Here is a 114274-nt window from a genome sequence, read left to right as displayed (position 1 = left end):
TGACAGAGCACTGAATGGAGTTCATATTCTATAACGTTTCATAGTTACTGGGATAAGGGAGCAAATTTATTATACTGTCTGTAGTTAATAGGCACAAATCTAGTTGGTCATAACATGATAACCCCAGCATTAATGTAGTTAATGCTAAAATAGCCCGAAAACACTAGAGTTTTGGTCCAGAACTGTAATTAAAGTGGCCCACTACTACTGTTAAATATCAATATGGGGCATTCTTTGGCTGATATGATAATGGCATCTAAACAGTCTTTTGATGCATCCCTTTATACTAAAATAAACTGCAAATCTTTCTTCGTCTTAATATGTTAATGACATCTGGGGGGGCTTTGCTGATGCTTAATTATTTAAAATTAAGCACTAATGGCATCTGTCGGCATTGAATGATCGATCTTCCTTAAACTTAATGTTGTCCGGTTGATGACTTCAGTGACTGCAATTTTTCTGTCCGTGATTGCTGATAATACTTATTATCATTCCTTCTTAAGAGGACTTAATTAGTGAGGCAATTTACTGCAGAATCTGAATTGAGTATGCCTATTTTCTGTAGGATCCCACCTACGAATTAATTTCTCATGCTGAAACTGAAAGGCTGATGTTTCAATCAATGCTCTGGTAATTGAACCCCGTTAGAGTTCTTAATCCAAAGCAGTAGAAGCTTAAAAACAAGTCTACTTTAGGTCTCTCTAGCTCTTACCTTTTTGTACCTTAGAATGATACTATAAAGTTAGGTCCTCTTTGCTTTGCAGTTTCTGTATTTTTTTTTTCTTATTTCTAACATAATATTTATTTTATTTAAAATGAGTTTCATAGTTATCATTTAACACATCAAATGTAGAAATTCATTTGCAATAGAATTCATTTGTAAAACAAATGAATTTTTTAAATAGATTTCAACTGAACACACAGTATCAGGAACTAAAATTTATACGCTTTATACACATTTGATTAAATAATCTAATCAAATAATCCTCAGCATTGATTAATTACTCAAAATATCTAATACATCAAATTTTATTTTTATTTTTTATATGTAAGTTGATATTTAAGGAGCTTAACAAGAAAATCAATGGTGAAGTGGAAAGCACACCAGAAACGAGTCCATATGAAATGGTGTTTTGGATTTTAAGAACATGAAGAAAATCTTTGACCCTTAACCCTAATTAAAGCATAAATCACGGTGTGTACTAATTTTGTTCTTTTTCAGAAGGTGGAAGAAATTATAATACACTATAATAATGTCATTTTAGAGGAGCAGCAATACCTGCTTTACGTAGAAAACAAGAAATCCTAAAAGCAATAATCAGTGGCCGACTTATTAATTAATTTCGCTTGGAGAAAAGCAGCAGAAGAATTGGAAAAAGTAAAGAAAAAAGATAATTTGTGGGTATAAAACAAAGGATTTGAAGGAACCAAATCTTAGATTCAGTAACTTGTGTCTGCACCACAGACAAATTGAAATGAGCAAAGGCCAGACCTAACATAACACTTTGCATTAACTTAATTCATGCAAATAAAGTGAAACCCATTGTAAAGTATTTTGCTACACTGGCAGGAAATGAGCTAAAAAGTGGGGGAAAAGAAAAAGGACTATTTAGATATTCAAAGGAGATGGTGGTCAAGAAGTTAAAATGTTGACTCAAACAAAGTTCCCAATAAATAAAATGTTAATTTTTAAAGGGTATTTTCAAACTCGAAAGCTCACAGTTCTAATTATATGATATTTAATTGATATACCCAATTAATTGAAATTTCTGCATCTTTGGCATCAAGAAGTTAAATTTGATTATCCAAGTATACAATTCTTCTACATTTAATAATTAGGCAGTTGAGTGTTATAAAGAATAAACTAAACTACAATTTATTAAAGTATCCAAGGTTTGTACATGCACCCAAATCAATAGCAAGACAAAATTATAGCAAAAAAAAAAAGATTGCTCATACTCTGTACTCTTGATGATGATTTCATTGTACATATAATGACATTTTAATTTCAATTATTAAGCAATACTGATATGATAGTATGTCTCCAGCTCCCCTCTTCACATATAGAGTTTTCTGGGTCAACATCACAGTAAATGAAGGATTATATATATTAATATTATTGGGATGCCTTTCAGCATTTTATCTCTATTTTTAGCTTTAGCAACAGTTAAAAACAACATTTGGAGTCATTTTATTTGGTTGATCAAGTGTACCCTTGAATGCAGGAGCATATTTATTCCAAGGCCCCTCCAATTTTTATTTTTGTTCCTTTTTTACAAAATTACAAAGTATAATTGCAAACAGGTCCAAAGTTGGCCCCCTCAAAAAGTTGACTCCTTTGAAAAAAGAATTATGCTATTATAAAATTCATTCCCTCAATTACCATTTTATTCCGACCCCCCCTCCCAAAATCAAAACTTCAAGCTGAATTCGCCTATATTTGAATGCTCAATTTCTTATAGGAGACTATTTTTAAGACATTTAGTGTGATTAAGCTTTTTTAACCTTAGACTTTTTAATCTGGTTCAGGTTAGGGTAAATTGAACTCATGTTAACTGAATTTAGCCTTTGTTTTCTTTACTTTATGCTTAAAAATGTTCAAGTCTTATGAAATGCAATATACTATTAAAAAAGAAAAGTTGAGAGGTCGGACCATTAGGAGGAAATGGACTTTCTTTTATTTTAGCTTAATAAAATCTGAATTTCGATATCTACTCTTCAAGTAGTCGCATTTTCTCGCTAAAGCGAAGGCAACTTCCCAAGAGATTAAAATCTTAAATATTGTGCAAATGTGATAAGGTTGATAATAACTTAAAGCCATGTGGTAAAAGAAATAATTTAGGATTTGAAAATGACATATCATGCCTTTAAGTACATTGATATATAATTGACCAATCAGAATTTTAGTCATTGTTTTCGTACCACATCTCATCAAAACTAGTACTTAACTTCAAGTTTTACTGAAAGTGAAAATTTTTACAAGGCAATGTTTGTTTTGAAGCTTTTGATGGAAAATTTGTAAAATTTACTAGTTTTGTTAAAGTTTATGGTTTAATTAAAAAATAAATAAATAACTTATAATTTTTTTAAAAAAAATTATTTACATATCAAATAAGGAATTATAGATAAATTTATAAAATTCGACTTTTCACTCATCAATTTTGACAAATCCATGTATTTTAAACAAGACTATATAATTCCATTCCATTGAATCTCTTTCAAATAATTCCTTTTGTATGTGTATAAGGAAGAGTGGATATTCGTATTACTATCCTATCACATGTGACCAGAAAAATTAAACTTTTTGTTTATTGTAAAATTAAGTTAATAAACTAAAAGGATGATAAATTAACCAATCAGAATATACTCGAGATCCTTGTTGGGTATTAAAAAATAAAAACTTAAAGTTTTTTTAATCTAATATTTTAATTTTTTTGTACATCATTTCTTTTTAAACTCGTTTTAAAAAAAAAAATCAATTTATTATTTCTTTTAAAAATAATTTTAAAAATTAGTCTTGTCCTTTAGTCTTTTTGTTTTATTTGAAATCTTTTTTCGATTACCAAGTATTTTCTTGCCAACACTTTTAAAAAAAAAAAAATAATAATAGAGAAAATAAAAACATATACATAAAGAGAAAGAAAAAAAGAAAAGAAAAAAGGAATCCAAAGGTTTTGAAGAATCAACCGACCGACAATATTATGTATAAGATGTAAACCATCAGTAGGAACAGACATTTCTCGAGTTGTTCAGAAAAAGAAAGCTCATGTAACCAAGAGAAATTAATACATATAAGAAATCTTCACTGCTATTTATTTATTTACTTATTTTAACTTTTACTCTAAAATAATAATCTCTCGATTATTTTTCTTTAATATTGATAGATACTAAATGAAAATTTTCATATCTTTTATAATTTTTTATTAAAAAAATAACTAATTAATTTACTCTTTAACTGATTTTCATTATAAATAGATATATTTACGAGATTGAATATTCATTCGGGTTGTTCAAAATAATTTAAACTTAGACATAAATATTATATATATATTATATTCATTTAAACGGTCAGACCAAGCTAGACTTAAGCCTATTTCTAAATAGAAAAATTATTTAATTAAGTTGTTGAATAATTATAATAATTCAACTATTTTGAATCAATGTCAGCGTTTTAATAATTCAATATTTTGATATAAAACATTAAAGATAAACGCTCATCTTTTCTACGACATGTTTAACTAACTAATCATGTAATCTTTATATAATTACCTTGAAGATAAGTTCTAGTGACAAAACAAAACTTAAATTAAGAATTGATGACAACCTAACGATTTTGATTTTGATGAGATTGAATAGGGCTCTCCAGTACCTCCCGCAAGTAAGAAAATATAAGAGAGAATATCGGACCTTATGTCCAATATTCACACCAACGCTCTCAAAATTAAAAGATATAAAAAAATAAAGAAGTAATAAGCGTTTGTCTTTGTCAGATCATTGAGTTTACCTGTGGGATTAGTTTCACACAGATACCCAAATCCTATATCTTCAAAGCTTATTTGGCTGAACCGTGTCCTAGTAGGAATGGAGACTGCTACAAAGGGGTTCGGCTCAAATTAAAATTAAAATATTAATACCCATGTGTAAAAATTATCTGTGTGTCATCAAGAGTTAACAAATAGGGTAAAACTAAAAGGGGCAGAAAGAGAAAGAAGAGTGAAGGCAGGTGGGGAATGAGAGAAAGAGGAGGAGGCTCCACAGGCGAGGCAAGGCAACACCAAATGAGGTCGGTCACCATATATATGACTAACTTTTTGGCACATTATTTTTATGATGAACTTGTGATTTTAGTGTTAGTCGGTTAGCCCCCCTATACATCTCACATTGCTCTCTACTTATAACATTCATAAACCAAAACCTTAATGCAAGATTGCCCTTTGACCAATGAACATTAGATTGAGTTAGGTGGGTAACTAATATATTTTTCCAAGTTTATAAAAATATTAGACATGCTTGATATTTTCCTTTTAAATTTTCTTGATGTGGAATTCATATAAATTCTTAGGCTATTTCTGATGTACTATATTGGTATAATTGAAGGATTACTAACTCGTTCCTGAACATTTTATATTTGAGTAAAATTAGAATGACATATTTTAAATCTTATACTTTCTTTGTTTTAGAAAAATAATCGATTTTCAATCTATATGCGAATTAAGAAATATAAGTATCTTCTTTTAATGATATTGATTTTTATTAGTATTTTTATAAAATGTTCTTATTAAATTTTCTATATAAGATGTATATGATAGTATCTATATTAGTTAATAAAGAGTATATTTAACAATTACTTCCTAAACTAACATTGAAAAAAGGAAATTGAGCCTAACATAAAATATTGTATGGATGTATATTTTTAGGCTATCTTTCTACAATGGAGAAAGTAACTATTATATCTCTATAATTCATTAATAATAGTAGTTGACCTTTCATAAGAAAAGTTTAATAATAATAGTTGAAGAGATATTAAAGAGAGAAAGTATTAGTTCATCAAAGTTCAGTTTTGGCTATGACATAAAATATTGTACCAATGCATTAAATTTGTGAAGTTCTGTAATGGAAATTAAAATATGCCAAAAATCATTGACAAAATGACAGACATAACACTGAGATCTAGGTCTGTTGGCATGATCAATTTTGTAACAGCCATTAGCTAGTTGGATAAGAATTACTCCAGATTAAGATAGTAGTAATTTGTACTAGTATTAATCCATTAATTAATAGTAAAGCCAATGACTCTAAATTTCATATCATTAATGATCCACATGATTGCTGGATTAATTGGGTCACAGGCTAAGCTAACTCCAGTATTTTATTGCAAATCTATTCATGGGATTGCTAAAAAAATGTGCCAAAAGCATTTTCGTAATCAATTATCAAATTATTTAATAGGAATAGTAAAAACAAATGATTATATTTTTATTCTCATTATATATATATATATATATATATACATGGATTGACTGTGAAGATTAAAGAAACAGAAAGAAAAGAGATGTTCTTGTAGATTCATTACTTGTTGCAGGGTTAACATTTCTCTGCAATGCCATGTTGCATTGTTTCTACAGCTTCACTCACATGGGTGATGCATTAATTTTCAGAAATGAAATATATAAAGTACCCACTTTTTCAAAAGCATCAAGAATTACTTCCATCTTCCTTTCTTCTTATTTTTTGGCATATAGCAGTTTCAGTTGTCAAAATTTGCTTCTGAAAGAAGAAATAAAATAAGAACATGGAAAGTCCAGGAGAGGGAACAAAGGGCATTGCCTTGTGAATTGACACACGGCTCTAGGCTCCAAACATGCCCCATACTTCTAACATTGGCTGTTTTTGCAAAGCAATTCTTCTTCTTTTTCTTCTTTGAAATAAAAATTGTAGCGGCTATCATATCACAGCCTAGTAATTAACATCCCAAATATAATCCTTATTTGATTCAGAAATATTATTGTTAGCAATTGCCGAACTTGTTGCTTCTATCTTTTATATATTAGCAAGCTCAATGCTTCGTCATTGCTTATAATATTGTTGAGATGACCATGCTACTTAAGAAAAGTGTCGGAATTTAAAATTTTTATCCGCAATAATAATATTTTAAGTATTATTATTATTAGTTTATTTGAACATTCTTTTTGACATCACGCTTTATAGTTTGATAGAGAATATAGGAATTCATAAATTTTTAACGATATTAAAATACGATATTAGATGCGAAGTCATAGAATTGCTATTACAGCGAGTGTCAGAAGTTGAATTAATATCTTTTCGAATAGCAAAACGAAGTTAAGAGTGTCAGAAATTAAATCTCTTAATGTCTACACTTCTAGAATAAGCATTTTGACCATTAATTTGCTATCTCAATTGCTTCCTTATTTATATATATTGGGAATTGCCTTTCTTTTTAGTCAATGATTAACAAGGAGAGCAGAGAAACAAATATTATGTTAATATCCCAAGTTTATGTGCCAATGTAATATTTTTTTCTGCATATGAGATGTTCTATATCATTCCATTTTCAATTTTATGAGTTCTTAGATAGTCCGGTCTTAATTAATCACTTAATTAAATAAATGTGTTTTAGATAAAATAGAATACAACCATCTAACTCCACAAACACCTGACTAAACGACTTGCTTAGCATGTCGTACCACACATCTTGTGGAAAAAGAGACCCAAGAAAAAGATCCATTGAAGGACTAGAATAGAAATGCAGGGCAGGAAGTTAAGTGGGAATAGAGAAGCAGGTGGAGTGGCATTATGTGCGGAGTGATTAATGTAATGCAAATAACAACAAAACCATTTTATATTTCCATTTTCTGCTCCGTTGATTTTGTCATCATAAACTGCCCCAATATTCATACCATTACATTTATATATTGTCACCTTCTGGAAAAAAAAAAAAAAAAAACATGTGTTTTTATTTTAAAATATTTGTACCCATGCATATAAGAATAAAAAAAGAGTTTTTTTTTTTACTATTCCTATTATCGAACGCGAGACGGTGTATAAAATAATTATAAAATTTTATTAAAAAATGTGTATATGAGATGTAAAATATTTTAAATTTATATTTTATTATTCTTAAATATTTAAAATTACTTTAGATTACTGTATCAAACTAATAATTATGAAATTTATATTAAAAGAATTTGTTAAATTGTCAAAGATTTTTTTGTTTTTTTTTTTGTTTAAGGTTATTTTAAGATATTATTACTACACTTCAGTTTCATATATTTAAGGAAAAGATTTAAAAGCATAAGAACTGAAATCTTGACAATGATGTGACAAAATTTTTGCTAAATAAGAGGAAAAAAATATAAATATATTGTAACTTGAGGGAAATTTCTTTTCTTAAATTTCCATTTTTTAAAAAAATTAGGTGAATACCATAATTAAGAGGGCACCATCACAATAATTCCTCACTCCCAAATTAGAGATCTACTTTAACATATCTTCCAAGAAATTGCTGAAAAGCAAATTCCTTGCCAAATAAACAATATTGAAATAGACTTTTAGACTTCTGGTCACATATATATTTTTTTTCCATGAAGTGGTTGATTTCTTTAGGATAAATAATTGCAGGTTTTGCAAAATATATCCTTCTATGGTCTTTGATATTTCCAAAAGGATCTTAAAACATTGAACATGTTTAGAAGAAATCCCATGTATACATTAAAGAAAATAAGGGGAATTTTCAAATTACAAAATAGATAAATCAGAATTGTTAATTTTTTATATATATATATAGAAACTAACTGGAAAAGTGTTAAAATCTATGAAGTATTAAATTAAGACTTTAAAATTTAATAAATGAATAAATTATGCAATCAATTTTGGATCAATATCAGCAAACATGCAAAAAATTCTTCATCTATTTTAATCAATTTTGTCTAAGATTCACTAATATTAATAAGAATTTATCTTCCTTTATAATGAGATATAAAAAATGATTATCACATATTATATGAAAGAAGAATCAATATTAATAGAATATCTACATTTTTTTTTCTATATATATTAAAAAGAAAATCAATGTATTAAAGAAATCTAAGAGAAAAGGCCAATATGGGGCAAAGCTGGGCCACATAGTGCAAGAGGGCTTACCACCTCTAAAAGTTTTGCCTGCATGATTCTCACCTCCCACAGACCTTTTTGACCCTTAGATCTGTACTTTTAAACTAAATCAGGAACAGGCTCTGTTATTAACCTTACCCTGAAACCTGAAAAATGTAAGTGAAACTTCTCAAGCTTTGGCCTCTTGCCATTGTTGTCATCTCATTAGTCAACCACATCAGCCACTTCATCATCTCATCAAGATAACTTTGGTGGGTTAATTTAGGGATTTCAATAGCCACCATCCAAAATGACAATTATAACCATATTCTAAAAATTCCATGCAAGCAGATTCTTTGGTGGGATGAGTACTCCATGTAATCACAGTTGTAGTTGGAACAGTTAAAATTCTCCAATTAAAATAAAAAGTAATCAGTTTTGGCAATGAAAATTTGTTTCAACTAGAGATAGAGGTTAATTAAAATGCCAAATTGCAACCAAAACTGGCTATAAAAATACCATATTTCTCTCTCTATCTACTGCCCACTAAACCCCTCTCTCTCTCTCTTTCTCTCTCTCTCCCTATCTCTCACTCTGTCTCAATGCTGTTTCTGTCTCTGCTTCATTTTGCTAGAAAGAAACAGAATCCTTAGCTAAGACAGATTGTGAGGGAGAGTGTGAGCTTTGAAAGGGTAGAAAGTTTAGATTTTTCTGTTATTTCCTTTTCTGGGTAAAGAAAATAAGAGAAAAATAATTGAGCTTTCATGTCATTTACCTTCAATTTCCATGATCTGAGCCAGTTATACACAACCCCATTTCATCCACATTGTTAGAAGACCAAAACCATTGTCGTAAACAGATCTACTTTTCCTGTTCTGTACTTTTCTTGCTTGTTTTCTAGTGAAAATTTAGCTTTACTTGTTAGTTTATCCTCTGTTTTTTGCTCTGTTCTTTTGAGATAGAGAAAAAACAGAGAGAGACAGCGAGAAATGGCTGAAGATTCACCGAAACTGATAATACCAGAATCATTTCAGGTTTCAAGAGATGATATTGGAGCGCAAATTTCGCTCATTTGGGAGCTAATTAAAGCACCATTGATAGTTCCTTTGTTACAGCTTGGTGTTTATATCTGTTTAACTATGTCACTTATGCTTTTCATGGAAAGGCTTTACATGGGTATTGTCATCGTCCTTGTTAAACTTTTCTGGAAGAAACCTGAGAAACGTTACAAGTGGGAACCTATACAAGATGATTTAGAATCTGGGAATTCTAATTTCCCTGTTGTCCTTGTTCAAATCCCAATGTTCAATGAAAGAGAGGTATCAATATCTCTATCCATCTCCTGTTTATCTTCAATCTCTGTTTCTCGTCCTGGTTTTGACACTTTGTTGTGTTCTGTTATGGGTTTCGGTAAAGTTTATTGATTTTTTCGTTTCCTGTTACAATGTTTTTGTAATTATTTAGTGTTGTTTTTGTAATAGGTTTACAAAGTCTCAATTGGGGCAGCATCTAATCTTTCTTGGCCAGCTGATCGGCTAGTGATCCAAGTCCTTGATGACTCAACTGACCCAGAAATCAAGGTGCTCATTAATGGCCACTTTTCTCTCTTTTGCATCCTGAGGAAAAAAGAGGAACATTTTAGTAGACCCTTTTGCTGCTTCTGTTTACTACTATATATTAAAAGAAATGACTGACATTTTTTATTGTTGGGTGCGGTAATGAATTTGATACAGCACATGGTGGAGTTAGAGTGCCAGAGATGGGCAAGCAAAGGAGTAAATATAACGTACCAAATCAGAGAAACAAGAGGAGGTTACAAAGCTGGTGCTCTAAAAGAAGGATTAAAAAGAGGTTATGTCAAACATTGTGAATATGTGACTATCTTTGATGCTGATTTCCAGCCTGAGCCTGACTTCCTTAGACGTGCCATTCCTTTCTTGGTTAATAATCCTGACATTGCCCTTGTTCAAGCTCGTTGGAGATTTGGTAATGCTCAAACTTTTCTTTTATTTGCTTCTGATTCCTCATTTTGTTTTGTTTTGTTTTCACACTAACAATTCTACTCTTTACTGCCACGTTACATAGATAATAAATTCATTAAAGTACATCTATTTTGTATGTGTCGGTGACATTCATATCTTAGAATTGGTAATAACCATTTACAGTTACACTAAAGTTAACTCAGCGACAGATGGCTAGTTTTGTTTTTCTCATTCATTGCGGCCGAACCCATCAATAATATATATATTTTAAGCTCGAGACCTACATAATTCTCATTGGTAGTCGAGGGGAAACTTTTATGACTATTAATGAAGTATAATTTTTTATTTAGAGTAAGTAAATGGACTGAATTTGCTAATTATCTAGGTTAATAATGGAGTGTCGGTGGTCTTAGTATAGCAAGTCTTTTGTAAATTTTTATTCTTTTTGTCATTATGGGTAAGTAGTATCAGAAAAGATAAAGACTTGGTATTTTTACTTGCTGCATGGGGTTTAATGTGGGTTCACTAGAAACCCATCAATCACGGGGATAATGGGTCCCCTTTGCCCTGACTCACTTAGCCACCTTGATTGTGACATTTGTTGATCTGGTAACCGTACATCATGGGTCACAGGACCCACATGCTCCTAAAAGAAAAAGAAGCAAATGTGCACACCAAACCTAGTGTAGCAACTTCCCTGGAAATAAGTTGATTAGTTATTACATCCCTCCTTTACTCCCTACCAAAGTATCAATTAATTAGCAAATATCCCCTCCATTAGTCGCATTAATTATTATTATTAATAAAAATCTAATTACTACTTTTCTAAGTTAAGTAAATAGCCTAAATTTTCCGGATTTCAAGCACAAAATCTGCCAATCATTCAGGGTACTCTCGTCATTCTAGTGCAAGAAAACAAGAAAGTGAGTGCCTGTATTTCCTCCTCTTTAGAATACATCGTCAACCACATTTCTCCAGGGGTTAATTTGAAAAAGAAAGATTGTTTCAGGGGTACTTTTGTCATTTTGGGATTATACCCTTTAGCGGCAGCAGCACCTCGTCTTCTTGGTCACGTGCTGTTTTACTCCCTTTTTATCTAGTGAAGCCCATAGGTGGGTCCCTCTGTCGAATTGCCGACACTTCAATTTTTATTTTCTTTTATTTTCTTACAGTAAGTTAAAAATAAATTCTAAAGAAAAAAAAAAAAATCCCGTTACATTGGATAAAAATAGAAACTCCCTCTCCTTGACGTGGCAAAATCTAATTCGAGTCACGTTAGGACAAAAAGTAATCATCTTTTTTATTACTATGGATGAATAGACCAAATTAACTTAGTATTATACTAAATGAAGAGACATTTTGGATTCAATGTATATAATTAGTCAGCATGTAATTAAATTATTTTAATTATCATCCAATTATTTATAATGTATAACTAATTTTATTATTGCACTTTCTTATGCAGTGAATGCAGATGAATGCTTGTTGACAAGAATGCAAGAGATGTCACTGGATTACCATTTTACAGTGGAACAAGAAGTTGGGTCAGCAACTCATGCATTCTTTGGTTTCAATGGTAAACAAGGAAAAAAAGAAAAAGAAATTTTCAATTCAAAAATATTACCCATCTTTTATTTTTATTTTGAATCATTAAATAGGGCAGTGTAATGTGCATTGCTTAACTACATCTTACTCATGCTTATTTTAATGTTCTATGATAATTTTAGTTGATTACAGTACCCAATTGGGCTTTCTTTTTTTTTTAACAGGATTGAAGACTAGTAGTAACATCTAGTGGAGTGGACACTGAATTGATAGATTATTGATATATATATTAGTTTTAAATAATAAAGTATATATTAATCATCAAACAGCAAAATATAAATATTCATAATAATATCTGTCACTTTCATATTTATTATGGTGTATATACCAAATTTAGATAAGAATTTTTCAAAATTGAAGCACAATAAATATGTAAAAGACTTGTAGTGAAGTCAGTTTTGAACGAAGAGGACTAGTAACAACCTGTCATAAAACTTTCCAGCAGAAATAAATATTCAACAACTGATGACACTAATTGCATTGGTTGACAAAACAAGAGCTTTCATAATATGCAAGTTATCAACATTGAATGTTGCATGTTTTTGTCATCATTTGATTTCAAGAAGGCATGTGTTTTGTCTTGGTACTATACTAGTAACGAATAGATTTTTAACTAAGAAAAATGATATGTAATACAGGGACTGCTGGGGTATGGAGGATTGCTGCCATTAATGAGGCAGGTGGATGGAAGGACAGAACTACCGTAGAAGATATGGATCTTGCTGTCCGAGCTAGTCTCAGGGGCTGGAAATTTGTTTACCTTGGTGACCTCCAGGTATTTAGATTTTTTTATTTGATATTTTATAATTAAGAAATTCTTATTAGCTTGACTGTTGTTAGGTTCAAATCCGTAACTTTATAGCCCTGGAAACGAGTCTACTAAAAGATTATGGGGTTTGTTAATGTAATATTATTTGTTTTCGGTAGGTGAAAAGTGAACTTCCTAGTACTTTCAAGGCCTTCAGGTTCCAGCAGCACAGGTGGTCCTGTGGTCCTGCTAATCTCTTCAGGAAAATGGTGATGGAAATTGTTAGAAACAAGGTTAGTACAATTGGTATAAGTTTCTTTTTTTTTTCTTACAAGAATTTGTTTATTTGTTTCTAATGGCTCTTCCAAGTCTCTAATTTAAGTTTCATTATTTGAACAATTTCAGAAAGTAAGATTCTGGAAGAAAGTTTATGTGATCTACAGCTTCTTCTTCGTCCGCAAAATCATTGCTCATATGGTCACATTTTGGTTCTACTGTGTTGTTCTTCCATTGACCATTTTAGTTCCTGAAGTTAAAGTTCCAATCTGGGGAGCTGTTTACATTCCTTCTGTCATTACCATTCTTAATTCAGTAGGCACTCCAAGGTACAGTCTTTTTCACAATATGTTTTATTTCAAAAGCAGAAAGAAAAGAAAATATACCAAGAACAACCCTGTTTTTGGAAAATGCAGGTCAATTCACCTACTGTTCTATTGGATCCTGTTTGAAAATGTTATGTCTTTGCACCGAACAAAGGCTACACTTATCGGTCTGCTAGAAGCAGGAAGAGCTAATGAGTGGGTCGTCACTCAGAAAATTGGAAATACACTTCAGAAAAATGCAGATGCCAAGAAGGCAGGTCTCAAAGTGTTTAAAAGACCTCGATTCACATTCACCGACAGGTAAACATTCTTCAACAATTCGTTTATCAGAAAAAAACATTTTACCTGCCTCAGATTTTTATTATAATTAGTTGCACATAATTGTAAGTTTGTCAGGATTCCAATTTAGCATTTGGTAAACAGTCATGTCAGGATTCTGAACGATTGAGCAAATAAACAAAATACCAAATCCACATTATGATAAAAGTAGTTTTTGTCTATACAGGATCAAATCCCACTATTTTTAACTCCAGATTTTGGATTTTCTTGTGATATTTTATAATAGCAGCTGAGAATCTCTGTAATTTTTATATAGTATTTAGCAAGATAGTAGAGAAGTTAGGCTGTTTTGTTTATGCAGATTTGTTTCTGGTTTCAGTTGCAATAAGACAAAAGGGTCCTGCACTACCTGATTTTACATAACTAAACAAATAATTCATACATAAGACAAATAGATATATGTACACATGCCAGAACCAATACGTGGCAGACCCTTATTATTAGCCTGATCTTAGATTAGTTTAGATGATGGTGTTAATAAATAAATGCGTATAGATTCCTTTTAACCTGCAAAATTTTTTGTTTTTTCTTTCTGCTGTTTTCACAGACTCAACACCTTGGAGCTTGGATTTGCAGCATTCCTTTTCTTGTGTGGCTGCTATGATTTTGTTCATGGCAAGAACAACTATTTTGTATACCTCTTCCTCCAAACAATCACCTTCTTCATCACTGGAGTTGGCTACGTTGGCACAATTATTTAGTAGCAGCAGTGATACTGAAAATCCGCGGCCCGCGCAGCCATTTCTTTAGTCTTTCTCATCATGTTGTGTTTATTTTTTTAACCCTCCACAACACAATATATAAGTGGGGATATATCAGCAACAATCGTTTGCAATTCCTACTATTTCAGCTCATTTTGAAAAAAAAAAAAAAAAAAAAGAGAAAGAAAAATAGGTGATTCAATATGATTGGCAAGAAAAAGCCATAGTCATATGCATTCCTTAGAGAATTACATGTGAATCATTCTAGTGAAGTTAGAGAGAAAAGATATATATATATATCAGAAGAGAAAAATGCTGTTATTTTGCAAACACATCAATACAAGAGTCAAGGATAAAGAAGCCAGCAAAAACAGCAGCATATGCTTTAGGCAACAAATAATGATGTTTTCATTCACATAGATTGCTTGTAATTGTGAGATTTTGTACTTTTTTATTTTCCTTTTCTTTTTTGGGTCTTTCAATTGTTAGTTTTCCATAGTTTTCAGCTGAACAAGCTGGTGAAATGCAATGGTGTATTTGTAATCAAAGTTAATTTATTATTTCTACCTTTTCTTGTTCTTTATTCTCTTGGATACTACTAGAATAGATTTCTGATAAACTAATAGTAAGACTCCACAGAATTACAAGATTTTTTAACTGCATGCGGTTTCAGTGCATGAGATTTTTTGCATTAGAATGGATTGAGATCCTCTCATGCTGAAGTTAACATGGTTTGAATTTAAAATTTGAAAAATGGATAGTTTTTTATTAGATAACAAATCTCGACCATTGATTTTTCGTCAATAATTAAGATTGTACAAACATGATATATTATGTTCAAATTGAATATGAGATTATCTTAATCTGCTCGAAATATGCCAATACCAGATTAAAATCAATCGTGCCACTAAATGCTCCAGTCACTAGCAATATAACTGAAAAGTTAACCAGACTTGTAAGCTAAGTTTCTAGGCAAAATGGTGACAAAGATACATAAACACACTTCATCATTCCTAATCTTTGTTTTGCAAATTCTTTACAGGGCAGACATAAGAAAAACATCCTTATGGCCACTTTTTCATGCCTTGTTCCAATCATATGCAGCCTGTGATATAAATCATGCCAGGAAAACCATCTGATCAGGACTCAGCTCTCACTGCTTTATATTTTAATGGCACCTTGTGCTACACTTTTGGCATTACAAATGGTTACTCTTTGTTTTAAGGAATCAACTTTACAGAAAAAAGAAAAAAGACCCAAAAGATGCTCTATGTTTGGTTTCTTCAAGTATAAGTGTCAATGATCTGTGCTTACCTTTTATGCACTTTAATCAAGACAAAGAAAGGGAAGCACAATTATAATCTACAATGAATGGAGTAACAATTTTATAAATTTGTAACTACAGCCAATTAAGTATAAAACTAATTATTGCTTTAGCATTGGGAAGGTAAACAATCTTTTTACTATAGTAATTTTTTTGGGACTCATAACAATAATTAGTTCTGAAAGAAAGATTAGTTCATTTCGTTTTTAATGTAAAGTCATAGATTATGGAAACTTCCAAAGCAACCTGTTCTGATAGGCTTGATATAAGAAAAATGGCAGAAAACAATGTGCTGCTAATACTAACTTGCAATTCATCACCTCAACATTTTTGTGCCTGTTAAGCCCACATGCATTTCACAGTAGAGACTTACTAAAAATAAAGAAAGAGTTAGAAAACATAACATACAAGATACAATACTACCCATCTACATCACCCTTTTTCTTCTTTTCTTTCTTCAAAGAATTATTAATGATATGCTAGAAAATATATCAGAATCTATATTATATATATATGGCAAAATAGATAGACCATTAATTAGAAGCACTCTGTGTGCATGACCATTATGTTCTCTAGCAACCTATCCCATGCTCCAGCTGGACATATAAAAACTACATTCTCAGAATTATTGAATATCTCCAAATCTTGTGCCTTTAAGATCTTTGATATGACTTGTAAGTTATATCCATTGCCAACCACCCATTTATTTTTCTTCTTCTTTCAATTAAGAGATTGAATTGAACTTGCAAACCTCTAGCATATAGTTTCATAATTTTACCAATTAAGTCAATTTTAATGTTGCAAACAACCCATTAAGGAGCATTGCACCAAAAGCAATATACAGTTTCTACCTAAAATGAAAAGGGTAAAATATCATATAAAAAAGAAAGGGTGACATTATAAATGATGCAACCAACCTTTTCTTTTTCTCCTTTATATCATAAGTCTGACGAGTAGCATCCAGACTTTATTGGGTTGCTTTAATGGATCTTTATCAATTATTGTAGGAAAGAATCCTATACTTTGATTGAGACAAACAGAGACTGCATTTCTGTTGGCACTCTTCAAACACAAAACAAGCCCTTTCTAAGGACCCCCAATGGCATTCTCAATTTGTATGGTTATAATGAAAAGCCCTAAGAGACAATAACATGAAAATTTTTTAGATGGCAGACATCCACTTAGGGAAAGGAAAAGCCCTAAAAGTAAGAAGTGATTGCATAATGACTTTAATAAAAGGTAAAAGAGAGAACCCAATTCAGCAGGTAAATTTACAAGCAAGGGTACTGAGTTGAATCTTTCTTCTTCTTTTTTTGTAGAAAAGACATCATTGAGGCTTTGTAAAATATGTCATTTGGATTGATGATGTATGTATGGCCTTGAAAGGCATATCCACAAAGAAAAAAGCATATGTTCTGATTCTTTCTTACAATGAGTTTTACTTTGTCAAAATTTCCTTGTTAATGATTGTGTTTATGAACGGATGGTCTTGTCCTTTTCAATCTTCATGTCATTCTACATGCCTAAATTAACCTTCTTAATATTTAATTTGTAACTAAATCATCAAAATTCTAATTTCAATCACAAAAACTCTCTATACTATTTTTTTAATTATAAAATCTATCAAAAAACTGTTGTGAGAAATATTTTTCCCAGTATCCAATTTCGTATAATTAACTTATTATAAATCAAGTTATTCAATATTTTGAACAAATCTTGAAATTTGAAATTGGCGGTTATTTAATAAATTTTTCTAAGAAATTAAGCTATTAATTATTATTACTAGTGGGAAAAGAGTCTAAGTTTTCTTTATTTTATAACTCTGCCGGCCACACACTATGAGTGTCGGTTCTCACTCTAGAGTCCCATCCGCAACTCGCTTGGAAGAGGTCTCTTGACAAAAATAAGTAAAAAGAAAAAAAAAATGGAGATATAAAAAAGAAATAATGGGTAAAGATAGATGCTAATTTGATAAATAATAAATAAATGAAAGAAAATAAAATATTTAACACTTATTAAGTATAAAATTTATAGTGATTTCTATTACAGGAACTTAATTTTATATAGAATATAGTGACATAGAATACATTGTAAATTTTATAATGGCTGGATAAATATATTTCATGTCTTTATTTTAAGGACTACTAGTGGAAGTTTAGAGGCAAGATGTGCTTCCATTATTTTAAATAGGCTTAAAATAAAATCTTTCAAAACAGTTTTTTGAGTTATTTATGCCCTTATAATTGTATATATTAGTTAAATCTTTTTTACTCGATTTATAATCTAATACTCTAATAACGGGTTTGGATTCCATCTCAAATTAAATTATAATTCTTTTTAATATCTCGTGTCGAAATAAGATTTATATAATATGGTCGCCCTCTTTTTTTTTTTTTTTTAAATTGATAAAAAAGAAAAGCTGATTTTCTATAACATCTACTGGGTAATCTTTTTTTTTCTGTTCTTTTCCAGAGAAATCAAAGATGAGGTAGCAGAGTAACCGATTTTTCCCCTGTTATTGGGAAGAAAAAAGGAAGAAGAGAAGCATGGGAGGCACTGACAATGGTCAGTGATCTCATGTGATGTGGGGTTTTGTCAAGTAGTACAAGGAGACATGTTATTAAGAAAACAATATTGAAAAAACTGGAATTTTCCAAGTTCAGGTCCACTCACATCACAACCGACAGCGAAAATTCTGCCAACGCACATGCAAATTAGTATTTTCTTGTTCATCTATGGCAGGACACGTTTATATTATAATTTTAAATATCACCACAATCTTAATTGTTCTTTTCGGAGAAAATTAGGACACGTAGTTTTGTTTTAATTCCCCATCTAAGGTTCTAAGTTTATGATATCTCTCCTTTTTATACATTTTGTAAGAGATTAGATTATTAACGTTTAATTTTTTAACTTTTCGTATTATAAACTAAATAATACCTATTGTGTTTTATTATTATTATTATTATTATTATTATTATTATTTATAATAAGAAGGAGATTCTTTAAAAAAATTAAATTGATGAGTCATAAATTATATAAAATGAAATAATAAATCCATTATACTTGCAATAAAAATAAAAAATTACTTAATATATAGTAGAAGAATCAAATCTGAAATCTCTCGTTTCTAAAAATAAATTTTTTATATTTTAACTATGACTCAAATATATTATTAATTTAATTGATTACGTAGATTAATTTTAATCTATGCTACACGAAGGAGACTCCCTTAAGCCTAAACCATCATATCCTATCATTATCCTTAGTCTTTATTCTAAAATATTCCACTCAAATCAATAGAAGCAAAGACATTATTTTCTTTATTATTATTATTATTAAAGCTTCAAAACTCTAAGACAATGGTTAGGTTCATTTCATAACTTGTGAAGGGACTGAAACCAAGTAGTATAAGTTGTTAAACTTTGGACACATCCAAAAGATTTGTTTGATAGATTATATGTATTAGTTAGTTGAGGTGTCATCTCATTTTTGCTGTCTTTGTGTGAATGGGCATTTTTGGCACTGCCATTGTCTTCATCCCCTCCATTGATCCAACCAATGTGACTAATCAATTGGGTTCTCCTTTTCCATGTTGCCCATTGTCTGGGAACTCTTTGGCCCATTTTTTCCTGACACACGGGGTCACTTAGTTCTTCTACTTGCTAATGTTCTTCTTCATTTGTTTCCATTTTGGTTGCTCAAATATTCGATGATTCAGTAAATAAGGGCTCAATATTTCATTGAAAAAAGAAGAAAAAATAACTCAAATTTAACATTTTTTTTCTTAAATAAATAAATATACATATACTATCAGGTTAATAATAGCATGAATATATTTATTTATTTTCTATTCATTTTACCACATGTTGCTTAAACTTCAATGAGTCAGCCCCAACCGTAAAACTTGTGGTCTCAAATCTTTTCTGTTGCCCAGATGTATTGTAAGGATGTTGCATGAGGCCCAAAAGACATTTTGCTTTGGAAGAATAGGCCGGTAAGTGATAGAAATGGTCTGCAATTGGGCTAGCACAAGGACATTACAATGCATCCATAATTTTCTTATACAAATGTTAGATTTAGTATGGATGCGAGCTGGTCCGTTTCATATGTTTATTTTTCATTTTATTAACTACGCCATAAAAATGAAATTCCATTTAATACCAAAGAAATCCTTAACCTAAGAGTAAATAATTTTTATAATTTTACTATTACTAGATTATAAAGAGATGAATGGATGTGTAGCGTTTGTAGTCCAACGGTTAGGATAATTGCCTTCCAAGCAATAGACCCGGGTTCGACTCCCGGCAAACGCATTTTTGGCCCTTTTTCAAAAAAAAAAAAAAACTAGAGTAAACGAAGATTATAATAAACGGTGTATTTTGGGAAAGCAGGACGAGTTATTAAAATAAAAAACCCACCATTTCAATTCAAATTCCTTTTCTTTTATTGTGCAGTGATCCAGATTGCCCAAATTCTTAAACCGTGTGTAAGGAATGGTGAGATTGTTGCAGGTATTGCATTTCACTGCCACCGAACCGCAGCCATGGCTAATGGCTCTGCTTTATAGGCGCAACCAATGAAAATGACATCCCAAATCATGAAGTGAAAAAGAACCGCAGCCAAGGCTAATGGCTTTGCTTTATAGGCGCAACCAATGAAAATGACATCCCAAATCATGAAGTGGAAAATAAGATTTATAAATAAAGAGGAATTTGGAAAAATAGTAAAAATACCTGAATTATAAGCTATTGAAAGCTTTACATTCTGTTAGAAAATAATCTAAATAAGATGAAGTTTTATAGAATAAAAAATATATAAAGTTTTAAAAGGTAATTTGTCTGATAATACATAAAGATTTTAAAAGTTAATATAAAGTTGTTTCAATTATAATATGTTTGTGGTACTTAATATATTTTTTCTAAATGAGAATTGAAAATATTAAGTGCACCCCTCTATTTATTTTCTTTTGAAAAGAAGAAGAGCTAGTGGAATGGACCCTTACTTCATGCCAGTCGGTCGAGTAATACATGTGGGAACAGAACTAGTGTAATGGCTTAACCTCGCGGCACAAAAGAAGGCTTATCTGATCTCTCTCTTGCGATCCTTCCTTTACGAGGCCCAACTGATTAATTGATTGTTTGATGCCATCCTCACATATTTTATCCACTTGATTCTGTTTTATTTTACAAAAATTAAATAGTAAAAAATATTTGACAGTCGAGTGAAAAGGAAAAATTCACAAGCTTTATTCAATAACAAAGACTGAGATCACAATACTAAATATTTAGACCGCGCCATCGAAAAGAGAATGTCGAGAAAGAGATATTGAATCTATTAGTGATTGGGCCACCTCTCCCTTTCCTTAATATGCAGCTTCAATTTTAATATCAGTTTGCTTTCTCCATCGCCCAAACACAACTAGTCGAAATGTGTAATAACAATGAAAAAACTAAATAAATAAATAAATAAATACTCCTACTTATAAATTTTTTGTTTTTTCAAAAAAGAAAATAAAAGAAATTCTATTTTCTAAATAGGGCAATCAACAGTAATAAAAAATGCTGGCTGTGGGGTTCGAACCCACGCGTGCTTATGCACAGAAGATCTTAAGTCTTCCCCCTTAACCTCTCGGGCAAACCAGCTCGCATGTACGTACATTCCAAATTTTAATAAATCAGATATAATGATAGACATATCATACAAACATAAACACGCTATCACCGCCTTGTACGCCCTTATATAATTAAACTGCCTTCTTCGTCGTTCAAACTAAATTTAATCAATTTCTGATTTGGAGTCGCTCAATCGTAAACCATAAAGATGGCAGAGCACTTGGCGTCGATATTCGGAACGGAGAAAGACAGAGTGAACTGTCCGTTTTATTTCAAGATCGGAGCGTGTAGACACGGTGACCGGTGTTCTAGACTCCACACAAAGCCAAGTGTAAGCCCTACGCTTTTGCTTTCGAATATGTATCAGCGACCTGACATGATTACTCCTGGCGTCGATGCTAATGGCAACCCTATCGATCCTCGCAAGATCCAGCAGCACTTTGAGGTCTCTATCAATCAATTTCTTATTCTGATATTATTATCCACGTCCTATTGATTTATATACTGAAGTTTTCATATGTAGTGATGAATAGGAATTTTAATAATTTTAATAAATAATTTTTTAAAGAAAGAAAGGACAATAATTCATTGTAGAAGCATCCCTGGCTTACACATAAATAAAGCAATTTAAGATCGGTGTATATAGTTTATTTTGATGAGGCAAAATTTCGATAGGTGAGCACTGTCTTATGCATTTTTTAACAGAAAACTCTGCTAATTTGTAGTCTAGAATGGTTTTAGTGCACTTTTTTTTCTTATAATGATTATATGTACACTTTGTTTTTGCTGGCTTACTTCCGTTTGATATTTTGATCAGTATATTTTATTGCTATTGTCAAGGCAATTTGATGAGTATTTTATATTTTATATTGATACAATTCATTGTCCATTTGAAATTTTGTAGGAGTTCTATGAGGATCTGTTTCAGGAACTAAGCAAATACGGAGAAATTGATAGCCTGAATGTCTGCGACAACCTGGCTGACCACATGGTAAATTTTCTTCAACTGGACCCCGTTCTTTTCTTCTTTGGCCGTTCTGCTATTTGTTCAAAACTCCTAATATTGTTGTTGAACAGGTGGGGAATGTGTATGTTCAGTTTAGAGAGGAGGAAGATGCTGAAAATGCACTTCGGAATCTGAGTGGGAGATTCTATGCTGGTTAGCTTTCTCCTGTTTAATATACCTGTTATCTTCGAATTAAAGTTTTATTCTATCACATGGTTTGATTGATTTGTAAATGGTGATACAAATGGGTTGGTATATCAATTTATTTCAGGTCGTCCTATCATTGCTGATTTCTCCCCAGTGACAGACTTCCGTGAAGCCACCTGCAGGCAATATGAGGAGAATGCTTGCAATCGCGGTGGCTATTGCAATTTCATGCATCTCAAGAGAATTGGCAGGTAAATAGCTTCTCATTTTATTCACACTATCTTACTTTAAATTGTAGTATTTGTATCTTAAATTATACATCCCTTGTTAGGGAGTTGAGGCATCAATTGTTTGGGAGGTACAGACGAAGGCGTAGTCACAGCCACAGCAGAAGCAGAAGCCTCCAGAGGCACCGGAGCCATGAAGAGTACTATCATGTTGGCCGTGGTTCTGGTAGAAGATATGATGATGAGGACCGCTATCGTGGAAGTCGGAGCAGGAGGTACAGGAGTATAAGCCCTGATCAATCGAGACGAAGAAGTAGAAGCCCTGGGTTAAGGCGTAATCGAAGCCCAGTTAGGGAAGGCAGTGAGGAGAGGCGTGCTAGAATTGCCCAATGGAATAAGGAAAAGGAGCAGCAGCAGGAAACTGCAAAACAGGTCAACACTGATAGTGGCAACAATACAAGTGGAGTTGGTGATAATGGGTATAAGCAAAATGGTAATAAGGATCATGGATATCAGCAGCAAGGACAGTATGCTTATTGATCCATTTTAGATGCCTGGTAAGTTTCCCCTATATTTTGTGCTTTACCTCCTCATGTAGGATCTTCGTTTCTAGCAAATACAACCCATTTAATAAACATAATAGCTAAAAGCCATTTTCCACTGTGCAGGTGGTGTGCAGGTTCACAATACTGTCATGTGGAATGTTTCTTTTGCATCTTTATTCATGATGCTTGATTGTGTGCTTGAGTGCATGATGGGCCACTATAATTAGAATGACCAACCTCTTCATTAACTTGCATTATTAACACATTCCGTAATGGCAATCATCATGCTTTTTAAAATAATTGCTTTCCTATGAAGTGTTCCAAAATCTCAAGTGTTATAGTCATGAAAGATGCTTTGTCTGTTGAATTACCAGTTTGAAATGTTTTGACAATCAATCGAAAGTTTTTTTTCCAACTTTGTGAAGCTCTTTAGGACATTAAGAACATGTTATCTCGATAAATATAAGTGCAGACAGTTCGATGATAACTTCTAATTGCATGCTTGTCTAAAATTCATATCATTTTGCTTTTGTATGCTTGTCTGAAATACATTTCATCAAATTTTGATTGCATGCTTATCTGAAATTCATTTCATAAACTCTTGCTTGCATGCTTGTCTGAAATTCATTTCATTCTTGTATTTATAAGTGTGTTACAGTCAGAGATCTTATGACCACCTCACATTTCCGGCTATTGAACGATCAATTTTGCACGGTTATGTATTGGGTTTTGCTCTTATAAACTCCTTTTCAAATTTTCATTTGATAAGAATTAGTTTGAGAGCTTACACATTTTACCAAGTTGTGCAGGTTCAGGTATCCCTGCTTGTCAAAGACCCAGCCATTGTTAATTATTATAATAATAATTCTTACCATGAAATTTGTGTACAGGTTGTTGGGTGTGCTTTCAGAGGCAGGTTCTGCAGGATCTTCGTCAACAGCTGGATTGCTTGCTTTGTTAATTTTAGGATATTTTAGGTATTAGCTTAGTTAGCATTTGTTATTGGTACAGGCACAGTGTTGTATTTGCAGTTGCAGCCTTCTGCTGCCCTGAACTAGGCTTCAGAATCTTGTTAAACTTAAAGGTCTCCATTTGAGTTTTTATTGTAATAATATTTGGGTTCTGGACATAAACTTCGCGATCTGCTTCACTTCTTTAGCATTTATTATGCGTTTTCCACCGTTCAATGGCTTATAATTCATGTCAAAATGAAATGAAAAAAAAAAAATAATAATATTATATAACTCTAGTCTTAGTCTAATATTTATTGAAAATTTGTATATTATGGTCTGAATTATAGTTTCAAATGAGATGCGCCTCCTGGTCAAAAGGTCAGTCCTTTAGTTGCAAGGAGGACTGGTCATCCCCGGTGTCACGTGCCCACCTCACAACCAGGCAAGGAAGGCTACCTATGTGCCAAAAACTGCCCAACGAATGCCCATATGGACGAACACGGCCGTGTTGGTTTCAACAATGCCCGTGTTGCCAACACGTCCATGAGCACGCCCGTGCTGGATGAAACGAAATGGGAAGGAGCTAGAAACTTCTGGAGAACACGGCCATAGTAGGTAACACGGCCAAGAACACCAGACCGTGTGCCCAACACGACCAGGAAGGCCAAACCGTGTTACCAACACGGCAAGTAGCACGACCATGTTCCCAACACGGCCTGGAACACGGCCATGTTGACGGACAGGGTGAAAACTATAAATAGCTCCTCTATGATTCATTTGAAAGGAGAGAAGAGGGCTGGAGAGTGAGAGTCCATATACGGGAACAAGGGCAGAAATAAAAGAAGAGTGTGTGGGCACAAGGTGTGCCAAAATGTAGCCATATAGAGGGAAAGAGTGTTGCTCTACATAGAGTAAAGAAAGATGCTCTATGTAGAGATTGTCGTAGGAGTAGTTATGTAGATTAATACATGTTATGAGAAGAGCTTATGATTGTGTAGAGAGAGTGTGTGCTCATTGTAAGTGTAAAGAGCTTTAGTGTGAATTAATCAATACAAGTATACACTTCCACAACTCTTGCGTCTCTTTGTGCCACTTTTGTGAATTTACTTCCACTAGCGTATTTGCTATCATTCTGCCGGGTTTGGCAATCAAGGGAAGGCTGACTAGCTATCTTGATTTTCGGGGAAATCAAGCGAGCTAGGCCGCACGTGGGCAAAGTTTTGAAGATAAAACAAAACTCACGTGACAGTTGGTATCAGAGCAAGGTTCGAGACAAAGCCAAGTTCGAGACAAAGCAGGTTAGTATCACGCCACAGTTGGAAGTATAGCGCGGATAAGTTCTTTGGAGAATTCTTGCACGAGGTAATGGCAAAAGTGGTGAGCAATCCGCTTCTACCGCTCCTCTAAGGGAAGGAGGAAAGGGTAGCGGAAAGGGCTGAAGGGATAAGTCCCGAGTTGGTGAGCAATCCACTTCTACCGCTCCTCTAAGGGAAGGAGGAAAGGATAGCGGAAAAGGGCCGTAGGGAGAAGTCCCGAGACGTGGTTGGCGCGATGGAGGAAAGGATAGTCAAGGGGAGACTGCCATGTCCGATTGGGTTAGGATCGAAGACATGGACCTTCCAATCCAGAAGCCAAAGTCCAAGGGGGACGTTAGAGAGCTTCGCGAGGAGATGGAAGGTGCCTTAAATGATTCTCGCCGATAGTTTATCGAGGGACTATGAGGCTCCTAAGAAGTGGACCTTCGCATCGAGAAGCCAAAGTCCAGGGGGGACAATAGAGAGCTTCGCGGGAAGATGCAAGGTGGACCTTCGCATCTAGAAGCTAAAGTCCAAGGGGGACGACGGAGAGCTTCGCGAGGAGATGGAAGGTGCCGTAAATGTGCTCGAGGGACAATGAGGGACAAGAAGTGGACCTTGCATCGAAGCTAGAGTCAAGGGGACGATGTAGAGCTTCAGCGGGGAGATGCAGTGCGCTGAATGTGACTCTTAACAAGTTACTTGGCCAATACTTGGAGAAGGTTGATAAGCTCGAGGGAGCTTAACTTGTGCAAGACCGCGTTGGCAAATAGTGGGGGAGCGCAAGTAGTGATGGTCCACAGATCGACGAATTCTTGTGACAGTTGGAAGGATATTTTGATACTTTGAGCATAGTGGACGACGCCATCAAGGTAAAGTCCGTATCTCTCTCTACTTAAGTAATATTGTTACCAAGATGGAAGTACGAAGGAAGTGACGAAGGTGGTGGAGATAGAGGGAAAATCTTCCGCCAAGGATGGTAAGGCTTCATGCAGGGATAAGGGCAAGTGGAAGAAGGAAGACAGGTGTAGTTCTTCCCCGAGAAAGCTTGCCTGCTTCATCTGCGATGGACCCCATCGTGCATATGAGTGTCCAAAGCGTGAGAAGCTTGGAGCATTAGTGATCACCGAAGAGGAGGAGCAAGAAGAAGAACGAAGACTTGCTTCCCTTCGACTCCTCAATGCTATCCAAGCTAAAGTGGAGCAAAAGTCTCGTGGTCGGATGTACGTGGAGATGAACATCGGAGGCAAAAGCATTCAAGCCATGGTAGATACCGGAGCTGATACAGTATACATGGCGAAAGAGGTGGCTGACTCTATAAAGCTGCCTTATGAAAAGGAAAAGGGCTTTATTAAGGGTGTAAATGCAGAGAGGCTACCTATCATTGGCATAGCGAGGAGGACTAACATCCGAATAGGCCAATGGCAAGGTAAGGTCGATATCACCATTGCTCTTATTGATGATCAACGGTTTTATCTTGGTATCGACTTCCTCGACATGGTGAAGGCTGTCTTGGTTCCTTACGCCAACACCATGTGCATAATGGAGAATGGCCGACCTTGTGTTGCGCCGATAAAGAGGGAGCTAAGCCAAGATATGTTGGTATCGGCCATACAGCTCTCTAAAGGAGTAAAAAGGAAGGAGCCAACCTTCCCAGCAACCCTCAAGATAGAAGGAGGTCCTCTTGTTGAGGGTGCTATACTTTCAAGCCCTATCCAAGGCATGCTTGACGAGTTTGAAAATGTTATGCCTGAGCTGCCGAAGAAGCTTCCTCCGCGACGAGAGGTGAACCACGAGATCGAGCTGGAATTGGGAGCCAAACCACCCGCCTTTGCATCCTATCGTACGGCGCCTCCGAAGTTAGGTGAATTAAGGAGGCAATTCAAGGAGCACATAGAGCTTCGAAGGCTAGGGTTGAAAGCCTTGAGGGGTAACGAGCTCTATGTCAGGGAAAAATGCTCATTTGCCCAACGAGAAGTGGTATTCCTAAGGCGTATTGTTGGCGATGGAAAGATGGATGGATTAAGGGTGAAGGCCATCCAAGAATTGGGAGCTGCCGACCAAGGTGACCGAGGTGAGTTCTTTCCTTGGTTTGGTGAACCATTATCAGGAGGTTCATCAAGGGCTATTCTTCCATTGCCATTCCGGGTATATTAAGGAAGGGTCGAGCTTGGGAGTAGTCTACGAAGTGCCAACAAGCCTATGAGAGGCAAGTCTACAGGCAAGAGTCTACAGGCAAGAGTCCTTTTAAGATGGTTACGGGCAGGCAACCCTACACACCAGGTACTCTTGCCGTGATATGGTCCAACCGCAGTCTACCCGCTCTCTTAGTAGCCTTGACAGGTTTCTTGATCACGGAGAGCTTGCTGTTCTTGGCATCAGCCTTCGACTTACCTCCTTTCATGACGAATCCTGTTTGGTGAGTTAGGGTTCGGGTTTGATAGAGAAATTCAAGCTAAGGGGGGAATGAAAAGAGCAAGCGGTGTTGCTCGAACCTATTTTGGAGAAGGCATTCAAGCAAGTGAAGAAGCGGGCGGACAACAAAAGGAAACCAATGGAGTTCAATGAAGGAGATAAGGTGCTTGGCAAGCTATACTAGCATGGCAAAGACGACGGACTTCATTTGGGACTCCATAAGAAGGTATGATGGACCTTTCCCCATAAAAAAACGAGTGGGAAAGGTAGCAAACAAAGGAAGCGTGCAAGGTAGATCTTCCACAAGGCATCAAGATCCATCCCGTTTTTCCTGTGAGCATGTTGAAGCTTTATAAGGAGGATCACGATGACCCAAGCCAGGGTAAGTCTACAAGAGCTCTTTGGAAGGTGCGGGCTCAGTAGGACAAAGAGGTGGACTACATCATCTCCCATCGTAAGGCGCCACAATCCAAATAACCTCCCACGACGGAGTTTCTTAAGGAAGGGACTCCCCGGAAGTGAGACAAGTTGGGAGCTGATTCGTGACTTGTGGCAATTCGAGGAGGAAATCAAGAGCTTACGAGGAGAAGGCAATGAGGGCGTTACCAGATTGAGTGTGGGAGAATGTCACGTGCCCACCTCACAACCAGGCAAGGAAGGCTACCTATGTGCCAAAAACTGCCCAACGAATGCCCGTATGGACGGACACGGCCGTGTTGGTTTCAACAATGCCCGTGTTGCCAACACGTCCATGAGCACGCCCGTGCTGGATGAAACGAAATGGGAAGGAGCTAGAAACTTCTGGAGAATACGGCCGCGATGGGTAACATGACCAAGAACACTGCACTGCAGCCCAACACGACCAGGAAGGCCAAACCGTGTTACCAACACGGCAAGTAGCACGGCCATGTTCTAAACACGGCCTAGAACACGGCCATGTTCCCAACACGGCCATGTTGACGGACAGGGTGAAAACTATAAATAGCTCCTCCATGATTCATTTGAAAGGAGAGAAGAGGGCTGGAGAGTGAGAGTCCATATACGGGAACAAGGGCAGAAATAAAAGAAGAGTGTGCGGGCACAAGGTGTGCCAAAATGTAGCCATATAGAGGGAAGAGTGTTGCTCTACATAGAGTAAAGAAAGATGCTCTATGTAGAGATTGTCGTAAGAGTAGTTATGTAGATTAATACATGTTATGAGAAGAGCTTATGATTGTGTAGAGAGAGAGTGTGCTCATTGTAAGTGTAAAGAGCTTTAGTGTGAATTAATCAATACAAGTATACACTTCCACAACTCTTGCGTCTCTTTGTGCCACTTTCGTGAATTTACTTCCGCTAGCGTATTTGCTATCATTCTGCCGGGTTTGGCAATCAAGGGAAGGCTGACTAGCTATCTTAACTTTCGGGAAAATCAAGCGAGCTAGGCCGCACGTGGGCAAAGTTTTAGAGATAAAACAAAACTCACGTGACACCAGGGGCTAGCTGCAGACTTGGCTCTTGCCGCCTCAGCTGCTAAAGCAGAGAAGGGCATGGCTATATTGAAGACTATTTTTCATGTAATCTTGTTCTCTTCCAAACAAACGGTCGCCAAAGAGTTTTAATTTGTCTTCTTGGCATATCTTTTTGAAGCCATAATTTTCTAGTGGCCTGGAGGTGAAAAAGTATAAATGATCTTTTCTTGTGCCATAATTTTAGTCACTTTGACACCTGGAGGAGGATCTATTTTCTAATCTTTTATTTTTTAGCTGAGATCAAGGATTCATATAATTAGTCTGACTGAGTATTAATCTTGCCAAGAAAATAGTCACATCCTGACCAATGAAAATATTTTGGTAGAAGATTTGGTGCATGATCATTGCCAAACTTATCTTGCTTTCTTGTTAGAATTTATTATATAAGATGATTTCCTTGAACTGCCAGTATTCACAGTCCAGCAACCAAGCTCCAAGAAAGCTACTGAGGATGCAAGGTATTATAATGATCCAGTTAAATTCTGGCATATACCTGCCCTTGTTGATTCCTGTTAGTCTAAACTGAATCCAAAAACTGTATTGATTGTATATATGCTGTATTTCTTGAAGTTACTGCATAGCCTGAAGATGGAGATGATATTGCGACATGAGGGTATAAGGAGAGAACAACGTCGGCCTCATTTTGATGTTCCTTCAGAATTCCTGGAAGCCTTTTCCTCTGATCATCAATGTTGTGATAACAAGCTACAGTCTCCAACTCCTTCAGGAAAATATGTACTTGTACCAGATGGCCTACATTGTTCAACGTGCTACTCTATTCATGGGTATCCCTCCCATGAACAAACCGAAAGAGAGAGTGAAGATTTCCTACAACTTCTTGAGCATTGTACATGTTTCTGTGCATACATCGAGTTACCTCGACATTGGTTAGTAATGTTCAATGATTACTTGAACCAATATTTTGACAAACTGGATCGCAAATACAATTCTTTAGAAGAAATGATGTTAAAGAATCAGGAACTTCAAGAAAGATCATGGAGACTTGTCAGGGAAATTGAGACTGAGAAAGAAAGTTGTTCGGTCGATCCAGTCTTTCAAAAGTTATTAGAGATGCCAGAAGGAATTCTTGAAGATTGCAAAATTTGGTTTCCTGAAATCCTGAATTTTCTTCATGAAAATAGACTAGGTTTTTGTCAGGGAGATGTTAATCTATTATTGAATTATCTTTCTCAGGCTTATTCTTTAGTTCATTGTAAATACTGTTCTATTTCCAGGATGGCTATTTAAGCAGGTTTTTGGCAAGTCAGTCCCGAATTCGGAGGCTTTTTCTGGAAGAACATTAATTTTAAGATGGATTTTCCTTTCTGGAAGAAATTTATGGAAAAAAAGATTATTTTTATCAAGAATTTTTCTCTTTCTATGGGACCTTATTATCTAATTGGAGGTGGGTATTTCTCATATGTATACAATATTAAGCAAGATTTGGTGGTGTGGTACTTGCCCAATTTCTGGCATGAAGATAACTTTGGATTTGATCCTGAAGGAAGAACAATTTCTTACAATGCAAAATACTTTTGGTATGGAATTGAAGATTCCCAATTCGGTTGCTACTACAATAGAGCAACTCAGGAAGTTTATGACTGTAATATGCTGCAATTTCTTGAAGAATACTATTAATCTAGAACTCTCAGTCTTTGCAAAGATTAATTCAGAGGAATACATTTTTCAATGCATAATATATAGTATCCTTTTTTTTTTTTCTTGATATAATAAAGATTATATTTATTAAATATATAATAGGGAAAAACATATCATTGGATCCTAACAGTCATAAACTCATGTTCTTGTTGATGTGATCATCAACTCATCAGGTTTGTTTGAAGAAATCATTATCTTGTTTGAGCTATAAAAGTAGTAATGACAAACAGATGTATTGGAATTCATATATATATATAAACAAAGATATCAAATTCAGTAATTCTGTCTGTATATTTGTTTTTTTTTATTTATAATCTATAATTGTATGGGAATTCTTTTAATGTATATAATTAATTATTTATGTTACTATAATATAAAAATAAAATATGCATACACGAAAAATAAATACTGAACTGGTAAAGGAAAAATTGTGTTCAGTTTCTTAATGTATATAATTTAATTTGCCGTATGATCAGAATTTTGCTGCCTTTCCATATGCTCGAAGATTCATGTGATGGAGGAGGTTGTCACATATGCTCAGGCTTTCAATTTCACCATACTTGCTTAGTTAATTAAATACATACTCATAGAAATCCTGTAATTAATTTCAGAATTCTAAAAATTCAAAAAAAAAAAAAGAAAAAAAGGAAAAAACACCAGGCGAATCAACAAAACTGACAAATCAATGTGCTAAGTGAGAGCCATTGATTCCATGTTCAGACCTTTTCCTGAAAGAAATAGGGAAAAGAATTCAGGCGAACGAACTTCGAGTTTTAAATTATTCTGAAAGGAATAATCAAGGAAATAAGTATCACCTCAAAGTGGTCTTGGAGACGACGGGGATGGAAGTAGCCCACCTTTAGGATTAAAGATCATCAAGTCAGGGCCCCGACACATATTGGAAAGCAGAAGTGTAGTGCTGATGGTGGGCTTTAAGTGGGTTCTATTGCATCGGCCTCCATGTCTGCAAAGCTCCAACCTTGATTGGCCTTGTCTTTCTTCGTTCCAAGTACTCTGCCATTGATTCACATGGTTTATTGTAAGAAAAAAAAAAAAAAAGGAAGAAGAAACAAAGAGCTTAGCAGCTATCAAGTAGGCACTTTAGATTTTTTTTTTTCCCCAATAGGACTAGGAATTAAATAAGGGAAGTTTGCCAGAGGCGATTATACTGTTTGATTAGGATTCTTATTGTGTTTGTAGTATATAATTTACATATAAATATATGAAATTAAACTTTAGAAAAAAAAAATTGATTGGTTGAATTAAATTAGAAGATTTTATATTAAATATTGAAACTAGAAATGGAGAACAACAATCAAAGTCCAATTCCGAATAAAATATTAGGTGTGTTGTCGTTCTTCTTACAATAGGACTGGGATTGTATTTTGTTCAGGATTCCGATAGTATGCTGTAATGCTAAACTATTTATATCCCTTGGAGTACTGCTAGAACCAAACCACAAGAATTTTCCGTCAAGATGGAGATGATTTTGCGGCATGAAACTACTGAAAGAGAAGAAAATCTGTCTCATTCCGATATCTATTCTAGATTCCTGAAAAGCGTGGCCTATGATATGTATTCTGACTACAGGCCATCCTCTTCAATTTCTTCGGGCAAATTTGTGCTTGTACCAGATGGCTTGCATTGCTTGACATGCTATACTGTCCATGGCTACCCATCTCATGAGCTAACCAAAAACGAAAGCGATACATTCGTTAGCCTTCTTGAGCAATGTCCATGTTTTTGTGCTCGCATTGAGTTGCCAAGATATTGGGTAGTATGGTACAACGATTACTTGAATCAGCATTTTGATAAACTAGATAGAAAGTTCAATTCTTTAGAGGAGTTGATGATAAAAAATCAGGAACTTCAGGAAAAACCATGGAAACTTGTCAGGGAAAATGAGACTACAAAAGAGAGCTGCTTTTCGGTCAGTCCAGTACTCGAAAAGCTAATGGAGATGCCAGAAGGAATTCTTGACGACTGCAAAATTTGGTTTCATAAATTTCTAAATCTTCTCTATCAAAATAGATTAGGTTTTGTTAAAGGGAAGTATTTAGTGGTATCTACAGAGCTTTTATTTCGCTTCTGTGAGGGAGATGTTAATCTATTTTTGAATTATCTTTCTCAGGCATATTCTTTAGTTCAGTTCCAATATTGCAATATTTCCAGGATGTCCATTGAAGCAGGTTTCTGGCAAGTTTGTCCTGAGTTCTTTGGGTTTTTCTGGAAAAGCATTGATTTCAAGGTGAAGTTTCCTTTCCTGAAGAAATTTATGGAAGATAAGGTTATTTATATCAAGAATTTTTCTCTTTCGATGGGACCTTATTATCTAATTGGAGGTGAGTACTTCAGCTATGTGTACAATAGTAAGCAAGATTTGACAGTTTGGTACTTGCCTAATTTCTGGGATAGAGATTACTTTGGATTTGATCCTGACGAAGGAACATTCTTTTGCAATGCAAAACACTTGTGGTATGGAATTGAAGAATCCCAATTTGGCTGCTGTTATAATGCAGCAACGGAGGAAGTTTGTGACTCTAATATGCTGCAATTTCTTGACGAGTGCACCTCAAAACTTCGCACGGATTAGTTCAGAGACTTTTCATTTTTTTAGAATGTTTTACTATTATTTAGTATTCTTTGTCATATAATGTATTGAAATTCGAATAGAATAGTTAAGATTCATTTATTAATCGATATTATTTAAATAAATATATCAACCAATAAAAATATTATAATTAATAAATGAAACAACACGTGTTTGATCAAATTTATATATATATATATATATATATATATATATATATATATATATATATATAATATTAATTTTTATATTAAAAGTCTAAAATAATGTATAAATTTTTAGATTGATATGAGTGTATTTACTAACTTGCTATTATAAACGCTTTATTATATATATATATATATATCTTTTCTCATCTCAATATAATAATTTTTTAAAAATTATATTTATTTTTTTAGACATAAGTACTTCAGTTTTGGCATTTTATTAGTTAGTTATATAACAGTAGTGTATACTTTTACAATTATACTTCTCAAGGCAAAATAAATACTTTCTTAATTACATTTCTACTGAGTTATAACCGACAAAATTAATTTAATTTCAAGAGTGTGACCATAGAAGTGCTTTACTGTATAAGAAAATCGCCAAAGAGGCACTAAAAATCACAAGAATTACAACAAAAGCAAATAAAACCAAGTCCATCACACTACTTCAGAATTCTAATTTTAATTTAATGGGTACATAATAATTTAAGAATGGTCTTTGGCAGATCCACTATATTATTTTTGAAAGGAAACTATTTCCAGGACATGCCCACAGAGCACACACACCAACATCATTTCCATTTTCGAGACATTTTTTTTGAAACAGGAACTTTCCAAGTATTTTTATATACCCACCTTTTTAAAGAATGCAGCAGCCAGGGACTAATTGGTGGCAGAATGCAGTGGAGATGTGCAGATCAATTTCTTTATTGCAAGATTTGCAGCATTTCGTGAAGTTAATGGTGATAATTTTAGCAAAGCAGTGTGGCAAATTTCCATAATTTCTTGCATATGCAGTATGATTCTTTAATATTGCATGTGCAATTTAAGTCAAGAAGCACTGAATTTCATAATACATATTGTAAGAACATGATGCAAGAAATAATAAGGATGGTAAAATATGAGATTGAATTTGGGTGAAACAGAAAATTGAATTAGAGCTAATATAAGAATATGAGAAAAAATATGTAATATCCGGAACAGAAGCAAATCTCCAAAATGTTACATCCAATCCATAACTGAAATTACAAAATATAATAAGCCTCTCATTCCCGATGCCGTACCTAACAAAATCTTGATAGTTCCCTCTCAAATTCAACCCATTCACTTGCTGCTATGTTTAGCTTTTGAGTGAGACTGCAAAGCAGCATCTGAGCCGAATGACCTATCATCCATGGGGCAGCAAACAGTTAAGAGATACTCTATTCATTTAAACTGCATAAGAGTAACTTCTTAACTCGTATAAAACCTCTCTACCTTTCACAAGAGTTGCAAGAAAACTTGCCGCCAGATTTTGGAGTCTGGGTCTGAGGTTTAGGAGTGTTGCCATTGGCAGAAGCTTTTGCACCCTTGGCAGGATGGGGGGTAGCAGTATGCCCACCTTTCTTACCATCTGCTGGATAGAAAGAACCAGAAGTAAACGTCAGAAAACTAACAAGATTCTGGGACATAATGTAAAGAAAGAAGACGACAGAACACAAGTACAGACAAAGTTCATAAACAAGTAAATGATCAAGGAAGGATTACAGTTTGGTGATTACGAAATCTTTGCAGGTATTTTGTGCAGATGAAAAAACAGCATCACTTTCCGAATTCAAACATGAGAAAGTAAGACTTAACAGTAAAACTAAGAAATTCAATAGCAATTCATGCCAAACAAAACAACACCAGATATTAAAAGACCAACATGCACTTACAAATGCATTTATAAGTTGATGGATAATATGAGTGGCAATTCAACTCGTTATATATCAACAATTATCTCATGGTTAAATACATAAAACAGATTCCAAATAGCAAAATAATATGAAGGGAATAACAGAATTAAAATACCTGTCTTTTGAGGTGTGATTAGTTTTGCCTTCTTTGAGGACACTGGTGTCTTTACAGCAGAGTCATTTTGTCTCTTCTTGCCTTTATCAGCCTTTGAAATGTAATATAAAAATTGATTATTTTTATGGAACAACCACAATTACAGTTCATACCAACTGTGATAATAAAATTGATACCTTCTTTGGTGTCTCCTCATCCTCACTCTCAGAATCACCTTCATCATCTGAATCTTCATCAACAGACATTCCCTGCACAGACAAGAAGAAAGAAGTCAAAAATCAATTCTAAGGTTGAAGAGGGGATTATGGTGATCATTTGGGGAAATGGTGGAGGGGAAATAAAAAGTAAAATAAATTAAAAAGATAAAGAACACCATCATAAAGAGCTATAGGAAGGAATTAAATTGAGGGAACAGAATAAAGGTGATTACCCAAGAGTGAATCAAACTAAAATCAATTCTAATAAAGAATATTACATAAAAGTGCATTTCCTAATTAATAACGTGTATGCCAGTCAACTTCCTTGAACAAAAGAAACTAAGTGCAGTTTCTAACACATGCTCAAATATACAAAAAAAAATGACATTTAAGAAACTTATACTAGAAGTTACCTCTTCAGACTCATCCTCATCATCAGATTCATCTTCATCATCATCCTCATCATCATCATCATCATCAGATTCATCGTCATCGTCAGAGGCTTCCTCAGCTTTGCTTGGTTGTACAGGCTTAGCCTTTTGTTTTGTGGAAGACTCGGGTTTGGCAATATTAGACTTAGCTGCAGCCTTTTGAGTTCCCGCTAGCTGAACTCCACCTGAAACAATCTTCAAATTTAAGAAAAAGGACGGAAGATAATATGCAATCAACACATGTCTGAATTTCAGCACAAAGAAATAGAATACCATTGTCAGCATTGACCAGTGGAAGTGGCTCTTCATCATCTGATTCCTCCTCTGCATAAATCAAACGCATCAGCAAATTTTCAAGGAGAAAGTTCAACATTGGAACAAAAGGCAACTTTAATTATAGCACTCACCAGAAAACATAGTGGTCCCAGAAATAGAAGGGCAACAGCCGACAGCCAACAGTCAAGGAAAAATGATAACCATTTATTGCATGAAGCTAGCATCATAACCAGAGAGGAAATCTAATTGTTAAATAAGAGAAATCTTTTTAGCCTAATTATTGTAAAAGTAGCATCTAAGTGCAAGGGCCTAATGTTAACATCAGAGACACACATTAAGCTTAAATGGAGGGAGAAAAAAACAGAAGAACTAACACTAAGTTCTTTTAAAACACAGCATATATAGTCAAAATACAACAAGAGTGCAAAGCCAGAAGCTCTAAGGGTAAATAGAATCATCTTCCAACAAACACATTTGTTTTAAAGGGCGTAGAAAAGCAATAAAGGAAAGAAGCAGAAAATAGCAGCAAATGAAGGATATTCATCTTCCTCTGGTAGAGGAGTTTGATAACCACTTAAATAGACACTCCCATTCTTCCAGTTATGAGATAGCTCAACCTCTTTTTCAAAAACTATATCGAAAGCTATCTGTGGGAAGTTTTCTTGAGAAAGAGTCCCCAATATAATCTTCTTGTTGTCAACTTTCACATAAAGGGGCACTGATTCATTTCCCTTCTCTTTCTTTGACTCACCTAAAGCCGCCTGAATAACCAAATATTTCAAATTATTCAGCAAGCACATTATGTTTCATTAATCCCAATACATTAAAATTGGATTTCAACTTTATAATGAATCTAACCTGAGAAAGATGGATGAGACTTTCAGGATTAGGTTCCACTTTAAGAGTTTCCCCAGCCTTAATTTCAACACCTAGTACAATGAAGGAAAGATTAAGTTATCGAAAAACTAAGGCACATTAAATTAAGAGAAATTGGACGATGCAAAAAATGTAACATCTCAATAAATAACTTTGACAAAACACAAATATATGAAGCAAATTGGATTCATAAGACACAATACAAAGACCATGAATCAAAATAAATCACATAAAATCATTACTGAAACCATTTATGAAATCAAAAAATAACAGTGAAACAAATAGGAATAGAAGCCAATCCTTTAGCAAGTTACCTCAGTAAAAAGATGAGCAAATAAAAAGCTGTTTATCTTCATATAGATAAAGTGAAGGGAAAAAAGAACTTTCCTATAGAAGGCTCAAACTTCAATACTACAAGTAAACAAATAAACCGCTTCTTACTTTAAAGCATAAAACCACCATAACACACAAATAATTACAGTTTCCTATTCATAAATTCACAACCCAAAGCAAGAAAGTGATATAATTGAAATATATTTACAAAAAAACCATGTAATCAAATTATTAGAAAATGAACTGCTAAGCACCATGTTGCTATAGATTACAAGAGAAAGAAAACATATACTCAATGCTTTAGTTCCCATAAAAATCAACAATGACATGAAAAAATAAATAGCAAGTTCCTAAAACAATACAGAACCAAAGAAACAAAGAAACAGATAATGAACTCGTAAAACAAAACAAAAACTTTTGAGAAGCAGAAAGGAGAGGGCAGGCTGACTAACCCCAAAACTCCATGAATGAAAATAGAGAAGGCGATAGAGACGGAGAGAGGGTTAGGGTTTAGTTAGAGTGTTGGAGAGGGAGAGAAGTAATGAGAGTGAAAGAGGCGGAACAGAGGAGGGTTTAAGAGGGAATTTATAATTTGTGAGCTTGTGTTGTCTCTAGGGTTTTTCTTCCTTTAAAAAGCGCCAGAGGGCTAAAGCTTGAGCTGGTTTTGGGCCCTTTTTCGAGGCCCTGTTTTCGTATATTCCTATTTAAGAAATACTTTTATTATGTTAGTTTCTTTCATGGTTTGTCTGTGGTTGAACCCTTTGTCGGCCCATTCTGTTTTTCTTTTTTTTTGGTAATTAGATTCATACAAAGAGCCAACTTTTGGTTTGAATCCAAAATCAGAATCAAAAGGAAAATCCTAATAAAAGGTAATTAGAAACAAAATGTGAATTTAATAAGCCGATTGATTGAAATAAAGAAGTGGAAATTTAATTGTTTATTTTATTATATAATATCGACAATCAATTAATTTGTAATGTATATATTTTATTCATAATTTTAAATACTGTGTATATTTTATTTACTTAATAATTTTATAATTGATTTGATTTTAATTTTCATAAAAATTATACTGAATAAATAAATAATTCTTATTCATAGAAAATCTCATTTCAATTTTAAAATTTCTTTTTTTATGAACCAAAAACAATCACATTCCACTTTGGCTCCAATTAACTATTTCATGAACCCAATAAATTTACCTTTATAAACTCTATTTCGTTAAACTTTTTAGAAGAATTATAGATTTTTATTAATTATAATAAATAAATATATTTTAATATAATAAATAAATATAAATATAAAATGTTAAAATGTATATTACTGGAAATTATTAATCGTGTTTACGGAATAGTAAATTATATTTCTGCGATAAGACGCTTTACTAAGTGGAATTAAGATACATATCGTTTTTATAAGTGTCTTTTGACAAATTCGGTTGTTTAAAAGTCATATTGAATCTTTTTTTTTTCTTATCATCTGATGTGTCTAAATAAGTACTTGCAAGTGTACGAACCGAATGGTAGTTCGGATAAGCTCACCACGAAGTCGATCTCATAATGAATTATAGAGCATATATTATAAAGATCAATTATCACACAAATTACTGAAAAGTAAATATAAACACTAAGTTGATGTTTTGATAGTGATCTTAGTTTAATAAAAGAAATTAAATAACCAGAAAGTAAATATGCAACTAGAATTATTAATATGAACTATATGATAAAATAGCATTTAGTCTAGCTTTTACTTAGTAATCCCCTTAATTCCCTTAAGCCCTAATTTAACAAATGAGATGATGATGTACATTTTTTCTAAGTTACTCAAGCTAATGATGCAACTTAGGTCTCTTAACCAATATAGATTAAAGTAAAGATGATGTCTCTAATACTTTTAACCTCAAGATTTTCATGACACATATTACTACTAAATTGATATGATGGTCAATCAATAATAATAGATGAAACTAATGAACATATGAAGAAAAAAAAATCATTCATTAAACTCAAAATATATAAGGTTCATACATAAGTAAAAAGCCAAACTAAACACTTATGGAACTTAGTCTAACATACTTAATCTAATGATTATTGTAATTCATAAAACACAAAATTAAAACTCACTCAAAGTTCAAAGGCTCTTCAAGGAATAAGGAAGATTAGTCTTCTTTCTCCACGTCTTCGAAAAGCTTCTCTGATTTTTCAAAGAATGATGCAACACAAGCTAGCAAGATGCCAAAGATGATCAACTCCATAATTTTCTGCCGAGAATAATAGAATCCTTCTTCCCGGAGACCTAGTAGCCAAAGAAAACTCCCTATTCTAATTCACCACTACTTCTTGTAGAGATTCCTTTCTCTAGAGTTATTTTCTCCACACACAACTCCTATAGTTTATCCCTTATTGTCCTAAACAAACTAAACAACTCAAATGATAATTATCAACTAATTACATAATAATTACTTAAACTCCGCTTTTTGGGCCTTAATGAATTAAGCTAGGCCCAAACTATTAATAGCCCACGGGTCTGATTCTCGAGCCTTTAATAGCCACAGTCCAATTACGCCCATTAGTGCGTTTTAAACTCAAATTATCCTTTTTTGCATTATTTCTTGAATTTAGACAAGAAAAAACTAAAGTGAGGTAAAACACATCTTTATACCATATTATATATAGAAACAAATCATTAACGCTCTAAAATACCCTTAAATATCTATATACAATTTAGATCGATCATCATCGCTCTTATAGATGGAGAATTCAATGCCCCATAATTAAGCATAAAACTCTTGTAGAAGGAAAATTCAATATCCACGTATGGAAGATCATAAAATCTAAAAAAAAATATTAATATTTATTTATTAAAATTAATTAATATAAAATAAGAAAAAAATCATCACCAATCTAAAAACAGCAATCGGTCAAATAAGTTTCAATAGCGATCGGTCAAAAAAGTGAAACTTAATAAAGAATAAAGAAAAAGGTGAGGTGGCTAACTTTTGTTATGATATTAACTTCAATTTGTTAATGATCAATGATGAAGTATTCTAAAAAAAAGAGAGAATTAGATGAATTAGATGATGAAGGGCAGTTTTTTCATTAACAATAGAAACGGATGAAGTGAAGTAAAAACAGTCATGAAATATGTTGTAAATATATTAGTTAACAAAAAGCCAAAAAATGCCTTACGTATATTTGTCAATCGGTTCAATGGTGAGAGGGAGATTTCAAAATTCTAAAGTTGTAAACTCGAATTCAAATGGTACATTTACATTCAATTCGAAAAAACGATCAACAACTTGAAATATTATTTCAAAAAATAAATTCAAATGACGAAATCTTTTTATATTATAATTAAATTTTTTAAGAATAAAGACTGTAAAATAAGATTCTTCATATTAAACATTAGCATGAGAGAATCGAAGATGTGATTTCGAAAGAAATCAGTCCATTGCATTTAATTAAAAGATAGGGGCTATAAAATACTACTAAATGTAAAGCAAATTGATCCGAAAATAAATTGAATCAGACTTTTATCTTAAATTACTGGTCATGAAAAAAAAAAGAAAAATTCATACTCTTTTCCAAATTATAATATTCTTGAATTAATTTATGTGTCGGCCCAAAATTACGACTATCTCGAATCGAAACTATTTTAAAAGAAATGCTGAGCTTATTTTATTACTAATATTTGGTTTAGCTTTTTCTAATCGTTTGAAAAATTCTGTTAGCTTAGTCGTATCAAAAATAATTTAAAATATTCAAAGGATAATATATCTATAGTCTATTATTATTAATGTATTATACTATCTAATTTTATACATATTTTAATCAAACAATAACTCTATTTAATGAAACAAAGACCATAATACAGTAAATTACACAAACAACAGTTTCCATTTTAGAATTGTAAAATTATAAAATGTGATCCAAATTATTTTTGTTGGATGTAATTTATGGAGATTATGGTGTATTATTATTGTCTTAATTTTTTTTTCGACCGAGATTTAGATTAAGCACAGATTATGCAATTAATAAGGTACACTGAATGGAAAGAACTAATAGGTGAGACGCAATTATCATTAAAAAAGGAAGGCATCTTATCTTATATCTAATAAGGCTAATGAGCGAGCGGTTCCATTTCCCCTAAAGTCTTATGTTTTGGTAAAATAGAGACCTAATGCTATACTTCATTATATGAAAAATAACGTTTCCCAAAACACAAACCCACTTGAGTTTATCATGTTTTTAGGAATAGCAAATGAAATAGGTTTTTCTTCCTTACTTTTTATAAATTTATTATCGGTTTCCTTCCGAATAATTATTCAATTCAATTTGATTTAGAGACTAATTTATTTTGATGGTGGCTAGTGTTCGCTTTAATTTGGCTTTTATATATTTTAATTTAAAAATTTAGTTTTTCGTTTTTATATTTTAACCTTTCATATAGTTTATCTCTTTTTCTAAAAAAATGTAATTGATAAAATAGGAAATAAACTCGTTCATTTGGATCATTTTAATTGAAAAATAAAATTAGAATTAATACAGATCAGGGCATGAATTATTTTATTTGTAAGAACAATTAGAGCTTGATTGAAAGAGATTACTTATCATCAATATTAAAAGAAAAAAAGGTTTTGCTTGATGTATTAATTATGCAGCAGATCTGTTACAAAATAAATAGGTATGGCTCTAATTAATTTTTTTAATATTACATTTTAAAAAAATATGGTAAAAAAAGAAAAAAAGAAAAATCAATGGATAAACTTGGATAAAAATATTATATTTATATGGCTTTGGTTCTTCCATTCCCAAGGATTTATGTTGCATTATTGTTGTTATGCAGGAAATTTCGCATTTTGGCAGGGCTTGCAGGCATACCAGAGCCACTTGCTTGTGAATTATTATTGCTCAAATACTTTCATGCCCCCACTCAAAATTGTTCTTGTTCGTTTGTTTATTCCTTTTTATATTGGCCGTCGATTATAATCAACTAACATAGTCTGTATTAATAAAGTTTAAAAATCAAATTACATTTGATTTGATTTATTGATGATACACATTCTTTCTTATGCTTTTCTTTTTCATTTTAATGTCAAAATTCATTTTCGTTATCATCCTAAATCCCATTTTTCTCCGTATGACCTTAGTGAAATAGCGACAAAGCCTCGTGTCAATAAACAGTAGACACTGCCATTTTCAATATGATCAACTCTCATTTTCTTTTTTCTTTTTTATTTTAGCATTTCATTTTTTGCCACTTTATAAGAGAATGTGACATGCAAAATGACCCATCAAATTGTGAAACTCTAATTACAGTGATTAGAAGAGGAATTTTGAAATACCCATCAAATTGTGTGATTAAATTGTATAACATGTTTTTTGCATGCAAAAAATACGATCTTGATAAGCTTAAGATCAGAATATAATCTGATTTAATAATAACAATAATAAAAGTAGTCGGCATTATTATAGTAGTTGCAGCCTATCTCTGCAAATGATTGTCCTTCCACAATTAATTTATTCAATGAAACTCCATATTTGCATAAATGAAGAAATGAAAAGATACAAACAAAAAAGATTACAAAAAAGCACATAGCACTGAAATATGAGAATCCTAATCCAGGATTCCACTTCTAATAATTTAGAGGACACTAATCTTTTTATTTATCATCTATTAATAATTTATCATTTTTAGCTTTTTTTATATACATTTTGACCAATTTAGTTATTTTTTTCACTAAATCTGGAATATAATTTTAATTGAAAATTATTATATAATCCATCACCTCCGATAAAAGGAAGACTCTAATGATAATGGAAGAACCAATTAAGCAGGCAACAAAATAGATCTAACCAAAGCTGTACAAATTTCCAGCAATTTTATATATTTGATTGAAGGAATTCAAAAACAAGGAGAGATATGCAAACAAATCTTCTCCACTGAATTTAAATAACCTAAGATTACAACAAAATATTACAAATTCTAATTCTGCATCCACAATCTTTGGCTTTAATTAACCAAGACATTAATAATACTCGAGACCTTTTTTATCTTTCTACAAAGCATGTTCTTGCTGCTAGTGAATTACAGCAAGAAATCCATAAATTTTAACCAAGGAGAACCTGCACTCTTAACGGCCTTCTCAACTTCATTTGAACAAGATGACTGCGACGATGTCGTTCCAGTCGAGCAACTTGCGCCGTCCACCGCCGCTGTTTTTGCGCAAAGGAAAAAGTTCCTCGATCCTAGCGCCATTAAGTTCTCCTCTCTGTCCAAACCTGAACATCAAAAACTCGATCAGTCTCCAACGTACACGTATCGTTCATAAAGGGAAAAAAAAAAGAATTACAAAATCACGATGGCTTACTTTCTAAGCTGAACTGCGAGTAATGAAGATCAAATTTTGCAGGATCAACCGCAAGTATCGGACGGCGACATTCCTTCGTGTACTGCCGGATGGTAGCCGCAATCAAATCGCTGACGGTAGATTCCGGCGACATCAAAACCTGTACGGCGCCAACACTTCCTTGAACCGTCACGTTAAGTAGCAGCTTCGTTAACTTCGGTCTCGCTTCCATGGAAGCTCCTCCAGCAGACAAGCTCCGTCCTCCGAGCAAGTCCGGTAGCGTATTTGGCCGCCGGATCCTCGCTTCCGGCGCTTCAACAGGTATTCTTCCATGAAATGACGACGCCTTTTCTTTTAACCTGTTTTTACGACTACTCTTCTCCGGTTCCTGTCCTCTACGGTTACTAATCTTTGGTGTTGTAGGCATAGTGTATATTAGTAACTAAAATAGTATTGCTTCTTTTCCTCTTTTTTTCTTTTTGGTGAGCGGAGACCGGTTACCGCAAACGGCGGTAACGGAAGAAGCGGAGGCGAGGGAAACCGAGAGCAGGGGATGAGCTAAGGAGGCTCTCAGGTTTCCGGTTACCAGTAGAGACCATAAAACCTGGGTGCCACAATTTTACATAGAAGGAAAAACAAATGCTAATAGTAAAGAGAGTAAAGGAAGTGGAAGTTATAAAACTGAAACTGAAGCAAAGAAAGTCTGGGTTTATATGGAGAGAAAGGAAGGTAAGGGCGCGGGATAAGAAACCGGCTATAGCAGGTCGTACTGAGAGGAAGCGTGAAGTCTTTTACCAGTCAACAGCGACTGTGAATGACCGGATATTGACGGTTGGCTATGGGTTAGTGGCGGGGAGTTTCAGTTAACACGGGTTAGTGCTAAAATACGCGGGGGAATAGTGACGTGGTAAGAAGATGCTTAGGTTTAGGTGGTCGGAGAGGGACACGTGGTAAATGGGTATGGAGTGGCTTCCAGAGTTTCGGTTTGGGTTGTTGCTTTTGCTGGTGCGCGAAGCGAAACGGTGAAAACGTCATATTATTAGATTATTGCTTTGAATGGCGGCGGGTCCTTGGAGGTTTTGCGTCACGTGTTCCGCACGTGTACGTGCCAATTTCCTCCTTTTTTTTTTTTACGGAGAATTGTATAATTACCACTATGATATTTATTTTATTTATTTTTTATATAATAAATTAATAAAAAATTATATAACAATATATTAGACTCAATATTTATTTTTAAAAATAAAATTAGATTCACTAATTATTTTTAAAAATAAAAAAATCTTAGTTTTATGAAATTTACTTTACTATTTTACTTAATATTATCTAAATTTTCACAAAGTGAAAAAATTTTCGTTTGTTTTATGAAAAATAATTTATTATTAAAATAATCTATGAAAGAATTTTTTTATTTTTTTAAATTTTAATTATAATATTAATAGCACTTTGAAAATGAAAAATGAGAAATTATCTTTCTCTAAATGCATAAAATATTTTAATTCTTTTGACTTATATTCTTAAACATTTTAAATACAGAAATGCATGTTAAATCATTAAAACAATAGTACATTAAATTCATTGAATCAGGTTCCAATATTTAAATATGTATATAACGAACATTTATTCAGTCATCCTTCGTTTGAAAAAGGAATTGCTTAAAAAAGCACTTTAAGACTCCTTAAAAAAAAAAAAAAGCAATTTAAAAAAGTGAAAAGATATAGAAAGAATATCCAGATTATAGGACGTGGCAGGAAGCAAGTGGTCCTGTGTGCAGGTTCAGGAACAACAATGTATGTGTGGTTCATTGGGAGAGGAAGCTCGTTGGTTGCGTGCGTGAAGTGAGGACGAGAAGAGTTGTGGGCCAATTAGGGATATCATATCCATCTTCTTATTTAGAGGTATCCCAGACGTCACACTTAGCAGCGTTTTAGCAATAATGAACGAATGCTGTTTGTCACTGTACGAGTTAAAATCTGTTAATGTCATTATTGTTTTATTTTATTCGGTCCGGTCACAGTATTTTATTTGTGAGAATTAGAGAAATACAAAATTTTTCTAGTCATTTATATAAAATATTAATAAGAGTTTAGAATTTATTTATTTTTATTTATTTCTTATAGAAAATTAGAACTATTATTTTTTATTATTATAATAATATACAAGCAATAGAATTTTTATATTCTGAATCTTACTTTGATCCATGCATCAGTAGTAAATTTAGCGATTAAAACTTACAGCCAATAAAGAATCTTGGAAATGGCGACAACTTTGGATTGCTTGGAATATTCAAGCAATTAATATAGTAAGCTGAAAAGTATATGATATAGTCACGACTGACGATCCAGTTAGTGACCAAAGTTACGAAGTTTTGTGTTAAGAGTTTAGTCTAAATTGGAAGCAAATGGGATAATAAATTAATAAATTCAGTAGATTTTTTTTAATTAATATTTAATAAACTTATAATTTTTATTAATTATTAATTTTTCAGAAACTACTTTATTTTTTAAAATAATTAAATCTAATAAATCAATAACTTAAATATTTAATAATTTTTAAATCTATCAAATTTATTAATAATAAAATAGTCGGCTTTGTCTTGAAAATATAAATTGAGTTTGAGAAATGATTCCTATCACCAATGAAGCATAATTTTGTAAATGTTTATGTTTTCCCCCTTTAATGGATAAGGATCATACGGATTGAGATATCTCCCAAATGATTTTGCTTATATTTGATAAGTTTTAGATAATAAAAAAAAATAATGAATCAAATTTTATGTTTTTCTTGACAACATTATATATTTAAGTAGAGTAGTCATCATCTTAATCATCTTTCAGTCTGTGACAAAGATGGCATATATGTGACTACATTTAAAATAAAAGGTTATAATGAAGTTTATTGATAACCTGACTATTATGAACCGAATTGATATAATTCGAAAATTACGGGATTGATGAAATTCAAATTTAAATATTAAAGACTAAATTATGATGAGATTCTAAAATAAAATTAATTTATTGTTAAATTTGTGGATAAAATGAATGTTTACAACCAAATATAATACAAAATTACTCTAAGAAACTAAATGATAATTGGTGTGAAGTCCTAGGACACCTCATCCATTAACCTTGCTGATTGCTCTCTGAAACTAAATTCTCTGGACCTGATCATTTTGTTGACTGAAACTATATATTAAAATAAATTATAAATGTGACTTAATTTTTCATTTAAAAATACAAGAGAAAAAAATATAAAAAAGATTATCTCCAATATTGTTGATTATTAGTTACCAAACTATAATGATTTATTTAAGCAGAATAAATTATTTATCAAGACTAGCAAGTATTCAAATTATTTTCTCTATACTCTAGTGATTGTTATCAATTTGTACTCCACAAAATTTATGTATAGGGATCACATGGTATAGGGGAATACCAAAATGCATCTGGTGCAGGCAACATCTTCAGGTCCAATTGGTTAGCTATTAGAAGAATCAAATACATAAAGATCCCTAGAAAAAAGACAAAAGCACCTAAAGAGTAAGGTCAAGACCTAACTGGTGCAGGTGGGTTCCTAGCTACCATACAAATACTCATTGAAGTTCTAGTAGTCCCTTGACCCTTCTCTCTCTCTCTCTCTCTGTGTGTGTTCGGTTCGGCTGCCTACTTGAGTCCATTTTGGAGTACTTACTGGTTGCTGGTGGTGGTCATATATATGGCCAAGTGGGCAATTGAACAGTATTATGGGTTGGCCTACTATTCCTACCTTTTAGGCTGTTTTTTAGTTAGAAAGGATAGATAAGATAAGAATTTAATGATAAAAATTTATTATAATTTAATTAAATATTTTAAATTGAAACTTTTAAATATATAGTTGTATTAAAACTCTTGAGATAGTATTTTACTTCATGGAATAATAATGTCTATCATACTTCATATAATTTTATAAAAATATTATTTTTATAATATAAAAAAGAGTTAGTATAAATTAAAATTAGATATTTAATATTTTTTTTTAAATAAAACATAATGAACAGAGGCGAAGAAAATAAATTTTGAGATTTTTATTTTTTGTATTAATTGTAGTAAGTGAAAGAGAGACATAATGGATTAAACCAAAAGACAATTGTAATTCAAAAATCATAAAAAGTAAAATGTAAGTAAGTATTTACTAATGGGTTCCATTCCATCCAATCCTTCTTCCAATTTAGAAGGAGTAAGTTTCTATGGATCCCATGGAGAGATAGATGGTGACTTTTCCATCCTTCCCTGTCCCTTTAACCAAACAATGGAAATGAATTCTCCTCCCCAACCTTTCCCTCTCCTTCATTATCTTTTCTTTCATCCTCCTACTTTTCCTTCCAACTAAACATTCCATTATTCTTTTCTGCATATAATAGAAGGAGATTGAAGAATGGAAAAATATAAAGAAATGGAGTGATATATAAGTGCAGAAGATTCTACTAGCATCCACTTACAGGACTTTTATTTTTATTTTTTGTATTTTTTCCATGTGGAATTATATTCCTCAAGCATTCTCAAAGCTTTTGAGATTTCTTAGCATCAATTAATTATTTCATGAAAACTTTATTTAATTTAATGGGTCTAATTATATGACCATGGATTTAATTTAATCAAAGATGTTTATTTAAATATCTTAATATATACAATAAAGTATTTTTATAGTCATTTATTTGAAACTAAATAAAATTTATGACTATAAGGAGATTATAACTTAATGAAGGTATGAGTATTAAAATTGTTTCTAGAATTTAATACTTAGTCTTATAAATAAAAAATATATAAATTAGAAATAATATACGTTAATATTTTGTCATATTGCAAATAATATTTATGAGATAAAATAATACTACAATAACACTAAACATAATATAATATATATTTTTTAAAGTTATAAATATATATAAGATATAGAGAAATATTTTTTTAAGATAAAATTTAAAAAATTTATAACTTATCACAACAAAAAAATTTATTCCTATTTATAACTGACTCAAATTTTTATCATTATATAGAAAATATTTCTATATAAAATATCACTATAGAGAAATTTTATTATATATAATCATTTCAATAATGAGATAGTTTAGGCCTATAAAATTTTATATCAAAGAAAGATGAAATTTCTGAAAAGAAAATAAGTGAATCAAATTTCACATTTAATAAATATTTTAAATGAATATAAATATTTACCGTCCATTCGACGGTTTTGAGAATGTATGTCTACTAAAATCATTTGACTTGAAAAAAAAAATTTATTAATTAGTCACTGAAACATATAGTTGCCGCCGATTGGCGGCGACCATCGGACATAGTTGTCTGCGACTTGCTGGCCCTTGCATTTCAACATTAACTTCCACATGCATTATCATTGCTTTATTTTCCTCTATTGAATGGAAATTTTATTTTTAAATAAAGTCGATATCCTAAGTGATTCATATACAAAACTCATTACATGGTGATATATAGTATTTTTATTAGTTATTTTTTAATTATTAATAGGTAATAGCGATAAATAAACTAAGTAATGCAAATGCAATATGTAAGTTATGTTTGACATAACGTGGTGTAATGTAATAAAAATTGCAATGCAATGTACTGTAATTATAGTTATAATCTCAATATTTAATTTATGTGTATAAATAAAATGTTAAATAATCTATTTATAATTAATATTAAAATTTATTATCTTTTAAATAGCACCGATTATCAGAATCCGGTTGTTGGTCGGATGAATTCGATAATCGTTTGTCAAAAATTAATTGCTGGTCGTAGATTACTGAAATCCAATATCCAGTCGCCGAATAATAACGGTGCAGTGCTTTAAAGTGTTTAAATTGTATTAATTAAAGAAATATATATAAATATATAATAAATTATCAATAATTATATAAATTTTGTGTGTATTTAATATTATATTAAATTAAAAATATATTATATTAAAAATTAAATAATAAAGCATATAATATAATGGTTCATTATTATCATATCAGATATAATTTTAATAAATAATGAATAACGTGATGGAGTTCGTTGAGTTTTCTAACAATGAACTGTTTTAAGAGCTGTAATGCCCTTTGTAATATCTAACAAAACCTTGGATTATGTTTTATTTGGCAATGGTATATGGATCCTGTCTTTGATAAGTCCCAAGCTTAAGCATATTTAAATCGTGTTGAATTGCTAGTGCCTTTACGGCTGTGGCGTTTAGAAAATTCTTTTTTACTATTCTTTTTTATTACTAATAAAGAATAAGAGAATAATCCTTATTTATAAAAATTTAAAAAATTTTGAGTTTTAATATTTTTATTTAATATTTTTCTATACTGATAATAATTACATTTAAGATCTAATTACATTATTTAATTAAAAAACTTATTAATTAATCTATTGATTATATATATATGTATGTATAGATTATGAACATATAAATTCTTAATTTATACTATGTATTCTTCTTTTCTTTTTTCTTAATTAATTTATTTATATTAGTATTGTTATTATTATTTTCTAAATTTTTTAATAGAATTTGTGGTCCTCCTTATGAAATTCATAGAATATTTAATTACAGTTGCAGAGTTGATGATGATATTTGATTTTTTTTTTTTATAAAAATACTCATGAAATTTAACAGATATGAAATACTAGTTATAATTTTTTCGTTGATGCTTTTATGATAAGACTCGCATAAAAAATTTCTTTTATAATTTTATATAATTACTGAGTGAAGCGCGTAAATTATGAAATTGTTTATTAAAATAGTTTCGTCAGCATAATTAAAAAATATATACATAAATTCTTACTATTCAATTGTGATTCTTATTTATACTTCTTGATTTTTTTTATAATTTTAATTATTGGTCAAATTGTATTTTTATTCTGGATTAAATGAAAAATTTATGACTATATATATATATATATAATTATACTTGAAAGTCAATTAATTAATAGCAAATCTTCTTAGTGAAACAAAAAACAGTTGATGAATGTAGTTTTAGGTCGATAAGTATGTATGTGTTTATATTAAGCAAGCTATTAATTTAAGTAAAAATTCTTATGAAATTAGGATTATATTTGTAATATAATAATATACTCTTTTCATTCTATATTAACAATCATTTTTTTAGTAATTCATTTGAATTTGAATTAAGAAAGTATTTAAAATTTTGGTTGAGCAGTGATTCTAAAAGACAAATTTTTAAGTGGAACATATAAATACCAAAATTTTCTCATCTAAATTATTTGGACAAAACAGTGTTTTATGTGCACATATTAAAAATTGACAGAGAAATGACATGCTTCTATGTCCACCCAAGCTGACCAGTTTGTTTCCTGAAGTGAAAATCATGACATTTTTGTTGCTTTCTCTTTATGTCCACATGAAATTTGAAATTTATGAATATTAGCAATTTCATAATGGGTTCCCAAGTGGCTCATCCTGTGCTTTCCTTCTCTATGGAGTGATAATCATAATATGAATTGCTAGAAATTTTGGTTGCTTAATTCAATTTTTTTTATATTTAAAGTTAATTTAGAGCGTACTGGATATCATAATTATAAATAATAAAAACTATTTTAAAAATTTTAATACAATTCTATATCTAAAATTTGAATTTAAAATCTTAATTAACTATCTACACGCTATTGGATTAATTCATTCTTTTCAATTGAAACATTACAATATTGTGTTAGAGAATCAAAATGGCTCGATCTTGAAAGAAATAAGCCTACATTTCAAAAAATTTAGTTAAATTAGTTTACTATAAAAGTAAAAAACTCTATCAATATTACTAAAAATCGAAAAAATACTCCAACTTAAAATCATAATAAACTGAATGAAATGTTTTTAAAATTAATATGATAGGGTAAAATGACCAGAAAATCAATAAAGAATTAGAAGAATTACTCTACAAAATATCTCTTCCCATTTGGTAGATAAACACAAGTGACAAATTTTCAATTTTAGAGTTAGAAAATAAAATATCTAAGCAGAAAGTATTACCCACTTGACCAATATTTGAATTTGAAATGGAATTAATTTTGACTTAGCCAACGTGGCATGTGCTGAATAGTGCCACTTAAGCAGTAAACATCTGATGTCATTTGAGTAGCAAAAGACACTCTGGCAATTTACAGATAATGACTGTTCTAAAGCTGAGAGATCAAATGTATGTCTCAATCACAAGACATGCACCCGATACCTAAGCTTTCTGAAAAAACCTTCTTTCTTTCATTAGATTCATTGCATTTCAAATGCTTTGGACCCCAATGCTTTCGTGGGTTTGCAGTGAACAATTTGCCAATTTGGTAGGACATGAATGGAAATATTTTCAAGTGTGCTCAAGTTTCATTAAAGAGTAAAACTCCAAATTTTGGGGAGACAATGATAATGATGACCCTTTTATGATTTCCAAAATAAAAAAATTGATTAAAATCATAGTGAAATAGCTCTCAACTCTCAAGTGGGTTGTGCAGTGGATAAAGTGTCGGTCTCAGCTAAGAAAGCATGTCAGTTTACTTGGTGCATATTTTGGGCCCTCTCAAGCTGATTTTTCGATCTCAATTTTTTTTATATTATTTGATTTTTAAATTTATATTTTTAATAAATAGTTAAATTGATGTTTCAGTGGTCAGTTTGAGAAAAGTAATTAATTTTTTTCAAATAAAAAAATTCCATGTTCCTCATCCTCCAAACATGGGACAATGAACGGCATCCACTCCTTTAGCCAGTCAAGGAGAAGAGCAACAAACAAGAGCTCAAGGGCCAAGCATTCACATCTTTCCTGTTCTCTGTAAGAAAACAATCAAGCAAATTCCATGATAATCACATTATACATGTCATAAGGAACAAATTCAGGTCAATCTAATTCATGAATAAAATTGCTTCCCAATAACAATTGAATGGTACAAAATCCAGAGCAAAAAGCATCTTTATCTGGTCAGAGTTTTTCTTTTCATGACCTTAAACTAGTTAAAAGCTGAAAGTACACCAAAAACTTTGGCAAGACGAGACATGTGTTCTCTACAAAATTGGACTTCGTTCTTTCAGAAGGATCCGACTTTTCAACTGTATAGATTAAAGAGGCTCACACATGGCTGTTTCAGTATGACATTCTAAGCAATACACTTGTGTGTGCAAAGACAAAATGCTGTCTGAATCTCTCTCTGGTGGTGCATGCAGCCAAGTATGTTTCTGTTTTGTTGGCATCTTTGGTCTCCTTTTGGGGTCCACAGAAGCTGAAGGATTGGAGAGAACTCGAGCAAATGAACGTATCTGAGACACCTTTCTCGTGGAACGGTGACTTGATTGAAGCTTTTGATTAGCACCACTTTTAGCCCTCAAGCTTCCCCTTTGACCATTGAATTTAGGAAAACTGACTGAATTAACATTTCCAGAAAGGATATTGTGGCCTTCTATGTGCAAGGGAGGAGTTGGCTTTTGTGACAATCTGTTCTTCCAAGCCAAAAATGATTGTTGTATGCCAGATGGAACCTGCACGTCAGGAGGTAAAAAAAGCATTTCCAATCAGTGTCATAGCATTCTAATATCAGTTATCTCCCAAGGAACCCAAATAAATTAAATAACCAAGAAGACTTGAGAAGGCAAAGACAATTTATTCAGGAATCCCAAAAAAAAATAAAAAATCAATCAATTCCCTGCTTATAACTTACAGCTGAAAGAAGGCTACGAGAAGCTAGTGACAATGAACATGACAAGAAAGGAGATTCTCCAGGTCTCTTTTCTTTCTGGTCATACTTTGTTGGGCTCTCATCTTGGGCTACAGACCCAAAACTTGATGGTGTGACATCATCCTCCTCCTCATCTTCCTCTTCCTCACCCTCTTCTTCCACTTCCGCTGTAGGTTTCTGATCTTGGTTGGATGATGCAGAAATATCCTCTTCCTCCTGCAACCCCATTTCTGCTTTCTCCTCCTCTTCTTTTTCTTGCATCTTTAACTCCTCATCCATATCCTCAATGGCCTCTTCCAGAGCCAATTCAGCCTCGGCCAGGGCAAGTTCTTCTTCAAACAGCTTTATTTTCATCTCACTAGATTTCTTCTTCTCCTCAGTCCATTTCTCTAGCTTATCAAGCATTGGTTTGAATGCATTTTCCACTGCAGTTAGAAGTCGCTGCAGGAAGGTTTCCTTCTTCACCACTGTCTCTTTTCCATAAAACTCATCAAAACCTAGGGGTAGGAACTCAACCTTCTCAGGATCCACATCTTCTCCATCTTTCAGAGGTGGTTGCCAAAACAAGCGCACACCATGTTCCTCATCCTCGATATAATTAATTATTCGTCCAGTTTTCGTGTGGAGGATGACAGGATCTTCAGTATATATTAGCTTTGATGGGTCTTCAGGATCCGGTTCTGGTTCTTTGTTAAGAATAACAAATTCAGGTTCCTCCTCTGGTCAAACAAATGCAAAAATAATAACTGTCAGCAAACAGTAGACTGCAGAAATTGAGCCACAAAAAATAAGCAAAAAGCCTAAAAGAAGTAGCTTGATGCAGGGCTTCTATTTTTGGGATTAATAACAAAGAAGAGAAATTTGTTGCTATAATGTTCAAAAGATAGAATAGATATTTTTTTTTTTGAAAAAAAATCTCCTGTTTCTTTATTCAAGTTGAAAGCACTAAGCTAATATGTTTATTTTATTTAAAAGCAAAAATTAACAGTGTCTTAATTTAATCATTTTGTCTAGTTACTGAAATAGGCAATTACATAATTCTCCTTCATAAAAATGAAAAGTTCAAGTTGGTGAAGCAGAGGATTCTGACAAAGTCGATTTTTGAAGCTTTGTCCATCACACACAGTGAATTGCCATGGTCTTCTGATTGCCAAAATGACAAAGGGAAGAGGATGAACAAGAATCTTATATTGTTATTGTAACTAGCAAGTCATAATAAACAAAGAATCTCAGCCTTTTTGCTATCTTAAATAGCAAATAAAGCAAAATACTTTTAAGTCGAATGTCAAAAACAGCAACACATTATTACAACTACTAATGCCTAAAATATCCATGAAGTGACAGACTCGCTCACCATGATGTCTTAGAAGAGGGTATACAAAGTACGAGCTTTTCAGCTTACAAAAGAAATAAGCTAAACAAATGAACATGCTTAGACAACTCAGTAAGTTTTCAAATGGAAAGATGGCCAACATCTTTTCCAGATAGGGGGTTTATCAATTAATTTGCCTAAAACTATATTGGCTGAAATAGATCATTGTATCATATAATGAGGGAAGGGTTGGGGTTGGAGAGGCGCACATGTTGTAAAGAAATGAAACAGCTCAAAGTTTTGATCAAGGGAAAGTTGCATATAGCAAAGCAGACGCTCAGCAATAGAAAGACTAAAAGAAAGAGATAGAAACCTTTCGACCACCAGTACTCAAGCTCAGAAGGCATGGGTAATCGCAGAGGAGCTTTATAGAAGGAATTTAACCACATTTCTCTTTCCTGATCCACGTCTTGCACATATCTTTTCCAATAATCAGGAACCTGCCAGTTCAGCATATTTGTTCCTCACTCTGTGCATGGCCTAAGAACAAGTATAAGAAGAAGAAGAAACCTTTACTTACTTCATAGAACTGATTGATGAAGCCTGGTGCCATCCACACATCTTCTTCCTCATAAAAATAGGGATGCTGAGGATCACTATACGGACCCCTCTCTTCCCTGACCACTGTGGCAAAATGCCAAAAATCAAGTTATAAGTCGCAAGTTATATAAAGCATAAATACAGAAAGAACTTAATGAGACAAATCAAATAATTAAGAATAACAATTACGAGTCCAATTGCTTTCAGTAGTTGGATTAGTAGCACTAAACAAATTACCATAGGGTGATAGACCGTGTATTCTAAAAACAAATGGGCTTAGGCAACAGCAAAGGCTAAATTTACCACATCATATTGTATTTCAGATCCTGTGATTGAATATACTTGGTCCAAATGTCCATATCCCAATTCCTAGGGACGTTTGATAGGATATAACTAGTTTGATGACTCTCTTCAAAACCAACTAGCATGACTGTGTTTTCTATCAAAGCAGATGATAATATATGCACTTATAGTTTCTAATTGGATATATCTTCAGTTAACTCATCAATTTGAGTTACAGAGCCAGGTTTTAATTTTCTAGTTTCACATGATACAAAACTTTGTAATTTAGTATTGCTATTGTCTTACAGGAGTAATTTAAAAACACATACTTCCATCCGGCTTGTTAACAAACATTCGAGCCTTAGCAGCAGCTACTTCTGCTAATCCTGCATGCAACTGGAAGAATACGAGTGAGACAAATAACCTTTCCACAGATAGAGATTTCATTATCTTTCAAAGAAAGAAAGTTCATAAGATACCGCTGAAATGTTTTCATCACAATCAGTAGCCTCATCAACAAACTCCCCAAAATAGAACCTACCCTGCAATGTATACCAAATATGTTAATCAATTGAAGCAATTCCCCATATATTGAAGTGGGCAATGAGAAGAAAAATGGGATGTTTCAGCAGTTATGCATTAAGCAATGGGCCCTAGGATCACTCGCCAAACATTAGAGATCCAACTGGACAATAAGAGAAGTAGATCACACAGCAAATGGTGCACATTAATACAAAGACTAAATTATATTGTAAGGCATTTCAAATTTATGGCAGTTCTATCACCAGTAAACACATTTTGAGTTACATAGTTCAATCAAATTTAACGATGCTTGATCCTGAAACAACATGTTCAATTAAGGCACTCTAGTTAAGAGAAAAACTGATTCTTCAACACTATAGAGGACTATGAGAGATATAGACTTGTATCTGAACTATTATTTTAAGCACATCTTGTATCAGCAAAAGATTGATGTTAAGCCAAAACATATTGCTTGGATTGCAAAGACTTACATATAATATACGCTCGTTCACTTCATAAACACCACATCCATGCATCCTGCCGTGCTTCCACTCACCAGCATATCGGTACCGACCTTTTTCCCTGGCATAAACTATTATCATTCATCAGCAATGGGTTCATGTTATCAAAACATTAGAGCAAAACATTTCACGCTACTCAAACCTCTTATCAAGATAAGTTTATATTTTTAAAGGTCATTGTAATGAACTCAGTTAGATTTCAGCCAATTAGTTCAGCCACTCCCAGGCCATGTGCAAACAACTAGGAAGTCAGTTGTTGTGTTTAGTATCTAGTGGTTTATGTTCAATTTTCAGTGCATATTCGCCTTCAAGTATTGGTAAATATGAGGTTCAGTTACCTTATTGTGTGGGTTTTGTGGCGGTAATTACTAGTTAGTTTCCCAACTAAGGTGTACATAACTGATGGAAATGACTTGCCTGCTTCAAGTGTATTGCATACAACCGTTGGATAAGTGACAAGTATTCTGAGTTTTTTATATTTGGGCAATGGAGTGCGAGAAATATCTTGGGTTTTATAAATAACCCATACATGTAACTCATCTCATAATTGGGTGTAATACATTCGATAAAGGTAAAGATTTTCCTGTTTGATTATCTTTAATCAAGAAGGCAAGTACAATTTCAAAGAAAGGTCGAGTTCCTAAATACAAGAGATCGAAGAGTTCTTTCTAATCCTTAAATTTCTAGTTGAATAACCCCACAACTAGTTGTCAAACCTAGGACCATAACAATCATTCAAAGTGATGCTTGTGTTATGACCATATTACTTGCTTTTGCCTCTTTCTCTTTCATAAGCTCCTCTAGCAAATAAAAAAAAAATATATATATATTTTGTACAGGAAATCTGAAAACATCTGAATAAGAAATGTTACCCCTAGAAGAGTATTTGTTTTATGGGTATCCCTACTAAGCAATTTCATTTTTCACCACCTCAACCCTCGTCCCTGGTCAATTCTTTAGAGTTGTAGATATCAACAAGTATAAAAGAAATTTATAAATTGTGATCATCAATTAGTGAATTGCTTAATTGCCTAATTACTTATTATATTCATCCTATATATTCTTCCCTATCTTTTTGGAATTCTATTAGCAATAGCTTGCTCCATAATGCATTATTTTTTGGGGAGGATGTCGCAATGTGTATCTGTTCTTTTCACTAAAGATAGACATTTGGTAGATTTGGGTGGTGAAGGGAAATCATCATTTCATGAAGATAAGCCTCATAAGGTGGCATCAGATTGCAGCCTCAAAAAGAGTGCTTTTGAAGGAAAGGAGAACTCTCTTAGCTTGTATAGGGTAAAGTTATGGGATTAGCTTAGTACTTCATTTTTTTCCTCTCTTCCTTGGGTTTTCATCTCTATTGATACATAATACTGCTTTGTAAAATCTTGTCATGAAAAACACCTCATTTAATTTCCATTTACAAGGCAGGAACAAGATAGGAATAGAAAACAATTTTGACTAGTAAAGCAACAAAGTTAGATAGCACATTTCCTATCTAATTATTATTTCATTGAATTAATGACTTCTAACCTCATAAAGAAGAGGCTAGTATTCTTTGTCAGAGATGTTAATACAGCTTTAAATACATTGAGTATAATCACATTGATATTAAAATAACAAACTTATGTGATAAAGGAAAAACACTACAATGATAATTGGAGAAGAATATCATAAGCAACAATAAGAACTTACGGTTTTCTCCCAAATTGTTTGACCCACTCATCATTCTCATAGAAAGGTATTTCATAATTTCCCCCAGCTAGGCGAATGCTATCTTCAATATCCATCTCCAGCCATTCTTTGTCTTCGGGGGCCATAAAATCTCTTGATATTATATTCCCTTCAGCACGCATCTTTGCTTCAAGCCTTTGAAGATGGATGACAAGCAACATAATTCATTTATCTTGCATACAAATAACTGTTTGGAACTGTAGTTGCTGAATTCTGTCATGCTACTAAAGAGATAGAGATTATAGACGTACTTGGAACCAGGCACTGGTTCTATATCAGGTATATCAACTTCGACAACTCCATGGCCTTCCATGTTATTCCTCAGCCATTCACCTTCATACCTACAGCAGGGAAAATAAAATCAAAGAAAATTCTGAGCAGGAGGTATATTGACTGTTTAGTGAGTTTGTGCAGTCCTTGACAATTGACAAGTGAAAGAGGGGAGGGAAAAAATAAAATGAAGCCAAACTTTGCAATCTGCCATTGGTTTTATTATCTTCTTCCAGACCTTCACCATCTTATTTTTGTAAAACAAAAAAGCAAAAGTACAACTACAAGACTTTCAGACTGTTCTGAGCTACCATACAGATTTGAATTATAATGGATTATCGAAAATAACTAAACATGTAAAGATGTACAATCTCAGATCAGAAGCATTTGTAGTTCCTGAGCAACATAACCTCAAATTACCAATGTACAAGAAGCTCTGACTCACTTGCTAACCTTCCCATTTTTAACACATTTCCCTGCTCTGCTCTTTTTCTCCTCCAAACAACACCACCGATGTGTATTATATGCATTAAAAAGGAAGCACAGGTGTGAATTTAGAGAGACACACAAACCTGACTAGCCCCTGTTCAGCAACATATACACCCTTGCCATGAGCCAAGTCATCCCAAACAGTGCCTTCATACCTAGAAGAAATCAAAATAAATGGCAATCAGTAACGATATTATTTTCCACCTCAGTGTCTGCGAATGAGGGTGGGGAACAAGACAGAATAGTTAGATAAAACGGACAGGTCTCCCGCCTTAAATTAAGAATAGCAACAATAATAAAAGCTAGACAAAACAACAAACAGAATACGAGTTTGTATCCATTTAATGACTCCAAATGTTAAAATCTTCTAAAGAACACTATGAAGTATCCATAACAAGGAGTAAACAAGTCAATAAACTCCAATTCCCCCACACACAAAAATTTTCAACAGTAAACCACATTCCTGCACCTATATTCATATGCTAATTTGTATTTCTAAACCAAAACAATGACAAAGAAAGAAAAATAAACAATCTATGTTTTTGTATCCATTCAAATCAACTAACAACCAGCTAATAACTCCCAATAGCTTGAAATTCAACGAAACCCAATATGCGTTACCCACAACAAGTAGTAACCAAGTCAATCAACTTCATTCCTCCATAATATAACTTATTCAACTATAAACCGCAGACGAGAATATAAAACCATGGATACCAAAACCTATATTACATATGTGTTTCAAGAGCATTTGCAAACAATATCTAAATGAAGAAAAAAATAAGCAAGAAACATACGAGCTCCCATCAGGGAAAATGAAGCTAACCCAAGTGAGAAACTCTTCAATTCTATCCAATTCCTCAATTACAGCTTTAGGATTAGAAACATCATAGTTATTATCAGGGATAACCGGATATGGTGGTCTATAAGGCAAATAAAAAGGAGCAATCGGAGGATCTCTCCCTTCATTAACTTCTTTCCTCATGATATCCAAATCTTCTTCATCAGCCCAAACTGGATCCCACCCAGGTTTAGTCATTTCGAATGGAGCATCAGCCCATAACTCTTTCAAATCTTCCTCTTTCCAATTCTCTTTATCTTCAGGAAAATCAAATAAATCTTCATAATATTCATACTCTCTATCTTCTTTTTCTTCCATTTCTTTCATTTCTTTGCTATCCAATACTTGAGAAAAACGTGCAAGGTTTACTTCTGGTGTGTTGGTTGACGGTGGTGGCTCATCTCCAGGTCTAGTGTAGGAGACAGTGGTGTCTTCGCCTGGTGTGTAGTCATAGTCGTAGTCATAATCAGAATCAGAATCAGAATCAGAGTCTGAAGAGGATAAAGCTTGCTTTTCTTCATCTGGGTATTCTTGTTCTTGTTCCTGCTCTTGCTCTTGTTCTTGAATTGGGTCTTCTTGATTGTTAGCCATTGTTTAGAGAGAGAGAGAGATAGAGGAAGATAGGAGAAGATAAGGTGAAGGTTACAAAGGAAATGTTAGCTCAGGAGTGAGGATAGCAACTAGCAAGTAAGCAGTTTTTGGAGCAGAGAATTAAGGGTTTTCTGAGGGGTTTTTGTCTGCTACTGCTACTGCTACTCAGCAAAAAAATTAAATAAAAAATTGAGCTTTCAAAATATGTTTAAGCCTTTTTTCACCAATTGGCTACCTTTTCTCTGTCTTGTTCTTTTGGGTTGTGGGGGTGCGAAATGAATGACAGTTTGAAGGATAATACTTACTTTAGTATATACATAGAAAAATGAATGGCACTTTGCTTAATTGTTTATAATACACATTAATTGATTTACACGTTATTTAAATTATTTAATTTTGAAAATAAATATCATTCATTTATTTAATCTAATATATGTAAAATGAAAGTCCAGTAAACTTGACATTTTTTTCTCATGTATTTTCTTTTTCTTTTTTATAAATATTTTCAGAATTTTATTCTTGAAAATATAATAAATCATATTTTCAATATCGTATCAAGAAAAATTTAATTGTTCAAAAATTATATTTAATATTAATTTAAATTTTAGTGTATGATAAAAATTATCAACCAAAACTTACTGATGTAATTATAATTTTAAAAACAAGAAAAAAATTAATTAATATTATAATTATTGACTCATTTTTATTTTACTTTGTTATTCGAAATCTTAAGAATTTAAAGTTTGAAACGTTGTTTTTTTTTATTGCTGCAACAAACAACAAAATAAAAAAAGAGAGAGTAAAAAATGAATAAATATTAAATTACTAGATTCTCTTCTAAATCACAATAAAAATAAATAATATATTAGAAAATAATATCTCCTATTAGATTATTTGTTTACTTACTCATTTTTTATTTTTATTATGATATTAGTAACAATTCTAATACTAAACTCAATCCGTTATTTTACTACTATTAGCTAAATAATAGGTACTTCAATAAATTTATAATTTTATCAGAAATTAAAATTAAAATTTATATTAAAATATATTATTAATATTAAAAATAATAACTACATACTAAATTTAAAATTAAATACAAAGCATTTATTTAATAATTATTTTTTTAAAATAAAATTAATTCAGTTATTAAATATCTTAACTGAATTCGGGTTCAATACCTTTCATTAAACAAACATGCAAAAGAATTTATATCAATGAAATAAAATGTGCAAATAAAACATATATCATCAGTCATCAAAGTAATGCCAAAATATTTTAAAGTTAAAAACTTTCTACAAATTGATATGAGCACACAAAGCCCAATAATACTATACGGTGCAGTTTTATGGGGCAAACAAATTTGTGGGCCGGAAGGCCATAAAGAAAAATGGGAATCGAATTTGCCATTTGAACATCAGAAAAAATATCTTAAATCATACTTTTCCTTTAGTATAAAAAATATATATTTAAAAATTAGAATTCTGAATATTTCTACAATGTTATCTGTATGTTTCAAAACTAAGATTACAAATAATTAAATTTATTTTTTTAAAAAATATAAATATTTAATTTAAAGAGATAAAATATTACTTTTTAATTACATCATTCATATTAATTACTAGCTTGTATTAATGATTTTATAAGGTCATGAATGGACTGTAGATATATTCTTTAAATTTATCAGTTAGGTAAAATTCAAGTAAATTTTTTTTCTCATTTTCATTTTCGAAAAAAGAAATCTAGCACATAAAATAATTTAAGACTTTATAAGGAAAATAAAATCAACACACCATATTCGATATTGTATATATCAATCTTCTTATTAGATAAGCATAATAAAAAATAAAATAACAATGAAAAAAAAAAATGAAAAAGGAAAGAGGTAAATTATATTCTAGACTCGAGTACAGTATACATTATTTACTTGATATCTAAAATATAGCCATTGCATTTAAATGAGAAAATTAAATTCTCTCGCCGATTTAAAATAAAATCATAAGCTTTCTTTCAACGGTTTAGTTTGATTTTGTCTTTTCCATTATGGATTCTCTATCATTTAAAGCTTTAAATTATATTCTATAAGTTGTTGTTTTTTATTTTTTTATTCTCTGTTGCATAATATTATTATTGTTATTTTTTTATTTTTTTTTGTTCTCATATATAAATTAATGTATATTTGCATATTTTAAAAGTTATTTTTAACAAGCTGAAATTTTTTATTTTCTCTCCATTCTTCATACCTTCAAATCACATTGTACAAGCTTTAATCCTTTCTTTTAAAATATAACAACATTTTCATTGCTGAAAAATAATAGGTTTACTATGTAGAACATTAAAGTTCATTATATATGAACTACAAGTTCATCATGTTGCTCATAATTTTAAAAACAAATTTATTTTTGAAATAGAATAGATTCATTTTATAATACAATGAATCTTATATTATTAACAAATGAATATAAGAGTTTTACGTGATGAACATGTCATATGTACATAAAAATAAATCATTATTCATGGTTATAATGAATAAGTTCATTATCTACAAACAACAGGTTCATAAAAGTATCACTTGAGGTTTATTATATATGAACTGTAGGTTCATCATATTGTTCATGGTTTTAAAATAAAAAAAATATTTTTGAAATGAAATAGGTTCATTTTGTAGTACAATGAATCTTATATCATTAATAGATGAATATAAAAATTTTACACAATAAACATGCCATATGTGCATAAAAATAAATAAGTAATCATAAATTATCGGGTTCATTATTTATGAACAACATGTTCATTAAAATATCACTTGAGGTTTGTTATTTATGAACTGTAGGTTCATCATGTTGTTTATAATTTAGAAAATAAATTTATTTTTAAAATAAAATATGTTCATTTTGTAGTAGAATGAATCTTATATTATTAACAAAAGAATATAAAAATTTTACATAATAGACATTCAATATGTGCATAAAAATAAATCAGTATTCATGAGTTATAATCAACATATCCATTATCTACAAACAACAAGTTCATTAAAGTATCACTTGAAGTTTATTATATATGAACTACAAATTCATCATGTTATTCATAATTTTAAAAATAAATTTATTTTTAAAATGAAATAGGTTCATTTTCTAGTATAAAAAATCTTATATCACTAACAGGTGAATATAAAAATTTTATATAATAGACATATCATACGTGCATAAAAATAAATCAGTATTTATGAGTTATAATGAACATGTTCATTATCTACAGACAATAGGTTTATTAAAGTATCACTACAGGTTCATTATATATGAACTACAGGTTTGCTATATTGTTCATAATTTTGAAAATAAATTTATTTTTAAAATTGAATAGGTTTATTTTGTAGTACAATAAACCTTATATCATTAACAAATGAATATAAAAGTTTTATGTAATGAACATTGTCATAAATGCATACAAATAAGTTCAGTATTCATGGGTTATTAACAAACACATTCATTATCTATAAACAACAGATTTATTAAAATATTACTTAAAGTTCATTAAACTTATAACGTAGTTTTATGGTATAAACTTACTATTCATGAGTTACAATCAACGGATTTATCATCTATTAGCAACAAATTTATCAACATATCACTTGAGATTTATAAAATATATAACAAAAATTCATTAATTATAACTTATAACCAAGAAGTTCATCATACATACATAAGATGTTTTAAATGAATATTTTTTGTATACAAAATAAATAATATATTCATCAATAATAAAATCTATATAAAATGTTGATTTTTCAGTTATAAACTTTAGTTTCATAACTGTAGATTATTTAATAATTTTATTACTGTTTTTGCAAGTAATTTATATAATTATATTGAAATGTCATTTCAAATGAATATGAATATGATTACAAAATAATGAGATTTACAGAAATTTTAAACTTTGAACGATTAAAATCGAAAGCCAACAAAATTATAAAGATTGAAAATTTAAGAATAGAAAAGTGTATATAAAATAAAAAATGCAGAAAAATATAAAAAAAGTTAATTTTTTAATATTAGAGAAGAGAAATGTGTTTTGATTTAAACAAAAAGTTAGGTATTAAACTGATGATTTTTATTTAATTATGGATAAAAATCATCAATTAAACTTAATATTCTTTCAAAATATGTAAACCACAAGCATAATGGTAAATGTGTCTAGGTCCTTAACAACTCAAGGAAAGAAGCCACGACAAGTTAAAAGAAGAATTAGGATTTATTGAGAGGTTTATTAACTTTGTAATATTCTAACAGAACACATTATTTCTTTCTAACAAATTTTTATTAATAAAGAAAAAGAAGAGAAAACGAGTATAGAGTGAATATAAATTAAATTAATAATAATCAAGTATAGATTTTACTTTTTTTTTTTTTAAATTTTTAGTTTTTATTTAAAAAATAGTCAGTTTTCTATTAACTGATTATTTAATATGTTTCTTTTAACTGGTTAATTAGTTTTCAACAGTCAATTAATCCATCCCTGACTACTAACTAACTGATCTGCAACCGTTAACTGGTTAATTTCCTTTTAATTAACAGTTTGATTTTGAAATTACTTATAACCAATAATATTACAGTTAATAAAATAAAAATACCAAAATCTTAATCACGGGTTTTATTTGTCTTCCCCGTTCACTTTTAAATTATTCACTTATTAGTCCGGCGATGATAGCCTACAAATTATCGTCGTCGTCCGCTCTGAATTGCTGCAGTACAGTGGTAGCCTCATGGAACTAAACAGCTTCTTCAAATTATATATAGAATAATAGTAATTATAATAACTTGTAGAGTAAAATATCTATATATTTTAAACAAATTCGTAGAGCTCACTTATTTTTCTGCTAATCCAAAGTGCAAATAAGGGAATGGTAGATCGGAAAACCTCGACTTCGCAGTCGACATCATCAGAAATTGCAGCTGCAACATCACCGGCAGCAGCGGACTAGCCGTCGGCGATAAAATAGGAAATTTCGGTATGTAATTTGTTTTTCTCTTAACAAAAAAACACAAGGCTTTCCGTGTTTTCCTTAAATTGAAATTATATACACAATCCGTAGAGCCAATATCTTCCCCAATTTCTTAGTTAGTCATCATCATCGTCGTCGTCGTTATTTATTTTAAATAAAATCTCAGTTTCAGCGTCGCTAAATCTTCTCTGGCATTGAAGCAAGGCTTAAAATTTTAAGTTTTGAGTAAGCAACGATATTGCAGGAAAAGATTTTGTTAATTGCTGTCATGATTTCTTTTTGGCGGCTACACTAATAGCGCTTTTAGTTGTAAATATATGATTAAGCTCCAATTAGTTGAAATTAGAGTAACTAATTACTGACAGGCGTGTAACTGTAACTATTAACAACTACTGGTAGCATTACAAGTTCAGAATGCTAACAAATAATAGTAATGGATGACTTGTTATATTATAATATCAATAGTTAATAACTAATAGCTAATAATTATTAAATCTAAAATTAAATTATTTTTTTATTTTATAAAATTATTATAATAAATTAAAAACTTTGAAAAATATAAAATATAAATATAAAATCAACATCGTTTTATATAAGAAATTTCAAACTTTCCAATAGCTTGTTAAAATAACATTTTTATATTAATTCTACATATTATTAATAACAATAAAATAAATATTCTTTTAATATTTGGTTGGATTGGCTTTTATATTTTTAAACCACAATTAAACTAATTTTTTTTTTTTAATTTTAATTGATTTAAAACCAAAAAACTAATCCATGATATGTTTGTACCATAATTTTTGGTTTGAATTGATTTAATTTGGTTAAATTTTATATATTTTTAATTGATATTTAATAATTAATAGCTGCTAGAATATTAAATATGCAGTCCGGTGGCTGATAGAATACTAATAGAATACTAAGTTCTAAAATCTGACAAATAGTTAACTAGTCGTTAACCGGTAAACTGATAAACCGTTAACTGAGTTCTAGATACTGGTAGCTGATCCTTTCACCGAATTTGTTCTGTTTTTACTTTTTAAATGCGAGTTTTGTAGTACTTGTTTGCCTGCATGGTTTCTTGTTTTTTATCTTTTTTTTTCTTCAGGAGTATAACAACCATGGCAGATATCAGGATTTACCAATTAAAATCAGAGGACGACATGGAATTCGGCAGTACAATGGAAAATAAGAAGGAAACGGAACAGCCTGAGGTACAAAATAATTGGGTTCCAGAAACTCCTGCAAAGCCTGCACCAACCAGGATGCTTAAGTTCTACAGCAGACGGTGCCAGAAAGGCAACTCGGCGACAGGTTCTCTTGCCGTAATTTCTAAACTAGAGGCTCAAGCCGACGATATTCTGTTCGTTGGTGCCATGACTTTCGCAGACAAAAGCCATGAACAAAAGGACCAGAAACCTTTGAGCATGGAACCTTTATGCTCGTCTGATGGCGTCATAGGTTTAGCTAAGAGTACTGGTAACTTGGAAGATGTTGATATTGGTTTTACAAGGTCTGAGGACGTTGAAGGTTCAGAGGAAGGCATTCCTGAATCAGCATCAGAAGATTACAAAGGAGAACCTGCATCTTTTGTTGTCGGTAGTCCTGAAGATTCAGATATAGAAGACTTTAATTTGGAAAAGACAAATAACAGCCTGGAAGACAGGCAAGCTTGTACTGGTAATGTGGCTAGAAGATTGGATTTCTCTGCATTAGGCCTTGGTAATTTGAATGTACCATCGGATAGTATTCCTTCTACTGAGCCCTTGAGTTATGCTGGTCTGGCTCCTCCATGCATAGGTGCAACAACCCAAAGCGAAGACCAGTCTTCCTCTCAGGAATTTTCCAGGGCTTCAGCAGAAGGAGCAGTTTACCAGAAGATTGATACAACTTTTGCCCTCAGCTTAGACCAGGAGAATAACACAAACATCCAAGATTATCATGCAACTCGGTGTAAGTGACACCGATTTTCTTTCCTTTTTTTTCTTTTTTTCAGTTTATAATTCTATTTACGATTGTTATTTTCCAACTAGGAAACATTAGAGATGTGATTAATTAGTTTAAAATCCACAGCTCAAGTTGATCTATAATTAATTTTTTATTAGAGTAAACTAAATGCTATGAGATCATCTGAGAATTTATGCAATCATGACAAGAAGTGGTTTCATATATTGAATACAAATGCAGGTGATGGACAAAAAGATGTCCAAGGTAATTTTATTTCTTCGGTGGAAAATGAGAAGCTTTGTTCTGGTGAGCGCTTAGAGCCAGCAACTCCATCGTTGAAGCAAAATTTCAATAAAAGATCAAGAAATGGTATAGATGTGGATCAAAGGCCACTGAAGAGAACCAAAATCAAGAAACATAGACATAGGCCCAAAGTAGCTGGTGCAGGTAGAAAAAGAAGAGTTAGCAGTTCACTTGAAGAAAAGGAGAAGAGGAAGAATGTAACCAAAACTCAACCCAAGGAGAAGGAGAAGAGTAAGTATGTTAGGAGGAGCTTGAAAACCTCAACAACAGAGCACCATACTGAAAGTGTTGCTGCAAGGTCAGAATTATTGAGTGTAGTAAACCAGCCAAGTAAAGAAAATTACATTGAAGTTATGCAGCCTAATGCGAGTGGAGAACTGGACGTTGTCATTGGAGACCAGGAAAGAGATGACAAAATGATGCTGCCAACCATGTCTGAACTCGCTGCAAGCCATGGCAGTGATGATAACAAGGCGACATTCTGGGATCTGAGCCTTGAAATGAAGTCAAAAGAGCAATGTACTGAGAAAATTAGAGGGCAGAACCTACTGGAGATAAAACATAGCAGATTCCATAAGAATCTTCGAAGTGCTGGCTGCCATAGCAGATTCTCATGGAATCTTCGAAATGCGTCTCATAATAAAAACGTAGAACCAAGTTTCCCAAAAGAATACAAGCGGAAAAGAATGAGAAGAAAGCCGAAATCAAAAATATCCATTCTTTTAAGGTTTCTTGACTTGTATTCTCATCCAAAAAAGAAGAGATGTAAAGGACTTGTTCAAAGAATACATCCAATATATAACCATAAGCTAAACTCTCTACTCAACCGCTGCACTTTTGAACTCGCTTACATGAGTATCAAAGGTCAGCCTGCTGAAGAGGAGTCACATGCCAAAGCTGTTTCTGCTACTTCTGTTGCGGGACTCAGCATTGGACAAACTACTGGCTATGGGATGCCTACTGCTCCTCTTGTTCAAGATCAGCCTGGTCTTGCACCTCCCATTAGGGGTATTGGTGGCTTCGCTCTTGGCATGGTGCAGTCACAGATCTGGTGTCCTCGGGTCTCACAACTTTCTGCTCCTAGTTATCCACTGCCTGTTATTAGGCCACCTGGTCAGGGCTGTCCATTGATGGCATGGGACCCACCTCCTCCTCATTTTGTTGCTAGGCCTGCATATGGTCTGGGTTTTCCTATGCCTCCTTTGTTGCAGCAGTTTGGGCGAAGACCTGTGGGAATGCTTCTGCAGTCACAGGTCGGTCTACTGAGAGGACTTCCTGCTCCACCTAGACCTGGAATGCTGCTTCCTCGTCTGGGGATGCCTCCACCTGGTTGTGGACCTTTTCAACCTGGCATGCCTCCCCCTCCTCCAAATCCACAACTGAAGAACCAGCAGCAGTGTTTATTAGGTATTTGCTATTGCTATTCCTTTTTGTTCTTTCAATTTATGTAACTCATGGCTTGCTTTATTAATTGTTATTGATATTATTATCTTTTTGAAAGAAATTGTTGTTTATATTATTGCTTGTCATATTAAGGCTGCAATCTGCTCCTTTCCTTTGGATTTGATGTTCTGGTATCCTTTTCAGAAATTTGTACTTAGGTATTGACAGTTTAAATTAGTTTTTGAAGAAACCTTTGGTCAATCTACATCATACAAGTGCATAGTTTTTATCCTCAATCATTTTTTACACGGCATCAAGTAATTTGATTAATATCTCTAATCGTGCAACATGAACTCATGATTTCACTGGTAAGCATTTTATGTTTCTTTAAGTGCTAGCCTGTAAGTATCATTCCTCAGTCATTCTTATGACTTGTTGCATAAGCATGAAAAATTGGTGAGTTAATTGTCCTAAAAGGGGTATAAATATTTTCTCCTTTTGTGCATGAAAACCATGGGCTTAACCTTCATTATAGAATACCTACTGCACCAGCCACTAGGGAGAGTCTTGGGTGCAGTCTAGAGATACTACTGCGAATGAAGACTAGTGAATTCATGAAATGCTAAGACTTCCTCAAAACTAATGGGTTTTGCTAAGGTTTGTTCAGTTAAAAAGAAAAAAAGGAAATCTGAATCCATGTTCAGACAGTACTAGATGATAAAAAAATAGCAACACAACATATATGCAATTAAATGCCATGAGAATCTGATTGTGTCTGATATGGCATCAGAGAAAAAGTTTATAAATATTCATCATTTGAGAATAATGATAACATTAACTATTAGTTCTTAAGGATTAATATTTAATATTTAATTTTGTCCTTTATATCGAATTCCTACTTGATGTTTAGTTTGGTATGCAATTTCAATTAATTGTATACAGAGAAGATCTTCAGATATTTGCTATATCTCAAACTAGTATCCATTGGGTCCTATGAGCAAATAGTATAATTTCTTTTAAAAAACTAATTTCCTAATTATCAAAATGCTGACAATAAAACTATTTTGCAGGTCCAAAGAAACGCTTCAACAATAGAAAGCATAAGAATTTGTTAATTGATGACATTGGTGAAGGTAGGTTGGACGTATGTGATGCAGATGCTATAGTTTCCTATCAGGATCCTCCTACAAAGATTGAAGGCTCAAGTGCTATAGTTCCCTATCAGGATCCTTCTTCTACCAAGATTGGAGGCTCGAGTGCTATAGTTCTGCACAAGCATAAAAAGAAAAAACTAACAGCACAAGTCCTTCTGGACAAGGAGACAATAAGACAGTGGAATCTTTTGGTGAAAATAGATAATGTTTTGGGTGAAAAAGAGGAAGATAAAGAAAGAGAAAAAAAGTGGGAAGAGGAAGTAGAAATTTTCCATGGCCGTATAAAGTCATTTACTTCCCGAATGCATGTCATCCTAGGTACTTTCTTACTTAATGCTGTTAGTTTTATAATTAACAAAAGCTGACAACTAGAGTTAGGTTTTCACTATAGCTATTTTTTTAAAAAAAGACTGTCAAGATGCATAATTTTATGTAAATTAACATACCTTCACAGGGGATAGAAGGTTCAAACCATGGAAAGGATCAGTCGTGGACTCAGTGGTAGGAGTATTCTTAACTCAGAATGTTACAGATTTTCTTTCAAGGTAATCAAATTATAAGCCATTCATTAAAAAGCAAAATATGATATAAAATTTATAACTGACTGCTACTTCTAACAGTGCTGCTTACATGTCCCTTGCTTCGAAGTATCCAATCCAGTCAAAAAGCAATCAAGAAGCATCCGATGATGAGCTGGATTACAAGAATAGCCAAGAACCAATTGGAGATGATATTGTTTGCACTGGAACAACAGAAAATTTGCATGCTAATGGATATTTTATAACTGAATTTGAAGAAGGAACTTCAGTTGATATTGTAGAAGAAATAAGTTTGGTAGATGTTAAAGACATTGGAAATGCCATCTTGCAGAAACAATCTTATAGACAAGAAATCAAAGCACTAACACATGAGAACCCAGAAAATGCATCAAGAGGGTCGGATAGCAGAAATCCAATATCAGGTTCAGAGAGGTCGAATAGCCTCAAAGCTACCTTTGAAATGCCTTGTTCTTCTTCCAGTGCATGCCACAACAGCTATAATTCTCACCTCATGGAAGACCATCGAGCTGAGAATGTGGTTGAAGAGAAAGCATCACCAGATATGGATTTTCTGCCTCAGGATTGCAGCTTGCAAGCAGAAGTTGGGATAACAAGCATTCTAGATGCCCAGAGTGTATTACATGACGAGAAATTAAATATGCCTGAAGAAGTGGTATGGCAAGATAGTGCTTTGAATCCAATTGCTCCTGCCACTAGCATGAAGAACAAAAGATCTGGCCTGGTTCCTGGTGAGACAAGAAAGACAACCAAAGGGACGAAAAATGTTGTTAAGGAGAAGAGTTATTGGAATGATTTAGGAAGAAAATATTCCAGACCGAGAAGTAGTGCTGCAACGGATTCTATAGACTGGGAGGCAGTTAGGCAGGCACCTGAAACTGAGATTGCTGATGCCATCAAATCACGGGGCCAGCACAATATCATGGCAAGGAAAATCAAGGTATAAAATTTGCAATCTCATACCTAATTATTGCAACTATATTTTGAATTCAAGTATAGATCTGTGATTTTGCAGAAATCTCTCAATCGCATATTGGATTATCATGGAAGCATTGACCTGGAATGGTTACGACATGCGCCAGATGATGATGTAAAGTAAGTTTACTTGAGGGTCGATATGTAAGAAAGATCTGCATTTTGTTTTCATGGGAATGTTGCTCAAATTATTAATAGATTGCCAAAATATGATATACATGTTGTAATAAAGTTGGCAAACTTTCTTCATATGATATTTTTGCCTTCCACTTGTAGGGTGTACCTGTTGGAGATAGAAGGGCTGGGCTTGAAAAGTGTGGAATGTTTACGGCTTTTGACTCTTTACCATGATGCCTTCCCAGTAAATTCTAAACCCAATACTTTGATGACTTGTCTGCCATTGATGCTTGCCTATGAACTTAGCACTGCATTTACTTCATGAACTAGGTCGATACAAATGTTGCTCGTATAGCAGTGCGTTTAGGATGGGTCCCCTTGGAACCACTCCCTGGAGTCCTTCAGCTTCACCTTTTGGAAGAGTAAGAAACCTCAAGTACCATATTAACAATAAACAACAGTTCTCATGTTTTCTATGTCAAAAAGCTAATAATGGTCTGCACAGGTACCCAGTCATGGACACCATTCAAAAATATCTTTGGCCTCGACTGTGCAAGCTTGACCAGAAAACACTGTAATTTTCTCAGAGTTACACTAGAGCTGCTTATCTTCCTTATCATTTGTGCATTATATTTATAAGTTAGTTGTTAGCTGAAAAGATACAGCATTTACTGGTCCATATATTATTTAAATGCAGGTATGAATTGCACTATCAGATGATAACCTTTGGGAAGGTATGCCTTTACACTCTGTTATCTCTTTTGGATTCTGATTGAGAACAGCTATAATGGTGGAAATATGGCTTACACTTTTTGCAGGTTTTCTGCACAAAGCTAAAGCCAAATTGCGGTGTCTGTCCAATGAGGGCGGAGTGCAGACATCTTGCTAGTGCAATTGCAAGGTTTGAACCTGGGCCATTCAATTATTTTAATTCAGAATGATGACAAATGCATGAATATAAGAAGTTGAAATGCAGTAAATTTTGGATATCTTAAACATCGTATAGGCAATTATGAAAACTTTTTATGCACCATGAGAATGGGGTATTACATGGCTTTCTTGAATCTCTCCCGTTGACATCCTAGTCTCTCTGGCACCATTTTGAACCTTTTAAGGTGGAAATAGTGCATAATTTTGAACAAAATCTAATGCAAGAAATTGAAATTCGAATGCAGTGAATATCTTTGCCTACCAGGCATACCAAAGAGAGGTGAAGAAAGATCCAAGGTTCCTAACATGTCTCTTGAAAGCTCTGCTGTGGATGCAAACGACGCTTTAATTGTCAATCCAACAGCAGTGTCCCTTTCTGGGTATGTCAAAGCTTCAGAATCAAAATTTGAAACTCAGTCTTGTGAACCCTTAATCGAAGAACCAAAATCACCAGAACCTGTAGCTGACATTGAAGATTTCGAGATAGCTAATGGAATCGATATCAATGACGGTGAAGAAATCCCTATCATCCAACTCAGCAATGAACCGTTTAGGGCAAACGTGCAGTACTTTATGGACGAGTACCGGAATAATCTCCAAACTGATAGTTCGTCAAGAGCTTTAGTTCCTCTATCTGTGAATGTTGATTCAGTTCCAGTACGCAAATTGAAGAATATCAGCCGCCTGCGAACGGAACATCAAGTGTAAGTCAGAGATATACTTTCATATTCAGCGAAATCTTATTGGTATAATCAACTAGAAGAAAGAAAGAAAGAATTCAGTAAGGCAGCAGGAACTAATTAACTGGTTTAAGAAAAGAAAAAAAAACATCCAATAACTTAAATTAAAAGAATTCGATCACTATATTACTGCATAGGGAGAATACCTGCAAAATGATTTTTCTCTTGTGCAGCTATGAAATTCCAGATGATCATGAGCTTCTTATAGGGGTAAGTAGGCTCATTCTCACTCATTTTAACACTAAAATATATTCTCAATTAAGCATTTCAACCTGACGTTTGATATATATTGTTGATATTACAGCTACCGAGACGAGATCGCAATGACCAGTCGCCTTACCTGCTAGCTATATGGACACCAGGTAAACAATAGAGAAAAACATGATCCTGGAAGTTAAATTGGTCGTATTATATAAGAAGTCAAATCACACAGCGACCAAAATATTCAGACAATCTTTAATTTTCTGAAAGAAAAAGGAAGAAGTTTGGAGCTTTTAATGGTATCTTTTAATTATTTTGATTCTCTTTAGTAGTTAACTTATTATTACTTGTGTGGGTACTCCTGCATGACAGGTGAATCTCCGGCTTCCTGCCAACCACCTGAGAAAAGATGCAATTCTCAAGGAGCTGAACTCTGTAAGGATGAGACATGCTTTTATTGTCAAAGTATTTGGGAAGAAAGAACTGAAACCGTCCGTGGCACAATCCTGGTGAGTGAAAACTATTTCTGGAGTCTACATTTGTTACCAATATCATAGACAATAAAACAGAAGAATTATGTAAATACTGACCATAATTTGATGCATGAACAGGTACCCTGTAGAACAGCAATGAGGGGAAGGTTTCCACTCAATGGCACATATTTTCAAGTTAATGAGGTAAGAGCCATTGAAGGACACATTACAGATGGGCATATATCCTAATAAATTTGTACAGACATGATCATGTCCAAATTCGACAAGCCTAAATCTACAAATTAGAAGTAAAAAAAACTCAATGGTATAGCAAATAAATGATTGAACAAAAACTTGTGCAAAAGTATTCAACTCCTTGCCATTTGTTGGTCCAAATACTATCTTCAAACTCATGTTATCACTTGGCGCAGGTATTTGCAGACCATGAATCTAGTTACAATGCGATTATTGTTCCCAGGAGTTCAATATGGTATCTAAGGAGGCGGATAGTATATTGTGGTACATCACCAAACGCAATATTTAAAGGTAAAATTACTACTACTAAAAATGAGCAGTAACATTTAACAATCACATAAATGGCCATAAAAGAAAACCTTCTGTTCTTTTGGCAGCATGTTCATTGAAGGAGATTCAGGAGAATTTTTGGAAAGGTATGAACTTCTTAATAATGGATTTAAAATCTTATGATGGAGGAGTTAATTGTTGATATTATGTTTTTTTCGCAGGCTTTATCTGTGTTAGAGGATGGGATGCAAAAACTGGTGCACCAAAACCTCTAGCAAAAAGATTCCACTGTCCACCTAGTAAAATGGTCAAGAATTCTTCAAAGTCTTAGATGTTTTTAAGGCAATTCTTTTGTTTATATTTCCTTTTTTGATGTATTTATATTTTGTTTTGTAATTGAAGATTTTTTTTTTCGAGAATAATAAATTTTTTATTCATTGAAACATAAAATTACATCTTAATTAGGAGTTTTGTTAGAATACTGTTATAATGTCTATTTTTAATTATAGACAATTAATCGGTACTATTTTAAATGTTTATAAATAATTTTTAATTATTTATATAAGTCAAAATTATATATAAATCTCATAGTTGTAATATATTTAGTAAATAAACATCATATATTTAGTTGATATATATGATATATATATATATATATATATATATATATATATATATATATATTCGATTAATTTTAATATATTATTAAAATTAAAATAATATTAATTTTATAAATCTATATGATATCATACACCTAAAATATATTTGAATGATTCTTTAATTAATGATTCAATTGTATTGTTAAACTTCTTTTAATTTGTAATTAGCAATTGACATTGAACATCTAATTTATAATTAGAAGAGTTCTATTTATGATCTATAGTTAAATATATCATTAAGTCTAATTCAATAATTATACTCTGCCATCTCATTATTTACATCTTTTCTATCCTAAATTTCATTTTCCTCCAGAAACCCGAATTTAATTTCAAAAAGGTTGAACGACCCAACATTAAAACTAAAATTCATTTATATATAATAAAATCTTTCTATAGTATTATATTTGAATCAACTAAAATTTATAACTAAGGAGGTTGGGTTGGACGACATACATCTTGGTTGGTTCCCCCTCTTTGCAGGGTGATAACACCAGTAGCGAAAACCAAAATCAAAATGGGAAAGAAAAAGATATCGTGATGTGTTATATAATTTAATGAAAGTATGGCTATTAAATTTTTTTTTGGATTTAATATTTAATTTTATTGGTGAAACGATAAAAATCAAAGATAAAATAAATAAATATTTTATAATATTATACAAATAAGATTCATGAAACAAAATAATACTACAGGAAGATAAAATATAACATAATATATATATTCTTAAGTTATATATACAAATATTATCATATAGAGAGATATTTTCTTAAGGTGGGAGTTAAAAAATGTATACCTTATTTCAATAGAGTTTATTTTTATTTATAATTGACCCAAATGTAAATCGTAAATAAATAAAATGAACGAGAAATTATAAGATAAAATAAACTACAGATTTACATGAATGATGGAAGAGCCAAAAACGAAATATTCATAACTAAAATAACAATATCTAAAAACCAAAAGACCTACACATAAAGATATAACAAATCATTATGCAACTAATCATGCGAATGGAGGAGATGGTGATCCTGCTGACTAAAATTGCTTCAAGAGAGAACAAAAAATGGGTTACCAAAGTTAGCAAAAATGAATCATTTCTTCGGATAGAAGAAGATTATATAAACACTTACTCGAAATCTCACTTATCAGATTCCATTGTGTCTTAGCTGAAACACAATCATCAATTACTTGTTAAATGGACCGGGACCATTTAGCATCAAGATTGAATTTGAGAGAGAAGAAGTCCTAATTTTGCTGGCCGCATCCTTGATTAATATTGAAATCCTATGAACGTTTCTGTAACTTAGGATCAGGAGATGGAAGCTTGCCGATTTCAAGTAGCGGTGGAAGTGTGCGACCAGCCTCCTATGGCAATGGTGTATAGAAACCTTTGGCGGACCAGGTGGTGTTGGCGCATCGTCAGCAGTTGATGCTTTAGAAACAATGAAAGGTAGCATAACAACAAGCACTTTTTTCATAATTTCTTCTTGTTTTTTTTTTCTTCAGATTTAGGACTATGAATGAACCAAGTCTCTCATAGCTCGACTTGCTAAAAGTTTATTTTAGCTCGTTAGTGTTGAAATTCAAACTTAGATTTTTTTCTTTTTCAGATTTAGGACCGTGAATGAACAAGTATCTTATGAACCATTCAAAACTCGACTTGATAAAAGTTTATTTTAGCTCGTTAGTGTTGAAATTCAAACTTGTCAATGCTCGATTTATTAGCTTGCAAGCTAACTTGTTTATAAATTTATGAGGCTATCTGCATATTAACTCATTAATAATTTTATATTTAAGCTCGTAAAGAATATGAAATATTTTTTTTATGGAGAGTTCCTGCCCGGTTGTGGTCCGACATGTTGATGAGCTTGAAGCAAACAGGCCCCATGCCGATCTTCGCTTGGGCCGACTCTGAGGTAAGCAAAGACAAGAGGTGTCTTAGTACATAGCTTACCCTAGGATGCATGAAAGCTAGAACAACCGGTTCTGAATCTACTTATGCCTATTTCAAAAATTCCGAATGGACTTTCTGCGCTTCCTGAGAAGAAAGTAGTCTTGGTATTGGATCCTATCTCTCGGTGTCCTGTACAAAGAAATTCGAGATGAGCATAAAGACCACCAAAGCTGGATTTAGGGCAGGGGTGGGGAAACGTAGAAATGAGTTCATGCCACGATGATCTATATGGAAGGTTTTGTTGACCATTCTATTTAGAATTTCTTTTACCAGGAAAAACTTTCCCTGCAAGCAAAGAGGTTTCAAGATATTAGACGACCAAGTGAAAGTGAACAGGCCCGAGATTCGGATGATTGATGGAAGAAACACCAAACATATCTTAAACTTCTTGCTCCCACCAGTCGACTGATGGAAATAGACTAACTACCGGAGATATTCGTGTTACTTTATTAATTTATATAAACTATGTCTAAAAATATTTTTATTTTTATTTAAGTTATAATTAATTTTTATTAAATATTAAATATTTAAAATTAATCAATTCAATTGAATAAATTAAATTATATTATTGAATAAATCAATATAAGTAAAAAATTTAAGTTAAATTTACTAAATAAATTTTAATAAGTTAAATTCGAGATAAATTTAAACTTAAATGAAATTCGTTATATTTGAATTCGAACTCCTCGACTCGATACATTTACATCTCTTACATCCATTGACGGCAAGGGACCCACCTCCTCATCCTCATCTTTGTATCTATAGTTTTTTTTTTTTTTGTTATACAATTTTATCTAACCATAATGCCAATTTTTATTTTAAATACAAAAAAAAAAAAAATCTAATTTCGGTACTTGTTGAACCACAAACATCATCGAATGCAGCATGAAATAATTATGTTAACACATTATTTTTACATACTGAAAGTAGAGCACCTGCAAATTATGCTAACCAATTTAATAGCATGGGAATTTTATTTATGAGAGATTCTTTAATCAATTCATTTATATTCTATTAGATTCAAATATGCAATGGATACACTCCACTCAATTTTGAATTTGTGAGAGAAATAAGAAGTCATAATTTGCTGGCCACATCCTTGATCAATATTGAAACCTGGAAACATTTCTGGAACTTAGGATCAGAAGATGGAAGCTTGCCGATTCCAGGTAGTGGTGGAAGTGTGAGACCAGGCCCCATGGCAATGATCTATGAGGAAATGTAAAGCTAGGAAACTTTGGTGGACCTGGTGGTGTTGGTGCATCATCCTCAGCAGCTGATACGGTAGAAACAATGAAAAGTAGAAATGCTTAATGAGGTGAAATGCAAAACTTGGCAGCCCTATTAATAAGGGAGAGTGAGTTGCTTGCATGTGTTGTAGTTCAGCTTCTGTTACATTGATTTAATCACTTTTCTGCTTTTGTTTCAGATATATTTTGATGTACTTGCTTTTTTAAATCTTTATCCTTCTTGATAATTGCAGTTTTGTATGATAAACTTGCTGTGGCGCCGATACTCTTCCTTCCTGATTTTAAGATGAGATTTCAATATGATTATGTTTCTTTGTGATTTTTTAGTTGCAGGAAAAAAGAAAACTCAGATAAAATGAAAAATTTATATTTCCGGATTCGTATTGTTCATTAGTCTCAAGAAAAGTTACACAAAATAAAATATATATACAAATGCAATATGATTGTAAATTAATTATCAAATTAGGAGTTGTTTTCTTATCTAGAATGCATAATATTATACATCAAGAATCCGATTAGTATTAGAAATAATTAAAAAATAACGTATTTCTCTTGAATTATTATTTGGCTTTCTGAGTAGGAGCATAACTAAGAAGGTCATTTCTAGTATCTTCGAGCTTGCAAAGGACATTTGATATGGCCATCAGGAGAACCTGCAGCGCGAGACAACCCGATTCCAACAATTGTGACCAAACAATCATTCTGTATTTCTGGTTTTGTTATATTTAATGCATGTCCTGTTATTGCATGGTTTTCGTCCTTAGACCATACTATTCTTCTATTTAAATATATGCTGAAAAGTATTTAACAATAAAAAAGAAAAAACAGGATACCCTGGAATTAGTACTACAAGAGAGATTGTTTTCGGGGTTGTGCCTGTTAAGTTACGTCAGAGACAAATTAACCAAAAACAGGAAAAGAGGTGATTAAGCTATTGACCTGGAGGCATGCAGCCTATGGAACCAGTATGGCATGAGTTGAGCTAATTATTTGAAGTTTGATCATGACCCATTTTTTCTATCAGCAATCTACCCAGGACAAAACTTCCGATTTTGGCAGTCATGTCTTCATCCAAAAGAATATTGCTATACCTAAAATCCTAATGCTGATAGAATTTGTCAGAGTCATTCTGCAGTGATTGTATCAATAGCCACATTACATCTAATCTCTCCACAAGATTCAAGCCATCTCCATCTTCATTCTTTCTCTTTCCCTTTATCCAGTATTCTAAGCTTCCATTTCCATTAAATTCAGAAACCAAAGCTAGAGAATCTATTTTTCTTGAGTTAATACTCAAACAAGAGGTAACCAGCTTAACAATATCTCGATGCCTGATTAAAGCCTTACTCTGCAAGAAAGCTCTTCCAAAATTCTGTAAGCTGTTTGATGTTGAAGACCTTGACTGCTACCAACAGAACCATCTTCAAGACACCCTTTTTACACTGAGCCAAAACCACCTTCTCCGATCAAATATTAAACCAACTGATACCGCTCCTTTACTGAGCTGGAAGAGTGAGCAATCTTTCCTTTCCTTCTCATTAGATAGAAGAATGAACCAACAGAAATGCACCATGCTAATGTTTCTACAATAGATATAAAATTTGATTGATCTCTTCCATAACCTCTATCATTCTGACATGCCAAATGCAAGTAAAGCTTTGATTTACCTTCTAATAAGTCTCTAGAAAGTTTTGAACGGATGGCCAAATATCATATTATAATATGCGACTGAAGTCATCGCATGAACAAAGGTTTTCTATTTATTTGTATTTGTTTAAGTTGTCTAATTCTTATCACAGTTTCTTTTTTAATCCTAATAAATTTGTATGTACAGATGGTCAAAACTAATAAATTTGTACATACAAAACCTATAGTATTCAAGATCTCATTTTTGTGGAAGTTTTATACATCTATATCAATCATATCCAAATGCGACAAGCATGAATCACCAAATGATTTAAGAAGAACTTATGAATTAGTATTAAAACTAATGTAAAATGTGCAAGTGGGATCCATTCTCTTTGCATAATGTACTCAACTCTTTTATTATTTGCTTATTTTCCTGTACAAATTCATAAATGTTTAATAACTAACCTTAGCTTAAACTGTCGATAAGATACTATCAAATTGAGATGTAATGATATTTGCTTTTGAATTTCAAATTTTTAAATCTAGTATTAATTTGAATATTTTAGTACCCTTCAGTTTCTCAGCAGCTTATGATAAGAACAATAACAACCTGGTCGACTAATCTAAAAGGAATTATAGTTGCAATATTGGCTTGACATGGCAAGTTCTTCTGGAATCGACTGTGTTCAAAGTAAATTATTGTCTCTCTAATTATAAAAAAGTAGAACCAAGATTTCCTAAATGATGTAACCGGAAAAGGATGAAAAGAAAGCCAAAATCAAAAGTATCAGTGTCCTTCTAAGATTTCTTGACTTGAATATTTTAGTATCCTCCAATTTCTCAATTTATAGAAACATATTCTTCCAATTACTTTTATTGTAGCAAGAAAAATTTATGCAGAAATATTGATAATGATAATAAAAATAATATTCCATTTGCATATGGCAACGACATAATATCTATAAATAATCCGTTAGCATGACTGTTACATGCTATGATAAATCATAAATTAGCATAATTTTTACATGCTATTATGTAAAGACAATGTGTTAGCATAGTTATTACATGCTATATGGGTAATTTTGTTGTTCTTCACAAGGCATACTTATTAAACAAATCATGTACTTTATACTTATTTTTTAAATTTAATATGTAGTTTTCAATTTCTTCATATTAGTAATGTATTATTATATTGATTTTAAATTATAATCTCTGATAAAATTATCAACAAAACTTGCTGATTTGACTATAATATTGGCAATTAAAAATAATAATTAGTATTTGAGTTGCTAACTTATTCCTAGACATTTTAGAGAAATTCTTTTCTCTTACCATTTCTATTTTAAATCGTAAAATCTAAGGCGTAAATCGCAACAACAAAGAAAAAATAAGTAAAAAATAGATAACTCAACAATTTTAATGATAATTTTTAATCACTTTCTTTTTTAAAATTATTATCACTGTAATTTTAACAACATCAATAAATTTCGACTAATAATTTCATTAGAGACTAAAATTAAAGTTAAAATTGAAACTCATCATTAATTTTTAAAAAATAAAATAAATATTCCAACAATATATAAAATGTTATCTAGAACAATAAAATTTTAATAATTACAATCTTTGAGAAATAAAGAGACATCAAAGTCTAAATCTTTCTAGTTTCAGAAAAAAAAGAAAGAATCTAAATCTATAGTCCAGCACTGATCCATCAATATTAGACCAATTACAGCAAATGAAAAATTAAGAATTTATAATCATTGTCAAGAACCAAAACTAGTAAGAATTGATTGATTTTTATGTTTTGAAATAAACATTGGCAGTGTTAATTTCTTTTTGTTAATTGTAATTAACATTATGGTTAGAGAAATTATGTAACAAGAGAAACTATAAATCCAAAGATAGTCATAGTTCATTTAAAGAATAAAGCATTAACAAACTACTCAAATAAAAGATATATTAAATCTCAAAAAGAATTAAAAGTATTTCATTTCCTAATCTCAAAATCCAAAGTACGTAAATAATTAAACAGTAAAACTCAAAAAAAAAAAAAAAAAAAACCTTTCCCTAAAGTGATTAATAAATTATGCTGATGGGGAGATGGTGATCCTGAGGAACATAATTAGTTCAAAAGAGGACCAAAAAATGGGCTATCAAAATGACCAAATATAGCTAAAAACAATCATCAATACTTTTTGAATGGACTGACAACATTTGGCATCAAGATAGAATTTATGATCAATATTGAAATCCAAGGAACACAATGAAGGTCAGTAGATGGAAGCTTGCCAAGTAGAGCAGCTAGTGATGGAACTGCACGATCAGGCCCCATGGGAATGGTTTATGAGGAAATGGGAAGCCGAAAAACGTTGGTGGTGCTCCGCTGTTTGCTGGTGGTGGTGGTCAATCATTAGCAGCTGATGGTGTGGAGACGACGAGAACCTGTACAATTCTTGAAATGCTCTTTTAGAGAAGTGACGAGATGAATTGCAAAACTTGATAGCACATGGTCTAATAGAACATGTTTTTACGTGATAATCCTTTTATCTTTGAAACATTTTTTTTAATATATACTCATTTTTTCTTAATTTTGAGTTTAATTCAATTACTTAATTATATATTTGTAATCAATTAAATCTAATGAAATATAATTATCCAGTATTTATTATTTAATTCTAAAATCATGCTTCAAAATTATTAAGTCTTGTTTTAAAGATGTTTAATAAGTTGACATGGTTTTTAAAAATAATACTTGTTGAACTCCTTCAACTTTCATCATGTGAGTGTTAAGCTCTGGATACCCTTACTGAATAATAATAATAATAATAATAATTATAAGAAAAACAGTATGATCATGATATACAACTCCTAAAAATATGGAGCTACAATTACAGACATTAAGAGGATTACAAAGAACTGAATGGTTCGTAGTTGGATCTGAAAGAGGTCCTAGAGAATATTAATGTCTCATACTTATAGAGCCTAATTACCATTGATTTCTATATTTTTCACTTTTCAATAAATTTGACTAATTCTTTCGCTTTTTTTTTTTTTTTGAAAAGACCTAAATTTAATTTCTTGTTTTAAATATTTTCAGGTAGCGGGTTGACCACTGCGGTGGTTTAAGTATGACGTGTATTTAAAAAAAAAAAAGTCAATGTTTCATACTAACTCATTTTCAATATTGAGACTCCCTATTTTACTTTAAAAAACCAAAAAATTAACAATCTTTCTGTTTATGAAAGCAAGCAAAAGATCAAATTCTTCTAAAAATTACGTAAATCTACAATAATGACTAAATCATTGAATTAAAAGCAAATCACAAGAATGGTAATGTATTTCCTAATTTATAATTAAATGCCCTGAATAAAGCAACTCAGTTTCTCACCATTAAGAAAATAATAATTCAAGAATTAATATATTACCAATATCTAATTGCTTTACAACGAGCACATCGTGTGGTAGCAGGACAATAACAAACAACATATTGATAATTACTATTTAAAATGACACCATCTCAGGTGTTTCTTTAAAATTGAAATTGTAAAGTTTTGATTAATGTTAAAATATGACTCATTTTATGTAAATAAACAATTTAGCAAAAAAATTGACCCATTTTATGTGTATCAATAATTTACCAAAAAAGTTGATAAGTTAACGAAAAACAATAACATTCCTCGTAATAGCAAAAGTAATTACTATTTTATGAGAAATGTTATTTTAAATACCTTTTCATAAAATAAAATTATCCTTTTAACACTACTTAATTATAAAAAGAATTATTAAAATTATGGAAATAGTTATTTTTGTGTAAGTCAACAACTTACAAAATAATTGTTAAACTAACAAAAAATATAAAGGTGATAATAAAATAAATAATTGTTAAAATAATCGTTCATAACTCTTATTACTTACAATAAAAATTACGGTATTATAAAAATATGATTATTTTTGTATAAATTAATAATCTATAGAAAAACTAAATTTACGAGAAATGATACAATTTTTCATAATCGTGAAAAATTACTATCTTACTAAAAATGATAATCCTTTTAATTTTATAGTTTTCATAATTTAGCATTTCTCAATTCTGTTTTCTTTTCTATAAATCAATCATTTTATTATAATAATGGAAAAATATTACCTAAGCTAATAAGCTCATCTATTTACAACCAATATTAGCTTATGTGAAAGAAAACCCAAAACAAAAAATTACATCATATATATTTCTCAATTCTAATTAGTAATTTATAATTACAAGTTAATAAAATTAAAATGTTCCTAATATTTAAATAAACTATAATAATTTGACAATTTTATATTAATTGTTCAAACAAAGAAATATTACTTTGTTTTAAATAAAAATTCCCTAATATTAATATCAATGGATTAGATTAGATTTGGATAATTGTTTTCATGAGTATCATCATAATTGATGAGTAACCTTAATTCAAATTATCAGTAAGATTAAATACAATAAAATCAGCTTAATAAGAACTATTTGATGTATGAACAAGTATGTAACAATATTTAGTTTTGAATTCTAGATTTTTTTTTTACTAAGTGTTTCAGAATTTTGGTATCCTCCAATTTCTCAAATGGTATAAAGATATATTCATTGTGGTAAGAATAATAATAAAATTTACAAACATAATATTTATGCAAATCTATTTTTGATTTTTAATATTAATAATGGATTTTTTTGTGATTTTAAATTTTAGTCTCCAATGAAATTATTAATTAAATTTTATTAATACGACTACAATTTAGCAATAAAAAAAAATTAGATTAGCATTAGAAATGTTAATTTATTACACTTCAAATAAATTATTTTCTTACCATTTCCTTTTAAATTCTAATTTAAAGCTTGAATGCAACAAATGACAGAAACAAAGTACAAGAAGGATATGAGATAAAATTGTTAGATCTTCTTCTTCTGAATTTTAATAAAAATGACTAAAATAGTTCAAAAGAATGTATATTATCCGATTATCTATTTATTTATTTAAACGCTGTCATTTTTTTATTATGGAATGAGTTAACAACTCTGATGCTAAATTTAATAAGTTTTTTTAGATGAGGGCAAAGTCTTCACTGCTTATCAACTCATGACTGTTCTCTTCTAGTGCCAATTGAATTATTTAATACATTTTATATTTTATAATTTTGTACATCCAAACATTTTTACAACCTGAAAATCATAAACGAACCATTCATTTTAAAAATAATTGTGTCTTGTAATTTGTAATTTGTAATTTGTTAAGCCAATATTTTCTTTTTTCATAATTTGTATAAGAATGCTAAATCAATTTTCATTTAATATTTGAATACTCAATTTCCATCAATTCATTTTCTTTAGATGAGTGCAAGTAGAGGCCATTGCTAATTGTCCATCTGAAGTTTAAGTTATTGTCATTTATGTGATAAAATCTATATATGAAATCCCTACACCAGTTATTATAAAAAAAACACTATAATAATAAAAATAAAATAATATTTACTTACAAAAGATGCATATACATTAAATAAAAAATTATATTAATACAGTTTCCTTTTATATATTTTAAGAAATAATAGAAATTTAATCCTCAGAATTAGAATTTCTAAGTCCGCGGCTATCTAAATCAGACAAAACAGCTTCATTAAGGCACTGACAAAGAATATTTTAAAGGCTGGCAAAAGAATGAAATCTAAATGCTAGATAGGAGAGTAAACTCAACTATCAATCGGTCAATCTTTACAACCAAGCTATGATGTATGATGGGAATGGCACTGGGTACAGTTGTAGAGTCTCAAACAGAAAAATGCCATGGCAGTTGCAATCTTCCCTGTCAGAATGCTCCTTGAAAGTCTTCCAGGATTTATTGTTTACTAATTAGCCGCCAGAGTATATAAGTACATTAAAGGTGGTGGATTGGCCACTGTTCTAAGCAACACTACTTTTAAATTCATTTTCTTGATCACATATCTATTGACCTCCACCGTATGATAACTACATATAAATAGATTTATTTTTAATAATTATCGATCGTGTCGATAAAACAGTAAATTGCAATTTCGTAAAAAAAACGCTTCACTCGGTGATATTAAGCTACATATCGATTTTATAGATGTCGTTGTTTGAATGTCAGATTTGATCATTTTTTCTCTTTATCATTACTATACAAGGAGAACTCAACATCCCATATAATGAAAAACTATATAATTTTTATAAAGTGAGAACTCAAAATCCCCATAATGGAGAATCATAAAATTAAATATTAATATTTATTAATAAGATTAATTAATAATGAAGAAAAAAATAAACCGTCGCCGATTTAAAATTGATAAACAGTAGCAAAGGATGAAATTTTAATAAAAAATAAGAAAATAAGAAAAAAAAGAGAAGAGGGCTGAACGTAATCTTTTTTAGATTTGTATTATGATTATTTTCCGAAATAACCATCTTAGCTATAAGTACGTATCAATATCCTGAGCCATATTCACTTCCAACAAGGGCAACCAGAATAAAATGAGTCTCATTCTCTCCCAGTTAATACAGACCTTATTGTTAATAATTATCCTTGTGTCTTTCAAATGTAAGTCTGCTACTCTAAGCATAGAGACAGATAAGGAAGCCTTGATTGCTTTTAAGTCTAGCCTGGAATCACCCTCTTCTTTATCTTCATGGAACCAGAACTCGTCTCCTTGCAACTGGACACGGGTTTCCTGCAACAGATATGGTCATAGAGTTGTTGGTCTCAATCTTTCCAGGTTAGATCTTTTTGGGTCCATAAGTCCTTATATCGGTAATCTCTCCTTCCTTCAGTCCCTCCAACTTCAAAATAATCGTCTTACAGGAACAATTCCTGATGAAATCTACAAACTTTTTCGCTTGAGAGTTATGAACATGAGTTTCAATAGTTTGCAAGGTCCAATTTCATCCAAAGTAAGCAAGTTATCGAAGCTCAGAGTGCTTGACTTGTCAATGAATAAGATTACAGGAAAAATTCCTGAAGAGCTCAGCCCACTTACCAAGCTCCAAGTTCTGAACTTGGGTAGGAATGTTCTTTCAGGTGCAATTCCACCATCTATAGCAAATCTTTCTTCACTAGAAGATTTGATTTTAGGCACTAATGCTCTTAGTGGGATAATACCTAGTGACTTGAGCAGACTTCATAATCTGAAGGTGCTTGATCTTACCATAAACAGCCTCTCTGGCTCAGTTCCCTCAAACATCTACAACATGTCTTCCCTGGTTAATTTGGCCTTAGCTTCTAATCAGTTGCGGGGTAAACTTCCTAGTGATGTTGGTGTTACACTTCCAAATCTTTTAGTCTTCAATTTTTGCATCAATAAGTTCACTGGTACAATTCCTGGTTCTTTGCACAATCTCACAAAAATAAGAGTCATTCGAATGGCGCATAACCTTCTACAAGGAACAGTGCCACCAGGTTTGGGAAATCTTCCATTCCTGGAGATGTACAATATTGGTTTCAATAATATTGTTAGCTCTGGAGATAAGGGTCTCGACTTCATCACTTCTTTAACAAACAGCACCCGGCTTAAATTCCTTGCCTTTGATGGCAATCTTTTGCAGGGTGTCATTCCAGAATCTATTGGCAATCTTTCGCAGGATCTTTCGCAATTGTACATGGGAGGAAATCAAATCTATGGAGGTATACCATCCTCAATTGGCCATCTCAGTAGCTTGACCTTGTTAAATCTGAGCTACAACTCGATCACTGATTCAATCCCACATGAAATTGGCCAACTGCAGCACTTGCAATTTTTAGGTTTGGCTGGAAATCAATTTTCAGGAAGTATTCCTGATTTTCTTGGCAATCTCCGAAAGTTGAACCAAATGGATTTATCAAGAAACGGATTGGTGGGTGCAATACCCACTACTTTTGAGAATTTTCAGAGTCTGCTTGCTATGGACTTATCCTCCAATAAGCTCAATGGAAGCATACCTAAAGAAATTCTCAATCTCCCAAGTTTGAGCAAAATCTTGAATCTATCTAACAACTTCCTAAGCGGGAATTTGTCAGAGGACATCGGTCTGCTGGAAAGTGTTGTCACTATAGACCTCTCTAACAATCGTTTATCTGGTGATATTCCAAGCTTAATAAAAAACTGTGAGAGCTTGGAGGAGTTGTACATGTCCAGAAACTCGTTTTCAGGCCCTGTTCCTGCTGCTTTAGGAGAGATGAAAGGCCTAGAAACTTTGGACCTTTCTTATAACCATCTTTCTGGTTTCATTCCTTCTGATCTCCAAAGACTAGAAGCCCTTCAGTTGTTGAATCTCGCCTTTAATGACATAGAAGGAGTGGTTCCTTGTGGTGGGGTTTTTACAAATCTTTCTAGAGTCCACTTGGAAGGAAACAAAAAGCTCTCTTCACAATTATCATGTCCAAATACTGGTGATCGCGGAAAGAACATAGTCAAAATTTCTATCATTATTGTTGTTACAGCCGCATTAGCAATATGCCTTTCAATTGGTTGTTTGTTCCTTATCAGGAGAAAGAAAAGCAAAATCGCTTGTGCATCTAACAACTTGATAAAGGACCAACAAATTGTTTCATATCATGAACTCCGCCAAGCAACTGATAACTTTGACGAGAAAAATTTGATTGGAGGTGGAGGCTTTGGGTCAGTTTACAAAGGGTTTCTTGTAGATGGTTCCGCTATTGCAGTCAAGGTCCTTGACATGAAACAGACTGGATCTTGGAAGAGTTTTCTTGCAGAATGTGAAGCTTTAAGAAATGTGAGGCATCGGAACCTTGTTAAGTTGATTACATCCTGCTCTAGCATTGATTTTAAGAACGAAGAATTTCTGGCTCTAGTGTACGAGTTCCTTGGTAATGGGAGCTTAGAAGATTGGATTAAGGGCAACAGAAAGAAAGAAAATGGAGATGAATTAAACCTTACAGAGAGATTGAATGTGATCATTGATGTGGCGAGCGCAATGGATTACCTACACCATGACAGTGAAGTTCCTGTGGTGCATTGTGATTTGAAGCCTAGCAATGTTCTTCTAAAAGAAGACATGACTGTCAAGGTGGGAGATTTTGGCCTGGCTACGTCTCTGATAGAGAAAATTGGGGCTCTAAATTCAATCAGCTCAATTCATGTCTTAAAAGGTTCCATAGGATACATACCTCCAGGTTAGTACCCTGATTTTCCCCTTTAAATACCTCATAGAAACAAAATCTCATGGTTACTGAGTTCCTTTTCCATTAATTGGACTCTGACTTGAGGTTTGCTTCTGGAAATGATTGCAGCACTACTAATTCATGCTTATGAACTTAACTTTAAGGTTTATAAATGTGTTATATAATGTTCTTGGAACTTTTTCATTTATACCAATAGTTGATCATGGTGCAGAGTATGGTCTAGGAGTGAAACCATCAACTGCTGGAGATGTGTACAGCTTTGGGGTGATGCTACTAGAGTTATTCACTGGCAAGTGCCCCACTTGTGATAGTTTCAAGGGCGAACAAAATCTTGTTGGGTGGGTGCAATCGGCTCTCTCTTCCAATAAACTCCAAATGCTAGACCCTGATCTGCTGCTACAATTAGGAAATTGTTATCATGATAACCAGCCTATAATGCCAGAAATACAAGATGATTGTCTGATCACAGTTCTGGAGATTGGATTATCTTGCACAGCAGAATCTCCAGAAAGGCGCATCAGCATGAGAAATACTCTTCTCAAGCTCAAAGCAGCCAGAGACAACCTTCTTAAGTAGGTTCCTGACCAGAGCAAGTATTCACCATAGCAGGCTAACATGTTTATCAATGGCTGATGGTTATATATGTAGGTTGAAAATCTTTTCTGTGATCATAAGCTCTTATAATTTTATATATGCTTTCACTGCATTTGTATCATTATCTTTCAGCAATAAATGCATTGGAATGTTCCCATTAATTATTCATACCATATTTCAGAATCATAGAACAAGAGATTTTAGATAAAGTATTGTGGCTCAATTCGTATAGGCTGGTATAGACAAATATTTGATTACATATATCATCAAGCATCTACTCACTAGAAAAGATTGATCAATAAACAAATCATGCCGACGGAGAAGATGGCGATCCTGATGATTAAATTCCTTAATATACTTACTATATCTCTCATTTAATTTGTCCATTTACTTCTGACAGTTTGTGCATTTCTATCTGACAGTAAATATTATATGGGTGACCTTTTAAGAAGTAATCATATATTATACCTTGATTAAGCTGCCAAGTTCGAACCTAGGCTGAACATTAATTAAAATTGTGGGTACAAAAAAATAATAAAATTTACAAATAATATTTTATGCTGAAATATTGATAATGTATGATTGTTACATGCTATGATATAATTCTACCATATATTATAGGTTAGCATAATTGTTACCTGCAATATTTTAATATTTGAAAAGTAATGTGTTAGCATATATTGCAGGCCATGAAAATTAAATTTTGTGTTCAAATAATTTAAAAAATGTATCTGAAAAAGACAATATTAATTATTACTGTTTTAAAAAATGAAAAGTATCAATGTCTATCCTGTTTCCACTAAAAGGGTAAGTCCAATGAAAGAAAATAAAATTCTTAACATGTCAAACTCAAAATCGGTAAGAACAAAATTAGATTAATTTTATACTTTCCTAGCTATTTTATATATAAAAAAGAAATTAGATTAATTTTTTGTTTATTGTTTTCTTAAATAAAAATTGGAATTGTGGTCAAGGAAGAACTGAAAATTATATTTTTTCCTAAATCTCCTTCTGTTAATAAAAACTGGCATTATGGCTAGACAATGGCAAAAGAAAATATAAACCCAAATATAATGAAGGCAGCGGTAACAAACTATTCAGATAAAAGAAACATTACTATATCTTATTCTCAAAATCAAAAGGACCTAAACATTTAAACAGTAAAAAAAAAAAAAAAAAATTATCACTAGTGACTAAAAAATCATGCTGATGGAGATTATGGTGATCCTGATGAGCAGAATAGCTTCAAAAGAGGACCAAAAAATGGGTTATCAAAGTTGCCAAAGATGGCTGAAACACAGTCATCAATTACTTGTTGAATGGACTGGCAACATTTAGCATCAACGTTGAATTTAAGAGAAGTAAAAGAATTCATAATTTGTTGGCCACATTCTTGATCAATGTTGAAATCTTGGAAACATTTCTGAAAATTAGGGTTAGGAGATGGAAGCTTGCCAAGTCCAGCAGGTAGTGGTGGAAGTGCACGAGGAAATGGAAAGCTGGGGAACTTTGGTCGTCCTGGTGGTGTTGGTGTATCATCAGCAGCAGCTGATGCTGTAAAAACAATGAAAAATAGCACAACTGCAAACACGTTCTTCATCATTTTTCTTTCTTTCTTTCTGGTGTTTTTGCCTAACGATTCTTGAAATGCTTATGGAAAAGCGATGAGGTGAAATGTCAAACTGGGTAGCCCTATTTATAAGGGATTGGTCTGATCACTTTTGCTATTATTGTTTCAAATTCATATTGATATACTTTCTTTTTAGCTTTTCTGTTTCCTTTTCTAGTTGTGATTATCCTTTTTGATAATTAGTTTTGTATGATAAACTTGCTGTGAATGTGTTGATCTTAGGAGATGAGCATTTCAAAATGATTCATGTTTCTTTTCGAATTTTACTAGCTGTAATAAAAAAAAAAAAAAAAAACAAAATGTATTGTCTTATTTCATATTGGTCTACAAAAATTAATACAAAGAAATATATATGATTGTAAATAAATATCAAATTGGGATTCGTAGTCTCATCTTGAATTCTCTATCAAAACTATGCATACTCTATATATATATATATATATATATATATATAACTCTCTTGAATCATTACTTGGCTCTTTGGTGATGCTCTTACCGGCTCCTTTTAAGTTGAAAGTAAGTCCATGACCAAAGGTAATAGAACAATTCCTCTGTACCATTGCTATTTTTGGATGCTGATAATTTTCAATCATGTATGTAGTTTTTGGCATAAAAAATGCCTTTAAAATTAGAAGGTGCAGCATATGGGTTATTGTGAAAATAACAATGAAGAAGATTGAATTAAAAATAAGGATTCTTGAGTTCTTTTACAATTAGATGAATGATATATATACATGATTTGCTTATTTGTGTTTTATCCTAACGGTTGCCTAACGACTCTTTCTAAATAGGGTATGGGTTGAAGTGACCTTTCCTACTTTGCAGGAAAGGATGCTCCTTTTTACCCTGAGGTCTGTGATGATAGGTCTGCACAAGCAACCTAGCTTGTGCAGCCTCTGAGAACTCAGTTTCTTTTCTTCTTTCTTCAACACTCCCCCTCAATGTGGGTTCGAGTAAGTTTATGGAACCCATCTTGCTGAGGATCGAATGATGATTCTGCCTATCAAGGGCCTTTGTGAATATGTCTGCCAATTGGTCTTGACTTCTGATGTAGGAGGGTCTCAATCTCTCCCCGTTGAACCTTTTCTCTGATGAAGTGGCAATCAACTTCAATGTGTTTGGTTCGTTCGTGAAACACTGGATTTGATGTGATATGTCGAGCAGCTTGATTATCACAATGCATTTGCATTGGTTCTTTACTTTCAACTTTCATATCTTTGAGGACTTGTTTGATCCAAATGAGTTCGCTTGCAGTGGAAGCCATTGCACGATATTCAGCTTCGGCGCTTGATCTGGCCACTACACTTTGTATTTTACTTTTCCAAGTCACCAAGTTTCCTCCTATAAAGACACAGTAACCGATGGTTAACTTCCTGTCACAACTTCCAGCCCAATCTGCATAAGAAAAACCAACTATGTTAGTAGTATTGTTCTTCAACATCCAGATTCCTTGTCCAGGAGTTCCTTTGAGATATCTGAGGATTCGATCTATAGCTTCTAGGTGACTAGTACGAGGAGCATGCATAAACTGACTCACTACACTAACTGCAAATGAAATGTCAGGTTTAGTGACAGTAAGATAAATCAATTTTCCTGTCACGACCCACTCTGGGGGCCCGTGACCGGCACTAGGGAATGGGTAGGCTTAAGGCCACCGAAACCCATAGTAAGCCTTACCAACCCGCAAATCCATATATACAATTAACCAAATATAAAGTAGTCATAATTGTCTTGCATAATACATCATCATACTACCAACAAGAGTCATAATAGTTATATAAATTTTAAAATTTCCTACTGCGGATACTCTAGAGTAAAAATGACAAGTATATAAGTACAAGATAATTACAAAAGTCCGAAGAAGAAGAAGTCGGACTGTCGAGATGTCAAGGCGAAAGTCTTTAATCACACCGAAAAAATTACAACCGGTCTAGAGTGAGTCAAAATCAAATAATCTAAGGACTATTGCAACCTTCACATGATATATTAATTATTCAAAACAATATACCAATTTCTGAATATAATTGCAATCATAATATAAAATCATACACCATAATAATAAAATGATAAAATGAGAGAGTGTAAATAAATAAAGACATTTTTACTTTCACGGGACGTGTGGCTAAGTAGAACCCTAACCCCAAATTCTAACGTCACTTTGGCTCTCTTAATCCAATAAGACTGCCTGAGAGCAATGCTCGACCAGGACCTTACCTCCACCGTCACTTAAGTATCCAAATAAGAAATCTAGTAGCCATTCGGCTCTCTTAATCCAATAAGATCGTCACTTAAATATCCAAATAAGAAATCTAGTAGCCATTCGGCTCTCTTAATCCAATAAGACTGGCGCCCCCGAGAGCAATGCTCGACCGGGGACCTTACCTCCACCGTCACTTAAATATCCAAATAAGAAATCTAGTAGCCATTCGGCTCTCTTAATCCAATAAGACTGGTGCACCGAGAGCAATGCTCGACCGGGGACCTTACCCGGTCACTTAAATATCCAAATAAGCCTAAAGCAATGCTCGACCAGGGACCTTACCTCCGACAATTTACACAAATCAGCCCAGAGAGCCATGCTCGACCGTGGCAAACCCATAAATATCTTATTACATGTCCATGATCATTATGTAACCCATCGAGCGGCATGTTCTACAAGCCACATTTCCCAATTCGCAATCATCACATATAATAAATATCATTATCCGATGAACTCATCCAACACATATCGGAAATAAAGATTAAAGATTTAAGATAAAACAACGTGCAATTTGTGAGGGAAAAATAATAACGTTTGTCTTATTATAACATACTAATAATAATATTTATATTATTTCAAATATTAATAATCAAGTGAAATCATTTATTTTGCGATACTAATAATCATATTAAGCACAAATTCTAAATAGCATATTAAAATCGGACTAGCAATAGCGCAAAGATTAAATGACTTTAACTCACAGTTCTCCTACGCCTCGGGTGGAGCTGGCGGGAAGGCTGAATTATCTAATAACAAAAAACATACAATTAATAGACATTCGAAATTTTTTTTCCTAGACTTAGACCCTAAGGTCGACTGCCTAGAATTAAATTGGACTCGAGGATTCTGCCGAAAATTTGACAGAACCTCCCCTAAATTACGGATATTTACCCCCCGTAAAACGGGTCCAGGACTGCCAAAAACATATCGGACATGCCGGAATTTAATAACAGGAGCCACAAGAATCGCACTAATATTTTCCCGACTCCAAAACACCACAACCCAAACAATTTAATTTGATTTATTTTTAAACTACCCAACACAAGCAATTAATAGCCTCAATAACTTTCTAATATTATAACAAAATTTTTCAGAGTCTAATAAAATTATACCGAGTTAACAATTAAAATATTCCGCGTCCAGAAAACACTGGGTCCGGGGCCCCGCCAATGTCAATTCAACCGGAGCGAGCTCAAGTTGGAGTCCGGTACAAGAGTTTTGGCCGGAAAGTGGCCGGCGGATCGGGGCCGGAAAGTCGCTGCTCACGCGACACTTCCCGGCAAGGATTTTTCTGACGGAGGAGGGTTGCTTCCGGGGTTTTTGGGGGTGGGAGTCCGATTCGGCGTTGGTTTGGAAAGGGCCGGCGGAGGCCGAATCGACGATGGCGCCTCTTCGTCCTTCGCGTCAGCGGAAAGGAAGGAGGAGGAAGGCGGCTAGCACGTGGGCGGTGCGGGGAAGAAGACAGTTGACGGGGAGAGGGAGAAGGAAGGGAGGAAGGAAAAGGAGGAGGGGGAGGGAAAAAAAAAAGAGAGTTTTTTTTTTTTTTAAATATATATATAATTATTATTATTACAACTAAGGGTGTTACATTCTACCCCCCTTAGAAAAGAAATTCGACCTCGAATTTTAAACCATGGCCCACTTAGGATTGAAATAAATGAGGGTAGAGGCTTCTCATTTCCTGCTCGATTTCCCAGGTACACTCTTCAGACAAATGATTCCGCCACAAAACTTTGACCATCGGAATAATTTTTGAGCGCAGCTGGCGAACTTGAGTATCCACAATCCTGACTGGCTGCTCCTCGTAAGTCAAATCTTCACCAACTTCCACATTTTGTGGTTGTAACACATGCGAAGGGTCTGAAATATACTTTCTTAACATCGATATGTGGAATACCGGATGCACGTGCGAGAAGTTCGGTGGCAAGTCTAGTTTGTATGCCACATCTCCAATTCTGCCAATAATCTCAAAGGGTCCCACATAACGAGGTGCCAATTTGCCTTTCTTGCCGAACCGCAACACACCACGCATAGGAGACACCTTCAAGAAAACATATTCCCCAACACTGAATTCCACATGCTTCCGCTTTGGATCCGCATAACTTTTCTGCCTACTAAAAGCTGTCTTCAGTCGCTCGCGAATAACCAGGAATCTTTTCCTCAAGTGATCAACCAATTCGATCCGCTAACTTCCGCTCACCAACTTCTTCCCAACATACGGGATCTACACGTCCGACCATACAAGGCCCTCGAAAGGTGCCATTTTGATACTTGCATGATAGTCAAGTATTATACGCAAATTCGACCAACGGTAGATACCAATCCCATTGACCACCAAAGTCTATCACGCACATCCGAAGCATATCCTCTAAAGTCTGAATAGTCCTTTCTGATTGTCCGTTCGTCTGAGGATGGAAGGTCACATCAAGTCCAACCCGGTACCAAGTTCCTCTTGTAACTTTTTCCAAAACCTTGAAGTAAATTCGACACTATGGAAACCGGACGCCGTGAAGACTGACAATCCTTTCCAGATACACTCTTGCATACTTAGCTACAGAATAGGTAGTCTTTACTGGAAGAAAATGCGCTGACTTAGTCAATCGATCCACAATTACCCAGATGGAGTCATAACCAGCAGAAGTCTTGGGTAAGCCTGATACAAAATCCATAGTAATCCTTTCCCATTTCCACTCTGGTATAAGAAGCGGTTGCAGTAAACCAGACGGCTTCTGATGCTCTAATTTAACCTGTTGACACGTCAGACATTTGGAGACAAACTCTGCTACATCTCTCTTCATCCCGCTCCACCAATAATTTCCTTTCAAATCATGGTACATCTTTGTGGAGCCCAGATGCACGCTGTAAGTTGTACAATGAGCTTCTTCTAAAATCTCCTTCTTGAGATTATCCATATCGGGAACACACAGCCTAGAGCCCATCATGAGGGTGCCATCATCATTTATAACAAAGTTATTAGCTCGACCCTGCTGCACATCTTCCAAGATTTTCTGCAACTGTGGGTCCCGATTCTGAGCCATCCTGATTCTGTCGACAAGCACCGACCTAACCCTGAAATGTTCTAACAACACACCCGATTCTAATATTTCCACCTGAAACCCTTGATCATACAGTTCATGCAACCCTTCAGCCAGCGGTCTCTTCTCTACACTGACATGAATAAGACTACCTACCGACTTCCTGCTCAAAGCATCAGCCACAACATTCGCATTACCCGGGTGGTAGAGAATATTACAATCATAGTCCTTCAGAAGCTCTAACCACCTTCTCCCGCCTCAGGTTCAAATCCTTCCGTTGAAAAATATACTTTAAGCTTTTATGATCCAGATAAATCTCGTGACGCTCTCCATGAGATAGTGCCTCCAAATCTTTAATGCAAAATTATCACGCCATCTCCAAATCGTGGGTCGGGTAATTTTGTTCATGCTTCTTCAATTGCCTAGACGCATAAGCTATTACCTTTCCATTTTGCATCGGAACACAACCCAAACCCACTCTAGAAGCGTCGCAATACACCGTGAATCCACCAGTCCCAGAAGGTAAGGTCAACACCGGAGTCAAGTCAAACAGTCCTTCAACTTTTGAAAGCTTCTCTCACACGACATTTCGAGTCAACTTAGTCAAAGGCCGCTATCCTCGAAAAGTCTTGCACAAATCGACAGTGGCAACCCTGAAAGCTACTCAAGTTGGCCTCGCCATTCACCACCGCCTCCACTTTCTTAGGGTCCACTTGAATACCCTCTTTAGACACTATGTGCCCTAGAAAAGCAATGCTTTCCAACCAGAACTCGCACTTGGAGAACTTAGCGTACAATTAATGCTCCCTCAAAGTTTGAAGTACTATCCTCAAGTGCCACGCGTGCTCCTCTTCGCTTTTGGAATAAACCAAGATATCATCAATGAATACGATGACAAAACGATCCAGAAATTCCTTGAACACTCGATTCATCAAATCCATAAAAGCCGCAGGGGCATTAGTGAGTCCAAACGACATCACCAGAAACTCATAATGCCCATAACGCGTCCTAAACGCCGTCTTTGTCACGTCTTCACCATGGATCCTCAACTGGTGATACCCCGATCGCAAATCAATCTTGGAGAAATACAAAGCTCCCTGAAGCTGATCGAATAGGTCATCGATGCGAGGAAGCGGATACCGATTACGAATCGTCGCCTTATTCAGTTGCCGGTAATCGATGCAGAGACGCAAGGTACCATCCTTCTTCTTTACGAACAGAACAGGAGCACCCCAAGGAGACGTACTAGGTCTAATGAAACCCTTATCTAGGAGGTCTTGCAACTGCTCTTTTAGCTCTCTTAACTCGGCTGGTGCCATTCGGTAGGGCGGCAAAGAGATAGGTGTTGTACACGTCGATCAATTCTATCTCTCATTGGGCGGCAATCCAGGTAGTTCTTCTGGAAACACATCAGGAAACTCGCAAACCACCGGAACGTCTTCGACACAACCTTTCCTTACACAGGTATCCCTAACCAAAGCCAAATATCCCTGACATCCGCGGCGAAGCATTCGCCTAGCTGTAATCGCCGACACGAGATTCGTGGGAGAAGGTATCTGCTCACCTTTAAAATAGAACTCGAGTCTCCAGGAATTCAAAAGTCACTGTTTCTCCCAACATGGCGAAATGCAAAGCTAACCAATCCATTCCCAAAATCACATCAAAATCCATCACATCTAAAAGAATTAGGTCAGCAACCAAATCTCGACCCTCAACAGACACCGGACACGATGGATACACGACATCGGTCTCTAAGGCCTCACTTAACGGCCGACATCGGACTGGGAGCCTAACGGTACGGACATCCAATCTTAAGGCAAAACTAGGCGATACGAAAGAATGGGTAGCCCCAGGGTCTAACAAAACTCTAGCCTCAGAATGACAAACAAGAATAGTACCTGACACCACAGCATTTGAGGCTCGCGCATCTTGAGGAGTAAGGGTAAACACTCTAGCTTGCCCCTACCGACTGCTGAGACTGGCTCGACCTTGAACCCCCGACCGGCCTCCCCAAGATCTACCTCCAAAACTACGGCCTGGCCAACAAACCGAGATCCATCTTGAAAATGTTCGGGTTGCAGGAAAAGTCGGTCGGGTCGCACGGACGAGCCTTGTGGAAAAGTCGGTCAAATAGCGAGGACACTCTCGAGCCATATGTCCCATCTCACCACACCTAAACAGGCTCCATCGGACGTTAGGCACGGTCCCCGATGTGACTGCCACACATCCGGCAATCTTGGCCCCAGAACTAGTGTTACTGAAACCCGAACTCGCCCACTACCATCAAGCCCCGACCGGTCTCGAATCTCGCTACTCCTCCGATTACGCCTACCCTTTCCCGTGGATGCGGTGACTTCTGCACGGCCTGGCGGTGGTACCTCCAGAGTAACTTCCACTACCATAGTACGACAGTCGCGACCGGACCGACCCACAACCCTGGTTTTCTTCTTCCTACAATCATCGGTCCCTTGACTAAACCCTCGTAGCGTCATCTCCATCCCCTCGCCATGTCAGAACTTCTAGGAAGCTACTCCTCCTAGATTGAACCAAGGAAACAAACTCGGGCCGAGCCTGAAATGTATTCGTTCTTCCGCCTCCTCACCCCACAAAGATAAGGTGCATACCTACTCACCGAACAAATTGCACGGTGTATTCAGCACAGATGATTCTCCCTTAACTAACCTTTCAAACCTCTCTCCGCACTTTACACCGAAAGGGATGAAGTACTCTTCGAATCGCTCGAATTGCCTCCACGACAACCCATCCGGAAAGGGGGCGGATATAATCTCTAAACTATCGGGATGCTATTCCCTTCAAGGAAAACCCGGCCATCTCGATGGTCCTCCACAAGGCAAATCAGACGCCCTCTTTTCAACCTCATCCAAAAGTCCAGAGGGTCTCCACCGTCCCATCAAACTCCACAGTCTTAACTTGGTATACTCGGACATAGGGACATCGTCCGATTCTTGATACTGACTAGCACACTAGCCGATGCTGGTGGAAGACTAGCAACTGCCTAAGGCCCTCTGCATCCCACTACATCGGACACAAAAGCCTCCAATCGGGATTTCACCAAAGACCATGTACCTCCCGAGCCTGAAAACTCATCTTCGCCGGCTCTCGGGTTCTCGGCATTGGCAAGAGCTGAAAATGAACAACAAGCTATTAACCCAACAGACTCTTTAACGTATAGCGCAGATACTAGAATCAACGAAACATGCAAGGACAGACTCAATTTTTCCTAGTTTCCGCAGTAGTTTAGAAAGCTAACCTAGGTCGAAGGAAAAACTAAACCTAAGCTCTGATACCAACTTTGTCACGACCCACTCTGGGGGCCCGTGACCGGCACTAGAGAATGGGTAGGCTTAAGGCCACCGAAACCCGTAGTAAGCCTTACCAACCCGCAAATCCATATATACAATTAACCAAATATAAAGTAGTCATAATTGTCTTGCATAATACATCATCATACTACCAACAAGAGTCAGAATAGTTATATAAATTTTAAAATTTTCACTCACGGATACTCTAGAGTAAAAATGACAAGTATATAAGTACAAGATAATTACAAAAGTCCGAAGAAGAAGCGAAGGCGAAAGTCTTTAATCACACCGAAAAATTACAAGCGATCATGGGTCTCGAGTGAGTCAAAATCAAATAATCTAAGGACTATTGCAACCTTCACATGATATATTAATTATTCAAAACAATATACCAATTTCCGAATATAATTGCAATCATAATATAAAATCATACACCATAATAATAAAATGATAAAAGGAGAGAGTGTAAATAAATAAAGACATTTTTACTTTCACGGGACGTGTGGCTAAGTAGAACCCTAACCCCAAATTCTAACGTACCACTTTGGCTCTCTTAATCCAATAAGATCATGCCCCCGAGAGCAATGCTCGTGGACCTTACCTCCACCGGTCACTTAAGTATCCAAATAAGAAATCTAGTAGCCATTCGGCTCTCTTAATCCAATAAGATCATGCCCCCGAGAGCAATGCTCGACCGGACCTTACCTCTAGTCCGGTCACTTAAGTATCCAAATAAGAAATCTAGTAGCCATTCGGCTCTCTTAATCCAATAAGATCGGGCGCCCCCGAGAGCAATGCTCGACCAAGGACCTTACCTCTAGTCACTTAAATATCCAAATAAGAAATCTAGTAGCCATTCGGCTCTCTTAATCCAATAAGATCAAGCCCCGAGAGTGACCTACCTCCGGTCACTTAAATATCCAAATACGCTCAAAGCAATGCTCGACCAGGGACCTTACCTCCGGCAGAATTTACACAAATCAGCCCAGAGAGCCATGCTCGACCGTGGCAAACCCATAAATATCTTATTACATGTCCATGATCATTACGATGTAACCCATCAAAGTGGCATGTTCTACAAGCCACATTTCCCAATTCGCAATCATCACATATAATAAATATCATTATCGGATGAACTCATCCAACACATATCGAAATAAAGATTAAAGATTTAAGATAAAACAACGTGCAATTTGTGAGGGGAAAAAATAATAACGTTTGTCTTATTATAACATACTAATAATAATATTTATATTATTTCAAATATTAATAATCAAGTGAAATCATTTATTTTGCGATACTAATAATCATATTAAGCACAAATTCTAAATAGCATATTAAAATCAGACTAGCAATAGCGCAAAGATTAAATGACTTTAACTCACAGTTTGATACGTTCCACGATCCGCTCCTCCTACGGGTGGAGTCAAGGGAAGGCTGAATTATCTAATAACAAAAACATACAATTAATAGACATTCGAAAAAAATTTCCTAGACTTAGACCCTAAGGTCGCATTCGCCTAGAATTAAATTGGACTCGAGGATTCTCAAAATTTGACAGAACCTCCCTAAATTCTGGATATTTACCCGTAAACGGGTCAGGACTGCCAAAACATATCGGACATGCTGAATTTAATAACAGGAGGCCGCCACAAGAATCGCACTAATATTTTCCCGACTCCAAAACACCACAACCCAAACAATTTAATTTGATTTATTTTTAAACTACCCAACACAAGCAATTAATAGCCTCAATAACTTTCTAATATTATAACAAAATTTTTCGGAGTCTAATAAAATTATACCGAGTTAACAATTAAAATATTTCGCGTCCAAAACACTGAGTCCGGGCCGGTCCCGCCAACAAAGGTTTGAATTCAAATCCGGGCGCCCTACGCGAAGATCAAGTTCGCGGGAGTCCGGAAGTACAAGAGTTTTGGTCGGAAAGTGGCCGGAAGGCGGCGGATTGGGGGTGGAAAGTCGCTGCTCACGCGACACTTCCCAAGGCTGTCGGCAAGGATTTTCCGACGGATGAGGGTTGCTTCCGGGGTTTTTGGGGGTGGGGAGTCCGATTCGGCGTTGGTTTGCGGAAGGAGGCCGAATCGACGATGGCAGCCCTCTTCGTCCTTCGTCGGTGTCAGCGGAAAGGAAGGAGGAAGGGAAGGCGGCTGGCGGGCAATGGGCGGTGCGGGGAAGAAGACAATGACGGGGAGAGGGAGAAGGAAGGGAGGAAGGAAAAGGAGGAGGGGAGGGAAAAAAAAGAGAGAGTTTTTTTTTTTTTAAATATATATATATAATTATTATTATTACAACTAAGGGTGTTACATTTCCTACTAATCACTGATAGTGCCCTATGTTGGTTAAGGGTTCTCCATCTTCTAAGTTAAGTTTAATTTTTATTTCCATAGGGGTGATGGCAGGTTTGGCGCCTATTTTTTCAGTTTCTTTCAAGAGGTCGAGGAAATATTTCCTTTGAGATAAAAATAAGCCCTTGTTGGATTTTGCCATTTCTACAACTAGAAAATATAACAGTTGACCAAGATCTTTGATGTCGAACTCTCGTTTTAGACTTTGTTTGACATCCTCTATTCCTTGATCATCATTCCCTGTTATTATAATATCATCAACATATACTAAGATAACAATGGTGTGATTAAGAGTATTTTTAACGAATATAGATGAGTCAGATTCACATTTACTGCAATTAATACTTTAAAAAAACGGCTCAGTTTGGCATACCATGCTTATCGGGGACTGTTTTAGGCCATAGCTAGCCTTCTTTAGTTTACATACTATGGAAGTGTCTGAGGTTGACTTATGACTAGGAAGTAGTCCCATGTAAACTTCCTCTTCTCAATTACCTTGTAGGAAGGCATTCTTGACATCCATTTGAAATAGATTCCAGCCTTGATTGATTGCTGTTGAGAGAAGAATTCTGACCGTATTCATTTTGGCCACTAGAGCAAATGTCTCTTGATAGTCAACTCTATAAGTTTGAGTGAAGCCTCAGGCTACAAGTCTGGCCTTGTATCTCTCAATAGTTCCATTACTATTGTACTTGATCTTGTATATTCATTTGCATCCCACGGGTTTTTTATTTTGTGGAAGAGGAACAATACTCCATGTATCATTTTTCTCTAAGGCACGAAGTTCTTCTTCCATAGCCTTACACCATTTAGGGTCGGTGTTGGCTTCGTAGGAATTTGTGGGTTCAGTGTGGTTTGAGATCTGACAAAGGTAGTTGCGATATTGGTTAGATAAGACATTATAAGAAATGAACTTCTGAATTGGATATGTTACCGTATGAGACACATAATCTCTAAATTTTACAGGAGGTTTGGATTGACGAGTGGATCTTCTCAAGGCAATTTCTTCTTCTTCGTGAGGCTAAGTTTTTCTCCCCTTAAAGGAAGTGGCCTTGAGACAGAAGGGGACTCCCCCTGAGGCTGATAATCCTGTTCAGAGCTGCTAAGAGAAGAATCAGAGTTTAAGCGGAAATAAAGACTGATAAGGTCCAGGAGGGAAGGCAACACCGGTGGAGGGTGTGTAGTAGGGTTCAATTTTCACAAAGGTGACATCACGAGAAACATAAACTTTATAGTTTAAAGGATCATAGCATTTGTACCCTTTTTGGGAGGAGGAATAGCCTAGAAAGAGGATCTTGACCGAGCTTTTGTCTAGTTTGTGTGAGCGCTTGATATGAACATAGCAAATACATCCAAAAACCTGGAGGTGGCCTACTTCTATTTTTCGGCTTTTGAGAACTTCTAGAGGGCTGAGATTTTTTAAGGTGACAATAGGCAGCCGATTTATGAGATAGGCTGCGGTTAACAGGGCATCTGACCAAAACATAGAGGGCACATGATTTTGAAAAAGAAGAGTGCGAGAGACATTGAGAAGATGTCGATTTTTACGTTCAGACACTCCATTTTGCTCGGGGGTATTAACACAGGTGGTTTGATGTATGATGCCATGATGTTTAAAAAAAGTGGAAAAATGTTGATTTACGTACTCCGTACCATTATCGAAGCGGAAAATTTTTAATTTTGCATTATACTGATTTTTGATGAAATTGAAAAAATCTTGCAAGCGGGAAAAAACTTCATTTTTACCTTTTAATAAATAAATCCAGGTGGTGCGAGAGTAATCATCAATAAAGGTAATAAAATATCGGAAATGATTATAGGCAGTAACGGGGGCAGGTCCCCAAACATCATAATGTATTAAATCAAATGCGTTTTCAGATACACTAAATGACAAGAAAAAAGGTAATCTCGTGTGTTTCGAAAATTTACACACATCATAATTATTAGAATTTAAATTTGAACAAAGTAATTTATTTAAAACAATGTCAGAAGGATGCCCAAATCTTCGGTGCATTAACATGTCTTGGGGGAATTAGTGGACACAAAATATGTCTTTGGAGGGTTATGCAAATAATAAAGACTATTTTCTGGTTGACCTTCACCAATCGTCTTTCCGGAAATTCGATCTTAAAAAATGACTGAAGATGGTGACAAAATAACATTGCAATTTAAGTCAAGAGTAATTTTGCCAACAGATAAGAGGTTAGATTTAAAGTCAGGCAGAAATAAAATATTTTGAATATTAGATTGAAATAAATTTGTGGTGCCATATCCTTGAATTTTGACTTTATTGCCGTTAGCAACTGTCACATGATGAGAATCTCTGATAGAATGAATTTTTTATAATTGAGTGGGATCCCAAGTCATGTGATCAGTGGCTCCTGAGTCAATAATCCAAGTATTATGGCAGTAATTTGATGAATTTAATAGTGCTTGAACCGAACCTGACCCATTGGATGGGTTTGAACCAAATCAGTTGGGTTACTGGACTAGGGCCCGAAGTTGGCCCAAGATGTCAGCCATTTGGGCCTGAGATGGCTGGTGGGCCGTGTGAGTCTACTGGGCTTGGTGGGCGGGCTGATTCTGGTGGACTTGAGGAGCCCATAGAGATTGTTGGGCAGGAAGACTTACTGGGCCGAAGCCTGGATGGGCTGAGTCCAAGTGAGGACGGGTTGTTGGGTCGGGTCGGGTCGGTAGGCCGAGTTCGGGTCAGGTTTGATTAAAGACACCCGCCCCGGCATACGCACCCATTCCTAACCATACTTCTCCTTTCTCTCCCATATTTCCCCTTGTCCCGTAAAGGCCTTCTCTCCTGCCGCCGCCCCCTTTCCTTTCTCCTATTCCTCCTCTCCTCACTGTTCCAGCTCTATCCCACCCCCACGATGGCCTCAAATGCGGGTATAGGTGCCAGCAGACCACGCGTGAGTGACCATGCCTTTGGCAGTGGTTATAGCGCGCGATGCTTGGCCCTCCTCGCTGTCGAGCACCATCGCGTCGAGCGTTGTAAGCGTGATTTTCCGTGAGTTACGGGGGAGAGAAGGCGCTCATGGTGTTCCTCCGCGTTTCTTCGCGCTGAACGCTTGCTATTACTTCGTCTATTTGAGGAAGCTCAGACGTGAGGAGGATCTGTGATCTCAGGCTTTCATAGCTTGAGTCCAATCCTCCAAGGTAAGTGTACACAAGATCTTGTTCGTTCCTTTTTTGAATTTCTAGTGGGTCGATTGAAGGCAGAATATAGTTCTGCAACTCTTCCCACCGTGTGAGTATTTCTGTTGCATATTGCGAGGAACTTTTTGTTCCCTGAGTGGTTTGAGCTAACTCTTGTTTGAGTCTGAATATATTTGCAAAATTATGTTGGTGGCTGTAAAGGCTTTGCATTTTTTTCCAAATTAATTTTGATGATTCCATCATGATGCAGAAATGGGAAATTTGGGGCTCCATAGTATTTGTGAGCCAAGACATGACCAAATGGTCAGATGTCTGCCATTCCTCTATTCTGTCAATTTCTTCTTCGGTTGGGGCTTCCGACCTCTCTGGTTTTGGCTGTTGCTTTGTCCCAGTGATAAATCCCAACCTTTTTCTGCCATTGAGGGCAATGTACACAGTTTTGGACCATTCGAAATAGTTGGAGTTGCCTTTACAAATGATATTGGTCAATTTTTCATTTTGAGACATGGCTGAGATTTAAAAAAAAAAGGGTAGATGATGACTAATGCTGGAAACCAGGCTCTGATACCATGTGAAAAGAACAATGAAGAAGATTGAATTAAAAATAAGGATTCTTGAGTTCTTTTACAATGAGATGAATGATATATATACATGATTTACTTATTTGTGTTCTATCATAACGGTTGCCTAACGACTCTTTCTGAATAGGGTATGGGTTGAAGTGACATTTCCTGCTTTGTAGGAAATGATGCTCCTTTTTACCTTGAGGTTTGTGATGATAGGTCTGCACAAGCAACCTACAACCTAGCTTGTGCAGCCTCTGAGACCTCAGTTTCTTTTCTTCTTTCTTCAACAGTTATATTTAAATTATATTCAATTGCATGAGCTGTGTTTTAGTTGTTTGACCTAAGAGTTAGAACAACTTCAAAATTGGACGTGTTCGATCCGAAAAAATTTTAAGTGAAACTTTTAAAATTAAAATGAATAATTTTTTATATAATTTAGATCAAATAGTTATATTAAGAGAGTTGGGTTCTTTTATACCAAGATTCTTTCCATTGTAAATGTGGTTGTTTGTTTTGTTGTAGTTGTGAGATGGGTAATTATATTAAACTCTTAATAAGTGCATAGCCTTGTAAAAGCATTGGGGCCATTTTTTTATAAGAACTTGGCAAATTTGATGTAGCGGTCATAAATAAAAGCACATGGTCTAATTGTGCAAATTTGTGATTGTTCAGATAAAATAACATGCGTGTATTAAGACTATAATTTACTTCAAAATGACTCAAGAAATTTATTTCACCAATCTCTTATATATATATATATATATATATATATTTGGTCAATAATGCTGATTCAAGTCCAAAAGACATTGACATGAAATATGTTTTTATGATTTCTACCAAGTTATTAATAATATAAGTCATGTGCACAATTACTACATTTAATTAGTTATTTTCTGATTTAAATTATTGATGTTGATGTTTTTTTTTTCTATTTTTATTGAAATATTAAAAGAAATACAAATTAATTTTTCTATAAGAAATATACAAAGAAAGAGTTCTTCCTCATTCATTTCTGAGTTCTTATTTTCAGTGGAAATTTTAGTCTGAACATCTCAGTGTTTCTATGTTTAAGTGGTAAGCTATGGAAATTGCAGTCCTTTTTTTAGCAACCCTTTTAGTCAAAATCAATAAGATTATAGTTTCATATCATGTTTTTTCTGCATTAAATTCTATTTATTCCAAACAATATTAAATGCTACACTGGTTAATTTTTGTGTTCCATCAACATATAAATACAGCAAATAATGGGTTTCGATATGAAAGACAAGTAAATATATTTTTATTATTTGATTTCAGTTGATTATCCATCTCTCTTATTTTATAAACAAAAATTGGAACTGCCATTATAAAAGAACCGAAACTTATTTTTAATTTTTTTCTTTTAACAAAATGGGCATTAGGGTTAGTAGTACAAAAGGTCATCTTATCTCTTTTAATATATCTAAATGTTTCAATCGTATTTGCTATGTAAATTTTCAAATGGAAAAATATTGACTATAAAAGAGAATATCGAAGTGAAAGTTGAAACACGGTGGAGAAAATTATATGATAAAAGAAACTATAAATCCAGAACTAAATTTCATTCGTCCGAAGAACACAACGTTAACAAACTACTCAAATAGAATTTAAAAAAAAAAAGAAAAGAAACTAAAGCCATTACTGAAGAAACTAATAAATCATGCTGATGGAGGAGATGGCGATCCTGATGAGCAAACTTTCTTCAGAAGAGGACCAAAGAAGGGGTTGCCAAAGTGACCAAAAATAGCCGAAATACAATCATCAACGATTTGTTGAACAGACTGGCAACATTTAGCATCAAGATTGACTTTATGAGAAGTAAAAGATGTCATGATTTGTTGGACACATCCTTGATCAACATGGAAATCCTGGAAACATTTCTGAAATTTAGGGTCAGGAGATGGAAGCTTGGCATGACCAGCAGGTAGTGGTGGAAATGCATGACCAGGCCCCCATGGGAATTGTCTATGACGAAATGGAAAGCCGGGAAACTTTGGTGCTCCTGGTGGTGTTGGTGCATCATCATCGGCAGCTGATGATGCTGTAAAAACAATGAAAAGTAGCACAACAGCAAACACTTTCTTCATCATCATCATTTTTCTTTTTCTGGTGTTTTTGCCTAATATAATAATTCTTGAAATGCTTATTGAAAGTGATGAGGTGCAATGTAAAACTCGGTAGCCCTATTTATAAATGGGAGTGAGAAGTGTATTTCAGCTACTGTTTCATTGATTTGATCACTTTTATTGTTTCAAATTCATTCTGATATACTTTCTTCTTTTACCTTTTCTATTTCCTTTTTTTTTTTTTTTTTTTTTTGTAATTATCGCTTTTTCTATAATTAGTTTTGGAGGATAAACTTTTTATGAGTCTTGATTTAAGGAGATGAGGCTTTCTATAGGATTAAGTCTTTCTGATTCTTATTGTTATAGTGAAAAAAGATAACTCAAAAAATTGTATGTCTTATTTCCTATACACTGATTTGAAATTCAAACTCCATTTTCCTCACTTGTAATTAAAAAAAAATTACACTTTAAAGGTCTTGCTACAATGGAGTGATTACTTGAGTCAAAAGAGATAGGGATACATACACGTTAAGGTAGCTGAGTACAATGTTCCAAAATCATTATATTTTTCTATAGGCAACCATGGCAGGCCAAAACTTCAAACCTTGGATGGGAATTGCAACCCTTCAGATCAAGAAGGAACTGTTATTCCACAATTCCGAAATATACTATCAACAATATAGTAATGCATTTAGCCCTCCACCATAATTATAAAATTCAAGTTTTAAAGCTAATGCTCTGGAAAATGAGCTTATGACCACACAATTACTAGTTCCAACCTACATATATAACCATCAGCCATTAACAGACATGTTGGCCCGTCATGGTGAACACTTGACTTTGTGGTTAGGAACATAGTTAAGAAGGTTGTCTCTAGCTGCTTTGAGCTTGAGAAGAGCATCTCTCATGCTGATGCGCCTCTCTGGAGATTCTGCAGTGCATGATAATCCAACCTCACAAACTGTGATTAGACAGTCATTTTGTATTTCTGATATAATAGACTGGTCATCATCATACCAATTATCCACAGGCAATAGCAGAATAGGGTCTAGCACTTGCAGTATATTGGAAGAGAAAGCCGATTGTACCCACCCAACCAGATTCTGTTCGCCCTTGAAACTATCACAAGTGGGGCTCTTGCCAGTGAATAACTCTAGTAGCATCACCCCAAAGCTGTATACATCTCCAGCAGTCGATGGTTTCACCCCTAGACCATACTCTGCATCATCATGAATAATTGGTATCAACGAGAAAGTTCACGGAATACTATATAACGCATTTGTAAGCCTTAAAATTAAGTTCATATGCATGACTCAGTGGTATATAAATTGTGTTTTTATGAGGTATGTATCAAGGTGCTTACAGGGGAATATTAAGTTACTGACCTGGAGGTATGTATCCTATGGAACCTTTTAGGACATGAGTAGAGCTGATTGAAGTCTGAACACCAATTTTCTCTACCAGCAATGTAGCCAGGCCAAAATCTCCCACCTTGGCAGTCATGTCTTCTTTTAGAAGAACATTGCTAGGCTTCAAATCACAATGCACCACAGGAACTTCACAGTCATAATGCAAGTAATCCATAGCGCTCGCTGCGTCAATGACCACATTCAATCTCTCCATGAGATTCAACCCATCTCCATTTTCTTTCTTCCTCTTGCCCTTAATCCAATCTTCCAAGCTCCCATTACCAAGGAACTCGTAAACTAGAGCCAGAAATTCTACATTCTTAAAATCAATGCTTGAGCAAGATGTAATCAGCTTAACTAGATTCCGATGCCTCACATTTCTTAAGGCTTCACACTCTGCAACAAAACTCTTCCAACAGCCAGTCTGTTTGATGTCAAGGACCTTGACTGCAACAGCAGAACCGTCTGCAAGAAACCCTTTGTACACGGACCCAAAGCCTCCACTTCCAATCAAATTTTGTTCATCAAAGTTATCAGTTGCTTGGCGGAGTTCGTGGTATGAAACAATCTGATGTTGCTCCTTTATCAAGTTGTTAGATGCACATTCGATTTTACTTTTGCTTCTCCTGATAAACAACAGATAGCCAATAGAAAGGCAAAATGCTAATGTGGCCGTAACAGCAATAACGATAGAAATTTTGACTACGTTCGTTCTGCGACTACGAGGATTTTTACATGACAATTCCAAAGAGAGCTTTGTGTTTCCTTCCAAGTGGACTTTAGAAATATTAGTAAAAACCCCACCACAAGGAACTGCACCTTCTAGGTCATTAAAGGCAAGATTCAACAACTGAAGGGCTTCAAGTTTTTGGAGATCAGGAGGAATGAAACCAGAAAGATGGTTATAAGAAAGGTCTAAAGTTTCTAGGCCTTTCATCTCTCCTAACACGGCAGGAACAGGGCCTGAAAACGAGTTTCTGGACATGTACAACTCCTCCAAGCTCTCACAGTGTTTTATTAAGCTTGGAATATCACCGGATAAATGATTATTAGAGAGATCTATGGTGACAACACTTTCGAGCAGACCGATGTCCTCTGACAAATTCCCGCTTAGGAAGTTGTTAGACAGATTCAAGATTTTGCTCAAACTTGGGAGATTGAGAATTTCTTTCGCAATGCTTCCATTGAGCTTATTGTTGGACAAGTCCATAGCAAGCAGACTCTGAAAATTACCAAAAGTAGTGGGTATTGCACCCACCAATCCGTTTCTTGATAAATCTATTTGGTTCAACTTTCGGAGATTTCCAAGAGAATCAGGAATACTTCCTGAAAATTGATTTCCTGCCAAACCCAAAAATTGCAGGTGCTCCAGTTGGCCAATTTCACGTGGGATTGAACCAGTGATCGAGTTGTAGCTCAGATTTAACAAGGTCAAGCTACTGAGATGGCCAATTGAGGCTGGTATGCCTCCATAGATTTGATTTCCGCCCATGTACAACTTTGAAAGATTCTTGGAAAGATTGCCTACAGATTCCGGAATGACACCCTGCAAAAGGTTGCCATCAAAGGCAAGGAATTTAAGGCGGCTGCTATTTGTTAAAGAAGTGATAAAGTCGAGACCCTTATCTCCATAGCCAACAAAATTATTGAAACCAATATTGTACATCTCCAGAAATGGAAGATTTTCCAAACCTGGTGGCACTTTTCCTTCAAGAAGATTATGCGCCACACGAATGATATGTATATTTGTGAGATTGTGCAAAGAACCAGGAAGGAGGCCAGTGAACTTATTAAAGCATAAATTGAAGTCTAAGAGATTCGGAAGTGTAACACCAACATCACTAGGAAGTTTACCCCACAATTGGTTAGATGCCAAGGCCAAATTAACCAAGGAAGACATGTTGTAGACCTTGGAGGGAACTATGCCAGTGAGATTGTTTATGGTGAGATCAAGCACCTTCAGATTATGAAGTCTGCTTAAGTCACTAGGTATAATCCCACTAAGAGTGTTAGTGCCTAAAATCAAATCTTCCAATGATGAAAGATTTGCTAGAGATGGTGGAATTGTACCTGAAAAAGCATTTCGCCCTAAGTTCAGAACTTGGAGCTTAGTAAGCGAGGAGAGTTCGTCAGTAATTTTTCCTGTAATCCTATTCATTGACAAATCGAGTACTCTGAGCTCCGACAACTTACTTATATTGGGTAAGATTGAACCTCGCAAGCTATTGGAATTCATGTTCATGACTCTCAAGCGAGAAAGATTACAGATTTCATCAGGAATTATTCCTGTAAGTTGATTATTTTGAAGCTCGAGGGACTGAAGGAAGGAGAGATTGCCAATATAAGGACTTATTGACCCAGAAACACCCAAGCTGGAAAGATTGAGACCAAGAACTCTATGGTTTAATTTGTTGCAGAAAACTCCCGTCCAGCTGCAAGGAGAAGCGCTCTGGTTCCATGAAGATAAGGAATGGGGTTCCAGCCTAGACTTAATTTCGATCAAGGCTTCCTTGTCTGTCTCAATGCTTAGAGCAGTAGACTTTACTAAGGGACATTTGCATCTGAAGGATACAAGGATAGCTAACAATAAGGTGTACATTAAATTATGGGAGAGAAGAAAATTCATTTCTTTGGTTGGCTCTTCCCGGTTTGAGTTGGAAGTCAGGATTATGGAGTACGAGTCCCGCTCATTTATGATTGCACACTTGCAAAATGGTTTTTGAATTATTCAAATGGCAGCAGGAGACAAAGTCATGAATTGATAAAAACGTAGAGACTTTTTGCAGTCAACCTGTTCAAAATATGTGGTTCTCCTCACCTCATATTTAAGACATTAAATTTTTCCATAACCTCGTATAAAGATTGGATTTTTAACAGTAGTTAATATTTTCACGAGTCTTGCCGGATTGAGATTTTTAATGTTCAGATCCGGCTAATATTAACACTAACCAGCTCTACCTGAGAAATTTGTTTATTTTAGAGTTTAGTTAGTAATCAAGTTTGCATTTAGATTTAGATTTAAATTTAAATTTAAAATAAAACTTGTTAAATGAGCTCAAGCTCAATAAATATACAGTTGTAAATTTTATAATTATAAATAAATTATATATAAAAATAAAATATGCATCTAAATTATAATTTTAAATAATTAAATTATGTTTGATATAAAATTGAATTCAACTCACCAGCTCATAAACAAATCAACCCGCGGACTTATTAACAAGCTAGCTTGCAAGTTCATTATTGAGCCGGTCCATGAGCATAAACGAGCCGAATAATATTAAGTTCGAGGTCAACTTATTTATTAAATCATTTCAAATAACTCATAAACGGATCAGCTCATTTGTAGCTATAGTCTCGATATGAAGTTATTAAATATTTGATCTTAAAAGAAGATTAAATTAAAAATAATATGTTTTATAGGTTATATATTAATTTATTGATATTGGACCACCAGTTTAATAGGTGGTTAGTTTTATTATCTAATAATGAAACTATAAATAAGTCATGCATCAGTTATAAACCTTTGAATTTACCTATAAACCAGATGCACAATGGAAGAATTCTTACTTTAGTTTATATTTTAGTATTTGTAATATAAATATATATATATATATATATATATATATATATTAATT

General features: G+C 33.6%; 11 protein-coding genes and 2 non-coding genes across 20 annotated transcripts; 6 read left to right on the top strand and 7 right to left on the bottom strand.

Moving 5' to 3' along the window:
- The first annotated feature begins 9137 nt into the window (after positions 1 to 9137).
- On the top strand, positions 9138 to 15165 carry LOC8267002 (glucomannan 4-beta-mannosyltransferase 2). Its single transcript, XM_002527399.4, has 9 exons — positions 9138 to 9929; positions 10092 to 10190; positions 10344 to 10596; positions 12058 to 12168; positions 12836 to 12972; positions 13125 to 13238; positions 13351 to 13550; positions 13638 to 13847; positions 14434 to 15165. The coding sequence occupies exons 1-9, from the start codon at positions 9600 to 9602 to the stop codon at positions 14585 to 14587; spliced, it is 1608 nt and encodes a 535-aa protein (XP_002527445.2). The 5' UTR covers positions 9138 to 9599; the 3' UTR covers positions 14588 to 15165.
- Positions 15166 to 20155: 4990 nt separating this feature from the next.
- TRNAG-UCC lies at positions 20156 to 20227 on the top strand. The gene has a single exon. It is a non-coding gene; the product is annotated as a tRNA-Gly (tRNA).
- Positions 20228 to 21473: 1246 nt separating this feature from the next.
- On the bottom strand, positions 21474 to 21556 carry TRNAL-UAA. The gene has a single exon. It is a non-coding gene; the product is annotated as a tRNA-Leu (tRNA).
- Positions 21557 to 21659: 103 nt separating this feature from the next.
- Positions 21660 to 24584, top strand: LOC8267025 (splicing factor U2af small subunit B). Of its 3 annotated transcripts, XM_025158839.2 has the most exons (7): positions 21660 to 21971; positions 22431 to 22517; positions 22604 to 22685; positions 22804 to 22930; positions 23011 to 23463; positions 23575 to 23585; positions 24342 to 24584. In XM_025158839.2, exons 1-5 carry the CDS (start codon positions 21735 to 21737, stop codon positions 23444 to 23446), a joined length of 969 nt encoding a protein of 322 aa, XP_025014607.2. In that variant the 5' UTR covers positions 21660 to 21734; the 3' UTR covers positions 23447 to 23463; positions 23575 to 23585; positions 24342 to 24584. The 3 variants fall into 3 exon arrangements, with proteins under 3 accessions (XP_025014607.2, XP_015579851.2, XP_002527446.2); XM_015724365.3 differs by lacking the exon at positions 23575 to 23585; XM_002527400.4 differs by having other exon boundaries at positions 23575 to 24584.
- Positions 24585 to 29924: 5340 nt separating this feature from the next.
- LOC125370975 lies at positions 29925 to 31356 on the top strand. The gene is made up of 2 exons (XM_048378475.1): positions 29925 to 30083; positions 30196 to 31356. Exon 2 carries the CDS (start codon positions 30214 to 30216, stop codon positions 30871 to 30873), a length of 660 nt encoding a protein of 219 aa, XP_048234432.1. The 5' UTR covers positions 29925 to 30083; positions 30196 to 30213; the 3' UTR covers positions 30874 to 31356.
- A 3633-nt stretch (positions 31357 to 34989) lies between these two features.
- LOC8267006 (histone deacetylase HDT1) lies at positions 34990 to 38644 on the bottom strand. 2 transcript variants are annotated; one of them, XM_002527403.3, is made up of 10 exons: positions 38476 to 38644; positions 37673 to 37743; positions 37355 to 37575; positions 36946 to 36956; positions 36812 to 36862; positions 36521 to 36723; positions 36087 to 36158; positions 35911 to 36001; positions 35335 to 35473; positions 34990 to 35242 (listed from the first exon to the last, which is right to left on the bottom strand). In XM_002527403.3, the coding sequence occupies exons 1-10, from the start codon at positions 38486 to 38488 to the stop codon at positions 35182 to 35184; spliced, it is 933 nt and encodes a 310-aa protein (XP_002527449.2). In that variant the 5' UTR covers positions 38489 to 38644; the 3' UTR covers positions 34990 to 35181. The 2 variants fall into 2 exon arrangements, with proteins under 2 accessions (XP_002527449.2, XP_015579848.2); XM_015724362.2 differs by having other exon boundaries at positions 35335 to 35470.
- A 5231-nt stretch (positions 38645 to 43875) lies between these two features.
- LOC8267007 lies at positions 43876 to 45065 on the bottom strand. The gene is made up of 2 exons (XM_002527405.4): positions 44394 to 45065; positions 43876 to 44304 (listed from the first exon to the last, which is right to left on the bottom strand). Exons 1-2 carry the CDS (start codon positions 44797 to 44799, stop codon positions 44111 to 44113), a joined length of 600 nt encoding a protein of 199 aa, XP_002527451.2. The 5' UTR covers positions 44800 to 45065; the 3' UTR covers positions 43876 to 44110.
- An 8179-nt stretch (positions 45066 to 53244) lies between these two features.
- LOC8267008 (protein TIC 100) lies at positions 53245 to 61469 on the bottom strand. Its single transcript, XM_002527406.4, has 11 exons — positions 60610 to 61469; positions 59896 to 59967; positions 59305 to 59394; positions 59015 to 59188; positions 57290 to 57380; positions 56756 to 56818; positions 56606 to 56672; positions 55975 to 56078; positions 55768 to 55894; positions 54065 to 54801; positions 53245 to 53885 (listed from the first exon to the last, which is right to left on the bottom strand). The coding sequence occupies exons 1-11, from the start codon at positions 61242 to 61244 to the stop codon at positions 53469 to 53471; spliced, it is 2577 nt and encodes an 858-aa protein (XP_002527452.2). The 5' UTR covers positions 61245 to 61469; the 3' UTR covers positions 53245 to 53468.
- A 4413-nt stretch (positions 61470 to 65882) lies between these two features.
- Positions 65883 to 76033, top strand: LOC8267010. Of its 5 annotated transcripts, XM_048378434.1 has the most exons (21): positions 65883 to 65998; positions 66132 to 66252; positions 67358 to 68202; positions 68437 to 69906; positions 70953 to 71354; positions 71491 to 71581; positions 71657 to 72533; positions 72609 to 72688; positions 72845 to 72929; positions 73016 to 73107; positions 73191 to 73259; positions 73383 to 73419; positions 73504 to 73586; positions 73861 to 74319; positions 74529 to 74565; positions 74660 to 74717; positions 74929 to 75065; positions 75168 to 75233; positions 75461 to 75575; positions 75662 to 75700; positions 75776 to 76033. In XM_048378434.1, the coding sequence occupies exons 3-21, from the start codon at positions 67371 to 67373 to the stop codon at positions 75883 to 75885; spliced, it is 5139 nt and encodes a 1712-aa protein (XP_048234391.1). In that variant the 5' UTR covers positions 65883 to 65998; positions 66132 to 66252; positions 67358 to 67370; the 3' UTR covers positions 75886 to 76033. The 5 variants fall into 5 exon arrangements, 4 of the variants coding, with proteins under 4 accessions (XP_048234391.1, XP_025014610.2, XP_002527453.3 ...); XM_025158842.2 differs by having other exon boundaries at positions 65896 to 66252; positions 67385 to 68202; XM_002527407.4 differs by having other exon boundaries at positions 65896 to 66252; positions 67378 to 68202.
- Positions 76034 to 86760: 10727 nt separating this feature from the next.
- On the top strand, positions 86761 to 90944 carry LOC8267013 (probable LRR receptor-like serine/threonine-protein kinase At3g47570). Its single transcript, XM_015724345.3, has 2 exons — positions 86761 to 90192; positions 90413 to 90944. Exons 1-2 carry the CDS (start codon positions 87558 to 87560, stop codon positions 90775 to 90777), a joined length of 3000 nt encoding a protein of 999 aa, XP_015579831.2. The 5' UTR covers positions 86761 to 87557; the 3' UTR covers positions 90778 to 90944.
- A 1067-nt stretch (positions 90945 to 92011) lies between these two features.
- On the bottom strand, positions 92012 to 93397 carry LOC8267014. Its single transcript, XM_048378383.1, has 2 exons — positions 93235 to 93397; positions 92012 to 92349 (listed from the first exon to the last, which is right to left on the bottom strand). The coding sequence occupies exons 1-2, from the start codon at positions 93395 to 93397 to the stop codon at positions 92012 to 92014; spliced, it is 501 nt and encodes a 166-aa protein (XP_048234340.1).
- Positions 93398 to 108819: 15422 nt separating this feature from the next.
- Positions 108820 to 109257, bottom strand: LOC8267015. The gene has a single exon (XM_002527412.2). The coding sequence runs from the start codon at positions 109255 to 109257 to the stop codon at positions 108820 to 108822; it is 438 nt and encodes a 145-aa protein (XP_002527458.2).
- A 482-nt stretch (positions 109258 to 109739) lies between these two features.
- On the bottom strand, positions 109740 to 113362 carry LOC8267016 (putative receptor-like protein kinase At3g47110). The gene is made up of 2 exons (XM_048378732.1): positions 110613 to 113362; positions 109740 to 110446 (listed from the first exon to the last, which is right to left on the bottom strand). The coding sequence occupies exons 1-2, from the start codon at positions 113260 to 113262 to the stop codon at positions 110049 to 110051; spliced, it is 3048 nt and encodes a 1015-aa protein (XP_048234689.1). The 5' UTR covers positions 113263 to 113362; the 3' UTR covers positions 109740 to 110048.
- Between the last annotated feature and the right edge of the window lie 912 nt (positions 113363 to 114274).

This window comes from Ricinus communis, chromosome 8 (assembly GCF_019578655.1).
Source record: "Ricinus communis isolate WT05 ecotype wild-type chromosome 8, ASM1957865v1, whole genome shotgun sequence".
In the NCBI taxonomy this organism is placed as follows: Eukaryota; Viridiplantae; Streptophyta; class Magnoliopsida; order Malpighiales; family Euphorbiaceae; genus Ricinus; species Ricinus communis.
Note: the sequence above shows the minus strand (reverse complement) of the source record. Positions and strands in the feature narration are given on the sequence as shown.

Excerpts from the sequence above, each read along its gene's own strand:
- LOC8267010 (XM_048378434.1), top strand. The coding sequence starts at position 67,371 with ATGGCAGATATCAGGATTTACCAATTAAAATCAGAGGACGACATGGAA. Across the intron at positions 72,689-72,844 it reads GCGCCAGATGATGATGTAAA|GGTGTACCTGTTGGAGATAG; the intron begins GTAAGTTTACTT and ends TTCCACTTGTAG. Across the intron at positions 75,234-75,460 it reads CATATTTTCAAGTTAATGAG|GTATTTGCAGACCATGAATC; the intron begins GTAAGAGCCATT and ends CACTTGGCGCAG.
- LOC125370975 (XM_048378475.1), top strand. The coding sequence starts at position 30,214 with ATGGAGATGATATTGCGACATGAGGGTATAAGGAGAGAACAACGTCGG.
- LOC8267016 (XM_048378732.1), bottom strand. The coding sequence starts at position 113,262 with ATGAATTTTCTTCTCTCCCATAATTTAATGTACACCTTATTGTTAGCT. Across the intron at positions 110,447-110,612 it reads CATAGGATACATACCTCCAG|AGTATGGTCTAGGGGTGAAA; the intron begins GTCAGTAACTTA and ends ATGATGATGCAG.
- LOC8267015 (XM_002527412.2), bottom strand. The coding sequence starts at position 109,257 with ATGATGATGATGAAGAAAGTGTTTGCTGTTGTGCTACTTTTCATTGTT.
- LOC8267006 (XM_002527403.3), bottom strand. Across the intron at positions 36,159-36,520 it reads ATGAGGATGAGTCTGAAGAG|GGAATGTCTGTTGATGAAGA; the intron begins GTAACTTCTAGT and ends TTGTCTGTGCAG. Across the intron at positions 36,002-36,086 it reads ATGAGGAGACACCAAAGAAG|GCTGATAAAGGCAAGAAGAG; the intron begins GTATCAATTTTA and ends TACATTTCAAAG.
- LOC8267025 (XM_015724365.3), top strand. The coding sequence starts at position 21,735 with ATGGCAGAGCACTTGGCGTCGATATTCGGAACGGAGAAAGACAGAGTG. Across the intron at positions 22,686-22,803 it reads GAGTGGGAGATTCTATGCTG|GTCGTCCTATCATTGCTGAT; the intron begins GTTAGCTTTCTC and ends AATTTATTTCAG. Across the intron at positions 22,931-23,010 it reads CATCTCAAGAGAATTGGCAG|GGAGTTGAGGCATCAATTGT; the intron begins GTAAATAGCTTC and ends ATCCCTTGTTAG.
- LOC8267008 (XM_002527406.4), bottom strand. The coding sequence starts at position 61,244 with ATGGCTAACAATCAAGAAGACCCAATTCAAGAACAAGAGCAAGAGCAG. Across the intron at positions 59,189-59,304 it reads GAACCAGTGCCTGGTTCCAA|GCTTGAAGCAAAGATGCGTG; the intron begins GTACGTCTATAA and ends CCATCTTCAAAG. Across the intron at positions 56,079-56,605 it reads TGTTAACAAGCCGGATGGAA|TGGTCAGGGAAGAGAGGGGT; the intron begins GTATGTGTTTTT and ends ATTTTGCCACAG.
- LOC8267013 (XM_015724345.3), top strand. The coding sequence starts at position 87,558 with ATGAGTCTCATTCTCTCCCAGTTAATACAGACCTTATTGTTAATAATT. Across the intron at positions 90,193-90,412 it reads CATAGGATACATACCTCCAG|AGTATGGTCTAGGAGTGAAA; the intron begins GTTAGTACCCTG and ends ATCATGGTGCAG.
- LOC8267007 (XM_002527405.4), bottom strand. The coding sequence starts at position 44,799 with ATGCCTACAACACCAAAGATTAGTAACCGTAGAGGACAGGAACCGGAG. Across the intron at positions 44,305-44,393 it reads CTCGCAGTTCAGCTTAGAAA|GTTTGGACAGAGAGGAGAAC; the intron begins GTAAGCCATCGT and ends TTTGATGTTCAG.
- LOC8267014 (XM_048378383.1), bottom strand. The coding sequence starts at position 93,397 with ATGGGTTCCATAAACTTACTCGAACCCACATTGAGGGGGAGTGTTGAA. Across the intron at positions 92,350-93,234 it reads TTTCCTGCAAAGTAGGAAAG|CATCAGCTGCTGCTGATGAT; the intron begins GTCACTTCAACC and ends TTGTTTTTACAG.
- LOC8267002 (XM_002527399.4), top strand. The coding sequence starts at position 9,600 with ATGGCTGAAGATTCACCGAAACTGATAATACCAGAATCATTTCAGGTT. Across the intron at positions 10,597-12,057 it reads TCAAGCTCGTTGGAGATTTG|TGAATGCAGATGAATGCTTG; the intron begins GTAATGCTCAAA and ends TTTCTTATGCAG. Across the intron at positions 13,848-14,433 it reads CGATTCACATTCACCGACAG|ACTCAACACCTTGGAGCTTG; the intron begins GTAAACATTCTT and ends CTGTTTTCACAG.